Source organism: Accipiter gentilis, chromosome 33, assembly GCF_929443795.1.
Source record: "Accipiter gentilis chromosome 33, bAccGen1.1, whole genome shotgun sequence".
Lineage (NCBI taxonomy): Eukaryota > Metazoa > Chordata > Aves > Accipitriformes > Accipitridae > Astur > Astur gentilis.
The window spans coordinates 6561068-6705246 of record NC_064912.1 but is presented as its reverse complement, the minus strand read 5'-3'; the positions used below and the strand labels follow the sequence as shown (position 1 = coordinate 6705246).

Genomic DNA, 144179 nt, shown 5'->3' with positions numbered 1-144179 from the left:
CGTTGCCATCCAGGCAGTTACTTATCTTTATTAAAATACCCTTGTGCAAGACAGAAAGCGAGGTGTCTGGCCTGCAGGTAGGTGCTGGACACCTAGTGCCCGATAGCCTGCGGGACCTGGAGGGGCTGCTCACGCTGGGAATTTCTGGGCTTTATCATAGTTTGGAGGGTTGGGTTGGTTTTCTTTACTGGCTTAGCTCCGTCAGAGGTTTGAAGAGACTGTACTTGACCACTCCTAGCAGGACAAGTTTGGTAGCTTAGTGATTACAATGAGTAAAACCTGGCGAGAAGGTACCTGTGACGTGTTTTCAGGGGCACCAGTTTGGTCTTGTTAGGTATTTTGTAAACTACTTTTAGATTTGGGGTTTTCCTATACTCCTATAACTGTCACAGAGAGGCAGCAATGGGATCAGCTATTTGATATGTTTCCCTGCTTCTCCTGAATTCTTACTACTTTTTTTTCTGAAGTCATGCTTTGCTGCTGTCACCTCTTTTTTTTTTTTTTTTTTTTCCCCAAAACTGAATTGTTCTAGTCTATGTGGAACATCATGTTTTCTACATAATGTTTTCTTCATTTGGGAGAGAATTATCATCATGTATCTCTTTAAAAAGGTGCGTTTGTATTTATTTCTGTCGTCTAAAGATCACCATGCCAGGTCCTTACCTGTGAATCAGTGGAAACAGGCTGTAAAAATACATATGGGCTAAGAAATGTCTGAATTTCCTTGTCTGGAGCAGGCCTAGGGTCTTGGCTCATGATGTGCCACAGCTGGCAGCTCTAGGGATGTTGGGAATGAAGATGGTGGAGGAGAAGATACATCTCAGTATATAGATATTGAAATATTTGGGAAAAAAAGATAGTTAATCTGTTCTAAATAGTAATATGTTTCCCAAAATAGCCTAGAAGCATCTTATTGAGTTAGAGTTGAGAAGGGAAGGGATGTACGGCTAGTTTTCGTTTTCAGGGCTTAATACTGTACACATGATTTTTTTATAGCTGTTTTATCTGAACTCATGACAGTTAGATTATCCCTTGGCTTTGTATTAGTCTATAATACTTTTAATATTCAGAGATCCATAGCTCAGCAACAGTAATCAAATAATTACAGATGCCATTAGATGAGTTATTGCACAGATCTGGGTGCATTTCAATGGATAATAATTTAATAAAATTAGCACTTAACTTCTGGAGTCCCTTTCGCTGCACAGAAATGAAAACAAAATGAAAGTGCTACTCTTAACTTCCTTCATTAAGAAACTTCAGCCTTGATTAACAGGATCTGAACATCCAAGCATTTAGAACTTGCTCTTTTAAATTTCTACACCCAGTGGCATTCACGGGAAGATCCCGAATTAAAAAACAGAACAGAAACTCCACATTTACACACACCACGTGTGGGAGGGGAGATCGTAGCAGCGATGCCTCCTCCTCTGGCTGCGCTCCTGGAGCAGAGAACACGCTGCCCAGTTTTCTTCCCCAGCCCTTTGGATGGCAGGCACGGCCACGCCAGTAGGAGGGAAAAGGGGAAAGGTCTCCGTCTGTAAGCAGTGCCTCTCCACCCGTAAGGCTTGCCTCCGAAAGATGTTGCGCATCAGAAAGGAAAGGAAGATGGTGTATCAAAAACGTTGGGAAAGAACAAGAAAGGGAAGGAAGGAAATGGATGCCAGAGTGCCTGCTAGTGCTCCCCTCCAGTGTCTCGGCCACGCACAGAAGGCTCAAGTCTAGATATGAAGATGGTTACCCCTCGCGATGAGCTTTCTCCTTGAAAATTCAGTGTCTTTGCTTTACACGGTGTAAGTCCCATGGTCTACGGTAAATGACTCCTTAATGCGTAGCCACTGACAGCAGGGATTTGTGCCGCGCTGCTGCGAACCAGGTTTAAACTCCTATTTCTCAAATAGATTTGGGAGCGATGGTACAAACCAGACGCAAGCCCTGCAGCTGCGGAGCAGTTGAACCTCTTCAGGTGTGCCCTCCAGAAACTGCTGAGGCAGCCTGAGACGTTGTCTCTCGCCTTTGCCCAATCCCCCCATTCTCTGAGTGTTCGTATCCTTCACCCGTACACGCCATAACAAGGCAGAGTGTTGAACTTACCTGGCAGCCACGGGGGACAGAAGCTGGGGCAGTGAACCTGATCAGGAGCATCCACTGCATCCCTTCCTGCGACGCTGCTGCAGGGCTGCCGTCCTCCGGCTGGAGCCTGCGGCGGCCGTCCGGGCAGTGAATGTTTGCACGTGAGAAAAAAAATCCACCTGAGCATTCAAAGGAGACCGAAACAGCAAAGGATCTCATTGTGAATACAAGAGAACCGAAAGAAAAGGATTGAAGAAACTGATGGATCCATTACCAGCATTACAGCGGTCTGGACACTTCTGACTTCGGAATTCCCTAAGTTCCCACTACAAAGCCTGCGTGAGTAGGGCAAAGGAGGTTGACAGCCGCCTCGAGCGGCCAGGCAAGTACAGAGCAGCTCTTCCCTGGTGCACACTCGTAAAGCTTGTGGGCTTTCTGAGTCCACGATTTCATCCATCTCCAATAATACCTGTCTGTTAATACTGCCGATCTGTCCCTTTATAAAGAAAAACAAAGCTGCTGGGAAATCATATACTGTGGGATCGTTTTCAGCAAACTAGACTGTAAGTAGCTTTTTTCCTTCTGTCTGGCCCAGGAGCGAGCGACGGTTTGGCGATCCAGAAGGATATTGTTGCACCGAGGTGTAAGCACGGGGACTCTGCCCTTCGGGACACTTGACGCTCCCCGGTATAAAACTTTGCAGCTGAAATTCTCTGCTCTGTCGTAAGCAGAAAATCAGGCAGATTTTCATAACAGTGTTTCAGGTAAGGAGGAAAGAATAAATTGGAATTCTAGATCAAGCCTTTTGTTGAAGCACTACCCTATTTCTGGGTTTAAAGCGCTTCTCATTCTTGGCCCCATCCTTGGATATGGTTCCTCACTTTCTGTGCTGTGTATTGCTGTGTGCTATTAAGGGAATGTTATGTTCCACTTGAGAGGTGGTAAAGTGAAAATCATATAAATACTCAAGGAAGAGCTCTTTGAGATGCTTCGGGACTGAAAGGGCTATGAATTTGCAAGCTCTACTAGCATGATCTCATTTTATGGCATATATTTGTATCAAAATATGGTATTTTTGCACTCAGATTTGACACATGGATTCCTTCCAACAGGCATAGAAAGATGGCATCAGTCATCTGTATTTAAAATCCGAACAGAGGAATTTGCATATAGGAACTGGCATTAGGTAATGAGAGGGAAGATACCAGCGATTCCTATTGATCCTCCAAGTATGACCCTGAGAGAGTCTCTGAATCTTTCTGTGCCTCAGCCTGTGATGCTGAGACATGATTAGCACGTGCACTTTATCAGCAAGGATGTTGTGCAAGTTATTTAATGAATGCTTGCAACATAATTTGCGGCATTTGAAAGAAAGAGGCTGTGTAATTGCAAAGCACTGCTGTATTGTATAATTGCATATATTGCAGGAAGCGTATGGCAAGCCACTTGCTTGCTCCCTGCAGAATAGCCCGTGAACAAATGATCTTTTTAGTGCTGGAAGGAAAATCCTGTTACAGTGAAGTTTAAGTGTGGATCCTCTGCATTGCTGAGCAGTTTACGCTTCCTTGAGTAAAACTCAGTGGTAGAAGTTTGCTGCTATGTGCTAAGCAGATTTTCATAGTGGTGTCTTCTAACTTGAAGTTATTATTTAAGCAGGGAAAAATCTGTCAAAGTCAGTAGCTTCCTTCTGAACAGCAGGGAGAAAATATCACAATTCAAGCGTGTTTCCATCGGGATTGTAGACCTTGCCACTGGAGGTATCTTTGTCCCAGAGAAGGAGTGCAATCCTTGCGTGTATGTTGTTAGTCCTCTGTTCTCCTCACATGTCCAGCTGGAAGGTCAGATCTGTGGCTGTCTCTTATCTGTGACACAGTACTGAGCCCTTCCTAATGAACGTGTATGACAGCAAGGAAACTGGTCGCTGGGTCTCACTCAAGAGCCAGCATCCCATATCGCCTGTCTCTCCCTCTGCCACCTCTGACTTCAGGGCTGATGCCTTCTCTGATTTCCTGACCCCTGAAGTACATGATACACAGCTCCAGCCAGGGCTTTGTCCTTCTGCCTATGTAAATAAAACAACTTTGTTTTGATATTTGCAGTAGATTTCATGAACTGCAGTGGTGCAGAGAGGAACCAGTTCAGCTGTCACTTTTGCCACCAGTTTTTCTCCTAAGCAGGTGCCTTTATGCAGAGCACTTCTGTTTTAAAACTTTACTCATGCGTCAGGTGGCTTCGACGTGTAACTAAAAGCACAGAAGTATTTACTGTTAAAGAAAGCCTGTAGGAAGTGGTCCAAGGACTGGCCCGTGTTGAGGAGATGAATTCTTACCGGTTTGGCCTTTTTCCCCTTTAACATACCAGTTTTATTAAAACTTCCTGCTCGTCTTCTGAGCCTTGCTCTCACGCTCAGCGAAGAGGCCGTGTGTCTCGCCCCGTGGGTGCTCGGCGGGCGCAGGAGTGCCGGTCACGGCGTTGTCCCCCGCGGCAGCAGCGCCGGGAGCCTATGGCACGTTCGGTGCCGAGCTTTGTTCCCCCAGTGAATGGGAAATTCTCCATGGGGTCTTCATGTAGCTGCCTTCCTTTCGAAAGTGCCGCGGGATCCGTGCGCGTGGGTAATCTGTTTATACTGGACGACTACAGTGGTCATTTCACGCGAGCGTCAATCAGGCTTGAAGAAGGGGTTGAGTCTGGCAGGGACAGAAAGGAGCTGGAGCACGTGCAGAATAGGTATGGCTGCTCCTACGTGACGGGATCCTGCAAAGCCTACATTTCTGTGTGCGTGCTGAATGAATATGGGAAGAGGGCAAGCACTGAACAGTCCCAGAGTCTGATTACAGTTTCTATGGATATGCAAGTTAATCTGCTCTACAGAGGGGGGTGAACTCTCTTTTGATCACTAGAAAAAACTATTTCGTGTGAACTGCCCCTGGATCCAGCGAAGGCTCCGTGGGCCCAGTGCAGTGGCCAGGAGGTGGTGGGAGAGGAGGACAAGCACACCAGTACCCCCAGCCCTCAGGGCAGCAGCCGGCAGGAGCTCACCGCTCTGTAATACCGAAGTGCTCCGGCCCCTGCGTGCGGGGTCGGTGCCCACGGCCAGAGCCCCGACACACCACTTAGCGCCGACGTATTTTAGCTCTTCTTCCCTTTAAAAATCAACAGGAAAACTTGCCAGGAGTGCTCCACAGAAACAGAAAGCGGACAGAAAGTCACTTCTTGGTGCTGGAATATTCACTGCCACCTGAGCAGGCTCGACACGGGAAAACACAAATTTAAGGAGCTGGACCCCAAGGCTTCTTCACAAGCATTTCTGTGTCCACATAGACATTGATGCACCGGAGTGTTGGGTGCATATTTCTTTAGTTTCTTGATATTTTACCTTCCTTTCTCGCTGTAACAGCTGAGAAATGCCATAGAGCTGAATTTTGCCTTTTCAGGACAGTGACCGCTGTACAAACACCCCTCAGCTTAGAGTTTAAAAACATCTTCTTCTTAAGAATTAGTGTGCAGTCCATTTTGTTCCACGTGGAGGTATATGCTCGTTAATTTTGAATGTGAATATAAAGTCCACGGATTCAACGTAACCTGCTTTGTTCCTCAGTAGGGATTTCACTGGGATGGAAGGTATAAAGCTGCTACGCACCTCTGGACACGAGCTGATTTTGGAGAGGATTTGCTGACACTTAAGCTTTAAGGTAGCACAAAGACAAGAAGTTTGAATTGCCGTAGCTATCTTACCTAAATTTAATTTCGGTCTGTTTTAAGGAACTACTCATGAGCTTAATTTGAATAAGCAGCATTTAATAATCAGCCCAGATGTGCTTATGATTGTAGGTGATCTGTTTCTGTAATGGATGTCGAATTATTCTATATGATTTAGGAAAAAACTCCTGTTTTAAACAAATAAGCCAGTTTCTTAGGCAGATGCCAATTTAGGTGATAATCTATAAATAATTCTTCTTTGTACCACCGCAGTTTAAAACAACCGTGACTCCAGCATGACAGTTTCAGCTGGGCTTTAGACAATATGTTGTCAAAAGTCAAGTCTTTGACTTTGTCTGTGAGTAGAAGTGTGCCTTGGGCAGTTTGCAATCCACTGGTGGGCTCAGCGATGGGTCCCTGGGAGGTTCCTACTTCCCATCGCTGGTTCTGACGCTCGGGCGAATTTGAGGGGCTTTGCAGCTGACGGAGCCGAGACTCGGAGGAAAACTTGGCAAACGTGAAAAGACTCTGGACTACACGAGGCCTTGGGCTAACCGGAGCCCCGGCTCTCCAGACGCGAGAGCGGCACTTCCCTGCTTGTGCTAGACCCAGCACCCGGGTTCAAGCACGTGCTCTGAAATGACCCAGCTGAAAACTGCTTTCTGTGCTGTAGGCCATTTCCAGGCACGTACGGGCTCTGCAGGACAAGAGCTCCTGTGCGGTTTGTGCACGTGTGGTTGTGACCGAGAAGCCCCGGACCGAGGTGTGACAGCCCCAGGGACGGGACGCGCTGAGCATCCCCAGTCGCATGGGCTCTGGTATCACCACGTTGCACTGCGTGAGACAAACCCCAAGTTACTGAAGGCCAGAAAGCTAGTTAGCTGGGAAGAATCATGCACTTAAATGGGCAAAACTCTTAATGTCTTCCAGGAGGAAAGAAATCTGGGAAAGCATTTCAGATTTCCTCTTTCTGAATGCCGATCTAATTTTTTAGGCCAACAGAACAAAACGTCTGTCTAGAGAGCTCCAAAAAGAGGAACAAAAGTAAACTATAAATATTCAGCTCTTGATTTCAGGTTTTAATAAATGATGAGCTCTGGGAGAAGTGTTTTTTCTTTCAAATATCAAGTGACTTGATTCATTTTATAATTTGGTTATATAGTGCTTGTCACCTTCTATCTGGATGCAATACAGCAGTCTCTGGCAATGTTTTATGACGACGCATCCCAAAGGAAACTGGGTCCAAGGGTCTAATGAGGAACATCCACTCCCCCGTGAAAGCTGAAGTCTGTATCTCTGTATCTGTGTCTATATCTATAAATAAAAACCTCCTGCACAGGAAGGTCTGATGTGAGGCACGATGTTCAAAGATTACTTGACCTATATAAAAATCACTGAGCGCTCCGGTGACAGCCCCCGGGGCAGGGTGATGGGGAGAGGCTCACTCTGCTGCCGTTTGCCTGCAGACCTCAGCGTGGGCTCTGCTTGCAGCCCTGCGTGGATCAGGACTCTGCCAGCCAGCCTTGCCCGGACAGAAATCGGCCGCCCGTGTTTCACACCCGCACACCGGGATGCTCGCGGGATGCCAGGCTTCTTGAAGAGGGGTCTTGTGGCCCACGCGGCGTCGCTGGCCTTGATTGAAAATCTCGAGGTACGGACACCTCCTGCTCTAAGGGAGGTTATTGCGAAGCCAAAGCAGACTGAGGCCTGTGTAAATTGTTAACGTTATACTTTACTGATGTTTACCAAGAAACCAACGTGGCCGTGTGGTGTATTGAGGCCTGAGCACGCCTGATTCAATTAGCGACAGAGTATCTATGATGTGTTGCTGGCTCAGACCACGTTCCTGAGCACAGTGGTAGAATAAACAATAAGGAATTATTCCACCAGCTTAAAAACTGCCAATTGTTTTTCAATCTTCAGAGGTAGCTTTCTGGATGGATAAAAACATGTGAGAGCTGAGCCCTCCCTGGGTCCTGCAGCACTGGGGCTGCTTAGTGGGAACTGAGGGAAGGAAACGATGTGAATTCCAACCGTTGCACAAACAACTGATGGAAAGAAAACAATTCCACTGATCACATATGTGCTTGTGTTGCGAAGCTGAATTACAGACCGGGAACATGGAATGCACTGTAAATTCCCTTTAGTTGTTAAAGAGCTGGGTGTTTGCTGCTGCTGAGGAGGAAGAGGCCGCAGCTCTTACAGCAGCAGCATATTTGTATTGGTGAAGCTGTGTTGCTCGCAGTGTGCCAGCTCACCGCAGCGGTGGTGGCAGGGGCTGCATGTTGGCTCCGGACTGCGCCATGGGGTGTTGAGTCCATTATAAACTCTGCCTTTCCCGGCATGGCCATAAAAAGTGCAATTTGCCAGGCTAGGTGTGAAATACATGATGTGCTTGGGCAAAACTCCTAGTACCAGCACATAGTTATTATTTTAAGCGTTCTGAAATAGGAAGAGCTGTGCTCAGTGATTTACACCCAAAGCAAAATGCCCTTAAGCAAAGTGACTATTCAAATGACTGCTGAAGTGCCTGAATTAAAATAGGTGTGCAATATCAGGGTAGCGAAATGTCCCTCCGCCTGGCTAGCTGGGATCTGCAGGAGCAGGGCAGCTGGGGCTGCTTTGGCTGAATAAACTCTGGTTTGAGTGTGAGCGGTCGGTGGGTAGTGTCTCTCTGCCAGGTCCCCGAAGTCTGGAGCAGGTAGTTCCCCTGGGAAGGAGCATTAGGAATTGCATGGTTTAGGCTATGTTTTGGGAGGATTTTTGCTAGAATAGATCATTGATACGTTCTTCTCTCCGGATAATGTCTTACCTGGGGTTTCATAGGAACGTCACAAACTTGCTGGTAGTATGAAGAAAGGGCCGCCTCTTGCCAGCTGTCTGCCAGACCCACCTTGCAGATGTTCCCTTCCCGAGGACACAACATCCCAGCTACTACCGTGGGAGGACCAGCCCAGTCACCTGGCCCGACCGACCTGGGGTTAGGTGCCAGGAGTGCTGGTTCGCTTTGGGCTGCTGGGCTGCGAGTCGCGACAGCTGCTCTGCAAGCACCAGAGATGCCTCTGCCGTCTAACAACACGTATAATCACTGCCTGCCTCAAATTGGCTTTGGCATCAGTAATTTGAATTAAATTGTCTATTTGGAATTGAAGAAGTCCTATATTTTCTTAATTAACTATACCTTAAATCCCTCTTCAGACTTCCAGATTCAACAAAGGGCTAAGACCATAGTCTTCTGTTGGTAGATCTCAAGGCGTATTTCCAGGAGTAACATACTCATTTTAGAGACGTTACCTGCGGTACGGGACAGTTTACACAAGCTTTCCCTGCTCACACAGCCAGTGTAGTCCTAGAAAGAGACACGGTGTTCAGCTTCTACTACACCAGCACCACACTGGGTAACACTTTTGAATTGGTGTTCACCACATGTTCACCTTCGTGTTACACCACGAAGCAATGTTTTCGCACAATAGCCTTGGTTTAATACTGGAGAACTGAGTCCAGTCTTAAACCAAATTGTCTCCCAAGTAATTTCCTGGGAAGAGCAGATCCTTTGGGGAAAAAATCCACATAGTAAAACAAGCAGATACTACTCCTGCAGCATGTCATTACACAAAAGACCTTTCATGGGGGAAATGAAATATGGGAGCCATAGCTGCTACGCTTCCTCCAGAGCCACGTTCACAGCTTACGGTCCTACAACTTACATCAAGCCTTGTCTCTTACTTTGAGAAAATTGTTTCAATTCACTATTTTCCAGAAAGTTCACAATCCCAGGCTGGTAATAGTTAACAGCACCAGGCACAGAGCTCTATAACCAAGTTATTTTTCCATTTTGCTCCAAAGGCACGTGGTGGGCACACATGTAAGCAATCGGGCTGCGTGCCCACCATTCTTCACCCGCCTGCTGCTGCGCTGCCCTGCCGGCCTGCCAGGAGGAGAGGACAGCAGCTGAAGTGGTCCTGCACCGCTCACACGCAGCCACGCAGCTCTTGTTGCCTTTTCTCCTCCAGCCAGCCACATTAGCCGACGACTTGACCGAGCCAATGCAGGAGATGAACTTTATCTTCTACTTTTGTCAGCAAATCTTCATCTCCTTAGCAAAGGTGCGTCCTGCTCACACAGGCACAGATGGGCTGCCTGCCTTAAGGAATCGATGTTTCACCAACTGCTGTAGCTGTGACACAGGAGTTTGCTCGGTATATCCGAGCAATGTGATCTCTACCTGTGCTTTGAGGAACTTTGTTTGGTAGCTGTGGAAAAGTGATGCCCAAACCCATGGCATGAGTGCGTCCTGCACCACCGGTTCTCAATTTCAAGAAGTTGGCTTAATCTGTGCTCTGACGTTCTTCACTGACAGGGGGAATCTTGCTTCCAAGGCTGCTGTTTTCATTGTACGTAACGTACAAAACATCTTCCTAATTTGTACACTTCGTAACGCATACATTTTCCCAATTTCCCCAAGAATTATCTTCATAAAAGATTTGAAATGTTGCATTTCTTAAAAGTGTCGCATGTTATTAAGATTTTTAACTGCAAGACTTAAAATTTGATATTTAAAAACCCCGTAGTTCATAAACATCATTTTCATAGCCTGTGCATCTGTAAGGTTTTTGTTAAACCCCCTGAACACAGGATTGAATATAAAGCCTATGTTGCAATTGTTTACAGGGCTTTCCCTTTTTGGTTGAATCGAGATCATACTGGAAACTTCACAAAGATCTTGAGAGACCTGTGGCCACAATCATAGGTAAGAAGGCGATTCCTAGAATACAGAATTAGTTTAAACCCAAGTATGACAAACCTAAAGATGGGATATATTTGCTGCTGCTCATGGAAGCAGCTGGACTCTCTTAGCTGCATCTGGGGTTTAAGAAGCCTTTGGATGAGCCCCGGGGGGTCTGCCAGAGACCTAGAACTAATGATACTTCAAGGGAAAAATTTGGAGCATCTGAGCTTCAGAAGAAGGTTTAGATCTGCTTGTTGTCGTTGCGGTTACTAGCAGAGCTAAGCTCCGGGAAGAGATGCATTCAAACTTTACGGCAGCTACACATGTACCGTAACGCAGCCAGTATTGAACTCTAAGGATCCCATGATGCGAGAGGGTACACACGTACATGGTCGCGAGTTCTGCGAGGCTGCCTTTACCTTAAAGCCTTTCCATCCAGCCCTTGTATCGGTGCTGCTTTGCAAAGCACCTGGGAGCGGGCAGCCGCGGTGGCACCGGCCAGTGCTGCTGAGGCACAGCTGGAAGAAGGGACTACGGGCTCTTCTGTCCCTGCCTGCCTGTAACAGCCGAGCCAGTAGCTTTCAGAGAGTATTTTATGTTCCCTTTATGAATTTAGAAGCCTGCGGTTCCTTGACTCATCTCTTTATGCTGCGTGCAATTTTGTAGGAAAATCCCCAGCTGGGATTCCCTCCATCCACGCTGGGGACGTGCAGTCCCTAAAACCACCTGGTGGCCCTTACCCACGCACACGTAGCCAGCTCCTAGCGCCTGGATTTTAAAAACCTCCCTTGTCCTCTCCCTGCTGTCCCAGAAATCGTCTCGTAACAGTTTCTAAACCAGCTCCGCTTCTCCCTGCCCTGGGAGAAACTTCACCCACGGCCAAGCCTCGGTCGGGGAAGGGGCTAAAACTCCGGGGGGCGACTCAGAGCTCGTACCCGGGCCAGAGCCTGCTGTCCCCTCCTGTCCCTTCCTGTCCCTGCTGTCCCCTGTACCTGCTGTCCCCTGCTGTCCCCTCCTGTCCCTTCCTGTCCCTGTTCTCCCCTGTCCCTGCTGTCCCTGCTGTCCCCTGCTGTCCCCTCCTGTCCCTTCCTGTCCCCTGCTGTCCCTGCTGTCCCCTGTCCCTGCTGTCCCCTACTGTCCCTGCTGCTGCCTGCTGTCCCTGCTGTCCCCGCTGTCCCCTACTGTTCCGTCCCCTGCTGTCCCCTACTGTCCCTGCTGTCCCCACTGTCCCCTACTGTCCCTGCTGTCCCTTGCTGTCCCCTACTGTCCCTGCTGTCCCCTCCTGTCCCTTCCTGTCCCTGCTGTCCCCTGTACCTGCTGTCCCTACTGTCCCTGCTGTCCCTTGCTGTCCCCTACTGTCCCCTGCTGTCCCCTACTGTCCCTGCTGTCCCTACTGTCCCTGCTGTCCCTTGCTGTCCCCTACTGTCCCCTACTGTCCCCTGCTGTCCCCTACTGTCCCTGCTGTCCCCTGCTGTCCCTGCTGTCCCTTGCTGTCCCCTACTGTCCCCTACTGTCCCTGCTGTCCCCTCCTGTCCCCTGCTGTCCCTACTGTCCCTGCTGTCCCTTGCTGTCCCCTACTGTCCCCTGCTGTCCCCTCCTGTCCACTGCTGTTCCCTACTGTCCCTTGCTGTCCCCTGCTGTCCCCTGCTGTCCCTGCTGTCCCCTGTCCCCTGCTGTCCCCTACTGTCCCTGCTGTCACTTGCTGTCCCCTACTTTCCCTGCTGTCCCTGCTGTCCCCGCTGTCCCCTACTGTCCCTTGCTGTCCCCTACTGTCCCTGCTGTCACTTGCTGTCCCCTACTTTCCCTGCTGTCCCTGCTGTCCCCGCTGTCCCCTACTGTCCCTTGCTGTCCCCTACTGTCCCCTGCTGTCCCTGCTGTCCCCTACTGTCCCCTGCTGTCCCATACTGTCCCCTGCTGTCCTTGCTGTCCCCTACTGTCCCCTGCTGTCCCATACTGTCCCCGCTGTCCCCTGTCCCCTGCTGTCCCCTACTGTCCCTGCTGTCCCCTGCTGTCCCGTACTGTCCCATACTGTCCCCTGCTGTCCCTGCTGTCCCCTACTGTCCCCTGCTGTCCCCTGCTGTCCCCTGCTGCCTCCTGCTGCCCGCTGCTGCCTGTTGCTGCCTGCTGCTGCCTGCTGCCCTCTGCTGCCCTCCGCTGTCCCCTACTGTCCCCTGCTGTCCCTGCTATGCCTACTGTCCCTACTGTCCCTTGCTGTCCCCTACTGTCCCTGCTGCCCTCTGCTGTCCCGTACTGTCCCCTGCTGTCCCTTGCTGTCCCCTCCTGTCCCCTACTGTCCCCTGCTGTCCCGTACTGTCCCCTGCTGTCCCTGCTGTCCCCTACTGTCCCCTACTGTCCCTGCTGCCCTCTGCTGCCCTCCGCTGTCCCTGCTGTCCCCTGTCCCCTGCTGTCCTTGCTGTCCCCTACTGTCCCCTGCTGTCCCGTACTGTCCCCTGCTGTCCTTGCTGTCCCCTACTGTCCCCTGCTGTCCCATACTGTCCCCGCTGTCCCCTGTCCCCTGCTGTCCCCTACTGTCCCTGCTGTCCCGTACTGTCCCCTGCTGTCCCTGCTGTCCCCTGCTGTCCCCTGCTGCCTCCTGCTGCCCGCTGCTGCCTGTTGCTGCCTGCTGCTGCCTGCTGCCCTCTGCTGCCCTCCGCTGTCCCCTACTGTCCCCTGCTGTCCCCGCTGTCCCCGTTGCCCCCCGCCGCTGCCGCCCCCTCAGCAGGGTCCAGACCCGGCCCCAAAGCGGGTCCCCAGGGCTGCCCCAGGACCCAGGGAACACTCGCAGGTAGCGTGGATGCCCGTGAGTCCAACGCCGAGTACAGCTCTGGTGATTTTGAAATTATTTCTTGTGACTTTAGGCTAAGACAGATCGGCTCATTTCTTTAGCTTAATACCTGCCTCTAGGGAAGGAGAAGGGTGGTCACGCTTCCCTACAGGCTTCCACGTACTGACCTTTAAGGGTTGGGTTTTTTATTATTTTAAAATCGACCCAAAATTTATTTAGACGTTCCAACAAATAACTTTTCCTCCAAAATAAATTCTGCCTAGCGCTGTGTGGGTTATTACACCATCACCCCAGGCACTTCAAAGTACGAAAATGAATAATTTACCATAAATGTGACGAGCGCTAACTACACTGTGTACACATCGGCAAAATTTCATAGGGAACATTTTCCTCTAGCGGAAACCATCAATTTAAGTTCTACCTGCTGTTTTCAGTGGGAAATTTCAATTTACCCTAAACAATTATTAAACACTAACGTAACCCTAACTTTGGGAATCTGTTTAAGAGCGTTTGTTTCCATGAAAGAAAAGCCTTTTGGAGTTCAAAATAACATGAGTCATGTAAGGCATGAATTGGAGAAATCCTGAACTACGGAGCAGTTTCTGCACCTCTGCTCCAGGTTACTGGAAGGGCCATCCAGCCCCCTGCTAACTAGTTGTTAATGAGGAAAGGTCCTGGGCTTTGGGGGGGGGTACAGAATGGGGTGGGCTGCATCTTAGTCCTTGATTAGCATCATTAATACTTGTGTCCTGTGAGGCAGAGGGAAATGTCCCTTCATGATACCGCAGTTATTGCACAAGAGCAGAGCTCGCCTATTACCTGGCACTTGCAATTGAGAACAAATGCTTAGCACAGGTTCCAGCCCACATTTATTTTGCACCTTTTTTCAAACTGCAGCTTCTGCTCTGCTCTTCATTTCTAACACCGTGTTCATCGCTCCTCGGACTCGTTTGGATCCGTACGCTGACAGACGTGCCGGCAGTGCCATTTCTATGAGATAGCGCCAAAATACAGAAGTTTTTCCAAATACCTTTCTCCAGGTGTTGCAATGCTGCTGTAAGGAAAATGAGAACGATGCCTCTTGCCCCCATAGCCGCCCTGAGCATGGCTCAGGTGAAGGGCCCCCCAGCTGCCGTCCTTTGGGGAGCGACGGGTTTTGCCCAGGAGGGCTCTGCCCGGCCCAATCCTGCTTCCCAAGCGTGGTGCTGCCGTGTGGGAGTCCACTCCATTCCCCCAGCTTCCCAGGGAGTGTTTTGGGGAGGAAGCTGCTCTTTGGGCTGGTGCGACTCGTCCTGAGAGCGATTCCCCAGCTCAGTCCGTGACGAGGGGTGCTTTTGGCTGAGCACTGCCTGTAAAATCACAGCGCTCCCCAAATCCCTTTCCCGTCCTCTGAAAGAGCAAGCTGCGGGTTAGGGGAAAAAAAAAAAAAAAACCAACAACAAACCACCACCAACAACAAACAAACAACAAACAAACAAACAAAAAAACAGAAGATGCGAAATCTGGCCTGAAATTCTCACGTACTGATGAGCTTCCAGCATGTGGAGCTTTAAAAAAAAAAAAAAAATCAAACCCCCCAAGCACACAAAATACCGTGAAATGCCTCATACAGTAATTAAGAATTGGCAGCGCTGCAGGAACTCGTACACCTGAAAGGCCTTTCTCGCCTACCAGCCTACTTCAGGTACAGCCTAGTTCAGGTACAAATGGTTGGCTGTTGCTACCATTAAGATCGAAAGATAAGGGGGAGCTGGCAGAGGCCAGGAATGCAGGCTGTTAAGCAGACATCTCCCACCCACCTCAGCTGGGGGGGGGGGGGGGGGGGCAAGCTGCTGCCCACCCCCCCACCCCGCTAGCTTCCCCATCAGGGTACCCAAAAAGTCACCTTTTCTTTACAAGAGCTCCCCTTCGGACTTCAAGCTTTTATTTACTCTTTTAACTCTGCAAATCCCAACGTGCACTATTTTTAGTTTCCGCCAAGATGGACCGTGGTTTACTTTGTTTCTGAGATGGAAGTCCCTGTGCCTGCGCAGCATCCCGCCGCCTTCTGCTCGGACTGGCACCAGTCACTCATTTCACATCCAGCGACATTTTTTGGGCTAGAATCCTCATGTTGCAAAGGGGACTTGCATACAATACCTGGTACTGGGCTCCTTGCAGGCTGACTCTTTCAATTGCCAGCGGTTCTTGTTAAGGCAAGACTGCAAAGGTTTAAACACAATCTTCTGTCCTTCTCAGTTCCTGCTGAGCACTCAGATGTGTTTGAATCCCTCTTGGTGACTCTCGAAGCATGAATGTGCTAAGATACAGAGTATTTGTCATTGTGCGCGCTAAATGTTTGTATTGGTGCCATTGCCTGTGGCCAAAACAATGAAACTTTCTTCTCTCCAGAAGCGGGAGCAGAGATGGCCCTTACAAGGCTTGGCTCTGTTTAACATCAAAGTGGCTTTTGCAGATTTGAGATGAATTCAGCAGCTCTGAGGAGGTCCCCCCTCCTGCATCACTGGTCTTACCTTGGAAAATCCTTGTGCGGAGTTAAAGCCTTTCGGATGGGGACTCGGCTAAGGGGAATCTGGGAGCCGTGGCAGCCGTGGGTCTGGGGAAAGGCTCTGCCTGGAGGTTGGCAGCTCAGCACTGGCACCGCTGTGGGGGGAAGGAGGGAGCTGGTCCTCTCCCAGACCCGTCAAACGAAGGGGAAGAGAACAGCAGACTGGCACGGGGGACCAAACTGGGTCAGGGTAGCTGTGTCCCACACGCCGGGCGCTTTGCAGGAGCAGGGGAGTGGAGAGACGATGCATCGTCATACCCCGATGCTGTTGCCCAGCATTAATTAAGAGCAGGCTGAAGGCGACCGAGTTGTTGCGATGTTTTGATGAAGGCCGCTTCACGGTCACAGCACCCCAGAACATCCCCTTGCACCTCGCTGCGTGTCGGCGAGGCGCGTCCGTCGCAGCCGAGGACGGGCAGTGGTGCTGCCGGAGCTGCCCGGCGAGGCTGAGCACACGGCTGTTGGGCTACAGCAGACGATGCCTCTTTTCCTCTAAAGAAGCGTGAAAGGTCTCAGCAGCGGACACTTCCTCGCCAGAAATACTTCTCCGCAGTGTTTGCATTTCCACGCTGCATAATCCTTGGCTTGGGGTCATAGTGCCTCGGTCCCCATGTAGCCTATCTAGAGCAATATTCAAAATCCAGGTGGAGCAGCCTACGTTCTGCAATTGGGTTTTATTTTTTCCTTCATTGTACAGTTTTACAACCTTGCTTTTCTAATGAAATAAGAAAACCAAACCGTGGTTCTGAATGACTAGTGCCATTGAAAAGGCTTCTAAAGCAGGTGTTCCTGGGATAACCAGCGGATGAGTTATGCTTTCTGGGAAGAAATAACTTTCACAGCCCTTAACGCTGATCTTTCACATAAAGCCTCACTCTGCTTACCTGTCAGAGGGAACAGAATCTCCCTCAGTTGCAGGAAATTTTTTTCAGTTACGTCCGTTTCAATTACCCGTAACCCGCTGACTTCCAGTACCTTTAGCTTCAAACAAATTACAAAGCCCTGTCGCACCCTAAGAGTCTGCATTTCATCTGACCGTCCCCGTTGAGACCAGGTGACACACCAGCTTAGTTCCCTCCCTAAAGCTGCTTCGCAGACCCCTGGAAGACACCCCACCACCCTCGGGTCCATTTCACGGACGGAAAAACCGAGGCCCGGAGGCGATCGGGGCTGGACGAGCGGCGGGGAAGGGCGGGGGGGGGGGGGGGGCAGCCCCCCGCTTTTGTCCTCTGGTGCTCACAAAGGCTCGGCCCGGCCTCCCCCCCAAAACCAGCCCGGCTTCCCGGAGCGCCCCGGGGACCGCGGGATTAGGGGGGGGGAACAAAAGGAAAACGCCGCGTGTGTGTTCAGGGAAGAAAGGAGGCTGAAAAGGTGGTCGCGATAAGGCCGAGTGCTTTGGGAATCGCGGCCATCAGGGCCGATTGGCCTCAAATCCCCGCCTCGGGCAAGCGCCCGGGGGGTCGGATCGGCTCCGCCGCGACCCGCCCCGGCCCGGCTGCTCCTGCCGGGGGGCGGCTGCACCCACCGACGTGGGGGCTCCGCGCCGGGAACCCCCAGCCCCGCGGCCGGCTTCCCCCTGGAGCACCAAACGGCCGCGAAATAAGTCCACCAACGCTTCTCGGCACTGGGAGCCGAGGCGTGAAACGCGGGGCGGTGCCGTTCGTGAGGGACATCGCTCTTCTGGCGTCCTTGCAAAACCGCAGCCGCGGAGGGAGGGCAGCGACCTCCCGTGAAGTCCCGAGTTGGCCGAGGTGGGTGCCACGCCGCACGGTGGGGTTGCAAGGCGAGAAGCCAGCTTACGTGGGAGAGCTACATCACCGTCCCTCGCATCATCCCATCGTTCGATTTAAAACGCAATACCTAAATGCCACCGGTAATCCCTAACCCAGAACCAACCCCGGTAATTTACTCGCACCCGCTATATCTCGCGGACCTGCGGGGGGTTCTGTACGTTCTGTACCTTTCGTCTTCTGGTATTTCAGATGCTGGATCGGATGCATCGAACGTATCGCAGAGTCCTGCTGCCCAGATGGGGCTGGGGGGAGCGTGGCGTCCCCTCCCCGCGGGTGGCTGTGGGAGCGAGCACCCCACCTGCAACCCCCCCCGGGACGGAGGGGGGTCCCCAGGGAGCTACACTGCGCACCCCAGAAAGGGGGTGCTGCCGGGGGAGGCAGCAGGCCCTGCCCGAACCTTTGGGGAGTGGGCTGTGAGCAGAGAGACCTACGGCCCCAGCTGGCCAGCTGTGCACTTAGGGGCTCCTCTGGACCGTCTTTCAGCAAGTGCATCAACTCGCACGTGGCCCTCTCAGAGATGCTGTATGAGGTGACCTGGAGGGGCACTCTGCCGCTCATCTCGGCAATGATCTGATGCCCAAGCACTGGCCGGGAGCAGCGGCACACGGACCATTTCGTTCCAGCTTTTTACAAGTCAGTTCTCCAGAGTCAAGGAATGACAACCCTCCACAGGGAAGGAAACAGCAAAAGAAATCAATAACCTCCAAGGCAAGTGAATGTTCCAATAACACTCGTCATTGAGGCAAATAACTGCCATAAAAGCAATGCTTCCTGAACCTCTTGAGAGGGGTTTTGCTTTAAGAACAGACCTGATGCCAAATCAAGAGGCCTGTGATTGATGTAAGGGAGACCCCAAGGGGTAACGGAGACCCCAAGGAATTCAGACTCACACCAGGACAGAAATGTCGGGACCGGGATCCCTATGAAAAGGAAACAATTCCATTAGACATCACTACTTTCTCCAGTAAATCCATGGTGGTCCTAACACATTGACACTATCAGTTTTGGAAGTGAGAATTACTCAGTAGCTCCAGCTAAAGTGCATGAGATTTTTTTTCTGTTGGACAAGAAGGTATCAGAAATCATCACTGTTGCCTTGTTCATTCTTAACATCGAGATGTTTTTGCACTACATCTTGAGTGTTGAGCACCCGGGACCAGCGGGGTTTTGCACTTCTCACTTCACATGTGATTTATACAGGAAAGGCGACGGAGGATAAGGATGGAGTGCATGTCCCTGCTTCATATCAAAGCTCTGTATGCTGGTACAGGTTGCAGAAAAACATTTAACTTTATACTATAGCTATAGTTAGAACAAGGTTTAGAAGACACAAGTAGCTTCGCTTTAGAAAATTGGAAAAGTGCCTCCTTGAGAACAGGGTTGTGTTAGCAGGGTATTTTGGCTAAGTGAATTTGCATGGAGATTTTGCTGCTTCAACAAAGCAAAAGAGAAGATTTTTCATCCTTTTTGGCTGTTAATTTTTCCAGAATTTGCCTGCCAGGGTAATTGTCTAGGATAGCGACCGATTAAGATCTGTTTTGCAAACAGAAGTATAATGAGGCTTTAATATCTGGCATTTCCACAGCAATACCCTAGAATCCCCATAAGATAAAATACACAGTCAGGAAGAACAACAGACATCTCCTGGGTTGTCACCAAGGAGTTTCTGGCTTCAGTGCCTTTGTATGGTTTTTAAAAAAAAATGAATTGAGATGTAAGATTATAATTATCCGTGATGGCAACACAATGCTCATAATGAGAAAACAATGCTTTTTGGACTTCAACCCAGGGCAGCACCCGCCTCTTCCTCTCTCCATCCCTCTGACTAGCCGAATTAATAATAAAATATGACCCGGAAGAGCAGGCACGGCGTCCATTGGCAGCGGGAGCGCTCCCAGCCGTGCCGTGCCAGCCCCACGGCCCCTCTCCGGCGCGAGCCATCCGAAGGCCCCTGCGCTGTAATAAAGTGCATTTTGGGCCCACGCCAGCCCCCGTGCGGGAGGATATTGGATTATTTTTTGCTTTGACAACAGGAAGTCTGAGACAAGGCATTTCCCATTCTTGTTCCAGCATTATATGAATGGCCTTTAAAGTGTTGTGGGGAAGTAAACACAAAGGAATGTCCCACAAAGGAACGGTTTTTAACAATGCCCCTGTTTTCTCCACGTTCAGCTGCATGGCTGAGCATGCTCCCTCACAAGTCAGGGCAATTCTGCTCCCATCGTGGTGTGATGAACTTCTTCCTCGGTCCCCTCCCTTTGATGTCGCTAACCACAAGACCACTTGCACTTTAAAAAAGGCCCTTCAGCTGGGGCTCCAAGACTAATGATCCTCACCCGGCGCTTGGGGACACATCTCCAACAGTATGTGGGGGTTTAGGTCCAGACCTGTTTTTCCAGGCACTGCCCAAATCAAATGCTTCGCTCGCTTCAGTCATGAAGGGTGCAGCCCAGCCATGCTCCGGTCTCGCTGCTGGGGTCCCACCACCTCCCAGGCGTGGTTGAACACGTTTCCACTGTCCTGGATGTCCAGGGAGAGCCTCTCCCAACTCTGACCCTGCTGTCTGACCCTCCTCCCTTCTGCAGTCCCTCTTTCCCCCACCTTATCCTTTTCTCCAAACCCCTTTTCTTCCCATATCTCTCTCCTCTTCCACTGTGCTTCTAAAATAAGATCTCGTGTTCAGTACCACAATTTATGGCACTGCTTAGACTCATCACAGTTGTTGTGTCAACGGCTGGACCTACAAGAGTACAGCTGATGGCTTCGCCATTGTCCATTCCCTCCTCTTCCTCACCCATCAACTACCGAGCAGGAGACATGTTGGCTCTGCATCTCAGGAAAAGACAACCTGTTCTGAGACCAGCCCAAGGAGGGAGAAGGACAGTAGGTTTGCATGGGCTAGCCCTGGACTGTCTTATTGATAGAAACCTGCTCTTGAATAGCTGAGGCTATTTTCAGCTGGAGTCCTCTCCTGAGCCGGTCTCAAGTCTCCCAAGTCCTGTCCTGAGCAGACAGGTTGAGTCCCATCGTTCCGAATATTCTCAAAATGGGAACAAAATCCATACCAGAAACAGTAAGTGGTAATTTCTTCGGTGTTTTTTGTTTGTTTCTTTGTTTTTTTAAGGATGATTAATGATAAAGCTCAAAGTTTTCAGCTGATTCCTGATTACAGTCCTGATTATGGCTTACGGTCTATGTTAGATCCCCCTGTTCACACTCGTCACTACAAATCCATTGCTGACCGTGTGTTTAAAAGGGAATTCAAAGTGATGGATCATGAGATGGAAAATGAGTTCCCTTTCCTACAGATACTGACACGCCAACTTGCACTGCTTTCAGCTTAGCAGCCACTGCCAGATTCTGAGAAGTGTATCTCCAAAGTGTCGTTTTGAAGGCCGATGCAGGGAAACAGCAAGCACTGGGATGGCTGGTGGAGCTGCTGGATGGCCTCCTGATAGTTTCTCTCTTTTTATTGTTTTGATTATTGTTCACAATGTTTCTGCACTTTTACAGTGTAAAAATAATAGATATGCCTCCTGGCTACCTCTGTACACTGTCCATTAATCAATGCTTAGCTAATTCATAAATAATTCCTTTAAACTCTTTTTGTAAGTCTTCCAGCCTTTGGGCTGCTTGTAAACTTTGCTATGGTACGTTTTGGAAAGAGCCTTTAAATGATTCAAATATTGCCTGAATTTTGCATGGGTCCTCTGCAGAGAGGTGACATTCACCTGAACAATCATCTTTAATTTGCACCACATGGGAAATGGGACAAAGAAAACTGAAACGCTCTCCTCAGGGTCATGCAACAGTCCAGTTTCTTGACCCTCGTCCCAGACCTGGCCTCAAACCGTGGGCAAGTAGATATCTATCTCTTTAGAAGGATTGTCATACTGATCGCATCACTGGCATCTCACTCGCCTGCTATTTTATCCATAATTATGTACTGAAATAATTCTCTTTCATTACATAGAGTGCACACTGTGCACACACAGAGACAGGAAAATAAACTATGTAGTGCAGCTGGGGCATGCTTTATTCTGTCTAGAGGTAAAATTTACCCACCATCGTCAGTTTTTAACTATTGAGTGTAATAGAAACCAGTTAGGGAGGGTAGGTTTTCTTTTTCAGGATAAAACTGCCCTGGTGCCGTGCTTTACAGTTCATCTATAAAAATTCAAATTGTTTTCATTTCTTCTCACTTCTATTCTACCATTTGCTCTGATATTAAAGCATCTTCTGGAATAGATATATTAAAACTGCTATCGCTAAAGCTTTCTGCTTGGTTCAGGGCACTTTCCCATGTCATCAGCCTGTATTTATTTCTCTTTTGTGAGAGTATAAACAGACAAAATATACTGCCTGAGGCAATCTGAGTATAGTAACTACTCTTCAAGTCACCAGATGGAAATCCATCAGGTTTTTACTGAGTAAGAGTGAATAAGGATAAGGATCCCTGGCTGAAGACTCCCACCCACTGGGTCACCCATGAGTGAGCTTTCGGAGAAGACACCGCAAGTGGGACTTTGATGCTGCAGAAGCAGTTTAGGCGCACACCTGCCATTAACGGCAGCGCTGACTAACCGTGCCATTCCGCCCAGTTCTCCAGGCCAGCCTCACCCCAAGGATGTGGCCGCTGGTGGTGGCAGCACGCCGGGTCCGTGCTTTACGCTTACTGCCCGCGGGCTCCTGCAGACACTTCACTGCGCTCTTATTGCCAGTACTTCTACCTGTACCTTTCCTGATAGGCTGCATGCAATTAGTGTTATTTGACGTAAATGAGGAATAGAGCCTTACGTTTGATCAGAAGAGCGCTCATCTAGCAGTCGGAAGGAGAAGGCGGCTGAGGGCCACGTGGTTTATGGGTGCTCAGGGTTTCTCAGGTGGCGCGCCGTGCCATACGGCATTCTTTGGCATACGGCACCTTCAGATAACCAAGCCATTTGATGGCAGGAGTTTATTTGTCCAAGTTGGTCGAAGATCAGTGCTATAAATATTAACTTCTTTAATATCTCGGTTCTCCCTTAATGTTTTCTCCCTTCATCTTCCCTCTTGGAGTCAACCCGAGAAAGAAAGAGATGGTTCCTGCGGTAGTATAAATCTCCATTTTAACAGCTGAGGATGTGAACCGGTATGTCTGATTCCACCTAGGAAAGGAACTTCTCTGCTGCCAAGAGCTGGCTTTCCTATTTAATTGAGTCCTCCATCCTGCTGCCAAGGGAATGAGTGTCAGATTCCTCTGAATTTTCCTGGATGAATGGTTAGACCATGCTGGTTTGCAAACTTACTAAAAAGAGGAGGCAGGGCTGTGTTTTCATTTGCTTGTATTGTTCTAAGCAAGTTGATACGTTCCACAAATAAAAATGTTCTTTGTTTTATGCATAACAGTAAAAGAGTTTGGGAGGCTGAGGCTCTCCAGAAAATCCATCAGGAATTCCCCAGGCTGGTTTTTAACCTGTGTCACCTCACCACGAGTGAGGTGCTTTGTGACTGATTCATATTTCGATAGTGCTGTATTTTATATGCTACATATCAGGTTTTGGCACCATCAGAAAAGTTCTAGTGAAACATTTTTGTGGGAGGCAGAATGGGAGGCAGACAGGAAGACAGCTCTCCCCTGTCCTGGTGAAAGGAATGAAAAATATCTCCCATAAAAAAAGAGAATCTGCCAGTTCACAGGAATGTAATGCAGTCTGCCTGTGGCTCTGCCATGTACTGTGTTCAGAAACTCTTAACAACTCTTCGTTTTTTTTCTTTTAGAATCAAGACAAGCTGTATAACATTTACGCCCTTCTTTAACAGGCTAAGGGAGTGAGTCATCACCCCTACCTCACACCGTGGTCCCTGACAGCATCATCTGAGGCACTGTGCAGCGTCCCGTCATTCAGAATAGGACGGGAGAGTCAGCGCGAGGGCTGGCACCAGAGGAGCAGATCCATGTCTGGCTGCTGAGTGGCGATGATACACATGTACGCAAGTCCTGCCATAGCAGAGCCTGCATCTCTGGGGTATATTCTGTCTTAAATTGGGGCATATTACTAAAGATCTGGGGACTCTTGGTGCAGTTTTTGTTTTCAAGGAAAGTTTTGGGCAAAAACCAAACAGCTTCAACTTGATGAGTCAATGTTTCTTTCAAGATTTTCACCCCACTTGTAACCTGATTGGTAGCAAATTGTACTTGAAAGACTGTTTTCATCTGATACTTTACATTATTCCACTGGATCAATGTAATATTAGTCACCATACAGAGCAGAACGAGCTGAAATACAGCATTGAAACTGTGGATTGCTCTTGTCTGGAGTACTCCTCAGACACAGCTCAGCGTCCAGCTCTGTCAGTGCACCTTAAATTGAACTTTTATTCCTAATCCTGCCTTCTCTAGAAATAATATCCAGTGAAATTACTGTAACTTTATTTGGGGAGGTCTAATGTCGACCAAAGAACAGGATACTTTCACATACAGAACACTATGAGATAAATACCAATCAGAAAGAGAGAGGATGCAGAGCATGCCATGTCCTTTTATAATGAGCTGTGGCAGGGGAATAAAATTACTCATCTAATACTTCTGAATTTGGGACGACTGAAGAGAGGTTTCAGATAGGCCCTTGTGTTACTTTGCTCAACGACAATTACATTATTTTATCGTATTTTCATACCAACCAATTTTTGTATATCCTTTTGTATACTAATAGTGACATTTCTACTTCAACGTTCGCGACCTTTTATCTTTCCTACCACTGTACTCCAAATACCCATTTCTCCACTGAGAGCCTTCCGACACTGAGCCACGTTATCACTGTCAAACAACTACCTTAATATTTGAGTATTGTATCATAGCTGCCTGTAACATGAACTGTAAGCTTCTCGGGACTGAGACTGCAATACGCATTTAGAGAGGGATATGGCTAAAAGAACGGAGAGGAGATGAAAGTTGGTCTCCTTGTTACAGAGCCTTCCCATGACCTCCTGTAAACTCTTCAACCTTCCTCCACTGCTGAGCTTTGCCTCTTACTTTTTCACTAGACCACTGCAGATCCTTACAGTCTCTTAATAAAGCAGAGTAGTACATTTTGCTCTTCCCCCTGAAAGATGTCTTATACTTTGGAATTTAGGAGTTGAGACAAGAGGTGAGCAAGTTGTTTTTTCAAACTCTGACACTATGCCAGAGCTAACAGAGGTTTAAACCAAAATGAAAAGCAAAAGACATTAAGCAAACCGGAGGTGACAATGGGAGGGGGAAATGAACATTTGGGGAACTGCCAAATATTTTTCGAGCCAGTGTCAACCTACAGGCTTTGCTTTCCATTGATTTATCACTTTATTGCTTAGTATCAGGATGACACAGATTCTCTCAGGCACCTGATAACCAGAGAGAATCCTTCTCTTATGTGGTCTCACATGCACTGCATACCTCACATTTGTGGTCTTGAAAGCTGTGAAAATGCCCTTCCTGCAATATATCTCAAGATAGAAACAACAACTGAACGCTGCACAGAAACTTTGGCTACATCTACATGCATTGCTGAGAAGTTTATGACATCTAGCACGTTAGGAGCTTGCCACTGTGATACTCTGGGCTTTACACTGGGTTCTAATTCTGGATCTATGACAAGTGCCTTTTGCCTGGGCAGTATGTCTCAAAGTTTGCCTTTATATCCCCCACCTTACTTGGGTCTTGAAGTGCAGTGCACTTAATGATGGGGACCGTGTGAGAGACCTTATATTGGGAAACTTACTGCAGCCAATCATTAAGACAAGCTTATACCTTCAAAGAGAAGTCAAAATCTTCAAAACCTGACATGAGAACCCCTCAATATGTGCTCACCGTTGCTGCTCTGTCTGGCTTCTGCAAGCCAACCTTAACAGTAGCCTAGAACGACTCCTGCCAGGAAAAATTTACCAACATCCCTCCAATTTGATATGCATCTTTAAAAAAAGTACAAATTTAATACTGGAAGCAGAATAGAAGCCTTTTTCTTAAGGAACAAGGTAATATATTGGAGGCTCTAGTTCTCAGGTTTGGCAGGTACCTGGCATCCACACTTGCTCTGGTGTACCAGAGTTTCTGGGTGTGTTCCTCTCACATGAAGAGTAATCTGTTAAGAAATATACCCCCAGAATCCTTTAATTAACCAAATTCAAGCTGTAGAATTGAGTGGCTTTTCCATGAGGCATTCTTTACATTTACTCAGGAGCAGGACCATGGATGCCTGGAAGGAGGCTGTCAAGAAGGTTCTCACCTTCATTCTGGAAAGAGTTTGAGTAGGCAGTTAATATAAAATTTCCTTTTATCTTATATTTGCTTCTTCCCTACCTCTTTTCAGCCCATTAGGAAATAAGGTCAGCATCACCTCAGAGAATACTTTCCACACTGTTTTGATGTCCCCTATTGCTTCGTGTTCACCAAAAGCAATCCCAGTCTAGTCTGAACTTTGATTCAGCCCTCAAGTCTGGAGGGTCCATGTAGTGAGGAGCCAGGAAGACTGCATAAACAAAAAGGAACATTCACAAAACAGGAAAGGTTATTCTCCTTAAGATTCTTATTGTTATTTTATTTTCAGTGAAGATTTGAAAATTCTCCCTACAAGAAAGACCCAGAGCTTTTCGTGGCTGTGAAGCAGTAAAGTATTTTCACATGTCTCATAAGGATGCCAAGCTCTCGTAGGACGTAGAGTGCTTAAGTCCTTCTGCGGTAATGGCTCTATCTTCTGGGATGCAATCAGCGAGATTTCCAGGTATGTTATCAGTTTGATGCCCCCAAATTCTCACTGCTCCCTAAGCCCTAGGAGCTTGGTAATAATGTCCAGTGAAAAGCCTTCTAACCTGCCAAGCCTGCTCTCCGGCAGGAACTTATCAGTCCTGCTGCCTCTCTAGTATAAGGTCCAGACTTGTCAGCAAATGAGTCTTCTTTCAGGAGTCCTACATGCTGGAAAGCAGATTTAGTTTCCTTATTGTCTCCTATGAGAGCAGGATGACTCTTAGTGCTGGGAAGAAGTAGGTCGTATTAGGGAGACTAACAGGATTATGACCAGTTCAGTAGGACACCCAGAAGGCCACAGTCTTCTCCCCCGCTGCAGCTGACAAGCACCATGCAGCACATCCGAAAGTGCTGAAAGTCCCTGACAAAGGAAAGACTTAAAGTCTTGTTCCTCAGGTACGCACCTGCTTCCACCCTGAATAAAGAAAAGAATGGACAATCTCATAACAGGGTCCGGGGAGGCATCGGAAAGACGATGGAAAATGATTCCCGTTTTCCTCTTGACTCACCTCTTTATCCATTACTCCTCGAAATTCCCACCGGCAGAGTGGGACCCATGGGTAGGTGCGGGATGCAGGGCTGGGCACAGCCCGCAGTCCCTACGCTGGATCTCCATCAGCTGTCACAACAGCCGCAATTATATCCTCTCCACTGCCTCTAGAGGGTAGAGCAACCATGAGTCTCTAACAGGGTGGGCAGGTTGAACAGTGCCATTTCAGGCTCCTAAAAGCTTTAAAATTTCCTTAGCAACCCTGCACAAAAATTGCCAGTCAGTGCAGCCAGCCGGCAGACCTGAGACTGGTGATACAGCAGTTTCGCAGCGCTCTGCCAGATTCATCCCGCTCCAAACATATTCATAGCAGTCTCATGGAAGTCCCAGGACTGCTTTGGCAGCAATTGTGCAGGATAAATAAAGCTCCCATTGTTGCAGATGACTCTGCTTTCAATTGCATGGGAATCCAGGACAGCAGGGACTTCTGACTGATAAAGGTTAGCGCATTTGTACTACTTTTCTAGTAACGTAGGGCTGGAACGGCGGCACTAAACTGCGCCTTTGGGAGTTTATTTTGGGGCAGTTGTTTCCTAATCGCGTGCAGCATTTTTCTAAGCCGCTAAGTCTTCACTACAGTGTTTAATTCTTGCATCCCCAGCCTCACTGCACTGCCATTTGAACAGGCATGAGTTAATATATTCTCAGCCATAGGGACGTCTGGCTCTTCACATAAATACGAAGGGAGTCTTTGCCTCAAAAATCGCTGGAGGAGGAGGGTTTTGTATCATGGGAGCAGAACACAAGTCTATAATCAAGGGCTTGTGTGATTTCTGAATTGTTGAGTGGAAGAAGTAGTGCTTTTTTTATGATACACCTTGATAGAAAGTCTTTTTATAGTTAAGTATGAGCCGTGCAGGTTCACTTAAAGTAGCCCTGATCGTGACCTCTGAACATATTCCTGAAAACTCTTTGGATTTCACTAGCTGTGAATATTCCTTCCGTAGAATAAATTAAAAAGACCTGATGCAGTTGCTTGCGTGTTACCTTAACATTACACTACATTTATTTGTCCCTCCAGCAATTTACCGAACTGAAGTTACTGCTCCTGAATACACAGCCTGTATAGAATAGATACAACCTCTTCAAAGACAAAAAGCAGTCCATCTTCATTTGCTTAACTACCCTCCTCCTAACATACTTAAGAAACTGCGTGCAACTTCCCTGAACCAGAAATTTCCCACTAGTAGGCACCTGAATAATTAGAAGCGTTATTAAAAATTTTGTTCCAGCAATCTGGTCTGCCTATATGGCACACGGTATTTTGAGCCTGATCAGAGCTCAGAAGGCAGTTTATATAAATCAGCCTCAGGATGGTAATATGATAGCAGCCGCACTTGTTTATAATGCAGCCTTCTACATGGTGCAAAGTCTGAGTTTGATTGTTTATAGCGGGCAATGAAAAGGCATGCCTCTGCCCTGCCCCTTGCTCACCTGATCTGAACCATTGAAAGCTGCAAAAAACATCGGCAGCCTTTTTCTCCAGGTGTTTAATTTACTATGTCGCAGCCTCTAGAATAGGAAATAAAAAATTCTCTGTAACAAAGTTAAGGCAGACAGTTTTTCAGCAGTCTAATCTCCCTCACATGGGCCCGAATGAGAGTGTAAAAGCAAATGTCCCTTCATACCAGCACAGGGAGAAAATTCCCTGTGGCCTGCTGGAGTGACGGCCCTGGACATCCGAGCTCAGCAGCGCAACAGCTCATTGCCTGCGTACTGGCAGCCAGCGCGCTCAGCCAGGCTGGTCTCAAAGAGGAGGCAAAAAGTGGGATTGGGAGGAGGCAAAAAGTGGGATTGGGACTGTGAGAGAGTTGTTTGTTTTCCCACTTCTCGGAATGCCAGAGGTCTCAATCTGCCTGCAATTTGGGGAGGGAGAGATCCCCAGGGGATAAGGAGGGAAGGGAACGGAGGAGGCTGCTTCCTCTGCTCTCTCTGCATGGCAACCCATTGAGAAATAAGGGAAGACAGACAAGAATCTTGTTAAAATATAGTCAATTAGGGCTAAGGACCCTACAAAAGGAAGAAATGTTGCTTATAAACAATGCCCTACAAACAGCAGAAACGAGGAGACTCGGTTCCTGCACATTCTCCCATGCAGACTCTCTGATGTCTGATAGCACAGTTGTGCTCTTCTTTAAGCTTCTGTACTCGGGGAGACGTGGTGGCTTTCTCCCCTGTGCAGCACTCTAATAGAGTGACACGTGGAACGCTCTGGATTTATTCATTTGGGAGCTAATCTCCTTGCTTCTTTTGTGGAAAATGAAAAATGTGCAGGGGACAGCCTGACCCCGACACAGACGTGCTGGGGACTGACGCAGAGGGCACCTCCTTGCCGTTAAAAGCAGGTTGGCACGCCTGAGCTTTGTCCCAGGCAATCACAGATAACACTACGTGTCTAACTGGGGGATCATCTTTGCTTTTACAAGCTAAATGGCAATCTTTTTCCTCACGGGCTTCCCATGGTCCTTCTCCAGCCGTGCAGAGCGTGTGCGGTGGCAGGAGAAGGCAGAGAGCAATTCCCAGCACTCCTGGTTCCTCCCAAGCGCCGCGCACATGGGGCGCTCCTGTCCTCAAATCGCCGAAACAACAGCCCCGTCAGCTGGGTCTCCATCAGCCCTAGCGTAACTCGGCCTTTTAAAGCTCTCAGTGAACAGATCATTTGCGAGTACGTAAAATATAATGAAAATACGAGGGGCCGGGGCTTGCTTGGCAATAAAGATGTCTGCTCTTCTGAGCGCACGGCAGGGGCGGACGATGCAGGCCTGGTTTATGGCTGTCGTAAAGGCTGTGTGGAAAGTCACCTGATGGCGGTGGCTTAAGACGACCGTGGTTTATGGCACATTGTTTTCGCCTTTATTGAGCTTCTCCAGGAACGTGGCGTCACCTGAGATTTGCAAGATGCGTACTCTGGGGTGCGTAACAGCCCCGAATCCTCCAGTGGACTGAACTGACATATGTGTATTGACTGCATTGAACTGTTCAGCTTTACAGCAGTGAGAACGTAGCTTGCACAGCCTATAGCACGTTAACTATGCTATCTTTGTAATTTTGTTATCGGACTACCCCGTAGCTCCCTGGGAGGGGGACTGCCTTCACCCATTGCTGTCCGGTGTTCTCCCCGCAGGAGGAGCTGCTGTTGGCGAAGCAGCGGACGGACGTGTGTGCTCCTCTTTGGGGAGTTGCTCCAGGCCGTGCTCTCTGTGAAAGACCAGGATATTCAGAGGATATGCTCAAGTAACTGTTTTGGTTCCCTTTATCAGTTTTCGGTATCTTCCTTTAACCTTAATTTTATATTTACACTTCTGGTGACTGTAACGACTGGCTTTCCTCCTCTCTTTTAACAGTGTTGACAGTAATAGTGTAGCTTTACAGATGTATTGTCCTTGTTGGTATACAACAATGATTTTAAATCCATAAAGAAAAATTAGACTTAGAATTGTTGTTTTGGTGCTGACCTTTTTTATTAGAGTGGGATACAAACCACAGAACTCTTCATTTTCTTTACCTTGCTGCCCAGTCCCCTCTGTTCTTGAATTAGCTGGCATTTCTTCCAGCTTATCATCAATGTGCTAAGATGGTGATAATCCATACAGCAAATTATTTTGGGAGTGGGAGCAGGTAGTGTGAATTTGTGAATTTTCAATTTCAGATATGTTGCAGAACCATTTTGCCTTTCTGTTACAAAATTCCTCTGGGACAAACGGAGATTGCCTACAGGTTACGTTTATCCTTTTGTGCATCTTTCACTTACTTAACCTATTTTTCTGCTTCCTGGATTCAACCATTAAGGCTATCCAGTCCTTCAAGGAAAAATTCAAATTTCCTAACAGGGAAGCCATTGATATTTGAAGCCTCTTATTCCTTGGAAGCAGTTCCTACAGGAAGTCTGCAATAGCTAAACCCTTTTTTTTTTCCAGTGTAAGGGTTCAGGAACTGTCCCAAGCAGCAGAGGCAACACCAGCCCGCTGGCTGCAAAACACCACACAAATGCACCTTCCGTTTGTAACATCCCTATTCAAGTGTCTTTTGCATAGTAAAAGCATTTAGCAACAAATATAGGCCACAAGGAGTTTATTTGTGTTATTGTTTGATACAATAAATGCCACACGTGAGCTTCTAGTAAACTGCAGATTTTTTTAAAATGTCACCAAATGTGTTTTTTGAAAAAGAACCTCTGTCTGCTAATGCAAAGCAAGATTACAGATCTATATGGCAAGGCATGGTCTACACTCTCCCTGCTCTAATAGCCGGTCTTCCTCCGTCTTCCTCTTTTTCACTGAGATGAGCTTATTTCATATAATTTCTATGGTAATTTTTCTGTACACAAACTCCCAATTACTACAATATGCCTGTAATTGGTTGTTGTGTTAGTTAATCATGCGGCCAAATAATGTCTCCATAAATAAAGCAGGAAGAATCACAACCATCAATCTAGGAAAATCAACAAAAATAAGATTGTCTACACAAAGATTTGTAAAAAGACTTAATTCTCTTAGCCTCAAGAACAGAGAGAGCGTGCTCTGTCAGCCTTGCTGCTGTGGGGTCTGGCCATCTCCTGCCCCTCCCGGAGCAGGCTGGTGTTCCCAGCGCGATCCTCCATCCCGGCGATTGTCAGACGGGCTCTGGGAGTATTTGCGAGGCATTAGGAAACACGAGATTTGTTGTTTCATTGATGGGGATTGGCTTCACGTTACCTCTTTTGGAAATGGAAAGAGGTGGATTCAAAAATAACAGGGAAAGAATGAGGAAGCTCCTCTGGGCAGGACCGGCAGAGAGCTGATGGAGCCAGAAGAACAGGAAGAACAACAACATGAGGACCAATAGGCCTTTCTCCTTCACGCTATTTTGTCTTCCTTCAAGTCTCATATTCCCAGAAATGACTCCTGAACCAGCCTTGGCTCCTTCCAGTTTCCTCACAAGATGTTTTCTGGTGAGAATTTTCAAAATGCTCTGAAGCTTTGAAAAGGTCTGGCCTCCCTGATGATTATAAAATGGCTTTTTTTTTTTTTTTTTTCCCCCCCAAAGCAGTGATTTTTTTTCCAAAATAATGGGGAAGGAAAAGTAATGAACCTGAGTTGTATGTGACAGAGACAGAAGAGAGGGTGAGCATGGGAGCGTAAGCATTGCACAAGGAGCACGTGCTTGCACGTCTCCCTGTGAAACAGCAGTTTCCTTGCCGTGCTTCAGACTGCACTATCAGGCAGAAAACCATGAGCAGGTATGCACTGTTGTACACGTCAAACGTCAAACGGCTGTATCCCTCTTCAGAGCTGCACCGTGTCACAGGATCTGGGAACACGCCTGGGCTTCCCTGCTCTCAGGAGCCCCTGCCTGCACTAACTACTTCACCCCTCCCCGCCGGGACTTCTGCATACCCTTGGAATCGCCCCTTTCCCTTCAGGCAGTGCGTAAGCCTGGGCTTCCACTCCTGCCTCCTCCCACCACCACACTCAGCTGTAGCTCCCTCCACTCAGCCACCAATTCCCCAAATCAGCGGCTCTTCTTGCAACCCCTTAAAAGACAGCCAGGGTCCTTCCTTCCAGCTGTGACTCCGCCGCGTGTTTCCCTGCCGTCCTGCTGCTGTGTGTATAAGAGAACTACTTCACTTTTCTGTCTCCTCCATTGGGGCAGGAGAGGATTGAGGATGGCCCATGAATTTCTAGACAGCTGGTCCTCAAGCTTTTGCCCGGCAGGATTCAAAAATAGCTTATCAGCATGTCCAAGCTCTCCACAGCCAGCAAAATCAGACCAACAATCTACGTGGCCTCTAGTACCTGTCGCGTAGCCCAGAACCTCTCCATCGCTGCCACTATCTGATGCTTAAGCAAACTCCATCACACTTGGGACAGCAGATTAAAATCAGCAGTCTGAGGTTACATGCCTTCAGCCTTACTCCTCTCCAAGGCAGACATCTAATCCTCCGGGGAATCAGGTCCTAGATTGCTACTGTCAGCCCAATATACTGAAGGAAAATAACTGCGGCCTGGGCTGGCCTTTATACAGAACTGCAGCAGTCCCAGTGCTAATTCACAAAAAGTTGTCCTTGCTTTTGAGGACAGTGACACCCGGCAAGAGGGTGGGAGAGGTGACTAACAGTAGTGACATCTTTAAGCATCCTGGCATTTGCAACATAGTATTTCTGGGACTGTGTGACATTGCTATAAATTATTGTTCGGGAACATAGGAAATGAGGACATTGGACTGGAAAAAGTTTCCTACTTCCTTGAAACTAGTGCCTAGCTGTTGTACTGAGAGGTGATCAGTAACAAGTTGGAAGTATCTTTAAGGAACAACCTATTTAAACATCAAGCTACCCTCATGCTTAAACAACACTCCCTCTACTACAAATAATTTTCCACTCTCAAATTATAGGATACAGAGAGGAAGAAATCAATTGTATTAGATTTGCAGGTCTGAAAATGTGTATGTATAAAATTATGCATAGGAGTATCCCAACTGAAAAGCTCTGTGTGAGCCTGAGGCATTCACGACTCATCCTCTTCCAGCTGTAGCTGTACTGGCTAAGGCAATTATTGCCTTCCTTAAGTCCTAAGTGTCTGTGTAACCAGTACTTCAGTCCATCCTATCTGCTAATGCGGGATTGCTTCCCACTATTTTAAACGCCTTAAGGGACAGGCTTCCACCTTTTTCCTTGAAAGATATGTCCGTGACTTCACAAGTAGCACTAGTAAGACATTTTTCACATACTCAGCCTGAAGTTTTTGAAAAATATTCTCTCTTCTCTCTTACCCTTACTCAAATTCCCCAAACAAATAATGGCTCTTTTTATTTTGTACCTGTGTAAATCTGAAATATTTCACAGAATAATCCATTTCTGCATTAACGTACAGATGGTTTTGCCTAGTTGTTGGTTCGTTCTCTAGTTTTGGTTAAGCTTTGATGCTGTGAATGCCTAACAAGAGCTTATACTATACTAGCAACATCCCAAACAGTATAGATTGTGAAATATCAACTGCCTAAAAAAAGAAAGTTACTGACCTACAATTTTTGCGTTTGAAGAGAACATGTAGATTCTCATTTCAGTGAAGCTTCTCAGTCCTACATCTTGACTACTCTAAATGAGAGAAATGCAAGCCTTTATTACCCTGAGAGGTTTGGGGCCATACAGTGGTGGCTTGGTACTAGCGCCAAACACAAACCAGTGGTCTCCACAACTGGATCAGCTGCTCCGTGCAGCTCCCACTTTGAGCAGGAGTTAATGTTTTACCAGAGAAATAAATCAGCCAAGGAGGGCAAAAATTAAAAGAGGATGGGAATGAGAAGAAAGTCTGACAGGACAATACAGAAGTTACAAAATCAGCGTCTTATCAGAGACTCCCCAACAGTAGGACAGAGGTGAACAGTCTCTTCAGGGAAGTCAGTTCTAGCGAGTGGCTGGCCCTCTCCAGAGGTCTGACTGGATTCTTAGCCCTGGAGTATCAGGAGGCGACAAAAAAGAAGCAACAACAATGACAAAAGCCACGTAAGGGTGGAATTGATAGGAGAAAGGGATGGATACAGAAGCCATGTCCTATTAAAAACAAAAGGTAAGGCAACTCAGAGCAATCTCCAGCATAGCATTGCTTACTCTGAAAGATACATGCGAGACTACAGCAAAGGAAACTCAGAGCTAAGTAATGTTATCCTGCAACAGATGAAGTTTCTGCTGGGTTGAACAGCTTGATTCCTATAATATTGGAAACAATTTCCACAGCACAGGATGACTAAAATAGGATTTTGTGCTGTAGACCAAATCTAAATCATAGTGGAGAAAGTCCACACAGCTAGCTTGCGGTTGCCTTTGAAGGAAATATCCCTGAGACAAATAGTGGAGGCTGCTTTGTTCAGATCAAATGCAGTTTGACATAATTTATAACTTCAGGACAGATGGGTTATAAAACCAAAATGTACTGGAGTAGCTTAGCCGTTAGGCAAGGTATCAGTAACAGAGTTGCCCATTGTGTTGATACCAAGTGAGACAATAAGTTAGACAGACGTTCAAAGGGAATTCATTTGCTCAGGTAACACTTCACAACTGGTTTCTATAAAAAATTCAGAACAGGGCTTCATTATAAGATGCAGGGTGGAAATGGCAAAGTAGCTCAAGTCCCCTCTTTGCAGTGATTCTCAGATGAGCTCTCTGCAGCTCTCTACCATGTAAAATCTAAGAGAAGATAAGTGACTGATGCATGAAACTCACTTGCTGTCACCAAGAAAGTATTTAAGAAACCAGACAACAAGTGGTTCCAAGAAAGTCAGCAATGGCAGCCCCATAATGACCCTAGAACAGAGCTTTTTGTAGGAGGTTTAAAAAATACCCGTTGCCATATGAACTTGTAACAAAGTCCTAAGAGTCTACCTTGGAGCAATTCAGTCTAGGTAAAACTTGCTGGCATTTTTACATCAAGGAGCCTGACTACTTGGATGTACTGCTTCTTCCCGTGTGTATTGGGGAAGGTCAGTGCTTTAAGCTTTGGGTTCTGATGGACTAAATCTCCAAAGAATCATCAAACAAAAGTGTCAGTTCCTTACTTGCAGCTGTAGGTCTGCCCAGATTTGAAACCCAGCTGAACATCACTCAAAATCTTCTGCTTGTTCTGAACTGAGGCCAGAGGTAAAAGATTTGCCTTTGTTAGACAGCCCCTGATAAGAACTTTAAATATTCCAGCCTCTTGGGACTTGGTCTGTGTTGAAAGATGGCTTTTGCTCCTTCAGCTTCTGCTGTAAAGGACCTCTGGGACTGATTTACTTGAAGCTACTCAGAAGCATGAAATCCTATTAATAAAGAAGAATCCCTCTCCCCTGCCATGACCAAAGCATTCAGATGAGTCCATGAGCTAACCCTTGGCAGAATCCTCCAGCTTGATGGTGACAGTTTATTGGGTCTCTGGATAGAAATATGAAAAAGCCACCCCACTGAGCATGTAGAAGCACCAAATTAACGCTTTTGTAGAAGATACTGCACGTTAAGCTATTAAAGAAAAACTTCTTGAAAGTATCAATGCACCTTGAGCATTGAGGCAAGAAGTATAATGAGTACCAACAACAGCAGCCTGCCAAAACACTGAAGTAGCCTCCAGAGAAGCCAGTGAAATCAAGTGTCAAAGCAGGTTCCTACATGCATCATATCACTCCGGGCAACAGCCTTCAACTTTGGCAAAGCAGTGATGATTCTGCAAGGACTTCCTTGGCCAGGTGCAGTCAGGAAGAAATGATGGGGGATATTAAGTATACATATACATATGCTTGGTGGAAAGGGTAAATAATGACCATAGGAATCCTGCTTTTTGCTTAATGCAGCAGCTGCAGACATCAAGGATCAAACCCAGAAGTTATTGAAAATTATCTTACCCTTAGGAACCCAGACAAATAAGTGAATTCTAATCAGAGGGTATCTTTAAAAATGATCAGTTCAAGGGTTTTCCAAGCATAGCATATCTGAAAAATTAAACTGATAATTCTTTCCTCCCCATGCCCTGCTACTGCTGACCACACCATGCATCAGAAATATTTCAAATACAATATATCTAAAACTGCCTGAAAGATCTTTTTTCCCCCCAATTTTCTCAAAAGAATTAAATGGTTTATTCTTGCTAAAAACCAAGCTCAGCCAAAATGTACCTTGACTGAAAGGCCGCTTCACTTCCACTACAATGGACATAGAAGGCATTGCCTAGAAAGCAAGGCATGCTGAAAGAATGACAGCCTGCTTTACCACCAGTTGAATGTTTAAGTAAGTTTCAAATTCAAATAACAAAACAGCTTGTATTAAATATAATTAATATTCATTGCTAAATATTGAGAACATATAAAGGTAGTCAGACGCCCTATTTGGCCTTGACTTCACCACTCTGGAAATGTTAATTCATGCTCTCGTCTTGCCTCCCACACTCTAGTGTCAGTTCTTCTATGTTCTTTAAAAGTCCAGCTTCCTAAACTCCTCTGAATGTAAACTACGGCTGATAATAGGAAGAAGTGCAATTATGTGATTCCACTGGCATACAACTCTACCAGTTTCAGTTCCATTTCAGGATCCCAGTTAAATTAGTCCTTCCTATTTTTAAGTCTTCAAATGCAATTGCCCCAGGGAGCCTTCCAGATGTTTATCTCTCTGCTCCCAGCCCTGCTCTTTGTATTACTCTAATTGGTATCTTCCTCCTCTCTGCAACATTCTGCACAATTCTGGCATTGCTGTGGTGAGACCCCACATACAGGAGCAGTTTTCTAGCAATTAATTCTCAGTCTGCGAGAATTCAAGTATCTGTAGCAATCATTCCTGTTGACATATGCGTCTGGAAAGTATCTTAAAGAGGAGGAAAAAAAAAAGGCATCTCGTTTGTTTCTTACGGCTTTTATGACAAAAGGCTGGAGATACCTTTTTCTATTCTGTCCTGGGTTTTTGGCTTGCTTGCACTTTGACCTCTCTAGCTTTGCTAGCTGGCAGATAGCATAGGAAAACCAGGAGGATGACAGTGACAATTGGGCTGATACCTGAACAATCTGAGGGCAAGGGTTTCTAATCAAACCGCTTCTTCCTCCTACTGAACTCAAATTCCTAATAACACTTAGGAGACAACTTACTCTGGGAAAAATTCAGCAGTCACATCTTTATCAAAAGCCAAAGAGCTTTCACTTCAGCAGTTTATTGTGGGAACAATGAAGCTTCATAATTCTGATACTCCTTTCACACACACACACACACACACAAATCCCACCACCACCACCACCCCCCAAAAAAAAAAAAGGAGGAAAAATACTTTTGTTTATTTTACTGGGAAATTCTGACCTGAAAGCAAAACTCAAGACACTGAAGGACACTGCATTGGTTCTTGGATCTGCCTGCACAGAGCACCCTGCAGGATCAGGGCTTTTATTTGAAAGTGATAGAAAAAGAGTCATGTCTTCTAGGACCTTCACTTCAAAGCAAAAGGTGTATCTTCCCAAGCTTATCTTTAAAAAGTTTCTTTCTGTTAATAGTTTCACTTCTTTTAATTTATTCCCTCTCTAGGATCTTTCCTCTGCCACTTAAAACAAATGGATTAATCCAGCCAATGCTGTAACATTCATTTGAAGTAAAAATGCCAACTGCAGATCTCAGTTGCCTTGTTTTATTTGATCATTTTGGGGTTACAGATTTTGTGACGTTTACATGTTAAACAATTTACAAGAATAATCTCCAATACTGGAATCTGATCCATCCGTGCAGACTCCACTGACTTCATTGGGTTTACCTGCGTTGATCAAATTGCAGGATCAGTTCCTTCATTTGTACTGAACTCTGCCAGATTGTAAATAACACTTTGAAAAGACATCAAATCTACCCTTAATATATGACAGATCATTCAAATATGATAGATAAAGATTCAATGTAGTCATAGGATCTCCTATGCTTATGCTGCCCCTGCCCTGTTTTCACATTTTGTTAAACTGTGGGGATAAAGTGAAGACCAGGGTGAAGCAGAACCAGGGGCAGGGAGGAGGTAATCATTAATGTGGACGCTTGAAAGAAGGAAAGGGTTTGTGAGGCCAGGTTTTTCTTCTGAGGAAGAAGGTAAGGGAAGGAGATAAGGCAATTGCAGTGTTTAGACAGCACTGCAGGTCTCAGGCTGATGCCTGGGTTGCCGTCAGCTTCCTGGTACACAAGAGCGAAACTCAGCACCTGGGCAGGGATTTGATGTGTGGCCAGGCAATGGGAGAGGATCTCAGGGAGGAGGAACGGCTCAAATTTTGAAGTGCTCAGATCTTTCATATTATATTCTGTATTTATTCTCACTTGAACATAATATTTTGCATAATAGTTTGCTTAGCAGCGCTAACACCTGGCAGACCTGGTCAACATCAGGAAACATTTTATTTAGCAGAGATAGTACCTGCCCATCTCTGTGACCCTTTCCTGTGACCAGACAAGGAGAGAACTACATTTGTGGATACACAACTAACTCCTCTAGTTAGCAAGACCCAACTTAAATGCGTGTCACAGTCTTCTGGATCAGCCATCTGGTGCTTTGCAGAGGAGGTGTCACAGAGGAGGTCTGTGACAAAGCCAAGGACTGAAGTCCCATCTCCGAAGTCTCAGCCTGGTACCGTAACTGGGGAAAGGGCACAGAAATCTTTTGGTGTCCTCCACAGTTGGATAGACAAGTGGCCAAATACCATTTCAGGTGATACTTGCTTTTGATGTCAAAAGACGAGAGACTTAAACAATAGAAAATTTGCAACAGGGTGATCAGTTGCTATGCCATGCCTGAAGAATTCACCTGATTTTCATCCCACTGCTCTGTGCCACCGTTCCTTGGATGTGTGATACAGGGATGGCCCGAACACACAAACCATCAGTTTTTCTAAAAGACACCACATAACTCAGGTCTTTAATATATACACAGCTCACATTCTGGCGCTGACAGTGAGTTAGCTGCTGTATGACCTGTGGTGCACGACGAGTCACTTCATCTTTCACTGCCCGTTTGTAAATACGGTGATCTTAAACACCTCACCTCCCTTACAGAGGAGGAGATGTACAGATTATTCAAAGACCACATTACAAGCATTTTGAGAACCTCTGCAGGTCGAAGCGCTTTGGCAGAACAACGCATGCTGCACAGGAGGTATCAGTTTTCTTCCTGGCAATCCTTGTCTTCCACTAATAATACATTTATTTTTAAAAGGGCTGTTGCAAGTATACCTAACTGCATAGATACTTTTTAGCTTCACCTTCTGCCTTTTACTCAGAGTGAGACACCACTTTTACAGCTACCCTTAGTTGCTTAATTACAGTTGTACAGAAAAAGATGGACCAGTAAAGTACCTTCCATTCCCTTTTACTTTGGATGTATATCACTGAAACACTTGACTTCATAGTTTACTGTGTCCAACAAAATTTGATGAGAAAAAGGAATCATTGGACTTTTCAAAGATGGTAAACAGAGACTGAGTCACCACCTAGCAGCTTAGATGTAAACATGCAACTTTTTAGCAAAACGGGCTTAGTTTTATTGCGAAAATTAAACTTTATCAGTGGGGTTTTTTTTAATGGCTATGAAGTTAGATGTCTTGACTCCCTGTGAAAGTCATATGAAAGATATGACTTTGGAAAACTGCTCAAAAATATACTTCAAATCATGTAAAGCTTTGAACTATGGGGTGCATTCACTTTTAATGGATTTACCACCTTTTATTATTAAGGAATAATGATTTACATCTCTCCTTAAAAGATAATGTTTGTTCAGTTAAAGAGAAATCATCAAACCAAAGATCTCTGAACTGAAAACATCCCTGAAAATTTTGTACTTATGTATTTTACCCTACTTTTTGGAGGAAACAGAGCTTAGGTTATTGCACTGTCTGCCTGCCTGTCACTCTCAACAAAGAATGATAAAGGGGTAGAAGACTGAACTAATAAATATCTGCAAACTTTGTGGAAATTGCTGGCTCATTAAAGAACCACAGAATTATTTCAGCTGGGAGGACTTTCAGAGGTCATTGGGTCCAGCGCCTGCTCAGAGAAAGACTGGGGTTGTTTGGAGCTATTTGTCACTTTGTGGAAAGAAAAGCCATGAAAGGCTGGGGTTATTGCAGGATGTTAGAGGGTTAGAAAATGTGGGAAACACATTTACAGGATGTGAAACTCCATCGATCCCACTACTTGTGCAACAAGTTGTTATAGCTAAATACGTACATTGCAGCCAAACAAATCACCTAGTTTTTCCACCTCATTTTGGGACTTTAACAACATTTTCTGCCTTTTGCCTGTTGCCTTCCTGTCTCACGTGCTGCAGGAGGCTTATGGTTATTTTCCTCCCCACACTCAGCTTGAAGGTGTTCACAAGAGCCACAGTTGGATCGCCTGGTTCAACTGGAAGGTCTCTGATTTGCGATAGCATTAATCTAGAGCACCCAGGACAATGGATTTCTTTGGATCCCTAAATAAGGTCTCCTGGGTTCCACCTCGCACTCTTTAGGCACAAAGCAAGCCAGGCAGCACTAGCAATGGGGCAAAGCATTAGAAGGGCCATGAATAAGGGAACACAGAGCTTCCAGCAACAATGAGAATACTTTAACCACTTTTATCACTGTAATGCAAAGCGTCTCTGATCATGGATGTGGGAGGAAGGAGAAAAACTGTGAGAGACCAGAAGAGGCTGCCTAAGTGGGGAAGGCAGCCTGGTGTAACTGTGGGTACGGTCCCACAAGCGCAAACTTAATGTCTTGAGGAAGCACCGCGCTGGCACAGAGGCATGTTTGCATTAACGCATATTCATCCAGAAACATAGTAGAGTAAGCTGCACAAGCAGCAACCCCAGTTTTGCTGGTTTAGTGCATCCATATTAAGGGTGTGTGCTGATGTAATTGCCCTTCTGTCATTAAATGGCTATAAATTTTCTTAATCATAGACATGGACACCTGCACGCACTATGGAGCACCATAAGTGGTGCTGGAAGTAAGTGTAGAGACTGGCCAGGAGAGGACATCACTGAAGCTGAAGGCAGAGCAGCAGAGCCAAGCGGGAAGCAAAATTTCCTGAAGCAGCTGAGCAGCAGGGACTGGCAGAAACACTCCCGGTCTAACTGATTCTGCAATGGGGCAGAGGATGGCCTAAGCATCCTCCTCCTTTCCTTCAGCCCAGTTTGGTGTGGTTCCCTCCTACAGTTTCCCTGCGGTGGCCATCAGGCCCTGCTGAAGACGGGGGCGGGCGGTATCCCACTGCGGGGCAGCAGCAGGGCAGGGGGAGCCTCCCCGGCTCCACCATGGTCAGATCTCTCCCCTGGAGGGCAGGATCTCTCCCCTGGAGGGCAGGATCAACACAGCGGAGACACAGGGCTCACTCTGGCTCCTGATGGCTCAGCCTGGCACACAGGCAGACCAACACTGGCTTGCGAGTGTTTTAAAAATAAACAGCCCGAGTTGGATTTATTTTTAAATTTCAGGGAGGCTCGGGAGCAGGTCAGCAGCTCACAAAACGAAGCTCATTTCTTCAATGGCATTTTAAAGATGATAGCACCTCCTTAACGTCATCTCTCATTACGATGACTAATGTGGAGGGAATGCGGGGAGGCTGCAGGCAGTCGGTCCGACAGCCCTGTTGACCCTCAGAGCACACAGTAAGGGATCTCCTTTGCCTGCTGATCTATGACCCCAACCTGGAGGATGAAATCCTTTGCTCAGGTGCAGCCTCACCAGATTCCCCAGTGCTTTGTGTGTGGGCACAAGGGCCAAGAGGGACTGGATTAGTTGACAGGATAGAGGCCTAAATTTAGCCAAGATTCAGCAAGTGGGCGTAGGAAATGAAAGAGTGGAAAAGTAAGGACAAGAATAAAAGGAATAGGAATGTATACATAAACTGTATTCATCACATCCCTGCTCGTGATCTTTTTTTTTTTTTTGAATATCAGTAACCCCTGCCAGGGATTTGCCCAGCATTTCTGCACAAGGAATTTGCCATCAGAACTACAGTGGACAGGAATCACTTGCAAAGGGATGTGGCTGTCGAGGATGGGGTGTGCAGTGCAGAAACAGATTCATTTAGGAAATAGAAGGCATTTATGGCACAGCTGGATAAAAAGTGACTGGATATCAGCACTGGCATAGAGGCTGGGTGAAATGCCAGCAGCATTGATACGGCCAGGTGGTTATACAAAAGGTGACTGTCCTTTCCTTCAAAGGACAGAGCTTTTGTGTCTCATACTGGAGAAGGGTGAACAGCAGAAAGTTTCGGGAGGAAGAGGCAATGGGCCAGAAATACTCAGCAGAAGTATCCTTCATGTAGTTGGGGATAAAATGTTACCATATGTTGAGATCTAGACTTCACCTTAGGCTTGGCAATTAATAAGATTTCTATTTCCTGCCTAGAAACAATCAAATCACATTGCTACAGTCACTGGCTGATGGTATAAAATGCCTACTATTTAATTATTTCGGAAATGCATGTGAGATTATTATATACACATACTTAAAATCTATTCCCTCTTAAATAGAAGTACCTGAATCAATTCTCAATAGATCTTTTTTTTACTCAGCTATTTTCACACAATATAAATGACAGATTTTCACATATCTTTTCAAAACATTATAAGGTACTTTAGTCCGTATTGTAGCTGGACTCCGAAAAGATAAAGTTCACTTAAATTAGGAATATACAATGAAGTGCTTGATTGCGATGTGCCGTCTTCACAAACTGATGATACATCGTTCCTGCGTCCAGCTACTGACAGGCAAATTCCTGCCTCTCTCTTCCACAGTGCCCTTTCCACTGCAAAGGGTTTGTACAGATGCCTTTGACACGACTTCTGCTCCTCTAAAACAGTAGGAGAATTCAAGAGTTTTGGAAAATGAGCTGCCTTAAAATGAAGTGAAGCTCAAAGAAGTTTTTGTATATAAAAGAATGTTTTCAACACTTATGATAACATCAGCTTATGGTTAACTTTCGGGACTGGTTCTTTGCAGTAGTGAAATCATTTTCCTCAGCTGTTCCTTGCCCACAAACCCAGTGTCCATGGCTGAAGAATCAGGTAATAACCCGTAGCCACCTCCTTGTTGTGACATACTGGTTCATCCTGTATTGGGGAATTACTTGTGGAAGGAGGATGGAGGGATGAGTTTAAACCTGTGTATGATTTAGGAGTTTGGAATGGAACTCATTAGGAAAGAGCAATTGTTCTGGGATGTAATTATAGGGAAAGGCTGGCAGTGGGGAATTCAAAGTTTAGGACATTAGGAAACTAAAGATATGTGCATCAATCTCTGTCCGAACCTCTGTCCTAATCCCCCTCTTTTGCTGAGATATTGTAAACTCGGTGTAGCAGATTTGTCATATTTTTGCCTGGGTCAATAGCAACTAATCATTTCCAGGTTTGTAAATCATTTTTCTTCAAACAGCTTTTGAAAATTGAGAAGAACAACAGGGAAAGATCACAACGTGCTTTTTGGAAGGCAAACTATAAAATTAACTGGTTTTAAAACCTGAGCTTCCCACTAATATCCTCAACTTCCCTTATTTTTCCTCTTTCTAGCCCTGGAGTTTTACTATGTAAGGCAGGGCTTCAGACTTGGAAATTATTTTCTTCTCCTGCCCAGCCCTGCAGACTCCGGTGTTGCTGAGAAGGGGCCAGCTGGAGCCCAGACAGGCAGGACTGGTCCCCCAGACTGGTTTTGATTTGCTCATTTTATAAACTAGTAAAATAAATAAACTTTTAGTTCACTTATCCACTTGCAGTCAGACCAGCACTGTCTGCTTGGGTACGCATTCAGTCCCTTCAGGAGGCCCAATTTTGCACGTCCTCAGCCCTTCCTGTCGGGCACTATCCTGCTGCCTGCCTGTCCTCTTTCCCAGGAACGGGAGATTAAATACTGGACTGTTTAACGTGTCTCTCCACAGCCTTCCAGCTACTCTTCCATCCCTAAGTCAAGTCGCTTCCTTCATTGCTCTGGCCGCAAACTGGACCAGCCAGGTGTCAGTTATTCAGCTGCACCCCTGCCTTCTCCTTCCACCACAGGAAAACGGATGGGTCTCTTCCCTGGAAGGGACCACGTCCTCCATACAAGGCTCATGAAAAACAGCGGTACCCAGGCGAGGAGCAGTCTTGTTTACAGAAGATTTCTCTCCTTCCACACATCACGCAAATACGTCCTGTATCTGCCAGCCCACGCCCCGCAAGCGCGGCAGCCCAGGGACGTAGGGCAGCGGGGTGCCCCGCCAGGGGATGGGGCGAGCCCCGAGCAGGACCCACCTCAGCCACGGCCACCGCCAGCAGCCGCCTCCCGCCTGGCCGCGCCCCGGCTCCAAGGCCGGAGCGCAGCGCCGGCAAGGGCCTGCCAGGCCCCGAGCCCGCCATGAGCCCCGCACCCAGCCACACACACGCGGGCCTGAGCGCAAGAGGCGAGACGTGCCCGCAGCGGGCACGGAAGCCCCCGGGGCCCAGACCGAGCCCGGCGCCTCCACCGAGCCTCCGCGGGGGCCTGAGCTGCCCGGGGCCGGCCCGCAGCGCCCCCTCTCCCCTTCCCCGGCCCCGGCAGGCCCCGGCCCGGCCGGGCCCCGCCGCGGGGGCCGCCGCCCTCGGCCGCGAGAGGGCGCGTAGCGGCGGCGGGGCGCGTTGGGCGGCGGCGGGCTGCGCGGCCAGAGGCTTCCCCGCGGAGGCGCGGGCGGGCCCGGGCTCCCACAGGGCGCGGGCGTAGGGCGCGGCCCCGGGCCTCCGCGCCGGACCGGGCCGGCGGGAGGAGCGGGTCTCCCCCGCGGCGGCCGCGAGGGGCCCGGCGCCTCAGCCGGTGGGCAGCCAGGAGCCTCGGCGGCCGCGGCGGCGCTGCCCGGGCTGCGCGCAGGTGGCGGCGGCCTGAGGGGAGGCGGTGGCGGCGGCGGCGGCGGCGCCGGCGCCCGGGCCCGGCCCCTGTGGCCCCGCCCCTCCGGCCTCCTGTGGCGGCGGCGGCGGCGGCTGCTGTTCCCGGGGCGGCCGCGGCGCTGCCTCCCCCTCCCCGGCTCGCTGGGCTGCCCCTCATGCGGATGTGACATTTCACGGCGTTTACCGCAGCCGCCATTTTGAGACAGAGAGCGCTGGCGGCGGCGGAGCGGTACCAGCGCGCCGGGGCACAGGCAACGGGGGCGGCCCGCGGGCCGGGAGCAGCGAGCCGGGCGTCGGCCAGCGGCTGTGCCGGGGCGCTGGGGGGGGCGGGAGGGCAGAGGAGGGGCCCCGCGGCGCCTCCCCGACTTCGCAGCGCCGGGGACACCTCGCCGGGGGAGGGGGAAGCGCCGGGCGCAGCCGCCGGGCCCTGACTCCTGGTCTCCCGTCCCCCCCCCCTTCCCCTTCCCCTCCTCCCGGTCCCCTCCCCTCCGGCCCCCGGGGAAGCCGCCACCCCCGGCCGGTCCCTCCTCCCCACCCCTTTCCCCCGACCGGGTGCCGCCGCCGAGATTGGGCGAATAGCGAGCAAATACGTGCGCGTCTCGCTGCCTCCGCCGGCTGCCCGCTCCCTGCCCGCCGGAGCCCAGCCGCAGCCCCCCGAGGCGGGTGCCCAGTCCCGGCCTCTGCCGAGGCCCCGCCGCTCCTCCGCCTCTTCCCCCGCCGACGCAGGCCCGCAGCCCCCAGCGGGAAAGGCCCAGGCCGCCGCCGAGCCCGAGCCCCAGCCCCAGCCCGACATGAACCACCATCAGCAGCAGCAACAGCACCAGAAGCCCGGGGAGCAGCAGCTGAGCGAGCCCGAGGACATGGAGATGGAAGGTAAAGCCGGAGGGCCCCGCGCCCTCAACTCTGAGGAGAGTTTCCTCCTTCCCCCCCCCCCCCCCCCACGCCCCCTCACCCCTCTGCCTCGCTGCCGGCTCCCGCGGCTCCCCCTCGGCCGCCGCGTCCCCCTCGGGGAGCTCCCCTCCTCCCGCCGCGGTAAACACGCGCCCGGCCCTCGCCTCCCCTGCGAGCAGGGCCGGCCGCCGCTCGCCGTCCCGTGCCCGGCCGCGGCCAAGTCCCGGCCGCGGGGCTCCCCCCCGCCTCCCTCCCGGGGCGCGGGCAGCTCTGCCCGGCGGCGCTTCGGCGGGAGCGGGGGCGGCGGGGAAAGTTGCGGCCGTGAGGAGCGGTGCGAGGCCGTGGGGGGGGTGGGCGGCGGGGGCTCTGCAGGAATTTGCATCGCGGGGGGGGGGGGGGGGGGGGAGGGTGCGGGGGAAGTGCTGCTACAAAAGGAGACCCGCTCCCCCGGGGCGAGGCGTGCGGCCGGGAGCCCGGACCTTCGGCCTGGCGGGGGGCGGCGGGGGCGCGCAGCCGCGCCCCGAGGAGGGCCTCTCCGGCCTGGGGAGGGGGGCGGTGGGGGGGAATGGACGCGGAGCCGGACGCGGGGGTCCGTCTCCAAGTAGTTGCGATCTCGGGGGAGGCTTTTGCCTTCCGCGGGCGAAGGGGACGCGGCTGTCCCGAGGGCTGCCCGGCCCCCGCGGCTGCCGGGCGGCGGACGGCGGGCAGCGGGGCCTAGCCCGGCCCGCCGCCGGCGTCCCCCGCTCCCGCCGCCGGGGTGGGCGGTGGGTTTCAGCCCTGCCCTGCCCGGGGCCGTGCGGGGCGGCGCGGCGGCTCGGCCCGGCCGCTCATTGTATGCAGGCAGCCACGCTGCTCGCCATTTTTAATTAACCCTCCTCTGAGGGTTATTTACAGGAACGGCTGCCGGCCGGGCCTAGCGCGGGGTCGGCGGGCAGCGCTGGCCATGTGTAGCGCCTGCACAGCCCTCGGCCCGGATCCTGCACCGTCATGCAGTTGCGCTGGGTTCATAAAGGAGGCACTACGTTTTCAGGCTGGTTCTCTACTCCCGTCCCGGTGTAGTCTCCAGTGGTGCCTTTAGCGTGGCTTTTTTTTTTTTTTGCATTGTGTTGTTATTTTTACACAGCCACCCCTTTCGAACACCGCCTTCCGTCTGAATCTGGCGATGTAAAATTATTTGGGGCGAACGTTCGGCAGGATCTTGTTCCCTAAGGATGGGCAGCCACCGTACGCTGCTCCTACCGATGGTATTTGACATGGAGGTCAAAAACACCAACTACCTAAATATCGTTTAGAATGCCTGGATGTGAAGATGCCACTTCTGTTACAACCATTTTAATTAACAGTGGCATAAATGTTCACCAACACAAGATATTTTGCTTGAAAACGTGACAATCGACTTAGCAAATGTACCTTTCTGCTAAATAATAGCCACTGAAATCAGGAGCAGCAAAGGTGTTTAGTGGAAGTTTGTCACAGTGACTGTGAGATTACGTTTCAAGATTAGAAGGTCATAACATAAAGCCTTTCTTTCTTAAACACAAATCTCTTATTTCATAAAATAGTAGCTAAAGCTTATTTACTGTCAGAGCTACTGTTTTTGGTTTTGTTTTAGAAAAGTCTCCAAACTGGTGTTTATATACTGTGTGACAAATACATAAAAGGGGGTGATTTAAAATATACCTCATATTTGTTTGTATGCATACAAATATTAACATCTTGTAGGTTACCTTTTCCAGCAGATTGTTTGATCGCCTTTAGCAATCTGCTTTTTCTCAAAATCCTTTTCAAGTCCTTTAGAATATTGACTGTATTTAATGGTTTTATTTTCATTTTTCTGGGCTTTATGCTCTACCATGCTGGGCACACTGTGAAATTCTGAACGTTTTTATGCAGTTTAAAGGTGTTATGAACTTCTCTGGATTGCACCCCCTCTGTCCCTGGGGGTACAGGAGTCCAGAAATACGTGCAGAAGTCCCTTTGGTGGTTGTGGAAGTCTTATGCTGGTGGCCACCTCCACTGGAGGGGTGAGGAAAGAGTCTCTTGTGTATATCAACATAGTGACACTGACAATACAGCATTATCTCAGAAATCTATTTGAGATCTATTAGGCCGCACACAGCTGATTCCGGGTGATATTACGAACTTGCTAATTTGTGAGAGTTTATAGAACTCTCCATTTATGCAAAAACAAAACCAAAAAAGTTTAGCCTTTGGAGGTTTTTTGCAATACTTAATTTTTCTTGAGAAATGTGTTAAGTTTACAAGATTGCAGAGATCAGATTTTTTTGCTAACTTTTAATAAAAGTTGATGTCATGGGTATATATTAATTTAGTGTGTAAAACAATGTTCATCATCTTAATGTATGGGTGTTTGTGCTTTCTTGAGAGAGATGTTTTCAAGCAGTGCAGAAAATACTTAATAACATGTAGTTAGCTTAATTTTAACATGCATAGAACAGTGTCGGATGCCATTCTTCAGTGAGTGATCACGTTAGATTTAGGAGGTATGTGAAGAATGCACAGTGGAAAATTGCACATCTTGATTCTGAATTATGTGAAGGTTCGCTTAGTCTGTGTACAGCTATACCAGGTGAACAATTTTTGATGAATGAAATAACCATTTCAGATGTAGTGATAAAAGTGTGGAATTAAACTCTTTAGGATTAAATCAGATAAGGTATTTTGAGTGTCTTCTCTCATGCCCCTGTTTTTCTCCCTTCCCTTTCCCTTATGACTAATGTACTCTTCCTTGATGACCTTATGGACACTGTGTAAATAAAAATAGTACCAGACAGGGCTGTTGGGGACTTCAGGAGGGAGGAAGTCATTCCCTTTACAAAGAAAAATTAATCTCTGCATCATGAAGGAAAGAAACAATGACAGTTTTGATAAGGGGCAGGTACCTGCTCAGTGGGACCAGGTGTGATGCAGGCTCACCTACTTGCAATACTTAGCTAGAATGCTGTGATGTGACAAATCACCTCTTTGCGTATCTAGTCTTCTGTTACCTGTGGATGTTGTTTGTGATCGGCTTTAGCCTTAGCGAGACTTGGCAGTAGTGATACGTGGACAGAGAAACTTCAAATTTACAAGAACTGTCGGAAGAGGTTGCATTCCCTCAGCTGAAGGCAGCTGCTTCCCTGGCTGAGGATACGCAGTTGGACAAACACAACGTTTGTGCTGCTTGTTTTCATCTTGTGCGCCACGCCAGTGCTTGGGTTAGTGTACCTCCCCGTGACTATGAAGTGATCAAAATGAAAAACAAAAAATGGGGTTTTAAAATGTAGTGTAGGATTTTAATTTGGTTCACCCTGCAGCCCCATTTAGTGTTGTGGGAACATGATGAAAGCTTGGTATTGGGGTGGGAAGGAACAAGAAGGGCTGCTTGCGGTGGCATGGATGCTGGAAATTATCTGGCCAAATTGTGTCACTAGTCATGGATGTTGTGTGCATCCCTCATCCACTGCCACATAAAAGCATGTTATTCTGGCTGCCGTGACTGCCTTTGGGCCAAAACAGAGTGGGAGTGTGCAGATGAGCCGTTGGTGCCTGAGTTTTAGATACATTAGCAGTTTGGGGTGGTGATTAGTAAATTATCTTGTAGAAATTCTGAAGAGTTTATTTGTATGCTAAATAAATTTAGTGGAAAAAATAAATAATAGTTTTTCTCTACTCTTACGTAGGGTATGTAGGTTGCTTTGTCATGCAAAGAATTATGGCTGTTTAGTTGCTAGTGAGTTACTCTGTAAAGTGTAATTGAATCCAAGTCCCGATACTTTATATATGCTTGCTCTGTGACGTCTTTTCACAAACGTGTCTGAACTTCAAAGAGCTTGCCTTAATACAAGTCTACAGTTACATATTTCATAAAGTTCTTTCATGGAAAGTCTCATGTGCAGCTTAATAACTGTAAGTTTCCCTTGTTTATGGTTTGAATCTGCTTTTTTGTAGGTGCACCCTCTGCCCATAATTATGTATGTGCGTGTGTTTCGCATTATGGAAGTTTCTTTTCCGAAGTAGCCAGCACAAGCTTACCAAGACAGTGTGACAGTGCGTGAACACGCAGTGACTGGTAGTTCAGGTTGCACACATGTGTTCTCCTTGTGTCGGCTCTGCAGCCTCTCAGGCAATGCCATCTTCCAAGTTTTTCCCTAGTCTAGATTTGAATTCCAGGTGAAATGATGCAAGGTATTTAAAAAGAACAAGAAAAAAACCAGTGACGTGTCTGTGTGTGTGTGTGTATGTATGTGAAAAGTTTAAAATCACACTTTCCTGCAGTTTCCATGCAACTGAAAGTTTGTGTTGCTTGCTGTTTTGTTCCTGTTTTGCTCATGACTGATAGAATTTACTAGATTCCTGACCCACTGTGTGATACTGGTCTCAAGTATGTAACTTATTTTTTTGCCTGTCTTCTGAATGCTTACTTCCCTCTCATATTTTGTCCTCATTAGTATTCTCAATTCCTGGCAATTTAATATAATTTGCATACATAACAGTGTTCGTTTCTCTTTTTGCTCGCTTCCATGCCTTTCTCCTGAAGGCCTGTATCCCTGTATTTCCCTGAGCTCCTTCACTGTCTTCTGTATTGCTTCTAGCCAAGTGATGATAAAGTGAGGCTGTATGTTTTGAGAGGAGAATCTGCAGACTAAATTCATCATACAACTGTCCGTATCTGCTTGTTTATGTGTTCTTCCTGTCCCTTCCCCTCTCCAGCCTTGACATTTTTCCATGAAATAGATGATGCTCAGGTGAGGGGAGATAGAAACACTGATGCAGCATTCAACAAGTAAAATTAAGTTAATTCTGAGGTTATAACTAGAGTGAAGAACCAGGCCTGGCCTCTTATTCCCAGTAATGGTAATGTTTAATACCTCTGGAAACAGCATGCTTGGCCTTGGGAAAAGATGTGCATTGCATCATTCTCAGATAGCCACTTCATGCCAATGGAGAAAGCAGCATTGGTGACTTTTGAAGGTTGCTAACTATGTCTAGAGTTTCTTCTGTGCATTCTTCATGAACCGGGTGCTCAATAGCTCGTCAGCTTTAGTAAACTTTCTGTGAGGGAGAAGTGGAAATAGTGGAACAGGGGAAAATGTGTGTAAAATTCAGACAGAAGTGTAGGTAACACGCTCTTCAGGATGAACTATATATATATATATCAGGCTTCCTTACTCTGCTCCAGTGGTTCTGTGCTATTCACTGAATTTGGAAGAGAAGTAAAATCTGCTCCCTGTCTTTACTAGGTAGCTATACTAAGTAAAGTAGCAAGTTGTGTGTGTAAAAGTAATATAAGCCCAAACTTTAAAAAAGCAGATGGAGATAGTTGTTTGAGACTAACTGAATCGTTTTCATTGCTGCAGAATAATTTATCACAAGAAAATCTACACAGTGGATCCAGCTTGTTGCAGTTAAACCAGTTTAGCCAGTACATCTTGCATGACATCATTTGATATTTGGGGTAAGGGTGAAAATGAACTGGTTTAGAGCTTGTGAAGCATCCAATTTTTCTTAAATTATAATAAATTTAAAATAGGGCATTGTTCACTTTAGTTTGTGCTTTGAGGTATCTTGGATCGGTTGTTTTAATTTAACTTTGTATCTTGTGGCTGTAGAACGTTGATTGTGAAGGAGTAAAATATTGGGTTGCTTGTAATACAAGGCATTAGTAATCCATAGAAAGTGTGCTTTTTTCCCCTCAAGTACGTATGTGTATTAATACGTACAAAACCTGCTATGTGCTAGTTTGACGTTACCAGCAACAGCATTAACAGTTATTACAAAGTGTCTTGGCAAGTGGAATGGGGTCTGGAGACTGGCTGTCTTATTTGTCAAGTTACTAAATATGCAGTGTTGTTTTCTGAAACTTTTTTCTATTGGTCATTTAAGATAATGTATTTTGCTCCCCTGGTTTTAGTGTTTTAATTTGATACACTAGCAAAAAAGAGTAAAAGTGCACCTAATCAGTGGCAACAGCTGTAGCATAATGTATCTGTGCATATTGTTGCAGGCTGAGACTTAACACATTTTAATATTTCTGCTAAACCGTTTTTTTCAGCTTGGCTTTCTGATTGCAGTAAAACAAGCTCTGTAAGTTCAGAAACTTTGAATGGAGTTTGAATGACTTGCCAGCAAAATGAAGAATGGTCGGCTTGGAAATATGGTTTTATTGTGACTTCTATTTGCCTAGTTTCCCTAGAAGGCTGAGATTTTGTCAACTACAAATAATTAAGCTTTTGGAAATTAGTAGATGGATTTTGAAAATACTGAAACTATACTGAATATTTGCAGTTTGGGGAAGACAGTGTTCATCTTTTAACATAGTGCCTGGGAATCTTTGGGATTCTCTTCAGAATATAAAAACACATTTGAAGACTGTTTTATATTGGACTTAATATGCGTCTAGAATAACACAGCTTGATTGTTCAGCATAACATGTGCATAGTTGTTAAGCAAAATCTCTTAAAAATATGGAGATTAAAAGTAAATGGTAAATTTTGATAAAACTAAAATTCCATGATGTAATCACTATAGCATATCTCAGTTTGTGTTTTTAATTGTTGTTTGGCAGGCGTTTTACACATTACTGAAATATGTCATTCTTGACCCATTTAATAGTGAAGATTTAAACAAAATCATCATGTTTTGTAGCATCAAACATCTTAGGAGAGCAGAACGTTCAGTGTCTGCAGACCTGGAGTTCTCCCTGACTGCAGCTGTAATGCAAGCTCCAGAGTGATGCCACTCAGAGAAGATGTGCCAGGAGCATCCTATTTAAATTGAGGAAGAGAAAACACTAGTACCTCAGCTTATTCTTGTGTATATGCTGGTATGTGGAGATAGACAGCCTTCCAGGTGTCCTGAACATCTTGGGCTTTTCTGCATCGAAACCAGCACGTTGACTTGTACTCCAAAGCATATTGCAAGCCAGAGGAAGATGATGTGGATAGTGAGCTGGAATGTCCTATGGGAAGAAAGCTCAAAATTGTTTGTTTTGGGTTTGTTTTGTTGGTGTTTTTTTTTTTTTTTTTTTTTTAGCAGTACTGCAGTGTTTTGCAGCCTAGGAGAGGTGATGAGGTTTTTTTTAATACAGTCACACCTCTTTGTTGGGAAACATCATAAAAGTGCTGGAAAACAGAACTTGGAGCTTTGTATTTTGTATGTTAAGGGATTGAGTACACTCCAGTAGAATTTGCTTTAAATGCAGAAATCTGTGAAAATTCTTAAGGTCATTTTTCATAATTTCCCTTTTCCTAGTGTAAATAGGAAAGGATGTGTAGGAGTATCAGTGGTGTTCACCATACCTCTCAGCTTGATCATCTGGTGATTTCACAAGGTGCAACTGTAAGGCTGTTCTTAAAAAATACAGTATCTTCAGCATGTCTGTTTTTGTAAAGATCTAAGGACAATTTTGGTTTAGGGCTCTAAATGTGATGTTATACTAATACAGCCATTGGATGAATTTCTGTTGAGCTGTGTTTAAAAAAAGGAATGGTTGTGTGTTTCCACAACAGAGATTTTTCCTTCCCATGTTTTGGTGAGTTATTTTCTAACATCACTGATATTGTGCAGCAGAATTTTGATGGAGATTTTGGTAAAAGTATGAGGGTGCAAACTCCTATTAAAACTTGGCAAAGGTTTTAAATTCCAAGTCCATCTTAGTGGGTTGATATTCTTACTGTTACTATTAAATAAATCGGGGAGTAGTGGTGTAAATTTGTTTCATAAAATGGCTAATTTGTGAATTAAAAGTGCATAGACTTTACATCTGTAGTAAATAAGTTAATAAATGAGTTGAAATATATAAACATTATTTAAGAGAAGGGAAATTATATCTTTTAAAAAGAAACAGACTTCCCAGTATAAGATCAACATATTAGTCTGTGATTAGATAGGAAATTTTTGGTGTAAAACTTAATTCTGAACCGTAAAAGTACTGGATAAATTTTGGTCTACAGTTCCAAGTCTAGGCCATGTGATGGTGTCTGCACTCTTGAGCATCTCGTGTGCGGTTGCCCATGCCTGCGGTCCCTCAGGACCCAGCAGCTGCTCAAGGATGCTCTGCAGGCTAGGGGAAAGTCTGACACCCCCCCACCTGAGGAGGAAGCCACCCTGCACGGGTACTGGGACTGGCATGCCACCCCCTCTTGTTGCTCACATGTGCAGTTTAGTCCTTATCTCCTGGGAGAGGGTGAGGACTTTTGGGTAGGTGTTTTAAACTTGCACATGTTCTGCAGTTCTGTTGTGCTGGACATGGTGGTGGCAGCGGTGGGGGGTCGTGCCTTGTAGTGATACAAACATTCTGGTTTGCGGGTCTTAAGATCAAAAGGTTGGCTACCCTGTGTCTGGGATTTGCATTTTCATGCATCACTATTTTACCCATCAGCTGTGATAGGGACCCTTACTGATCTGGTCCTACTAGTCTGCCCCAGGCCCTGTATGACTAGAGGAGTGTCTGTGTTGAATTGCATTTAATTAGCACTATACAGTTTTTGGACAGTAAGTTGTTGCATTTTTTTGTCTTGATAGTCTCTAATTACTGGAAAACAATGAAGAGATTAAGAAGTGTTTGGGGAGCGATCATTTTCTTTTTTTTTTTCTTTCTTTCTTTTTTCGTTCCCCCCATCTAAAAATATATTTTTTTTTTAGGCAGTCAAGGCAGAGCTGGCAATCCTAGTACTGGGGCATGGTGGTTTTGCATCACCTTTGGTTTTTTTCAAGAACAGAGATCACTTTATTCGGAGGTGGGGAAGAACTTAAGATTCTCCCTTCCTGCTTGTAAAGCCAGAACTCTTCCTGATGCAGCCGACTTTTCACTCTTGTTGTTCAATAGTCATGAAATACGTTTCAGTTCTGTATCACCAGAATATTTCTGGTAGCCATAATCAGGTAACAATTTTTGGACACAAGTTTGCCTTCACAGCATGTCATAACTATTCCGTTTAAATAAATGGTTGGTTTGCTTCTGTTACAGATGTTGGAGCTGACTAGACACTCAGAGGCTGTTGCAGGGGTTTACAGGCTGCAAGTCCTAAGACAGTGAGATGTAATTTTTTTTTTTAATGGAAATCTGCTTAAGCAGAGGCTGCATGAACCCTCTTTTTATTGTTCATTAAATCAAGCTAAAGGTAGTTAGATTTCCTTCTTTGTTGGGAGTAGCAAAGAACTGACATCTTGTAAAGAATTTTTCACCTGGTTAAGTGTTAGTTGCTTAACAATATCGAGGGGTGAACCTAATTTCTGGGGAAGAGTAGATACTAATTAGAAGTTTGAACACAGAGATAACTCAATGTCTGTAAAGTATATGAATTAAACAGTGGGTCACAAGCCACATGCAAAACCCTCCTTGCTACTAGCAATTACAGTAGTGGTGTTTCACAATTTTCTTCTGCTTTCCTTTCCCTCTTCTCGTTATTCCTGTGTGGTTTTTCTCCTCTGTTTCAGTCTCACTGTTTCAGATACTTGTTGGACTTCAACCCTGTACCAGAAAAACAGTCCCCTTGAAAACTAGTATAATGCTTTGCAATATTTCTGTCATGCCATGAAGGTACTAACCATTGGGGTTTCCACACCCCCCACCCCCCGCTTTCTAAAAGTGTCCTTACAGTTGACAAGTTAAAAATAAGCAGCAGTAAAATCAAACCAAAGTCTGCCAGAAATTGAAACTTACTGATAATTTTTTTTAAAGTAGTTTGTTGTAGAAGTTTAACCACAGGGTTTGATAATAATTGTTTGTTTCTTCAACTGTATTGCTTCAGTTCCGTATTGATTTTAAGGTATTTTCTTGTTCTCAGCAGATTTGTCTTGGTTTTTTTAGCCTGTTTTGTTCATTGAACTCATATGCTTTGGCTTACAATCTGTGCCCTGAAGTGTATCATCCAAAGTAGGAGAGGGCTGGTGTGGGAGGGATAGGGTCCTTACAGGAAAGGGTTCTTGGGGTTTCCTTCTGTGCAGCTCCTTTGCTTACCAGTGGATCTCTGCTGGGGAAACCGTCTCTTGATCTTGATAGTAGCACAGATTAAGGCAAAAAATAATAGAAAGTTGCACAGAAATGGATCTCGTTTTACCTATGTTAGTCGCCTGTTCATAAGCAGCCCCATTCAGCTGTGACTTTGTTCTGTCCCTTCTGCTTTGCTGGAGATATGGAGTGAAGCCAGTGGGTTCTCCAGTCCCTGCAGCTGAACAAAGAGCTGAGCTGGCTTTGGCGAGGAGCAGGTTGTAGAGGTGTGAATGAGCGTGGGGACTGGGTGCGTTGGTATTGCCACTGAAGAAATGTGTGTGGAACCGCAGCATCTGTCTTCAGACTTTTAAACTTGGGATAAAAACACTTCAGCTTTATTGGTCAGTGACCTCTCTTGCTGGATTAAGAAAACATTCTGACTAATTCTTTAAGACCTTTCAGCAGCCTTCAATATAATGAACTGAGAGGTGTTAACTTCAATGCAGTGAGAGACCGTGCCTCAAGCGGTTCTCTTCTGTATGTTTATCTGTTGGTTGTCTTACAAATTATGCATGCCCCAGAAGTGTTTGTATAAATCCATATTGCAAACTAATAATGAAGATTAATCAAAATTTAGATACTTTATGGTACCTTTGAAGAACAAAAGTCAAATCCAAGAAAAGTACTTGGTTGCTTGAAGTACAGCATGGTCAAGGTCTGAACATGAGCCATGGGAGCCTTCCTAATGCCTCATGTGTCCAAATGTGTAAACACATGCTTTTGCTAGTAAAGTTATACTAGTAGCACTGAATTCAACACAGAGTACATCTTCAAGGCCATTTTTTTCAAGACTATTATTATTGTTACATAGCTTTTGCTTAAATTAGTATAGTGGAAGCCCACTCGCAGTTAGCAGGTGTGTGCTAGACTGCTGTGTAGTCAGAGGCATCAAACATCTCCCACATCCGAGGAGTGTCTCTTAACTGGTATGGTGTCAGGTGGCTGTGTTGTGCAGCAGTTCAGCTGAGAATAGCGCCTGCAAGAAAGAGCAGTCTAATCCAAAATTGAGCACATGCTGCAGGGAAGGTCCTGAATTTTGGTCTGGGCACGAGACTTCATTATATCAGATGACTTTTATATGCTACTGGGAGCCAAGAGAAGAGTTTGTGTCTAGTTCACTCTTAACACTGCTACAGAGAAGATGTGCCTTCTAGAGCAGGGTTTTTTTGACCTCTGCCTACTTTTTTTGCCTCCTCAATTGCACTGACACAACTGTGCGGGAGCACATGGTAAACAAGATGAATGAAGACATCTGAATTTAAAATAACTTCCTTATTTTGGGTTTATTTTTGACCTAGCTCAGTTCATTGGTCTGCTTTGTTGTTTGGTCCTACAAACAAGTGGGTCAGCTCAACTGAGGAGGCAGGAGGGAGAGAAAGCTCTTAAGCCATTAATAACTTACATAACTTTTTTTTTAAACTTTCCCAAGACCCTTTATTTGACACCTGGGCCTGTCTCCCCCCAAAAATCCATTGGGGACAGGGCTGTAGCAAAGTTCCAAGGGTGAATATCAAATCCAAGCTTACAGAGCTCTTAGTGCAGACACATGGTTTTACCATTATAAAAATTCAGTGTTGTTCAGATGCAAACCACTTCTGGTGATGAAATGGTTCAATGTCTTCACTCTTCACTACTTTTTTTTTTTTTTTTTTTTTGCACAGGGGTATTCCTTGTGGCTAAAAATAGTCTCTTCCATTTTCCAAATTGAAGATACATCTGAAAGATCTTCAGCTTTCACACCTATACTAACTGGTTTAAGTACCTATTAAAATGTCAAAGTTACCTCAAATCATAATCTAAATGTATTTGTGGGGGTTTTAACCTCCTGTCCAACCAGCTTTTCTTCTGATATTTTCAGCACAGTGATGAAAATTTCCAGGTCCCATTCAGACCTGGAGTTGGTGCTTACTGCAGCTGTTCTATCAGCTAAGGTCTCTGGCCAGTGTAATGACCCTCATTTGAACAGGAGCTACTGTTTTCTGGAACGTGGTTGGATCACAAAAGTCTTTAGCAGGTCTGTTAAAAGAAATTTCAGAGGTAACCTGCTTCCTAATCTGGAAAGTTTACAGGAGATGATGTGTGAAATTTCAGTAATTTTAAATTTAAATAAAAGTATACCTATTGCTATTAGCATCATGTTCGCAGGTTAGATGTAAGAGTATAAAACTGGCTTAGTACTGACTGGCTTAGTACTAGGCAGGGTCGAGTTAGTGTAGCTGGAGCAAAATATTTGCAGAGATTAACTGGGCTAGTGTTAATTTTTGATCTCTGATGTTTAATATACCTTGAAATGCACATTAACCACCTCAGATGCATGCTTTATTAAATCAAAGGATAGGTGTACAGTAAACATATTTGAAATTTTGGCAGGATACAACTTTGTAAATAGGTATTTGTGTTTTCTGAAGTAAGAAAATTTTTTTAAGTGGAATTGTTGAGTAATTTATGGGTAATTTCTACCCTAAATACGTACAGTTGCATGCTATGAAAAGCTAGTTAAACTCTTGGTGTTATAAACCCATTCTTGGTGGAGGTATTGCACTTTTGATTTCTACATCATGCTCAGAAATCTGGGGAGGGGTTGTTAATCTGGTAACTTGTTTCTCCAGTGGGGATGCATCACACCCCGATAGCCACGTGCTGCGCCGGGCCAGTTAATCTGGCTGCCATCCTGTTACTGGCAGCACTCTTTGCTTGGGAGCAGTCTCCCAGCTGGGTGACTTGCTGTGAGGATGGCAGAAGCCTACTTTATGCCCCTGTGTTTCCTAGGTGAGGGTGCACCAAAGGCAGAGGAAGGGGTGCTTTGGGAGAACAAGCTTTGAAAATAGGTCAGTACTTCCAAAAGAATGATTTTGCTCTACCTACCGGTTCAGTTCAGAAGAGCACTTGGAAAAGTGGGTAGCTGAGAAGGGTGCCTTGTTCTTGGTTGCAGCCTTGTCTAGATGCTGTTTGGACTTAAGCAGAGGAGAGGCTGGATGGGTATCTGCTCCTTTTCCCCTGCCGCCACAGAGAATGTTAACTGCCTGCCAGGCAAGGAGTGGGACCAGCACTCAGATGGGTAACACAGAATTTCTAGTGGTATGTGTTAACTTCAGAAGTCAGCTTATATTCAAAAGATAGCTGTACACTTGATTATATTGAGGTGGGCATGGATTTTCTGGGAGCTGGGATGCTTTCCTCAACCTACCATATTTCTCTCTTGTGTAAATTCACTCACTGAGATCTGTAACTGTCATGTGTTGTGGTTGAACGTATGCAGCAGCCTCCTGGATCTGCAGAGAAATTTGCACTGTCTCTGTGATATTCAGCAGCAGCAAAAGCTATTTTAAAGATAATATTTTAATGGTACTTCAGTACCTGGACATACCTGAATAATTTGGTTTCTGGCCTACCCAGATTGTCTTAACGACTTGCTGTGTTGTAAGATTCAGAGGAAGATACAAATTGCTGTAGCTGTGCCACTTGTAGTGGTGAGAAATACCTTCTCTTTTCTACAGAGCTCTACTAGTTCTTTCAGATGTATTTTTCAAGCAACGATAATCAAATATAAGGATTAGAGTTAAGTTGTTGGAGCTGTATTGAAATGCATGTTAGTATTGTAACAAGTTTAAAAAGCACCAGTGCAGATAGCTAGTACAAACCACTGGCAATAACAGCTCTTATGTGTATAATGTGTACGTGCCAGGGTTTCCACTGATCCTCTCTGTATTTCTAAACAAAACTCAAAAATGCAATCTAGTCTTGAAAATCCTTAATGACTTAGAACTAATGTTTTTTGTCTACTGTTTTTCTTTTCTGTTTCCAGAAAACAGAAAAATCCACCTTATCCACGTTAAGATAAAGCATCACGTGGGTTATGAACCTGCATAAGCAGAGATTCTGATTGTTGGGTGTTGAGAAACTGTATTGCTGGCACTTTGATTGCTGCTAGATAGATCTTGGTCTGAGAGCTGGCCAAACCAAGTACACTAGTATATGAATTAAAGTGTAGGGGTCATTTCTTTGATCCCAGATAAAGTATTCATGTAAATTGACTATTACAATAGTAGTATCAAGAATAGTAAAATAACATTAAATACTGTAAATAATACCAGTGCTGTTGTTTCTGATTTTATTCCTCACTTGCAGAACAGAAAGTGGGACAGCTATATCTTGTGTGATCCAATATTTTGCCTGTTTGCATACACGTTAAAATTGATAGCAGAAATCACATGGAAACTGTGCATGTCCAGGAGGCTTTTTTATGCTTAAAATGCCATTCCTCTAAAAAAATAGTTCATATGTGTACATTAAAAAAAATTGAATGGGGAATATAAGGAATAAACCTATCCCTAGAACAGTAGAGTAACATGCAATTAATGCAGCATAGGCAATGCTGTAACATAACGGGAGTTTGTCAGTTAATGCAGGTTCTTCCAACTGTAGAGGAATGCTGTGATTCTGCTGGAGTGCTTTGGACACCAGTGTCTTGAGTTCTAGTTTGCATGTGTGCAAATGGATGGTGGGTGCCTTTAGTGGTGGATCTGGAATAACCTTTCCTTTTCCCCCAGTAGCTGGAGCTCAGCATTCAAGTGGATGTTCCCTGTACAGCTCAGCAGGGCGAGTTCAGAATCGCTGTCCCTGAGAAGGAAGGTTGCAGGGATTTGAAGTGTGCTCGGACTACAAGAATGCTGGATTGTATTAAGTGATAGGGAATAGGAATAAGCGCTGTTAGCATTGAAATTCTTACACTTACAGCCTTTCTGTTTGCTTGTGAAATTCATGGAGTTGGTTGCTAATAGCATTTGCAGAAAATAATGAAAAAATATTCTCTCCCCACCCCTTAAAAACAAATTTGGCTGTGAACACTGCTTCTATTAGGCAGGTATGATGGCAGAAGCAATCATAAAAGCTAAAACCAGGTGCCTGTAAGATATATTGAAAGGTGTTTCTCTTTGTTCTACAGTCATTTATTCTGTGTCAACACTTTGAAGGAAGTAATTTTAATTTTCAAAGAAGAGAGGGTGGCATTTGCAGTGGTTTGTACAATGAGGGAACACTTTTTTTTGTCTTGGATTGTGCAACCCAGCAGTAGTGGGTGTGTTTTTTCTCCTCTGCATGCAGTCTGGTCCTTGCTGTGGACGTCCTCTCTCCTGCCATACAGCTGTGCATGGGCTAAGTTCCAGGGCCTTACCTTGAGGAGTATGGGGAGATCCTACAGCTTGATAGAAGTTCTCTAGTAAAATCCCAGAGATCTCTAGCATCCCACAGATTATCATCTGGATGTTTAGTGAAGTCTCTTGTTTACCCCAGCTGTGCAAGCCAAAGTGAGACAGACATCTACTCACCCTATTGCTTGTCTGTGTCTCTCTCTTTTTGGTCTTGTGGGGTTTCTTTGATCTTAAAAAGTGTGCTGAAAATGCTTCCACAGTAAAACTTCCACAGGGACATTGAAACACCTGAATTTGGCCATATGATTTAGAGCAAATCAAAACATGAGTATGTTTGTTTATTTTAGCATTTTTATGGTCAAAGGATGTAATAGGGGTGAAAAAAGAGTATCTGCTAGGTAAATATCTAGACAATGAATTTTGTCTGATGGGGTTTGTGAGCAAGCTTAAACAGGTAAAGACAGATAAATTTCCTTTTGTGTAGCTTAACTGTTAAAAGTATGCCAGTGTTGTGTTACCACCCTGATAAACACAACACATTGCCACTTAGTTGTAGGCACCTGATTTTTGTAGGTGAAATAGTTGAATATTGTATCGAAGGGTTGGTTTCATTCTTTTGCTGGTCTGAATGCAGTGTCCTGGAGTGCAGCTTCTCCTCCCTGATAACCTCCAGCAAAATAACCATTCTTTTTTCAGTCCCAGTCTGTTTTGTCTTTTTGTTGTGTCTCATATCTTTTCTTATTGTTATTGCAAAGGCATGGCATGGCATGTCTTTTCCTTTTTTTTTCTGAAAGAAGTTTTCCCCTTTCAGAAGGGGAAAGGTATTCCTGCATGGATAACCGTTGCAATTGAATTATTACTGTCTCTAGTAATTCTTAAATCCTGGTCTTATTCTTACTTTGACCAGTAACATCTGACGCTCATTTCAGGTTTGGGTCAGATCTGACTGTAATGACATTTAAACTGGAGCTCTCTGCTTTGATTCTGTCAGTTTGAGGTATTAAAAAAAATGGTAACTTTTAGATGAGAAACCTTCAAATAATGCACACTAGTTGCAGATACTTTTTTTTTAATGTACTTTTATTTCCTAAGGAAGATCTCTTAAATGGTGTCCTCTCTGCTTCTGAAAGGAGAAACATCCTTATGGATTCTTAAACTATTTATTTATTTATTTTTGTGAAAAAGGTCTGGAGCTGAGGAAGTGGCAGGAATTACATACTAGAGAGTTTGTGGTATATACCTCAATGTTTGGATTTATTTCTCTCTCCTCCCCTGTGATCCACTGCCATGCACTGTCCCATGCTTACCCCCATTCAAGGAAAACTGTTAGTGGTTTTAAAGCTATGGAAAAGTAGTCCAGGAAAAAGAGAGGAAATGAGGATCCAGTAGTAGGGATGACTGACAAAACCCCCTGCTTTTGCATGCTTGAGGGGTGTTCTCAAAACACTGAGAGCATTTGTGGGATAAAAGTTATAGCAGGAAATGTGAATGGACTAGCTAGAGCAAAGGAAGTGTGAGTAGTAAGGGTTTCTGTCCCAGCTGTGTGTGAGTTTGTAGTGGCTGATGATGACACAGGCCACAAATGCTGCATTATTAGAGAGAAAAATAAAGGGTGGGGAGAAGACTTAAGGGACTTACAGTTTTCCTGAGACAAAGGAAGAATCATTCATCGTCAATAGAATAAGGAATTTGAGATACAGCTTAATTCGGTGGTGATGTTTATACCAGCTTCTAGCCAGAGGCAAAGCAGGAAGGCAGTAATTAATTTTGGAAGTCCTCAAAATTTGCTTCAGATGAGTGGCGCTAGCAATGGAGCAAAAATAGAAGTAGTTGGGAAGATTTGCCAGAAAGAATGGAGTATTGAAATTGGGAGTGTATTTGTGGATTTAGGGTGTTTTGCAGAGCATAAGAAAGATGTAATTCACTGGGAGACACGCAGTAGTCAGCTGTTCTAAAACACATTTTCAAGTCTGTCTTGTTGCCTTTATGCTCTAAGAATAGTTGACCAGAAAGCTATTGAGATACTGTCTGAGGATTTGGCTTACGAAACAAAAAAATAAAATGTAGTATGTAATAAATAAGAAAGTAAATACACAACAAACATGTGAGCAGTGAAGTACAACTTTCCCCTCAGAATGTATTTTAGCTCAAAAATGTCCTGGTTATAACTGCTGCCAGATGTGAGGTAACTGGCTTTCCAAAGACAGAGGAGAAGAATTCTGACCAACTTGTTTTGTCTCCCTTTTCAGGAAAAAACTAATTTGGGTGGTTATTTGGGGTGGTGACACATCAGGGTATTAATGACAGTGTTGAAATATGCAACAGCCCCAGCATATAAAATAAACTCCATCCAAAGCATCATCCCTCCACCCTTCATCCACTTGGTTGCACTGCAAGATGAAATCTAAATTGCATAGGTGCAAGGTCTCATTTCTTGAATGTGTCTCTCAAATTTCTGTTTCTAAAACAGTTGTTTGCATGATTTGCATAAACCATGTAGTTTTGAAGTTTGCAGCTGCAGATGTTACCGTATGATGTAAATGGTTCAAGAAGCTCTGTCTGTGATAAAGAAGAGTTTTAAAAATGATTGCTGCCTTACAGGTGCTCCAGTGTTTATCAGTAGATTTTTTTTTTTTCTTCTTTATTCTTGTTTGTATTCCAAGTAGCTTGATTTGGAGATCTGAATTTAGCTGTTCTCAGCTAATGTGGGTATGGAGGAGTAGACAATACTTCTTTTGCCTCATTGATTTTGGTGCATTTGTATTAGGATTTGAAAAAGAAAGTTAGCCTCAAAATGCATGTATCGTTGTGCCTTCTTTTGTATGTGTATTGTTTCCTCTAGAATACAAAGTATAAGTTCATTTCCGATTGTGCTTGCTTAACTAGTAAGCAGACTTCGCTACATGGTCCCATGGCAGCCTTTTTTGCCACCAGAACAACTGGTTGGCTATTTAATACTGAATAGTTAAACAGGAAAAGATTTTTCTGTCACTTCTTAAATGTTTTCTTTTGTTTTCATTAAAAAAAAAAAAAGTGACTTAAAATTGCTGACAAAAAAGTGCTAAAATTGTCAGTGGAGTGCTTAACTGAGGATTATAAAATTCCTGTTCTGCATTCTTTTAAGAATTCCTTGGTAAATAATAGAAGCTAACACCCGAGATTCCATATGTTTTCTATGTAAAACAGTTTTTCAGCTTTGTTGTTTGAAGAAAGTTTTTCTTCACGTAGACAATATTAAATAATTAACACGTTTTAGTGCTAATTTTGGCATCTGCTAACATTTGGATGTTTTCAGTACAGTAACTTACATCTTCAAAGCAGTAAAGAGAAGCTGATCTTCAGAACATTTTACAACAATGATCAGCTGTTTCTCAGAGCCTACATAATTATTTCCCTGCATTAACACTTGGGGGTAGAAAGGTTGCTGTCAGAATGGAAAGGGAAAATGAAGGTTAAATCTTATTTAAAAGTGAATGCTGAAGAAAGCCTGAACTGCTTTGGGAAGTAATGGTTCTGTTGTAAACACTGAGGAAGACTCTTGGTTCAGTCCTCTGTTAAGGCTTTTAAAATTATTTTAATAATTGCTAGTGTTCATGCTATAAAGTACGAGAAGGTAGAGTAGCCACCTGGCAGATGATTCAGTAAATTAAGGCTGACCAGAAATGTGATGGCTGTGGTTTCTTGGGAGTGTCCAGACCCCAAAATCTTCATGGAGACTCTGGTCAAAATGGGAACGCTTCTGATGTAGGGAAGGGAATTTCTGTGCCAAATGGGAGCGGGATGGGGTAAACCACCCCACACTCCCTGCTCCCTGGGGCATCAGCCCTGATCCTTCTATGGCAGTTCAAAGCCAGGGATATCACCAAGTCCAGTGTCCCAGCTAGACACTCCTCTCACAGTCATTCTCATTCTCCGCTTGCCCTCTTCAGCTCAGGAAAGTTTTTGTAGAACATGGAACAATGCTAACAGATGAGGTTGGAAAATTGAGCTTATTAAGTAACAACCTCAGAAAAACTCCTGGGAACCGTGTCTTTCAGGAATTTGGGAAACTGTTGGAGAATAGAAAACTCTGAAATCTGTGTCTTAGAGAACAAAAAAGCAGCTTCTTGTCCAGCTCATTGTAAAGCATCCCATTTGAAAAAAGGAATGTTTTTTGTTTTGCTCATTCCGCAGTTGTTAATTTTAGATGAGAGCATAATTACTTCTTGTTAATTACAGTGAAAACAAATGGTAAAATTAACCCGAAGTGTAGATTTTTTTTTTTGGTAGTAGGAATCTCTTAAAATCATGGTTTACTATTATGTTTGAAACGTATATGTTAATAAGCATAGCAAAAACCGAATTTCAATTGAAAATAATGATTTTGGCAGCAGTGCTTCTTATATCACTGGGAGGAAACAGTAAACGTTCCTCTGTTACCAGGACGTGCATGTGTGCATGTGTATCGGTTCACATAAAGGACTTAACAAAAAAAAACCAAAACCCCAAACCTTGAATGGTTTAATTGTTGTTGTCGTTTTTCTCCACAGTTAATCTACACTTGTAAAAGTGACCCTGACGTGAGGTTAGGATTTATCAGTACTGGGCAGCCCCATGCTAATTGGTTCAGCCCTGTGCTTTACTACTCCGGCTGCTAATCCGCGGTGCAGTTCCTGGTGCGGCACGCTCAAACGAGGAGGAAGCTGTCAGAAGCGCCGACGCTGGGCTGGGAGGCAAAGCTGTCCCTGCTGGGTGTCGGGCTGGGTGGGGAGCCCGCGGCTGATCCTGCTCCCTGCCCCACGCCGCGTGGATGCTTCTGGGCAATTGGGATTGTTTTTCTTGAAGTGGAAGAGAAGCGTGACTTGGGTGCGCTCTTGTTTGGAATGCCAAGTGCCAAACGCTTCCGTGTGATAGGCATTTTTTTTCTATAGGAAAGTTTATAGACAGTGCAGAACTGCCTTCTGAGTCAGGAATCTTGGATTTTATTTTTATTTTTAAACTTTAGGTTGGTAACGGGTTTTTCGGTATGAATGTTGAAAAGCTTCTTATGGAAACCCTGCATATTTGCGTAAGATTAGCCACCCTGGATTGAGCAAAAATTGTTTAACCTGGTGTCTTGAGGTCTGTCAGTAGCAGATGCTTATGTTAAACGTTAGGGCAGGGGAGGAATGGTGAGTTCCCTTCCCTGCTGTTCTCACCCTGAGGGTGTCTGAGCCTGGCCAGGCTGCCTCTGTGCCTTTTCACTTGCTCCTGATGGAATCTTCTTCCATTCATTGCTTTGCCTTTGGAAGTGAATGGGGAATAATATGTGCTTTGTGTAAGTTCACTGTGCTTCCACGTCTTGAACACTGAGTGCAGCCTGGTTAACAGCCTTGCTTTCCTCCTCCATCTTAAAAAGGTATAGGACAAGTAAAGAAGTTATGACAAGGAAAGCAAAGATCATAAAAGGTATCAAATGGCCACAGTAGCAGTAATGTCCAAGTAGACTAGCAAGCAGCCGTCTGGGCCTAGTGATGTGGATAACTGAGGAGAGATGTGCTAGAAGTCTGGAAAGCATAAGTGGCAAGAGAAGGTTAAACAGAAGCAATGTAAGACCCCGAGAACATCAAATGTAGCATCAGAAGGCAGGTTGAAAATAAAGAGAGTTATTTTGTGTAACATAGTTAAACTGCGGCACTCCTTGCCTGGGATGTTGTAGATACTAGTAACATCTACCAGTTTGAAAAGTGGGGACACACACTCATTGGGCATTTTAAAATGCAGAGACACCATCTACAGATCAGGAAATCCCAGAGCCATGAGATGGGGGCCTGGGAGGGTGCCCTACAGCAGTGCCCCTCCCCATTCCTGTTCCCTTCAGCCTGCCATGGCTTCTTTTATTGGCCAGTGTCGAACCTCCACACATGGCAGGCTTCATTTACAGTTCTCCCTTATAAACAGTATCTTTCTGCTTCCATATTATAATTCAGATTGTCGTATTCAGTGCACTGTGCTAATTAGAGACCATAGTAGTAGTTCTTTATAGAAGAACTGCTTCAAGAACAATATAGTGAGATACTGCGCTTAGGGAGTCCCAAGATCTTCCAGTTGTGCATCCCAGTTGAGCAGCATATGCATCATGTGGCATGGCATAGTTGACCACTGTGTACCCAAGGACGGTTTTGCATTTTACTAGATTTGCCATAGGACTAACAGACCAAGTTTGTAGATTATTTGGCTTGTGATTTCATTCTGCTTTGCTATAATAGCCACCTTTAAAAAGGTTTGGTAGTTTCATGGTTAGCCTAAAAGGAGTAATTTCTTGTGAGCACATTTGATTTAGACTCCTTTACTATTCGGCAAAGAAGCCTGGATTTAAGCTTGTGTTGTCAGATGAGAAGGAAATATCATTAACTCTGCTTGCTTGCCTTTTCACAACTGTAGAACAGTTTTAAAAATTATTCTCCTGAATGTGATTTGTGTGCCTTTCCCTCTTCTCACAAAAGCCTAGTCCCACAACTACTAGCTACCTGTAAACATTGCCAGATTCCCGTGAACCTACTTTACATATCTATCCATTTCTCTGCACAGCAGAAAGCATAAGGAAGAAGAGGTAAAACAAGATCAGTGTTAGCAAATCTCCAGTGATAAAGGAAGACCTTTAAAAGCATTACTGAAAATAACATGAAGAAATGCGGAAGATGTTAGATCCTAGGTATGAGGTCTCTGATATGCACATTGCACAGTTTCTCTAGCTCAGAGTGATCTGTGCTGTTTAAAGGTAAATTAAGGTATGAAGCTAGAAGTTAATTTTTTTCCTTCTAGTGTCCTCCTAGTGTCTGTAAAATTAATTGCAGTGCAAAATCCATATTATTATCCATTGTTGTTCTTTGCTAAGAAATTATTTTTGCATTTAAACTCTAACATGGACACATCAGCTGTTTCTTCAACCATTCAAAAAATCATGTCAGCATTAGGAAATAAAGAAGATTTAATATATACATGCTACCTTTCCATGCTACTGCTAGTTTGAGCAAAGCTTACCATACTTTAAGCTGAGTCCAGGAGTGAGCAGTGCAATTAGCGTTTACTGTAAGTATGAATCCATTGTCAAGCAATTTCAGAATCTGAAATAATGGCGAATAACATTTTGACTTTGTAACAAAGTAACCACACAAAACCAGTCTACCTCCAGAGTTAGTTTGGGCAAGTGGTGTATGTAATCGTACTAACCCATGTAAGGCAATGTTTTATATTACTGGTAAATGTGCAAAACCTTTTTGCTGCTTAAGTATATAGCAGGCATTTGGTCATAGTATTTAGTTTAATAGATGTACCTCAAAACTTTGTGAAACTGTGGACTATACTCATCCAGCATGATACAGAAGTGAGTTCTGAAAATGTATGTAGCTGACTGACTACTAAAAATTATGCTGGTCCAGGTGATGAAGGTGTATGCTTTTCTGTACTTTCACAAGAAAAGAGGGAGTTGCCAGTGGGAGCATAATCACCAATCCCATAACGTGCTCATATTGTTATCCAAATAAACTCATTTTAATTGCTATTTAATTGTCTTTTTTTAAAACACCAAGAATGTGATCACAGCACTATAGCATGCTGAGTATAGTGTCATGTATAAACATAAGTGCTCTGTGATGCTTGGACTGCCCTGGCTCCAGTTGACAGTGTATCTGTTTCTTCCCTGTTTCAGAAGTTCATTTTTCTTTGAGTAGTTTTTCAGCCTTTCTAGTGATAATTGCCGAAGAGGTTAGTGTTTGTGGTTGCAAGAGCTAAGTCCATTACTCAGTAAAGCAGTAAAACATAAAGGGGTGTGATACTGGAAAAACATATTGTTTAGGGTGTGTTCAGTAGGTTGGGACTGAGTGCCTTGTCTTCAGCAAAGATGTAATCATATTACCATCTCTGGAATGTGCAGAGACAAGACGTGACGAGTTAAGGTAGTTGCTTCTATAGTCTTACTGCTCTAGATACAGCAAAGAGAAGGTAGTGCAAGTCCAGTAGCTGTTGGTATAATAGGTCATGACACTTCTGATGGTTCAGCCTTTCCTTATCGTGGAAGAAAATAATTTGTCTTGTCAACTGTTCTAGTTACTGGTTTTTGAATATTACATGGGAGCCAGAAGCAGTCTTGCTTCCTTTCTTCCTGATCTGATAGTTTTCTAGAAGTGTAACCTAAGCTAACAAAGCTCATCAGACTAAGAAAAGGAACTACGAAAGATTTTTCAGCAGATCTTCTCTTGCTGTGATGACTGCCAAGGGGTTGTGGCACTGTAGATTGGTTAAAGCCAGGTTAGTGAGGCAGGCGGGTTGGTATCTTTCTGACAAATAACATCACTGACTGAAGAAAACTCATGCTGGTGCTGCTGTCTACCCCAAGTTATTAAACACCTGGAGCTTAAAAAGCATATGAAAAATTTCTTAAAGTGAGAAGGCTGTCTATACAAACTCCTTCAGCAAAAGTATAAAGTTGTAAATATGTTGGATAATTACAGGCATGTTGTTAGTGTTCAGACTGAACTCTGGTTCATGCAGTCTTTCATTTAACACTGAATTATTCATAAAGCAATGAGTTAAACTGCTGAAAGCAGGCAGTAATTTAGTCACTGTTTGTTTTAGTAAATTTTTCGGGGTGACTTCTTAAATGGCAGCTTTTGGTCCACTGACTAATTGCAGTGATAATACCCAAAATCCTTTATACATGTCTATAAGAAGTTAATCACATTTTTAAGACTTAAAATTTTGTTTTGTAAAGTGCCATCAGACTGCTTCTCTCTTCAAAGATAAGCAGATAAATGAGTTGCTGCAGCAAATTGCCTGGTTTATAGAGCAGGTTCTGTGTAGTCTATTTCTTCTCAGCTATTTTTCTGTCCACAAAGTTACATTGTACCTCCCTTATATTTTCAAATAAAGATAAATTTCTCAGTAGGATGAAGTTTCAGATACTATTTACTTTAGAGACTGGTATGTTTCATGCATGTTGTTTAGTGTTCAGGAGCTTCTTAGAATAATTTCTTTGTTTTATGTAAGAATAGTCATGTAACCTATTAATACAATTTTTTTTTTTATTCATTGGGTACATTGGTGCAATTTGAAACCAGTCTTGCCATCCTATGTTTTGTCAAAATGTTCTCTTTGGACAGGCAGACATAATGATGGGATTACAAGGCAACAGCAATATAATGATTGATCAGTGTAATAAGTGGTGGCTGCAGCATTACTGTCTGTCTAGTCATTGCTAAATATTTTGTAGGCATGGCAGAGATGATGAGTCTGCTTCCAGGAAGTTGTCCCATCGCAGTAATGTTTTCATCTTCATTTACTGTCTTGTGTAGCATCATCTCCTTCTGTGAGGGATTTGCAATTCACAGTCAATAATGCAATAATTACTTGTTTCAGATGACAATTAGAGGGCAAGAGACTTCCGCGTAATACTATTTCTATTTTTTTTAAGATCTAACATTGGCTACTTGCTCTTTAGTAAATAAATATCCTTTCTACTTTCTTTCTTTTCTTTCTGAATTTGCTAAGGCAAATTTTGAAAGCATTGAAGACCTTTAAACCTCGTCTCTCTAGCTACAATTCATCTCACTTCTTATGGTCATAACACCTTTCTCCCTTAATCTGTTACCTTGCCTCTCGCCTCCTGATACTTCTCTAGAAGCCTTTTCCCCTTAAGACTTAGTCATTGTCCTTCATAGCTTTCTTGTTTAGAGGTTTACATCACTAGATACACCTTTTGACACTGGATCAAGTAATGAAAAAGTAATAAAACATGAAGGAAGAAAAATAATAAATGAAACAAAAGCAAATTGCCCACCATTTTGCTAATGTGAGAATTAACTTTTAGCTGTAAAGGCATATTACATGGTTTTTACAACTCATGGAAACATCTGTGGCAGCAGTTATCTACCCCTTGATATCAGCCCGTAGTGTCTTGGGGGTTTGTTCTTTCCTTTCCCCTCCTCCCATTCTACTGGCCAAATTAATCTCCAACTCTGTTACTGTTTTGTTCTTAAAATGTTTTAGGTGGATTGCTTTATTTTTGGATGCCTTTTGAAAGGCAGCCAAACTACAGAAATTGGTTGATACCTCTTTACGTTTTCACTACAGCAACCTAGGACCATCTTGGAAAAAATGAAACTGCATAGAACACTTCATTTAATTCCTTTACTCCTGAGTCCCTTTGTGCAGTAAGTCGTGTTTTTATTCTAACTGCAGGTAGGGCTTAGAGGCGAAATAGTTTCTCTTACTTTTGAAAGGCTGAGTTCTTCCAGAGCAAGTGAGGGGAAATTTTTGCTTTGAACACTTCTAGTTGTTTAAAGATTGACTATTGTAAGTTAATTTCATTCAGATCATAGAGTTGGGAACTTGTTTGGCTAATTTTGGTGTGTGTGGTTCTTCTGTTCTTTGGTTGGGGTTTTTTTGTTTGTTTGTTTGTTTGTTTTGTTTGGTTGGGGTTTTTTTTTTGGTGAGGGTTTTTGTTTGTTTGTTTTTTAAAAACTCTGCCTCCTGGGAGTAATGCCTGTTAATCTGGTTTTTGTAGCAATGGTTTCCAGACTTTTGGGGAAGCAAGTCGCTGGAACCCACAAGTTTTATTCTGAGCTGTTAGTATAGTGACATAAAAAACAGTTCCACTAGTTCAAGAGACTGTCCACAGACCACTTACAGGCATGGTTGGGGAGTCTTTGCTACAGAGAGTTGTGAAGTAACCTGTTTGCATCATTTTTTCCAGTTAAAGTCAGGTATTTATTTTTCATCTTCACATTATTCTGTTTCCTGTTTGCTTTCAAGAATTAATATTCTTGCTTTAAGGTTTTCTGAGCGAGTCTCATTGGTGTCCTCTTTGCCACCACCACAGTTCAGTAACTGCTTCAGAAAGTACTGCATTTACTGCTTGATTTAGGAATTTTTCGATTATGTATTTTGATATGCTGCCCAGTAGTTACAATAGGAAAGGTTAATTTGGTGGTAAAAAGAGGTGATATTTAATATAGCACTTGAAATCACTGTATGTTTTTTTCATTGTAATTCCTAGCAATGGTGATTTTTTTAAAATTTTTTTTTTCTTACTTGTGTGGTATTATCCATGTGAGACCGGCATTCTGAATTATTCACTGAAGAAGTAAACTTTTAGAGGTTTATTTAATATATTTAAAATACTGATGTATTTAAAAAGACTTCTTTTTAAAACTTTTTGAAGAGATTATAGTATGTTCCACAATTGAAGAGAAATTACGCAGTGAGCACTGAGGAGCAGCAGCTCAGCAGGGCTGCTCCAAGGGGTTGTTACAGGTTCCTCTGCTTTCAAGCAGTCCAGTGAGTTCTGACACTGAGGTGCAAAGCTGGACCTGGATTGTGTGTTTAGCAGGCAATTGATATCCTTTGATGCTGATGTAATTTGATTGCTACAAGACTGACTTTGTTCGTTTTTCAGTGAGATTTACATAGCCTGATTTTATTCTTTTCTCCTACCATGTTATATTTTTTGCTCAGTAAGTCACTTTCCTCAGTGTTTACTGCAGCTTCACCCCTCCATTGGAATTCACACCCGCCCCAAATTTATCATAGGTGTACATACAGTTCTATTTATTTTTTGAAAAGTATTAAAAGCCCTTTAAAAAACTTTTAGGAAGGCTTTTATTCTGGAATGTGCATTTAGTCCAGCAGCAGGGGAGAAAGTCTTGTGTTTTCAGCTTATACCCCATCCCGTACAAGGCACAACCCTGGATGTGAAGTTTGGAGTGTCAAAGTCTTCAAGCTGCTGCCAGCAGTGAATGACTGACTTCTCTTGAGCCTGCTAACCCCACTGTTAGTGCAACTCCCTTGTTTCTGGGATAGCCATGGAAGTTCTGCATGGAGGTCTATGCAAACTGCCTGTAGTGACATGTAAAAGTACTTGGTACTAGTGATTTCCATCGTGAGGCAGTTGTGCATGATAAATTGTAAGCAAGTTTTTAGTATTGCTATTGCTCCTTCACTGTGGTCTCTTTCACCTCAAAAGGAAACTAATTTTTCATAACCTGCGGGGAAGGCTGCTTCAGTTTCTCCTCTGTGGCTGCCAGATCCACAAGCTAATGACAAAAACTATAGATAATCTTTCAAAATTTGAGTGTTTGGTGTGATATGAGTCATGACTGAAACCTATGAAATTAGGAGCTCACTGTCATAATTGCTAAAGTAGTAGCAATATTCTGCTGTAACTTAATTGCTGCAATAGTGGAGTCATTCTGTAGCTTTTGTCCACATGTGACTGCAGGCATGTGTTTACTGCTGAGCAACGTATCCTACATCTTGGAGAGAGGTGAAATACTGTGGTACTCCTGTCTTGTAACAGGACTTAGTTGTGCCAAAAGCAACATGATCTTGACAAAAAAAATCTTTTCTGCTTTCTCATTAATAGGAAGAAAATATAGCAAATTTTGAGATTCCTTCCCTGTAGATTAGAATTACTGTGAACAGTAGAACAATAGAGCAGTATCTTTCAGTGACATTGAGTTCATCTTATTAAACCAGCCGAATCCATGTGAACAGCTCTTTTTGAGTAGTCTTTTTTAATCATTGGTGCTATTTTTGTTCTGATTACTTAACAGTGCGAGTATTTGAGTATGATAATGTTGAGCTTATAGTCCATAATAAGATTTTTTTTTTTTTTAAAGTACTTTCTGTAAGGTCCAGCATCCCATGGCAAGACTGTAGTTTCAGAGAATTTTGTCCTTTTTTTCCCCCCCTTTTTTTTTTTACCTTTTCCCTTAGCATCAATTGCAATAACCATTTTGCTTTCAGGCTTTCATCTCAACGCTTCAGTGACAGACTTTGTTAATGAGCAATGAGAAGTGTGCACCTGTGGAGTCATTTATATATGATCCAGTAATTTGTCTGTATAAGGTGACGGACACTTCTTTACTAACTTCCCAAACTATATTGTCATGCTCCAGTTTCTTTCCAGTTGCATACGTCAATTTTTAGACTTGATTTCATTTCAACATTCATCATCTTTCAGTAAATAAGTGAAAGCTCTTATTTTGCTCAAACTCACTAATATCTGAGATGCCTCTTTTTAGGAGTCTTAACCTCTAAACTGCAGAGACCCCCCTTTAAACACTTCAAGTTGTATTGTCTGTTTGTAATGCAGTGGCATGAGTCGATAGAAAACTGTATATAACCTTAAATGTTAAAATGTTTCAGAAGAAATCGTCATCACTGTTCTTCATGTTGCCTTGTATTCTTTTTGGTAGTGAAGGAGTAGCTACAAAGTTGTATGTGTTGCGTTTTGGGGAGGTAGAAAACAACTTAAGTGCTCTTCACCAAACAGTCTGACAGTGTCTAATTTCTGGTGTTGAAAGCTGTATTTATTTAATATTTTGCAGTACTGTATTTCAAGAGTTAAAAACATTCCTTATTCATAAGGTCACTTCGTGCTTTGTTGTAATACCATCTTCATTTATGGGGCTTATGTTAGCTTTTGGTTGATTAATAGACTGCATGTTTATTCCAAGGATACGATTAAAACTGGGTATTTGGTCTAGGAACTGATAGATGACATGACTGGGGTAATGTTGACACACTGTGGTTTAAGCTGCATTAAAGACAGCAGTGTGTTAAGTAGTGTGTTTGGTAGGAAGGTTTTCCTGGCCAGTGTGGACAGGTATTTTTTTCTGTTTCTTAATCCTGTATTGCATAATTGAATAAGTCTTTGGCATCGTTCTGCTTGAGGCGCAGGAAAACATGTTTCTTAATTAAATCTTGGTATGATTTGACAATTCTTTCCTATGAGCTCTTAAGGACAACAGAGTAAAATATAAATTACCGGTTTTCAATGCTATAGTTGAAAATAAATGTTGTCATACTGCTTGCTAGTAGATCTGTTGAACAAGAACTGTGTTTTGTTTGTGCAAAGTATTTTACTGTAATAGTTGGATTTTATTACAAGTTAAAAATTTCCTTTATTCACAGAAGCCAAAAATATTCACTAGTGTTATCTGGGTTCCATATCTGAAAGCTGTGTTACAAAATAAGTGTCAATATATGTCAGAAAAAGCAGCAGTGGCATACATCATGATTCAGTTTATCTTATCACTAAATAGTATCTCTCAGAAGCTGCCTGTGTTTGTCTTTTAAGTTGATTGCTTTTGCTATCATCTCTTCTGCATTTTCTCTCTCCTCTCTGCTAACAGTTCATACTTTTGGGGAATGTAGAGTAGTATATCACAGAAAGCTCTTTATTTTCTTAGTTAAGGACAGGTCTTTCCTGGTAGAATATGGTATCAACATTTAAATCCTCTGTTAAAGGAATATTTTAGATGAGCTTTTAGTGAAGAACTGACTATTCCTCAGGTGTTTGCTTCAGTTTGTTTCTAGATACTAAGTTGCCTTGATGATAACTTAATAATTAAAAAATCCTAGTATTAATTTAGTATAAGCAATTGTTGCATTGCTGCAGGCATGCTCTGTGCTTCCAGATAGAAGTGACCTAGAGGACAGCTTCCTTGTTAGACCCTCACCATGCTGTTGTTAAAAGATTAAAAAGAATTTAAAACCCCACCAAACAAACAAAAGCAAGCTGTGGAAATAAACTTAGTGATCCTTCCTTCTTACTCTGGCCCTTTTCCTGTTCTTGAGTTGCAGCAGTTTAAACTTGTCCTCCCACTTAATTTTGTTGTAATTAAGTTATGTTTATTTTAACTTGCTGTTCTACCATGCTACAGGGCTGCCAGTGCTGATAGCTACCGGCGGAGGCTCCTGCAGCTGTATCGCTCAGGAGCCAATCTTCTGCAAACTTTTTTCTAATAAAATCAAAACTTTACAAAAGCAAAATCAAGTATGATGCGCTAACAATGAGAAAGGTGCGCACTTTATTGTGGGTGCTGCATACTGTATGTTTCAGCATATACATTTCACTCACGCCTCGGTGAGATTTGCTGCATCCTAGTAAGCTTCCGAAAGCTGTGTTCGAGCATTAGGTTTATGATCCTTTGTAGCTCTAATCCAGAAGTAAGTCTCTAACCTGATCTGTTTCTGTTCATGCTCAGGGCGGAAGTTATTAGTTCTGTGGATTTACTACAAGAGTAAATAATCAGAGTAGGAATGCCGGTTGTGAAAGTTATCTTCCCTTGCGTACTGTGGGTTGGAATGAGGCTGCAAAAGCGTGTTGCACACGCCTCGGCGTGGCTCTGAGGAGAGGGAGGACTGTGAAGCAAAGGTGACTGATCCTACTCGCTCCTCACCTGGCTTGCCGTGGCCTTGGCCTTCCTTCCTTCCTTCCTTCCTTCCTTCCTTCCTTCCTTCCTTCCTTCCTTCCTTCCTTCCTTCCTTCCGTGGCTTCTAAGACTCTCACGCAGGGACTGCCATAGCTCCTTCCGCTTCCCGTCGCGTGCGTTTGCCCGTTTTGTACGGGAGGAGTTCGGCCGCGTTCAGAGAGGAGGCGAGCGCCGAGGCTGGCTGGTTCCGCTCGTCTCGGCCGATCGGGCCGACAGCCCGGCGTCCCTCTCCGCGAGCCCCCCCACGCGTGCGTGCGTGCGGGTCGCTGGGCTCAGCCCCGCCGCGGCCGGAGCCAGGGCGGCTCTGTCCAGGGTGCTGACGGGGCGCTGCCGGGGAGCGCCGTGGCGGAGCGGGCGGCGTTCCTCTGGGGAGCCCTTCCCTTCCTGTAGGACAGGTTACCTGCATCCCTAGCTGCCCACGCAGCCGGTGGCTTGTGTGTAGCTTTCGGGTATAAAACTGCTCCTAGTTGCCGAAACCGGTGACGTCGGGGGGTTTGTGGTGTAGTAGAATATACAAGTTAAGAGCAGGACTGGTACAGCAAAGAGAAGCTTACCAGGCGCTTTAAAGAGTGTCTTTTAAGTAGTGCTTGTCCTTGAGACGGTTGCAAGGGGTTATAGTTTTTGCAGTTTGATGATAGAAACCAGTTTATTCAGGAATATACCCGCTTCCCTGGAATCACATTGAAATGATCCATCAGCTTTTGGTGCGCAAGCAATGGAAGGAGGCATTGTTCGGCTGCTGAATAAATCAGGAGGATGCTTGTTCAATCAAAGCAATGCATCTTTAAAATAGTGGGGGTTTAGTACATGGAGTTGTTTCATATCTCTTGTTTTAGTGGTGTTTGAACAGTTACTGTAGCAAAACTTGATAGCCGTGATGGCTAGAAAATGGAAAGCGTTACCTCTAAAATGTTCCTGAGATGGTAAAGGATTTCCTTTCTAGTTTTTCCCAAGTAAGATTTAAATCTTACCGTTACATTTGATTAAATGTTTAGGGGTTTTTTTAAAAGCAAAAGCAGTAACACTGAAGAAGTCTTAAAGTAAATTGTTAATTTAGAAAGTCAGCTATTAGAAACTTGTATCTGTATAAAAATGTGGAATGCCAGAAAAAGTAATTTGAACGTTTGTTTTTATTTAATGAGACTTGATTATGAGATACTGACTGTAGGGCCATTTGGAAACTTCAGAATCAATTTATGTTCTTTGTATTTGTATTCTGTGCTAATGCGGACTTTTTGCTTCATCCGTAAGTATTCATCTATTTGAGGACTTTTAGTTAGGCACATACCAGTACAATTGTTGTGCGATAGTTTAAGTAGATACTGTTTTGCACAAAAGTGTGCCACTTGTGTGTCTCATAAACGCTACCTGAGACAGAAATGTTAATATAGCTGATTAATTTTTATATTTTTTTTGGTGTTAGCTGGAGATACAGATGATCCTCCAAGAATTACTCAAAATCCTGTCATTAATGGGAATGTAGCAATGGCTGATGGACATAACAACACTGAAGAAGACATGGAAGATGGTAAGTAAATATTTGATAAAAACGTGTGGTTTGTTGGCTTCTTTATTTTTATGTTTTTTTGAGGACAAATGGTCCATGTCTTACCTGTGTCCTCTGAACTGCAGCTCATTAAAAAAATGAAACCCTCTGTACTTATGACTGCTGGTTTTCTGTATAGGCATCCTTTTAACATAGCTGTACAATAGGATTAGGCATCTGAGGGCTTGTGATTTTTTCCCCTCTTACTCTCTCTAGGTACTCATTTAAAAATTGCTGAAAGTGATACTGTCCATTGTTACATTCTGTGATATGTCTCTTTAAATATACTGCAGCTGGTGCTTTGCTGAATAGTAATTTTGTCAGTTATGCAGTTCCTTCAGGACATTTAGAATCCTTATCTGTCCTGCTCTCGTCAGGTGGCAGCTGTGATCAGTTTTTGTCTTTGTATCGTAAGTCAGTGGTAACTATTCTGTTGAGGAACATTCCCCCCCCCCCCCCCCCCCCCCCCCCCGCCCTTTTACTTGCAAATCCAAAAGAAGAATTATGTATTGTTGTCTTGTTAATAAAAGGGGACATGTCTTTTTGAAATCTTTTTGTTGATCTATTAAATGAAAATAAGGGTGTACAGGTTTTTCTATTACAGAAGATCATAGAATTTTTAAGTAGATATGTCTGGACTTATTTAAAGAAAGATAATGAGTTTGTAATTCACTCAAGTCTGTTGTTACGTTTAGTGAGGAAAATGTACAATGATCTCCCCCCCCCCCCCCCCGCCCCGGAGAGGATGTGAGGGGGGACTGCTCTTATTTTTGAATAACTAAATAAAACTGAATTGGGAGAAGGGACACAAAATATGAGTGGGATTTGTTCCCTTCTGATTCCTTATTTCATGCTGTCTTGTGAGAGTACATTCAGGACTAGGCTTAAACATTTATTTAGATTTGTGCAAAATGTTGAGTGATTTTTTTGTTTGAGAAAAGTCAGAGTTTGAGGTTAAAGGTCAAAAAAGTGCTTACTTTCATGTATTCAAGGAACATGCGATAGAATACTGATACAAAATAGTGATTTTCCATGAAGAGAATATGGTTTAAATTCAGGACAAAAGCTTCGCATGGTTGGATTGTTGCTGTATAGTTGGCAAAGAGGAAGTTTCCTATCATCAGATTCTCGCAATAAAGTAAAAATGAGGTCTGCTTGGCCTATGAATTTTTTTTGTCTGATTGCCTGATCTCATTCAGAGGGCTTTGATTTCTTGCTCAGAGTAACTAGCTGAGACTGAAATAGGGAATTATGTTTTTATCAAAATCAAGTTACCTGTTATAAAAGATGTTAAATGTCTTTGTTGGGCCATGGTATTTGGAGGGTGGCAAGAGAAGATCATGTGGGCTGACACTGGCTGGCAAGGACAGCTCTATTGAACTTCTGTTCTCAGTAGTGATGTTTATAGCTAGAAAGCCTGATGGTGTTTTCTGTCAATACAGCCAGTAGGTAACACATTGGTCAACTAGTACAAAAATTTGTCCAGAAGTTGGTCTGTATATATGTGCACAAATTAAGCAAAAAACGCTTAAACTGCAGAAGCAGCTGATGAAACCCAGGCCATGATGTGGCTGGCAAGTAATCAGATGTACACCTCTTCATTCAGAATAACATTGATTTACTGTAAAACAGCTTCTGTCATTTACCAAATACTTGACTTCTTTCAGACCACTGGATATGAAGGTGTCATAGTAGAGAGAAGTAGTATCTGAAGGTATTTGGCAAAAGGCTTGTGAAAGCTTCTGGGTTTATGGTGGCACTCATGTCTTTGTGGACTTTCAGTATGGTCAGGAGCCTTGGTCCAGTCTGCTGTGGGACATCTTTCAGGGTTAAAATGTGATTCTTAAGCAATACTCTTAATAGTTCCTCATTACCATATTTGAATAAGGAGTGTCTGGCTATATCTTGGTGCTGTTATAGCTCTGCATTGAGACAGATAGAAAACAGTGTTATTGCAAAATGTTATAATTGCAAAAACATTCCTGAAGACTTGCATCACGTAAGCGGATGATGTCTCTTTTCCAAGTCTTGTAAATCAAATTAGTTGCTTGCTGTTGCATTATTTACACATCAGTGCAATTGCTCTCTTGCTGTTTGTTCTCTTGTTATCCCAGTTTGCAGCATGATGTACATGTATAATGGACAGCTTGGAGATTCACAAGATAGGAAAAAATGGAGGGAGACATTGGCCTCTTTGATAAACATGCTGTGTTTTCCATTGCTGTTGTTCATAGCAAGTGGGATCAATCTGAGCTGATAAAGAATGCATGAAGAGAATTTAGATACCTCTTCAGTGAAAATCTTAATGAGTTTAATGGTTCCTGCGAAAGAGGTGAATAGTGGGATAAAAGGTTGATGCTTCCAGCTGGATCATAGAAACCAGCTTTCTGGTGAATTTCTGAGTTCAGGAAACTTTTGAGGTGATTTTGTTCTTGCTTAGCTCAAAAAGAAATGACTGATAAGATGGGGAAAAAAGCACAGCTCTCATCCCCTTTGCTAGGCAACTAACCACAGGCATTGTGAAGAACACTGTAATGGGGGCGGCAGTAGACCACCAAAAGGACTTTCAGATAAGGCTGTGTTCTCCCAGGCGGTTTAACTAGAACCTGTTGTTGCTATGTATGATGTCTTAGCAATTAAAAAGAACCAGCTGAAGGAATGTGCTATGTTTTGTACAGAGAATGACTTAATGAACCGGCTTTGTGAGCTGGAATAGCAGCTTCTGCAAGTAAAGTAAAAAATAATAAAAACAAGGTTCTGATCAAATTTTGTTTGCAAGTGCATCAGTATTTGAAACAGCACATAGAATAAATTCTCTTAGAAGTTAAAGTTCAAACAGAAGGTCCCTAGCTAAACATTAACTCACAGCTTTGCAATTACCTACTGAAGTCTCATTTCTGTGAAGAATTGCAGAGGCTAGGAGGCTTTCAGAAGCATCAGTCTTAGCCATATGCTAGTATTGCATGCTGTATTTGGATCATTATTAAAATATTCATAGAATATTCAGCCAGTTTCTCCATTAATAATTCAGGTTCAGAATATTTTAATAACCTCAATGTACCTTAAAGGTAGCAACATTTACTAAGAAAATAAAGAAATCTACTTTTCTCAAAGGAATAAAGACCTAAATATGTACTTCAGTCTTAAAATGGATCATGTTCTGTATTTGGATCTCTGATTTGAAGGATCTCTGTCCTATCAAGGTGCTAAACGTGACATTCATCTCATCAGTGAAAATTTTTTTTCCATGTAGCAAAAATAATCTATTGCACATAATTTCACCAGGCATTGTCAGCTGGGTCTGTTCTTTTTACCCTGCGTTCAGGATCATGTGTTGTATTTGTAGTTCAGGGATTTATAGAAGTCTTACTTGCCAGTCACTACTAAGTTATTCTGCTGCCAGTTGCAGTCTTTATTGGAAACTGGTGGACATGTTTGTGATGGTGAAGAAAGGTTTTATTTATTTATGTGCTCAGAATCCTCATCACACTTACTATTTAAACTTCATTTTTTAATATAATGCATGTTTTAATTGATTACACTTGCTAAAAGTATGGACTTTCTGGAAGGAAAGGAAGGTTGTTATTTCAGGGGGTGTGGCTTGTATTTTTAAAGAAACTTCTATTTTAGGGTTGAACTATGTTATGAGGCTGCATTTTTGTGGAGTAGTTGCTAGTGATTGCTCAAGTATTTTACTGAGAAGAGTACCTTTCCCTGGTGAGCTATCATGCATAGGTTTTCCTGAAAAGAAATCAAGAAATACAGGCAAACTTTACTCTGAAGCATCTGCAGATGCTGCGTGGGCTGCTTTTTTTTAGCTGACACCGTAGCAGCACTGCTGCATCCTTGTACTGAAAAGCGCTCTGAAAACTGCATCAAAGGAGGCAGAAAGCAAACTTGGTCAGCTCATTTTTCGGAAGCTTAGGGTAAGCCCAGAAATACTGATCTTGATCATGAATAGGGAGGTGTTCTCGAGCTGGTTTGAGATACACATGATGCAAGACTGATTTTTAAATTGTTAACTGTGCTACAGATTTTTTTGATTCTGCCTGCGAATCAAGTTTGGGAGCATACAGCTCCTTGGCTGCAGCCTGTCTGGCTCTTGGTTGTAGAAGACCAGCTCTCTAGTCTGTCAACAGACAGTGAGTAGGTAAAATGGGTAGGGAACAGTTTTTAAGTAGGTGATAGACTACTGGTTAGCTACACTTACATGTAGGGAAGAAGAGGAGAAAATAATCCTTTGAACTCTTCCGTTACTGAGGAAGCTGTCAGCACAGGGTAACACAAAGGTCATTACAGGTTTAGAGGAGAGAGGAAGCAGGTTTCTGCTGTAGTACTGTTAGTTTCAAGAGATAATTGGGAATGCTTAGGGCTGTCAGTCCATACACAAATAAGACCAACTGTGTTGCCAAGATCAAGATCAGAAGTAAGACAACTGCTTGAAAAGAAAACTGTTTTGCAAGGGAGAAGAGTGAAATCTGTCAAAGCTCACTGGCAGTTGTGGACAAAACTTGTTAATTTTCTGTATTGAAGTGTCTAATCTTTGTACTGTCTCATGTTGTAATCAAGAGAGTTTCATTTTTTAAGTAAGGTAGCAACCTTTTTTTTTTTTTAAAAAAAAAATCATTCAACACTGTCTCTGGTGCCATGCAAAGCTTTCTGAGTGAACGACTGCTTTGCATGTACAGAAATAATACATTTTGTATACTGTGTGCCTTGTCACATAATTTCATGATCAATTTCTGGCTTAGTGTCGTTGTACCTCAGTGCTTTTGGTTTCGGGTGTTACTGCACATGTGCACGTGTGACATACTTGCTTCAGTTCTGCATCACCCGCGGGTGGTGTGAGAATAGCTGTCTGACCATGGGTGCTGTCTGCTGCCCTCTATGCTACTCAAACCTCCCTACACCCAGTAGCAAATCCTTCCATGTTACACAGGTGTTAAGTTGGAACCACAGAAAAGGAGGGAAGCATCTTGTGCATACTCTGTAATTCATCCCTGCCCTGTAAAATTGTTGGGATAAGTTGCAGGTTTTTCCTCCCTGCATGCAATATGAGGCACGTCAAAATAAAGAGAGCCCGGCCTTGTGCCTTCCTGAAGCTGTCGCAGTCTACAGAACCCTGTTATAGCTGTGTACAACAGAAGCAGAACAGATTGTGGTATATGAAGAGCTGGGGATGTGGGAAGAAGGCAAAATTAGTTTAATTGTGTGTGTCAAAATAAGCTATAAAATAAGTGTCTCATTTGGCTTTGTTTTAGACCACTAAAAATCTCTAAAATCTTCACATACCACAAAAAATACAGGACCCTACTCTTGAGCTATTCTTCAGCAAACTGGTATGATATTTTAAAAAAAACCCCAAACCAACCAATGAGATTCATCTGTTTTGAGAAGATGCTGTTGCAAGCAGAAAACAACGAAATGGTGGCTTGGTATCAATAGGGCAGTTGAACAGATTGTGAAAATCCTTTGCACATCTTGGTTCGTGCAAGGAGCTAACTTAAACTGGGCTGTGAAGACACTATACAACCAGAAGAGTTAGTGGGCTGTGATTTATGTTGTAAAGCATTTGATGTCTCTGTCTTGCTGTACCCACTGTTTTAGAAGAAACTTGAGTGGTAGCAAATTCTAGTGCTAAAGAATTATTTAAGAAGACAGTGTACAAACAGAATGCATCTTCCAGTGCTCTGTTTTCCTGAATGTTGTTGTAGTGTTTCTCAAAATGAAAATATTGAAACTTCAGTTGCTGAGGAGTTCAGTGCCTCTCAGGGTCTGGGTTTGTTTTTTTTTTTTGTCACTTCCAATGTTGCATGATTTTTGAAAAATGACATATTGGTGTGAAGAACATCAGGTTTTTCAAATAATCTTGTGTGTACATGTGTGTGTGTTACAGACACAAGTTGGCGATCAGAAGCAACATTTCAGTTCACAGTCGAACGCTTCAACAGATTGAGCGAGTCAGTTCTCAGTCCTCCCTGCTTTGTAAGGAATTTGCCATGGAAGATCATGGTTATGCCACGACTCTACCCGGACAGACCACACCAAAAAAGCGTAGGATTCTTCCTTCAGTGCAATGCTGAATCTGATTCCACGTAAGATCCTTTTCACTGTTGTACAAGTCCTCATTTGATACTAGTTAATCTGTTTTGCAAGAAATACAAACATCTAAAAAAATTATTTTAACTAGCTTTCTGCAAGAGGAAAGAATTCTTGCAAGGGTTTGAGTTTCCCTTCCCCCCCACCTTTCTATATTCCAAAGCATAAGAGTAATCGTCTCTTTAAGAGGAGCTAGAAGTAGGTTGTGTAGCTGCAAGTTTATGGTAGAATTTAGATATATTTCTTTTTGATTGCCGGGGAGAAGTCTTTGACTGACAGTTTACTTGGCATGGGAAAAGTTTTGGGTTTATTTCAAATGGAAGTGGTACTGGAGCTTCTTAAACCCTGCTGAGCTATAAATCCTGCCCTGTAAAGCATGTGAGCAGGTAACTGCTAGCAACTGAGGCAGAGCAGTGTATATGAGGTGTAGTCATCTCCTTAAATGGAGTTCATCACTCATCGAGTGGGATGTAAACATGTACATGTTCTTGGAGTCCTGCATGCAAATCAAAATCAGCTATCTTTGACCACTTTTGTAAATAATACAGAAAATGGAAAAGATAAATACAGATTTCTGGGGCATTACTGCAGCTTATCCAGTTAGAGTGTAGACCGCTCATAGGTATCCTTTCCAATAGGGTAACTCCATTCTTGCATCAAATCTCACACAACTTGCAGTTCACTCAATAATAAGTTGTTCTTTTCTGTTATTTTTGTAATCTAAAAGGTGAGTGCTTAGTGCAGAAGGTGAAGGAGGTTGTAAGTGTATTAACTAGTCACAGGAGAAGTGGTTCACATGCAAGTAGTCACAGAAAAAGGGTAATGTGATCTTTAAAAGTATCAACCAAGTTGCAGCTGGTGGAGCTAAGCAAGCAATAATACCACTGCATGAGGCAGTGACAAGACCTTGTCTGAACTGATATTCAGTCTGATCGTCTTGCACAAGTGGGATGAATTTGAACAAGAACGGTCATAAAGAAGTGCTGCTGAGAAAATTAGAGTGTTGGGGAGTGTATCTGTGGGAGGGAGGGTAGAACCTCCTCCTTTTGCTAGCCAAAGGCTGAGTTATCACACTCTGCAAACACCAAGACTACTTTGAGATGGCCTATCCATCTGCATTGAAGTAGATCAGAAGTAGCTCACCTCGGAGAGCAGTTACCTTCTTAAACCACTGTTACCTGCAATTGCCTGACAGTACTTTCTTAACCACGCTGTTGCCCTAAGAAAATCTCCATTCCAGCTTCACATTAATAATGTGAAAGCTCCAGGGATTCGTGTCCTCAATAACAATTAACCAAATCTTAACATCTAGTAAGGGGGAAAAAAATTCCTATATGTGAAAGTAATGTACCAAAAATCCCTAACAAAAAAACCCTGTTTTAATGACTATAAAAAGCTTGGTTTTGAATGAGTTTAAAATGTTTCTTTTGTATTTATAGGTCATGGTCTTGTCATGCACAAGCAGTTCTCAAGATAATAAACTACAAGGATGATGAAAAATCATTCAGTCGTCGTATTAGTCACTTGTTTTTTCATAAGGAAAATGACTGGGGCTTTTCCAACTTCATGGCCTGGAGTGTAAGTAATTGAACATGTATTAATCTATTACTAGATAAGGACCGGTATTGAACTTGCACTCCTGAATACTGATATACCTATAGAAAAGGGTTTTTCCCCCAAACTATTATTTTTTCTCTCATTGCTGTAGGTTCTTTTTCAATTTCTTATAAATTCCTGTACTTAATTATTGTAGATTGCTTTTACTTATGTTGTGATTTAAATATTCCCTCATTAATATTTTCTGCATATCTGAATGCTTTTTTTTTTGCTTTCACTGTGTGGTAGTCAGTGTCATTCTGAAGCAGAGCCTTTGATTGCCAACTCTCATCTACAGAAAATTGAAATGGTACTGCAAAGTTTTAATAGCCAGGAACAAGTTTCCTGTATTGAGACATTACAAAAGAATATTAAGCTGAAAAACAGCTTTGTTGGTATCCTTCAGTTTTTCTTTATTATTATTGATAGCTTAGGCTTGGAAATTAAAAAGCGATGTCTAACTGGATGCTTTGCTACAGTCATGTTGCAAACTGGAGTTCTTATGGTTGTGTGTCACTCCTATTTTACAGGAAGTTACTGATCCTGAAAAAGGCTTTATAGAAGAGGACAAAGTTACTTTTGAAGTCTATGTTCAAGCAGATGCTCCACATGGAGTGGCGTAAGTATCTTTGTTTAATTAAGTCTAATATTTTTGTTGCTTGAGATTGTTCAAGTATTGTGTGTTATTAACATTAGTAGCTCTCATTAGACATTCTCACTTTGTCACCTTAAATTGATGAATTCTCACATGGCAATATTTTTCATTAGTCACATACAGATTTTTCTATAGGTTAAATTTCCATTTGCATTAATCAGCATAATGTTGTGGAACTTCAGCTTCTGTATGAATTGATTTGTGATTTAACACGTCTGCAAATCTAGCCTCAACATTTCTGGTCTTACAGCTGATGAGGGTTTCAGACACAGTCAGGTGGCTCTATCTAGCTTGCCTTGGCTTACAGTTGTTTTAAAACTGCCTCTTCTGAGTCATTCTACTTCATGTCACTTGTAAACAAAGTGGTTGTACTGAAATGCCAACTTGCCCTAAAAGTACAGCTATGGGTTCCAGTACGCTTTCACAATACATTTTTTTTTTTCCTGCCTTATAGAACATCTTTAAAAAGAAAACTTAACAAAAATCATGAAGCGCTTAATTACAAAGACTGTTGTTACTGCCAGGCAATAGTGAAGTGTAGTTTTTTTGAACCTTAAGTAACAATGAAGAGTGGCTGATATCTACCAGCAGCGTTACCTTAGAACAAATACTTTTTATTATAGTTAATACAGAACTATCTTGTTTTTATCCACTAACTATTTTCTAGGTGGGATTCGAAGAAGCACACAGGATATGTTGGCTTAAAGAACCAGGGAGCAACTTGTTACATGAACAGTTTGTTACAGACTTTATTTTTCACAAATCAGCTACGAAAGGTAATTAATATGTGAAAGAAAATGAGGTTGCTAATTGAAATATCCAATATGTTATATTTATAAATGCTTCAAAACAGAGCTGTATGTTCCTTTTGCCTCCATCCTTTTAGAGAAGTGGTGACTTATGTGGTGATGGACATCTTACTTGAGGCTGAGTGCAGGAAGCTTCCTTTTATAGTATGTTGAACATAAGCTTTTGTTTTTTTGTGAAAGTAGATAGAGTACCTGGTGAAGACGTGAGCTTAAGGGGGGTTTCTTAAGACTGTATTATGTGTTAATGTTGCTGTGAATTGTTGGGAGGGTGGGGGGAGAGAAGGATGACTTTACATCTTGCAGATGAGAGATGGAAGTAATTTCCCTTTCTTGGAACGGTTGAAATAGAGAAGTCAATTATGACTTCTCAGCCCATAAACAATGTCAAAAGATAAACATGTACAACCTTTGTAGTTTATTTGTTCTTCTTTTAATTTGTATTATGCAGCTGAATTTTCTGTTATTATGGTTAGCATCTTTGTAGTGATGTAAAATGTTATAATTTCAGTATTTTAAACAACTTAATTTTATATTTGCTTCATTCATGTGTTTTCTTATTTACTGTAGATGCTTTTTCTTTGCTGGAAGGAAGAACTGCTTTAAATATCAGCTTAATAAATAATCTCATCCAAACCCAGGATGAAACATATTAGATAATGTATCATTTTAAAATAGTGCAGTAGCCTTAATGGGATCAAAACATAAACAATGACTTGATATTGGAGGTGGCTATCTGGAAGAGGGGATATACTTGGGAAAAAAATGTAACTCAGCACGATTTAGTTTATTGGAGTATCCTATTGATCCTAATTCATCCTTTTGAGCATTCCTATGCTTTTTGTATCTCTCTTAGTGAAAATGAACTGTTCTGACTTACGCTTTCTCTTGTGTATACTAATTGTTATATTTCCATTAAGCTTTCTTTTCTCCAAAGTTTCCCTTTTTAATGCACCTACTTACGACTGTCTTAGATTTTCCACCATCTTATCATTATTTATATCACTGTGGCCTTGTAAGTGTCCCAGTTGGGATTTCTTTTTTCTCTTTTGCAATGTGCTGCTTACTCTGAAGCGTTGCAAAAAATAGCACATCAAACTCCAGTAGACTGTAACTGAAATCTTACCAATGCCATGTACAAGCAATAAATACTTGACTTGTTTTACATGATCCACCTGTTTCTTTTTTACAGGAGGTATAATTTTCTCATTTGGTTTATCATTCATTATAATGCCTCTTCTTTTTGCTCAGCACTCATAATGTTTGTGCATTTTATGTTTTTGGACAACTTCACTTTGCTCTTGAAAGAAAAATGTGTTTTTATAATAGCTACATCTAATCCAATTGAGTAGTTCTTTTCAAGACTGTCTTGTAGTCAGTAAATCAATATGTACCATGAAGTAATCTTGTTCTGTGAGGAAGAAATTCTTTTTGTGATACAGATTTGTTTCAACTGAACTAATCTTTTCAGGCATTCCCCTGCACTTCTCCCCCAGCCCTCAAATAAATATCAGCTTTTAGGGAGTGTTAATATCTGCATAGTGTCCGTATGAGAAAGCTTGATTTACTAGCTGGTAACTGCAGCTTCTTTTATAGAACTGTTCCTGGACGTCAGCTGAAATGCCCAATTCTTCACTCATTCTTTGGGTTTTCAGTGCTCCTACAAACAGAACAGACTACAGTGGTAGTTTTAGACAGTTTTAATACTCATTTGCCATTATTGCAGATAAGAAAGAGGCGGCAGTTGTCTTGTCTGAAAAAAAAAATTAATTTCGACAACATTTTTGTTTCCACTTTGAGCAAACTTGTTCCTCTTAAAACCAAGTAAAATAAAATGTGTAGCATTCTCAGTTTGCTTATGACCAATTCCATTATTTCTGTTAATCCTCCTTACGTAGAAGAAATAATGATTTCTACTGCTGTTATTTAGAGCTTTGTTAACAGAGAAGTTGCTGTCAGGAGTAGAGCTGGGAAGGCAATGAAAAATAGCAAAGGCAAGCACGTACCTTTGGAAAGTCAGACTCTGGGGAAGCGTGGGTGAGGATTGATGGAGAGGTCCTTTCTTCTTTGCTCTGTTTCCAGACAACAGATGGGAGGTTCTTGGGTGTTTGAAATGAGACCTCCCTTTATTAGCAACAAGGTGGCTTCAGGGGTGGGGAATAAGGCAAAGGAAATTCTCTTCAGAGCATATCTTTATTTGTCTGTGACTGGTAAACACATGCTTAAATATAGTCCACCTAGGCGAGGGACAGTGGTAACTTATCAAATGGGTGCAGGTTTGATCTTGGACCGTGTTGCACCAGTCTTCCGATGTCTGTCATTAGCACCTCCAGCCAGTCAGTACTTGTGGCTGCATCCAGTCCATTTTAAAACTCTTTGCTGGTTCCCTTGAAAAATTCCCTACAATTCATGAGAACGTTGCAGAATGTTTATATAAAATCATAAATACTGGTCCAGTACATTTCTCCCTGATCTGACTCTCCTCAAGTTATCCAATATATTTTACCTTACCTTGGAATTTCATACACAGTGTTTTCTTCTCTTCTTCAAGTAATTGTCTTAACTTTGAGCAGCATGTTCATGCTTATCTGTAGCATTCTTTTACCACGTAAATATCTAAAATTTTTCTCATATCTCTGTGTCTGTTGCTTACAGCCATTGCTTATACATGTCCTTGTCACTCTTTTGTGTTCATTTCCTGAGGGAACTTCTCAGATGTTAAATCAGAGATTCTGCTGTTTTCAAATGGATCAAAGTGCCTCACTCCTTGGTCTTGAGGTTAAGCTTTCAGAGTTTGGGAGCGTAAGGCACCAAAATAAAGGTTTGTAGGGGGTGTGTTTGAAAAATGGTTTGGTATAGCTTGGAGAAACACTTAAGCTTTGAGAAATGGGCTTTGATACTACTTATATATACAAACAGAATGAAGAACCAAAGAAAGGCTATGTGTTAAATGTTTAGTTTGTAGTAACACATTTAGAATTTCAGAAGAAATAGAACTGGTGATTTTATTCAATGGCAGCTGGAATGTAGCAATTATAAATGATTATTTTAATATTACTTGAGAGATACAGGAAAGGAATTAATTGTCCAGATGGTATATGAGGAAACCAAATAGGAACTAAATGCAGAGGATCTGATTTTGATTAATTATCAAGGTATTCTGAATTCCCATTTATACCTTTTTGATGGAAGAGTCAACCACTAGATTGACTTGTTGCCTACCTGCAGGATCATCTTGGTTTGTTATGAGGAATATTTAGCATTTTAATATTTATTTTATGAAAATATATCAGCACTGGCTATATTTGAATTTCTTCATTACTTGATTTTCATATCTTATATCTATTTCTTTAACTATAGCAAGTAACTTACTATATATTTGGTTTTTTAAAAGCATTTATAAGATGTTAAAAACAATGAATAGGGGCTGATAATAGAGATTTGGAAGATTTGAGACTTGGTCATTCAACTATTTCCTGTTTCTACTTTTAGCCAGTGAAGACCAGCTCATTAAAGGGTTCATAAACCAGGGGCAGGGAGAGGTTAACTCTGCAAGATGCTTCCTTGTTTTTGAAGTTCATATTTTAAAGCAAAAAATAAAATTTCTTTGTAAAATCAAAGGTATAATTTTAGCTATTCATATTTGAATTGGAGTTTGCCCAGATCAGCATGGTTAACTGTAACTCTGCGTTTGCATAATAAAAATAAAGAAGCAATTGAAATTAATTTTCTTTATTCGCTTATTAGATTTTTTTTTTTTAAATTGTATGTTCTGATCTTAGGGAGGGAATTTTCAGTCAGGGTGGTCCAGCTTTACAGTAGGATGTGTGGAGAGGTGGTGGGATCAGAACTCAACTGGATATGACCCTGAGCAACTGGACTCAGCTCTGAACTTGGCACCTCCATGAGAAAGAACATGAGTTCAGAACCTACAGAGTTCTCTTCCACACTATATCACTATAAACTGTTAAAGCAGTTCTTAGCTCATTAGAAAAGTTGCTGGTGCAAGTACATGAGAAAATACTATTTTTGTTTCTCTTAATTTTTCCAGGCTAGCCAGGTAGTTAGCCTGATGGATTAGCAAAAATATGGCATGAAGGATTATTGAGTTTCAACAGCTGAAACTTGTTGCTGATGACAAAATTGAAGATGCTGTTTTCTTCAATTTATGAAATGTTAAAAAGCAGTTTAAGCAAATTTCAAAATTAAAGCAGAGCGAAGGAAGACCTTTGTTGCTATTAGGGTGGGTCTGTGCTGTTCTTAAAATTACTCTAACGAAGTAAGAGTTCTGTTGGCTGTCCTTCAACAAAAAGTTGATGATAAATTTCAGCTAATTTCTATTCATGTTTTCCCTTTTATATGGACAAGTACTACTATTAACAGTGTAGCTTGCAACTAAGTAGAAACGTACAATTTAGAGTCTGTTACTAGTGTTCAGTCATGATTCTCCTTTAGATCATCTCTGTTTACTGTTAAGTTTTGGAAATTAACATTTAAAAGATAAAGTCACGTGAACTATCATATTGCTTTACAGTTGCATAATTAACCAGTGTTTTTCTGTCTGAATATAAGGAATTTGCTTTCTTTATGAAACTTTGATATTTCAGTAAAATAATTTCTTTTATTTCATGTTATTACTGTAGCTATTCTGCTGATAGTGTCTTATTAGGTTATTCTTCTGAGTATTTATGTTGCTGTACTTTTGAAAAATTTTGTGGATACTCAGAATTGGATTAGGAAACTGGCCTGCCAACTTCTTAACACATTTTTTGGCCTTTTTTCTTTCTTCCTTTCTTTTTTGTCATTCCTTTGTGGTTTTTTTTGTATCAGCTTTGTCTTTATCTAATGTCTGTCTCATCTGGTTCCCATCACCTCTGCACCGAGCTTTCATATAACAATGAATTTGTTTCCCCAACAATTCAGCTATGTACTGGAAGTACTAACCTTGCTCTGTATATAGGGAACTGAAGGATATCTTAGAGGTGCTGGACACCTCTGAAATCTAGGCTGGTGCAGAAACTGTGAGAACTACTGAGATCCAGTTCAGCACTTCGCTCACAGAAATGTATCATTCCCTGTTGTTTCAGAGGCAAAAATTTAGGTGGCAATTTTTCTGTTTCTTAACAGGTTATTTTCTTATATGCTGCTTAATATTGGAGTCTTTATTTTTTCATGTGTTGCTACCTAATCTCCTTCCAGAGTTGACTATATTTTCTTTTTACATTCATGCTTTCTAAATGAGCATCTCCCTGTAAATACCTTTTCTTTGTTGTTGCTTTTCCCTGGATATATTGGTGTACACTTTTTAAAAAGTAAATCTCATTTCAGTGCCTATGGAACTCTTCTAATCCCTGTTTGATCTATTTGTGTAATTTCTTTGTTCTCAATCCTTCCCAGATCAGTATAATCAGTGAATTGAATTGTTAAGCTGTTTATTTGCTGGACAGCGATAATGTTAAGTAGGAGTGAACCATCAGGGAATCTCAAAGCTTCCTCTGACATACTTCTCCATGTGGACCGTTTCTGGTTTTGTTCACTTGTTGCCCTTTATGGTTTCATGTGGTTGGTTTTGGTTTCGGTTTTGGGGGGGGGGGGCGGTGGTTGGTTTTTTGTTGTTGTTTTTGGTTTTTTTTTGGTTTTGGGGGGGTTGGGGTTTGTTGTTGTTGGGTTTTTTTGTGGGGGTGGTGGTTGTTATTTTTCCACTATAGGTGACAATATTGACAGGTAGCCAAGCTACAGCACAAAACTGAAGTTATTTTCAAAAGCCATTAGTATTGATTAATATATCTGGTCCTGCTGTGATGATTGTGTAGACATACCAGGCGTGATAAGTTGTTTGAAGGTGTTAAATGCTTTAGTGCATTTACTTTTCTAGGGTGGAATACGGAAACTGTTTAGGTAAAATAACCATGAATGGAATCTGTTGTTCACATCTTTCTAACCACTGTACTTAAGAAGAGTTATTCCAGACAATGAATGTTTTTACACTACCCTATGAGATTTTTTTCAGACTCGTTTGGAGCGATGATTAAATGGAGTTATATGAAGGAAGTCGCTGAAGAGGAAAGAATGCCTTAAACAATATGAGCAATAAACTTTTCCTTAGATACTAATTGAACTAAATGCTTTTTCAGGCTGTGTACATGATGCCCACAGAAGGAGATGATTCATCCAAAAGTGTTCCTTTAGCATTGCAAAGAGTGTTTTATGAGCTACAACATAGTGACAAACCAGTTGGAACTAAAAAGTTAACAAAATCTTTTGGGTAAGTTTCAGAAATTTGGACTATTTATTGGGCTATTCATAAAGCTTTTCTTTAAAAAGGTTTTATTTAAATCGGGCTAGTTTTAGAGAGGTACAGAGAAGTGTTAATATAGTATTATGTTAACTGCTAACTTTTCTCAGTTTACTTGGATAGGTTTTTATTTATAGTCAGTACTAAAGGCAGCTGATCTAAAAGTCACATTTTTGGGGGGAGGGCAGTGGTACATGGTCAGACACAGATGTTAGTAGTAGGGTTATAATTTACCTGTTACCTTAAAATTGTGTGATGCAAATGCTTGAGTAAAATTTGGGACAAAATATGTTGTTGAAACATTGCAGTTCATGTATTGCTAATGTCTTTCTAAAAATTTAAATCTGTTTTAAATTTAGAGAAATAGCAGTAATTTCCATTTCCATATTGTTAGTTCTGCTTTGATGACTGTTGTAACATTTTCTTATGTCATACCAAAGATGCACATGTTTTTGCCTATGCACAATGTAGAAGCATTTAATGCTGTATTCTGTTTCATGATTTAAAGCTTGAGGAGTATCTGTTGCATGAAGTAAAGGTGTCAGAGCACACACACAAAGTAACTCTTTGCATTTTCCTCATTCTAGCACCCTCTTTCCCTCCATAAAACATCTACAAAAAGCCTTGCTTTTTATTTTCATTTTTGCCCAGTATCCAGTTCACCGTCTGGTATTTTTACCAGTCTAGTGGTATTTCTTGTGAGATGGTGTTACAGGGTGTAATTTTAAATCTAGCCATAGAATTATACAATATAGCTGCTTTGAGGGTGGTTGGTTTTTGGGGTTTTTTTTTGTTTGTTTGTTTGTTGGTTTGTTTTTTTTTTGGGGGGGGGGGGGGGGGGAGGGTGTCTCCACACTAGCTTGATGTTTCAGTTGAGCATAAGTTAGGACAGAAGATTAAGACTAGTATAACCTTCACAAGCCTTCTCTTTGCGTGTCATGTAAGCATGGAGTAGGTTTTTATCAAAAACTGCTCTAAAAGATTGTATTTCTCATTACTTTGTCACACTCTATTTGTAGACTAGTCTTTTGTAGTAATATTGACAAGCATTTTTTAATTTAAAAACAGGTTAGGAAGTTTGTATCGTCTTTTTCACATAGCTGTACTAGTGTCCATCGCGCATCTTTTGCTAAAGCTTGTAGTAGTGCTCTGTCCTGATGAGACTCTTTGTAATCTTGCATCTTGGTAACCTTTCCTTTTCACTTTCTGGGGAAATTTTAAAGTTAAATTGGTAACCTCAGTGTTGTATGTTTGTCTGGTCATACTCTCTTCCTACTAGCACACTGTATATTTAGTTTATCAGTGCTCCTGCTGTCCTGTTACACTGGAAAGACTTACTGGTATTGTAAATATTTCATCTTGAGTTAAGATCCCAACTGTGTCATCTCTAGTAGCATGAAGAGACCTTTCCTGAGGGGGTTGCAGATGCTTAAGTTTGCATCTGAGAGCAAGGTTTTAGAAATGTGTTCATGCCTGCCTTCATTCTTGGGAAGAAATTTTTGAATGTGTTTGAAGATTTGGTCTTCCCCCGGCCATTAAATCAGAGAGGGGTTTCTGACCTTGTGAGACCTACCTATATGCTGTGTAGAGTGTAACTTTTTACCAGGTTTGTGAGTTTCTAAGTTTGGCTTCTTTCAATAGAAAGTGTTGCCATTGTCTGAAGGAGCCCTTTTTTACCCTAATATTAGTATGTAACCTTTTTCTTTGGTTTTGTCCTTTAAGCTGAGACTAGTGTTTAAAGCCTAGGGAGTCAGGAGGTTATTTTCCATTCTTAATTATCCAACAGGTCACTTCATTCAGCTTGTTTAAGTGTGGACACCATCCCACCCCACCCCCAGTTGTTTTGGCACACTTTTGGGAGTAGCATGCTGCTGTGTGACAGTGAGTCACTGAGAAGAGAGTGGGAGGGAAAGATAAAGTTACTATAGCTCCTGATCACCCCTGTGCTTGTGGCCTCAAGGACCAGGGTTGAACTTCATGCTGAAGCAAGAGCCTACAGTAAACATAGTTTATTTCGTACGGTTAGGAGTGGTGACTGTTGCAAAAAGAGTTGTCAGAGACTTAAAGAACTTAAAAAGCATTCTTGAGTTTAAGTTAAAGAGTTCATAGGAGAAAATATTTCATGCTGAAACAAAACCACTTTGTGCTTTTTTATTTAAGGCAGTAGTGCTGAATACCCTTGTTGCAGTGTACCGTGTTGGCTACGAGGCATTTAGAGACTGTTGCTCTCGCCCTTCCTTTCACATGAGTGTGTTTGCGCATGGACAGTTCAGGAAGCTGGTCGCCTCCTTGGAGTTAGTGTGCGTCCAGGATTAACTGTTTAGATGAGCACAAAGGAGCCAGTATTTCCTATGAATCCATTTACTTCCTTTCATGTGCTGAAATAATCCCTGAACGCTGTTTGACTGCACCTGAAGGGCCCTCAGAAGAGAGGCAGCTGGAAGCGTGTCGCGGAAACTTTTCTGACAGCACTGAATTGCTCCCAGGCCTTTTCTTAAGAGTTTTTTTGACGTGAACTGAGACTAGGTTGTAGACTGGAAGAATTCTTCTGCTAGCAACAGCCTAGCCCTGGCCTCCTTGGCTGGCTTGGGCTGCCTTCCCAGTCCCCGTCCCCAGATCCACAGAGAGAGAGGGCAGGTGGGCACAGAGCAGCTGCCGAAATGTCCCACAAGTCTACTGCCCCTTCTTCCTGCCAAGTAAATGCTACAGAACTAAAAAAACCCCTGTGCATCAGCCAGTACTAAATCTTAGAGTCTTTACATCTTGCTATGTATTAAATTCTTGATCTGCAAAGAAATCACAAAAATGTCTTTTGAACTGTAACTTTTCTTCATAGTATAGTAAATTTGTATTAATTTGCCTTACAAAGGTGGGAGACTTTAGACAGCTTCATGCAACATGATGTCCAGGAATTATGTCGAGTGGTATGTTTTTACTGTTTCTTACTGATCTGTGACACATAATGTTGTCTCTTGATATTGTGTATATATAATATAATTTAGTAACAATCCTAGCTATACTGGCACAGATTAATTTAAATTAGGTCTCTAAGACACAGAGTATTTGCCTTGTTTTATTTCTCTTTTTTAAGAATGGGATTGATTGTGACCTTTTGTGGGTGAGGAATTTGTAAAGGATAGGGAAGGTTGAAAATAAATGGAACATATGCTAGTGGTCCTTATATAGCCATGGAGAGAAATGCAGTTTTGAAGATGCAAACACATCATTACATTTGTGAGGTTTTCCAGACTCAAAGGAACGTAGCTGGAGTAGTTTCTGGGGGGAAGTGCAGTTTTTAGGGCGAAGAGGAGGATTTAAAGGACTAGAAAGGAGATGCCAGTATGAATAGACTAACATTTCATTTTTATGCAAGTGACCTGGACTTTAATCAGTGAAGTAGTTATCTGTGTGTGATGAATAAATTAAAACCCTACAGTTTTATCCTATGTAAAAACTTAATTTTTCTTTCAGCTGCTTGATAATGTGGAAAACAAAATGAAAGGCACATGCGTAGAAGGGACTATTCCTAAATTGTTCAGGGGGAAGATGGTGGTATGTATTTAATTATTTTTTTAAAATAATTTAAATTAACTCTGTTACTTGTATACATTGAAATTCTGTGGTTTTTGGTTTTTGTTTACAGTCTTATATCCAATGCAAACACGTAGACTATCGATCTGAACGAATAGAAGATTATTATGACATCCAGCTAAGTATAAAGGGAAAGAAAAATAGTAAGTGATACATTGTGATATGCCCCAGTCAAATACTTCAGCATGTTGGACATCTTTAGTGCCTGTTGATTTCCAATGGGTCTGATGGTGCTCAGCACTTTGAAATATCCTTGCTTTAAGACACCTAATTGAAAACATTTTCTGCAGAAAATGTTTTTGCTTACATTACCTTCTTTTCCTTCACCAATTTCCCTTCCCTGCTCCTTCCTCCCCAATTCTCTCACTGATATCTTTTCATAGAACTGTGAATTTTAGGAGTTTTCCTGGTGTCATAAAAGTGCACACTATGCCATGGTGGTAACAGTAGTGTTGTCACAGTAGATTATAATTTATATATGAAGATGAACTTGGAGAAAATAGATTCTTATTTAGACCTGACCACGGTAATAAGCAAATAAAAAGAATGAACTAATCGGAGCAGCATATCAGTGGTCCCTTATCATCACTTTACCCAGTACTTGGCATACAAGACGTGAAAAAGGACATGTAAGAGTCCAGCAAACAGAATCATCTAGCTTGATACTTAATAGTTGCAAAGTGAGAATAGGAGATTTGGCAGACAATTCTAACAATGTGATTTCAAAGTCTGTTGATAATCTTAGGTATGTCCCTACAGTTTGGTGAATTTCTTGACATTCTTAAGCAATACACAACTTTTTTTCTTCTTAAAGACAGACAGAAATATTCAAACAGAAACACTCATGTCTTAATATGTTATTTGATTAATACAATGTTAAGCCCCCAGGCTAGAGTAAACTTACTTTTTTTTCCTCCTTCCCTACAATTCCCCAATCTTTTAATTTAGTTTTTGAGTCCTTCATTGACTACGTTGCAGTGGAACAGTTGGATGGTGATAACAAGTATGACGCCGGAGAACATGGATTGCAGGTATTTTTCTTTTTTAAATCTCATTTTAAATTTTATTTCTATGTCCTTATCCTTCCATACAAAGCTATGGTAGCCAAAAAACATTGCAAAACCCATTTTAGGTTGTATCAACTGATTTGGGTGATTTTTTTTTCCTTAGACAAACTTTTACACAGCTCTTAATTGCTGTTATGTTTCTTAAAATGGAGCTTGGTTTTTAAAACAATCTAATTAGCAGTGAGTTTTACTTTTATACCTTTAAGTGTTTTAGTGACTAGAATGTTTAACTTCTCTACTAATCTCACAACGAAGTTCTTCCTTTGACAGTAGTCTGTTCTTCTACGTGTCTAGTAAAAAAGCAGCATAGCTCTAAAATTAAGTTTAGAGAGGTCATTTTTGTATCATCAACAAGAACGCCAAATGAACCTGTGGAATTTTAAACATTTATGTGTGTGCATGTGTTTCTGAGCTTTTCAGCTGCACTCACTGTAGGAAGCTGAAATAATTTATAAAAAAGTTTGGTTTTGTAGAGCTTACTTCTGCAGCCTCCAGTAATGTTCTACATATTCTTTAGCTGTTTTTAGGAAGGTACAGCATGGTAGCCAAATATTTGTTGGCCGGATACAATGAACATGAAATTCTTAATTGATCAAAAATGAGTTCTTGCCTCTGTATTCTCTTTTAATTTTATTTATGCAGGTAACTTGCTCTTAATGCAGTGAGGTGTTTACATGTGCTTGTATGAATGGCCTAAATTTAAATGAACTGAGTTCTACTAAGTGTTGCTGGAGTAGGTCATGGGAAAGTTGGTGCAGTGTTAAGATAAGTTAACCTTGATTCAATTTTTGAACCATTCTTTGGTGCACATTGTGCTGTCAAGCCTATAAAATGAAAGTCCATAGGAAGAGTGTCTGCAGCAAACAAGCATATTGAGTTGCTAAAAATCTTGCCATTTCAACCCTCCATTTTTTTTTTCAAAATTTCTAGGAGGCAGAGAAAGGTGTGAAGTTCCTAACATTGCCACCAGTATTACACCTACAGCTCATGAGATTTATGTATGATCCTCAGACTGACCAAAACATCAAGATAAATGACAGGTAAGTGTGGTTGGTTGGGTTTTTTTCATTGTAGAATTTGGACCTGTGAATGTATTTTGTCAAAAATAGTTTGCCAAAAGCCTATTTTTGATTCAACCCCAAGGGGAAGGTTTGTGCAGTCACACACATGTTGGAGGTCCCCGAAAGGCGCACTGATTGAATGTTAAGGTTCTGAATGACAAATTGAATACTTAGTCATTTGTAGCTGTTGTTTTGAATATGAAACAAGTGAATGCATCTTTTAACACTTTGTGGAACATGCTTTGTGCCATGTGTGGAAAGTTGGTATGTTCCCATAGACTGCCACAGGAGTAAGTAGGATGAATAAGTAGTCCTCTGCTTTCCCTCCATCTATTTCCATGCCCGCTCACTGTAACAAGAGGCTGATAATTTCTCAAGGAGATATGTTGTTGGTTGTAAACTAAACCTGTATTGCAACAATTTCAGTCTCACCAAGAAGGTGAGGTTGCAGCAGCTGAAAGACATTTCAAAATAATGTTCCAGTCCAGTGGTACCTGTGCTAGAAAAGCTGTATTTGTGTACTAGAAAATAACAGGTTTTGAGCTTTTCCCTTGACACAGTGAATCCAAACCACCACTATTTCAGTTAGTGTTCTTACCCTTGTTACTGAGTGCATACTTTCTCAGAGGTGCTTATGAAGGTTATTTTTATTTCATATTAAACCAGTATAAAATCTGCCACTGTATGCAGTATATTCTGGATAGAAATGGCATTGTAACAGTAATTTGTTGTATTTTTGTAACTTGCTTGAGTAAGCACTGATGTCTTGCATAATAGCATGTGTCTGTCTTAATTACAAATACAACTGTCTTAATTCTTTTCAAAACTAGGTTTGAGTTTCCTGAACAGTTGCCACTAGATGAATTTTTACAAAAAACAGATCCTAAAGATCCTGCAAATTACATTCTTCATGCAGTTCTAGTACACAGTGGAGATAACCATGGCGGACATTACGTTGTTTACTTAAATCCAAAGGGGGATGGCAAAGTGAGTATTGCAAAGCACCTAAACATATTTGTGTTTTGCAAATATATACTTGCACTTTTCATAATGGGCAAATCTTTGGAATTTTTCTTCCCTAATAGAAGAACTTGCTGGCACACTTACTTCATCACACAAGGATTTGAATTCTCCATGTAGTTCTTAGTTTGATATTCTTTCATTTGACACCAATTCTAATGTATTTGGGAAACTTACTTTGTATTTACAAAAAGAAAAACCAGCAGCCCTCGCATCTAGTTTTTGCTCTTTAGGGAGGAGCCTGCATTTGGAGGCATTAAAGAATCACTTGCCTTCTAAAGAGGAGCAGCTTCATCTTTTCTATTGGCTTTTGGCAAAAGACTTTGAACTAAGGGAATCCCTTCAATTGTGTGTGCATACGTGCTGAAGTTCTACTGCAATCAGATTTTATCCAGCATTTTTTTTAGGCTGACTTTGTGCTGAAGCAAATACAAACATTTCAAATGTTTCCGTGACTCAGAAGTTCAATATCTTTGCATGTCCCACTGTTACAGGTTTAGGTGACTTGATTGGATCAGACGTTTATAGGTCAGGTGCCTCTTCCCTGGAGTTGACTGATTTTGTGTGTACATGACTGTTCACAGTAAAAGTAAAGTCAGATTTTGCTGTGAATTTGTTGCTATTTGTCTTTCATTCTTACTTGGCTTTATTGTTTTAGTTTAAAATCTGCTATAAATTACTTTAAATGTACAAATAATTACTAGATATCTTGTGCATCACTGCTTTTTATCTTATTTTACAACAAATAAGGTCAATTTTCTGATTCATATCAAATAGATATTTGAGTAACGGTCTTAAGAAAAAGTTCTTTGAATAATTACTGGGCTTTTGATATTCATTGTAAAATGTTCAAATATTTCAATAAAGGTTTGGTATTTATGGCCTTCCTTAGGCTGAGTGCAAGTAGCAGGTAGCACAAATTATACCAAAGTAGATTTTTTTTTTTTAAACTGATGCTGCTTGAAGAGCAATTTTAGTTACTTCAAAGAGCTGGAAGGCATGCCAGAAATAGGATTAATTTATCATTCAAGAATATGTTTTTGTGTGTAAAATTATATTTATATAAAATTTTCTCCCTAGTGGTGTAAATTTGATGACGATGTTGTATCAAGATGTACAAAGGAAGAAGCGATTGAACACAACTATGGAGGTCATGATGATGACTTATCTGTACGGCACTGTACGAATGCGTACATGTTGGTTTACATCAGGGAATCAAAATTAAGTATGTATACTCTATGTGTGTTACAAGTTAGACTTACATACAGGGGTTTAGGGCTATATTTTACTTTTGAGTTGTTGATGGTCTTCCTATACAAAGGGACTTTGTTAGTTAATAGTTGGAATTTATAGATTCCATGGGATCAACCAGCCTTTCTCTCACTTTTGTAAAGTATGTGCTAATCTAGTGTTGTCTTGTCCTAGCACAGTAAGGCAAGACTGTGTATCTGCAAAGTGCTTAAGCCTTGATTGTTTTATAGGATGGAAGAATTAGTGAACTAACTTCAGTGATGGAAACTAAATCCAATTTATTATGAATATGTAGGTATATGTATACTAAAATCAAAATTCAGTGTTGGCAATATATTTTTTTTAATCCTGAAATGAATATTTAATTCAGAAGTCTATGATACACATTTCATGGAAGTAGTGCGTTTTGGCTTGGGATAGGAAATGCTGCTTTTGCCAGAACATGATGATATCAAACCATGTTTTTAATTAAAAGATGAAAAAAGCCGGTTTTGACTTCAAATCAGAGGAAACTCAAGTGTGTATAAAGAAAACTGTGTTTGACATAAATTTTGAAATGACATCACAAAATCTGCTTTGTAGGTGAAGTTTTGCAGCCTGTCACGGACCATGATATTCCTCAACAACTTGTAGAAAGGCTACAAGAAGAGAAAAGGATAGAAGCTCAGAAGAGGAAGGAGAGGCAGGAAGCTCACCTCTATATGCAAGTGCAGGTCAGCTTTTGAAACAGATCAAGTTGCAACTGCCTTACCATTAAAATTCAGAGTGTTGAGCCATCCAAGACAACTCTTGATTTTCTTTTTTTTTTTTTTTAATTTGTGTTTGGAAGTAGTGGTTTGAAGTGAAATTATTATTTTAGTGCTTGTAAGTATATTTACATGTGCAACGAATCCTAATGAAACAAACAGTACTGTATGTTATAGACATTTCTGTTCTCTCTAGAAGTTACATGCTTGCAAGTAGAAATAGTAAGTTCAGGTGAAAGGAAAAGGACCAGGTTATTTTGAATGGCTGCCCTGCCACCGCACTTTCATCTCCTTCAGGAATTATTTTCTAAAATTAGAATGTATCTAGCCATAGGCTGCAAGCCTGGACTACTGCCAAATGAAGCTCATCAAGTAGAAGCAGAAGGGGAGAGTGCTTATATTTGCAATTATCTTTTTGGAAAAGCCAGATGGACTAGATTGTTATGAATTGCCTTAAGGAACCCTGTTTATGGCTCTTTCCAGAGCCCATCTGGCACAAGAAAATAGAACCCGTTTTCCATTTGCCTCCATGTTTCCTTGCATCTTCTTTCTGGTGCTCATAAGTAGAGATGGTGAAGTTTAGCTTATTCTACACTGCATTTACACTAGAGCTGTTTTCAGTGGAGGGACTGGCATAGTTGCACTGTTTGTCTTTCTGTTAACAAAGAATGCATGGGAGCTGTGGGAGATCACAGGAAACCTTTTAGGCCAGCCTCCTTGCATTACACCACTAAAATAATTATGTAGCCTTTTTTTAAGTGCCAAGATAGAGCCCATGTTTCCAAGATTGGGATCTAAGTGCAACTGGTTTTTAATTGTTTGGAATTTGTAAGAATTAGTGTATTTTAATTACTTACACTGACTTGACTCTTAATCACCATTTTTTAATTTCATTATAATCTGTATACTTGCGAATTTTCTTCGTGAGAACGCGAATAGTGTTAGCAGTGTGCCACTGTCCAGAGAGCCAGTGTTGTTGCATAGTTAAGCATCATAAAAAGGTATTACGTTGTGCAGCTGAGTTAATACGAATAGTAACCTTTAAATGTGACTTTTCAGATAGTGGCAGAGGATCAGTTCTGTGGTCACCAAGGCAATGATATGTATGATGAAGAAAAAGTGAAATACACTGTTTTCAAAGTACTAAAAAACTCCACTCTTACAGAATTTGTTCAAAATCTCTCTCAAACAATGGTAAGTTTTCTCTAGCTAAACGTCTGTATGTATTTATTGTATTACATTCCGGTTGCTTCATAGTCTTTATCTTCTCCTGGTAATGGCAGCAGTCATAATTCAGACCTTTTAAAACAGAAGATCTATTTGGGCTTAATAAAAGTATCTTAGCCTTTTTTTTTTGTTTCCTGTCACAATTTTTGTTTATTGTAGGGATTTCCCCAGGATCAAATCAGATTATGGCCAATGCAAGCTAGAAGTAATGGAACAAAAAGACCTGCAATGTTAGATAATGAAGCAGATGGCAATAAAACGGTAAATATTCGATAGAGAACATTATTTCTGTATATCACCCATGATTTTTAGTTCTCCTTAAGAATCTGTAAGTTTGGGACATCAGATTTTTCAAGGTTTTAATCTAACCTGTATCTGGTAAAGTTTGATGCTTGAGAAGACTTGAGATTTAGTGGATTGATTTGGATAGGAGGGAGGAGTGTGGTGCATGATTTTATTTCCATGAAAAAAAGTATGATCCTGATTTTTATGGTATATTTCAAACAGAAATGTCTTTTTTGAGTCCTCCATTATTTGGGCAAAACTCTGGATTTAATGAAATGTGTTGCTTAAAATGTAAAACATTGTGTCTAAATACCACAGAAAACAGTGACTGGTTTCACTGTCCAGTTACTTCTAAAATGAAGTAATTTTCTTGGCATAATAAAGCAAGCTGTAGGTATATTTTTAAAATGAAACAGAAATAGGTCCATTTTAAATAAAAGCTATCATTTGTGCTTCATTAAAACTTTTTTGGTGGTTTTGTATCTGTCATTGTTTCTCTTAATAAACTTCATAAACTTCCTGTCATTAATGCAACTAAAAAAAAAAACCCCAAATCAAAACCATCATTCTCCCACTCATAGAATGTCATAAAGTTCTTTTATCTGATGAAAATGCAGGTATCAGGTTATATTATATTCTCCAGAGACTTTTTTTCTTCTTCCACATCTTTCTACATAGATGATTGAGCTCAGTGACAATGAAAATCCATGGACAATATTTTTGGAAACAGTAGATCCAGAGATGGCTGCTACTGGAGCAACATTACCCAAGTTTGATAAAGATCGTAAGCATATATGCTAAAACTTGAGTAAATAAAAAATACTTTATTTTGGGTATATTTCAGAAAACATTGTGCGCTCCTTTTTTCAATGATGACACTGATGTACCCATTAAATGACAGTGCTGAATTTAGATTCTTCTCATGCAGTTTTTCCCCTCATTTCTCTCCAAGTGTAAAACACTTCACATTTTTCATGTTTTTAGAATCACTGAACAAATTTATATATATATATACGTACATATATATAGTTGATCTATAAAAATTCACCATTTAAGAATATTTTAAGGGCATTAATCAAATTAATAAACCAAAGACACACCTTTGTTACTGTTTAAAGAAAAACGTCTAGGTGATCTCCCCCCTGCCATCCTGATATACTCAAATAAGCCTTACTTAAAATTAAATCTTGTTTCTTAATTTGTAGACGATGTAATGTTGTTTCTGAAGATGTATGATCCGAAGACTCGAAGTTTGAATTATTGTGGACATATCTACACACCTATATCCTGTAAAATACGTGAGTTCTGAAATTCAGTTTCATTGTTATAATTCAAACTTTTTGAAGACAATAGATTGTATATATTTTTTCTTTTAATATTAGTTTTATCACTGAAATAAAAGGCAGGCCACCGAAAGAAATTCTGATTTCTCCCAGCACCTGATAGTTTTCTTCCCTGTGTTGTGTCAGTGAAACTTTCTGCGATGCTGAGAGTGTTGCCTTAATACACTGTTGGCTGTCAGTTAATTTTTTGTTACAGGTTTGCTGTATTTGCCAGGTGTTGCTGAACATAAACAGATGTTTCAGACTTGCTGTAAAGCTTTGTGATTTGATACTGCTCTCCAGTTTGGTTTTTTCCTTCTATTCAAGGGTTTTTTTGTGAAATGTATTTCTGCAATAGCTTTTAAAATAACTCTTCTGTAACTTTTCACTGTGGTAGCATAAGAGCAGCTGCTCAGACTGAGTTGGGCATAAGCCTTGGTTTTCATATGGGCCCATTTAAAGAATTCAGCAAATGTCCACTAAGTAAAAATATTTCAATTCGTCATTTTGAATGTCTCAATTTGTTGACTTATGTATATGCTTTCTAATTCTGTATTTTAGTTGTCTTAATTTCTTTTTTTCTTTTAAAGAGATTAAAATTTTACTCTGGGGAAGGAACAGTGTTACTTCATCCTCTGATCTTGGGTGGCCTTGCACATAATTTTATTGTTGTTCAGATGAAGTGGAAGGAAACCTTAAAGTCTGTCACTGGGTTGAATGTCAGTGTGGGAAGCTTTAATCTGGAAGACTCTCTTTCTTAGGCATTTAAAAACTATTTATCCAGGGTAGAAAAATAGGTTATTTGCTTTTTGCATGAGGTCTCACTAGCAGTTAAAGTGCAACGCATTTCACATTCCTTTCCTTTTCCAATAGGTGACTTGCTTCCAGTTATGTGTGAGAGAGCAGGATTTCCACAAGAAACTAACCTTATCCTCTATGAGGTTTGGATTGATAGAATTTTTGTAACATTTTTGTCTTTTACATGCTATAACTAGAGAAAAAGAATCTTTATTCAGTTAAGAAAAGGTTGCTCATAACAATTGTAATTTCTAAATCATAAGCACTCTGTAACCTGTAGCTTTGAAGTCTATGGTGCTGCAAGAGAGTAGCAGCAGATATTTAACTTCAAAACAGATTTAAAATTAAAGAGCTAAAGGTGTGAGGCTTTAAAAATAAAAAATCTCTATATGAAGTCCTACATAAGCAGCGTTGCTGAGCTAAATCTGTGCATATCCTCTGAGTCGCAGTGTTAGAGGAGCTAATGCTGCTAACGTGATTGGTCATTGTATCTTCAGTGCCCCCCTTAGACAGCAGAGTTGAGAAAATGTTGCATCTTCCTTCCTTCCCTAAGTTAGAAGTCAGCAAACAAAATACTGCAGCCTGCTAACATGTTTCTGCCCAAATACAGAAATAGTAAATCTTTATAACTGCTGTGTTTATTGAGTGATGAAGATGTAGATCTTGCCAAGGCAAAGTCCTTGCTATAGTAAGAACGAGGATTTTTTTTATTGTTTTTTTTGTTTTTGTTTTTTTTTTTAATTGCAATTTTTGTTAGTAGTTGTGCTGCTCTCTCTGGTGGTTCTAGGGGAGCACGCACACTTCCATCCTAAAAAGCAGAACTGTCAGGTACTACTACTCTGTGCAAGTCAGGGTTGCAGTTTGATTCTGGTTTGTTTAGACAGGTCTTTTGATCCCAAGAGGTCAACCTACAGGTATAAATACGTAATACGGATATAGATATTTTATAATATATGCATATTTAATATGTTGTGGTTTTGTTTTTTTAAAAAAAGACAAGTGAATTGCTCTACAAAAGTTCTGCACTTATAAAATAAGTGAGCATAATCAGTGTTCTTCAAGCTTCCTGGAAGCTGCATCAGTAGAAAATTAATCTCTGAATTTTGGAACGTTTTCAGTGCGAACATGATAACGCTGAATGGTAAAATACTTCTGAAAATTAAGGTAACTTGAGTGAGACTGCAAAGGTAAAAATGAGCAGGCAGCTTTATCAATAGCAATTAGATGTATCTGGACCTTAGCTAAAATTACATTTAGTTTGCATATATATCTCGATCCACTAGTTTCAGTTGAAAGAAGATTCAGGTTACCTTATCTGGTTATGTCTTCACTATTGTGACCTTTATTTTTGTCTTTTGCTGATTCTGTGATCAACAATTTTTGTTCTTTATTGCAGGAAGTTAAACCCAATTTAACAGAAAGGATTCAAGACTATGATGTATCTCTTGATAAAGCTCTTGATGAACTCATGGATGGTGACATCATAGTGTTTCAGAAGTATGTATCTTAAGGGGCCAGCTTATCATTGCAATTAAATCACCTGGTTCACTTTGCAAATAGAACTTCCCTTAACTTAGCATTTCTAACAAGAGCAAAGTACAATTTTCCAACAGTAGACATATTCTCATTTGTTTATTCAAAGGGGAAATGAAAAATATTGGTAGTATTTTAATTATCACATGCCACATTATTTAAGGAAAAGAAAGTTTCATCCTAGTTTAGCAAACTAATAACCTGAAATAGGTCTTAATATTACCAAAGAGTGTGGTTCAGCAATGCACGTGAGTTCTGCAGCTTTTTACTTGGAGCCACTGTAACTTAGACACTGAATAGCCTTCCAGCATTTCAAATCTCAGGCTCAGTACCATTATCACTGTACAAGGCTCTTGGCTTGGAGCTCCTTTCAGCCTAGAACTAAACTAAACTGCTTTCCCTTTTTTTTTCTTTTACTCATGCTCACAGTAAGTTCCTTATTGGTCTACGGTGATGAGGTGCTCCCAATTTGCCTGAGCATATGCGACTCATAGGTGTACTGGTGCTTCAACTGGAGTTTTCTCCAAGGCAGGAGAACTCCTGCATCTTGTATCCATTAAAGGGATCTTTCTTAAGCTTGTCAGGGCTATAAATCAGCATTTCTATGCTCTCACTCCTGATGGTCACACCCAACTGTGTTGCTCTGTTTCTCTCCATGGGCTGACAGTGGGTGGAAGCCAGCTAGTCTATCTTCAGCACTCTTACCCCAGATTATGTGAGATGAATGTATTTCTCATGTCATGCCTTGGAACTCGCATTCCCTGTTGACCCAGTTGGTGTTATGCACCTTTGGCTGGCTGCTGACTCCTGGGTAAGTGCACAGCTTGTACCCTGGTGCTATTTCTCTGCTGAGAAGATAGGGGTACCAGTCAGTAGTGACCCAAACCAGCGTCTGTGCTGACTGTTTTGCTTCTGTGGTTCAAGGATTGCTATTGTACATCTGGCCTCTGTGCAAAGCCATTAATACAGGACTACATGGAAAGCTGTGGCAGCATTAGTACAGACGCACAATAATGTGCCAGGGTGGGAGGGAGGGACGACTGCTGGTAGAATGCTGCTGCGAAACGACTGGATTCAGAGTATTGCCAGATTGCCAAATGAGTGAGCACAGTGTGCGAGTGTGTTTGCCCTTGCACTGCACAGAAATACTCTGAGGTGTGGGTCACTACTGACTGTATTAGTTCTACTGTGTACGAGTGGTGGATCTTTAAAAAGGTTTCTAAACTACTTCTGTATCTCTCAACTGTTGCTGACTTACTGTAGAACATGTTTTCAAAAGCCCTAACTGCTTGTATATGTAACAATGTGATATATAACGGTATTATCATTTGTTTGCTCTTGTAGGGATGACCCAGAAAATGATAACAGTGAGCTACCAACAGCTAAAGAATACTTCCGAGACCTCTATCATCGTGTGGATGTCATTTTCTGTGATAAAACCATCCCCAATGACCCAGGCTTTGTTGTTACTTTATCCAATAGGATGAATTACTTTCAGGTATGTGTCCTGTTTGTTTCTCTGCTTTTGTTTCCTTGTTCTGAAAGTAACTGCTGTGCTAGTTCGCAAGTGCGTTATACGTACTTTTAGAAAAGAGTAGATCTGTTCTTGCACACTTCTTGCATTGTGGTAATGAAAAATTTAAGGAAGCCACTAATGCTTGTGAGAAGAAAGTACTCTAAAAAAACCCAGTTTTATTAATAATGAGTTATTTGACAATAGGATTCTGGATATGCCATTCTGCTCAGTCAGGGAAATGATATTCTAATGAAATTATGCGTTTGCTTTCTAAGTGACATGTAAAACTTGCTCACTTATTTAGCTGTTAAAAGGAAAATACCTTGGGAATCTAGTGATACCTATTTTCTGCTTGTAATATCACCAACCATATTCATTTTATAGACCAAACTTCATTGCTTTCTTCAAACAATGCTGTTTAATGCTCAGTGGCACTAACAGATCAAACCTGTGGTGTTCATAAAGTGTAGCTGGGGGTGTCTAGAAGAGGAAAGCTGGACAGTGAAACTTTAAAATAAAAAAATAAAAAATAAAATAAGGTTGGTGTGATCTATCAAGAGCCTGAGTAGTTTTGGCTCCCTACAGTTCTCCTGCAGTTGCTTTTGTCAGAAAACCCAGACAGTTTATTTTCTGTCACCAAAGGCAGGAACTTTGAGCACCTGCCTACGCAGGGGAAGTCATGGATGACTTTTGCTATCCTGTTCTCATTGTCTGTTTTTCAGCAACTCACTTTCTTTTATTTCATTTTCACTTGTAATGTAAGTTTTTATAGGGACTGCTTTTTTTTGGTGAGGGAAAAATAGACAGGGAATCCCCATGCTTTTAGTGAGGCAGTGACATGAAATATACTGATGAGAATAATGTGGTGATATTACCCACCAAACTAACTTCCTTGGAGTAAATTAAAGAATAGTGGGAATTTTCAAAGAGCAAGTCTTAATTATTTTTTCACTAATACTATAATGAAAAACAAAACAAACAAACAACCCCCCCCCCAACCCCACACCAAAACAAACAAAAAAGCAAACAAAAAAAACCCACCCCAAAACAAAACCAAACCAAAAGAGGAGTAGAGCTATTGTGGATTTTGTGGCCTTTTGGTGACAGTGATTTATTGTAATAAAACAGACAGTCTCTCCCCCCCCCCCCCCCCCCCCCCAGCTTATTCTTTGTCAACTGTTCAGAAGCTAAAGATGCTAGTTTATTTTGCCTTAGAAGTAGACATAGTGCGTCTCTCAGAATTTCAGTAGCATAATGTTTTTGATGTGTAATGAATGACTGTATGGTTGTAGAGCAATGTCATAATTGTCTGAAATAATTCAGAACTTACAAAAAAATTTATTTGCAGGTTGCAAAGACAGTTGCGCAAAGACTTAATACGGATCCAATGCTATTACAGTTTTTCAAGTCCCAAGGGTAAGATGAATATCCTTAGTGTTCTGTGTCTAAACTATTCTTTAAAATACTTAGCCCAAATACTTGGCCTAAGTATAGATAGGTAGCAGTTACTTGGTGGCTTTTTCCCGGTTGTTAATTAATTCTTTACCAGTAAAATGTTAGCATTCTGGCATGCGCAGCAAGTTGCATAGACAGTTTTAAGTATTGCAACAGCTGGCTCTAGAGCCTCAAAGAATTGCACATTTTAGAAGAGTGCTAGTAGGTGTCATTGAAAAAAGATGCATTTTTAAAGGATCATTGTTTAAATTTCTAAAATCATTAATTCAAAGCCTTACTGTATGGGACAAATTATTAAGCTAATGCAAGTGCTGTTAAAGTGAATGCAGAGTTCTGGAATGGAGGAGAGCAGAAACAAGTGCACATAAAAGCAGGATTTTTGCTGATTTTTACAGGTTTAAATGCAGGAGTTGCTTCACTGATTTTTCCCCCACCTCCCCCAAAGTCTGCAAATGAGGTTTAATGAAGATGATAATGATCTAACAAATTCACAGCTGCTAAAAGGGACATTTCTGGTTGAAGTGCTGTTCTCAGGCACAGTTGTGTAAAACTGGATTTGAATCTGTATAAAACTATAGCAGAGAACAGCATATTAGTTATATGTAGGAATAATGCACACACACAAATTACACCATCTTTTTGTATTCATGTAAATGTAGGTTGCTCTTTATTAACCTGTAGGTATCTCCCTTCATCATCAATGAGACTGTTGTAATTTGAGTAGCTCTTTATAGTTTACAGTGCTGTGGTGACTCTGGAATTTGCTGTGTCATATGGCTCCACAAATTAACCTTTCACAATCCAAAGCATGTGCTGCTATATTAGTAGTTTCAGAGGAATATAGGTCTGCCACCCTGCAGCATTAAAGGTGAGCTTGTAAACATCCAAGAGAGTGAACACGCACAGTGAATGGTATTTCTGTCCCATACACTCACCTGTCTTTAAAAATCACTAAAGCACTGAATATAATGCTGCTTAGGCTGTGCTAGCAATTATGTAAAACTGGAAGCCAGGAATAAAAATGTACTTGGTACTTCGATTTACTGAGCAGTGATGGATTGTAAAGAGATACTTATGTTTTTCTTTTTCCTTCTGTAGTTATAGGGATGGCCCTGGTAATCCTCTTAGACATAATTATGAAGGTACTTTAAGAGATCTTCTGCAGTTCTTCAAGCCTAGGCAGCCCAAAAAACTTTACTATCAACAGGTAAGAGTCTTTTGTTTTTATTGGTGCAAATTTAAAAAAAATAATTCTGCCCCATACAAAGTATGCCTAAAGTGTTTTTCTTTTCTTCCTTAAGCTCAAAATGAAAATAACTGATTTTGAAAACAGAAGAAGTTTTAAATGCATATGGCTAAATAGCCAGTTTAGGGAAGAGGTGAGTGAAGCTGGCTGTTACACACTTGCTATCATTTCTATGTCAAAGCTGGTATGGCTGTGATGATGGTTCACACTGTTGTCCCTCAATAACACAAAATTAGAACGAAGCTGTATCTTATGTAAAAACCCAACCAATCAACAACAACAATAAAGCCCAAACCACCAAAAAATTAAAAGAATTGTTTTGGTTCTTACAAAAATTTTGAAGCTAACATAGATGTTTACTTTAGTAATTGTTATCTTTTAAAAATGAAATTTTAATGAAGAATCCAGTGTATTCCGTGCTTTAATATGGTTGTTTACATTTTCAGGTTTTCTAACAACTTTTCTGTTTCAAATTCCATAGGAAATAACAGTATATCCAGATAAGCATGGGTGTGTGCGAGACCTGTTAGAAGAATGTAAAAAAGTTGTAGAACTCTCTGAAAAAGGTTCAGGGAAATTAAGGTAAAGCTGGAAGATTTTGATTTCTTTTATGTGACCATGTGAATTTTATGCAGAAAAGCATCCATAGAATTTAAAATACTGTGGAAACCATTAATGAAGTCTGAGACTATGTTAGAAGTAAAAAGCTTCCAGAGTCACATTGTTAAGAGAGTTCTTATTAACTATGAATATAAATTTTATATAATTATTTGTTTTGTATTTCATAAAGCTACATCCTTGAGATGCATAAGTTTCATGAATTGCATTTGTTAACTCACAATTTAATAATTGTTTCAAATTGAAGCATTTCATGCTGTTCACTTCTCAGGAGTTAAGAAAAGTGAGGTCATCTAAAGAGAGTTTAAGAAACAATCTAAATTAAAAACCTTCATCTTGTAATTGCGCATACTGGCTTTTTTTGCCATGAGCCAGAAGTGGTTTAACCTCTTGTAACTTTACAGCTTAATTTATATTAAAGACTGAATTTAAAGTTTTACAAATACAGTAGTAGCATCTGTTTACATCCTGACTACACTAATTCTTCTCAAAGTTAGAGAAAGAAGTGCTGCATTGATTTTTTTAAATATTTTTTGTTTATTTTTTTTTTATGCTTTTCCTGTTCGTTTATTTTTAAGGCTGCTAGAAATTGTAAGTTACAAAATAATTGGTGTCCATCAGGAAGATGAGCTGTTAGAGTGTTTGTCACCTGCAACAAGTCGAACGTTTCGAATAGAGGTAAATATTACTTTCTTAAAGAAACTTTAAAACTTGACTTTGAGAGAAGAAACTCTCCAGTGGTAATTCTCCTTTTCTGGATTCTGATTTTCAAATACTCTGATCTTTGCAGCAAGCTAGATTACATGATAATATATATGTATTTTTAAAGATAATACTTCTAAAATTTTTCCTCTGTTCCATCTCTTTACCTATAATGATGTCATTCCTTAATTTTTTATGTATGTTTATTGTAACAATACAGGAAGACTTGGCAAGGGCTTGCCCATAGGACATTTGCTGCCTTAGCAATAATTCCAAGGTTGGTTTGAGGACTTGTGATATAAATGTTTATTCTTTGAACCCACTTTCATACTCTAAACTTAAGTATTCTAGAAGACTTTCTTTCCTTTCCTGTTAAGTTTGAGCTTCTTGAGCCAAATTTTGATATTTAGGTGATTTTTTTTCCTAAACATTTCATCATTCAAATCTGGTAACTTGCCTCAAAGATCAGAAATTTAAAAACAGAAAGTTTCCAGTGTAAACTATACTAAGGAGATGACAAGAGGTCTGTGATACTGCTATCAGCTACTACTACAGCTGATAGAAGATTTCATGTCCAAAAAGCCATTTGAGGAAGCTGGGAGAGCATTTACTGAATCAGGGAAGCTGAAATGCTGTCATGCCAGGGATGAGTGACTCTTGTAAAAAGACTGTCAAACAGCATGGTGGTTTTAATTGTTTTTAAATAGATCTGTTTTACATCAGTAACAGTACATCAATTATGCTTTTAGTTACTTAATAAGTTACTTTTTGGGGAAGTTTTAGCTGATTGCAGTCATAATTTTATGTTTGGATCTAGGAAATTCCTCTGGACCAGGTAGATATAGATAAAGAAAACGAGATGTTAATCACAGTGGCACATTTCCACAAAGAGGTTTTTGGGACATTTGGAATTCCATTCTTGCTGAGGATACACCAGGTACAGTATGCCTCTTTTTCTCCCCATGGGATTATATTGATGATGTTTTCTTAAAGCACTGTCAAAGAAATTAATATAAAAAGTATATAGGAAAGTACTGCTCCTCTATAAAAGGGTTCTGCCCCATATATGCCTTTTTACGGTTAAATCATTTAGCATCTCAGTTATCTTTTGCAAATACAGATTTAGTATTTCAGTGAGCCTGTGCAACATCTAGAAAGTATGCATTGAGCATCAGCCAAGGACTTGAAATGCTATCAAAGCAATACTACCTCCTTCCCCAAAGCCCTGCAGATGCCCACCCCCACAAAAAAACAACAAACTAGAATCCTGTTTCTAATACCACTTAAGTAATTGTGATGCAGACTTGTTGGCAAAAGTGGCTAGGCCATGGTTGCTTGGCTTCTGACTGAGACACATGATTACGAAAACCAAGTTAGCTTTCTTCAACATTTTCTAAGATGACTTTGCATTTTATAATGTCTGTAATTTGATGTGCTTTATCTTCTAGGTCTGGAATTTAATACAAAAGTGAAAGCTAATTTTGAAAGCTTAATTAAAATTCTTAAGTTTTTATGTGGTGCTGCTCCAGCTGAATGTCACACTGATTCTTTTAATATCAAAGTATATTTGTGGGGGCAATTAGTAATTTGCTTCTAAACTTTTTCTGGTTCATATATGTTAGTTTGTATGAAAACTACCTACTTTTCTAAAAGTTTTGGAATGAGAAATACGTCTGCATCTCTGCATCCCATAGAACTCTACTATATTTCCATATTTTTGACCAATGTAGAGTAAAACCTGTGTGTTGATTTCTGGTGGAAACCATTTGCACTGACTGCATTTCCCTGTCTATGACAATTGATACATATTATTGATCTTTATGTTGATGGTATCCATCACTTTTGGGGGCAGTTTACATACACAGCATGCAGAAACATACTATAAAAAGTTACTAATTGAGGGGGAGCATCACAGGTGTAGAGGTTTTAAAAAGTAATATGCTTAGAAAGGATATGTAAAATTTTTTTCCCAAATGCCCATTTTGCTGCTAATCTTCTAACTATGTTTCTTAACTTTAACCTGACTTGCACAAGCCATTAGCAGTTCTTGGTCGATTTATGGGACAGTTTGCATAATGATGAATCAGTAAGACTTAAAGTTGCTGAATTTATAGCAACTGTTTTATGTTGTTATTCCGTATGGTAGTGAATGATGTTGATACTTGTGTAATTCTGTAAATAACTGAGAGATTAATGCACCATATTTCAATGAAGCTTGAAGCAGGAAATACTAACAGCATCCTTTTTTTTCCTAGATTTTTTTGACATTAAAAATCTTGTTGTAATTATTAGGGTGAACACTTTAGAGAGGTTATGAAGCGGATTCAGACAATGCTGGACATACAAGAAAAAGAATTTGAAAAGGTAATGTCAAGTTGGGAGAGATTTTATTGCTGATTGTGGACCGTAAATGAGTTTATTTTAAGAAGCTGGAACACCACAGATTTGTGATAAGTGTAAATTCTAATCAATGGAATAGTTGCTTGACTTAAATAGTGCTTCTTCTGGGAATAATCAGGTAGGGTGTGTAAGAGTAGTATTTCTGTCCTCCTTCAAAAGAGATATTTGGCAAAACTTTAAAGTAACCTAGAAAAGTTTACATGCTGCAGGACCTCTAGAGGCCACCCACTTCAGGTTCCTGCTCAGAGCAGAACTAGTTTAAAGTTAAGTCAGGTTGCTCAGGGTTTTACCTAGCTGCAATTTGAAAACTCCCAAGGATGGGAATTCTGCCACATTCTGGACACTGTATTTTAGAGCATTACCACTATCATTGTGAAGACGTTTCTCCCCCCACCCCCCTTGCATGTAATCAGAATTTCTCATTTTGCAGCTTGTGGTAGTTTATCTGTTGTCCTTTTGCTGTGCAGCTCGTTGAGAAGAGTCTGCTTCTGTGTAACATCCTTCAGTTGGTGGAATACTAGATGCCCCTTGTTAGCCTTTTCTTGTCTGGGCTAAACAAACCCATTTCCCTTAGCTTCTTGTATGCCATGGGCTCCAGCCCCCTAACTGTCTCACAGACCATTGCTGGACTTGCTGCAGTTGGTTGTTGCCATCTCTTTTTCCCTGGAGGGCCTGAACCTGGACACAGTACTCCAGATGCAGGTTCATGATTTCCTGAGCATTCATTTTATCCCATTATCCAGGTTGTTGATGAAGATTCTAAACAGGATTGGCCTTTATCAGTCCCTGAAGAATACTGCTTATAACCAGCTGCAAGTTAGACTGTGAAATTAGACTTGAAGGCTTTATTTTAATGTGGTATCTTACCAGTTTTGTTTTGTTTTGTTTTTTTCCCTTTTCATAGTTTAAATTTGCAATTGTAATGATGGGCCGACACCAATATCTCAATGAAGATGAGTATGAAGTGAACTTGAAAGATTTTGAGCCCCAACCTGGTGAGTTGTTAGGCAACCTGACTATTCTTTTGACCTGCTGAAGTTGCTCTTCTAGTAGTTATAATGTCATTATCCTTAACTGAGGATGCAGAGTTTGTTCTTCCAACATGAAATACATTGTATGTAGTAACTAAACAAGTATTTATATACACTTGTGTGCACACGTAACAGTGTTAAGTGTATATTTTAGTCTGAGAATATGTATTTTATAGGCATATAAATAACTTGATAATCTGTTTCCTTGTGAGTTAAAAGTCTGCATTTGAGTGACCAAATGGGTCAAATATAAGTTTAATATACTTTACAGAAGAGAGTTACGTCAGTTGCACCTTATCTATATTGTCCATCTGCTCCATTGTACGCTTGATTCTCACATTGTTATTGGAGTATGTGCTTGTGTTATTCCTAAAAAAATACTAAGGTGCATTCTCATAAGATTCTTATTTTAAGTGTGCTGCAAAGAGGTATTTGAATTCTCATGTTCATTGAAGATAATTCTTGTTCGTTCTTGGCATCTTCAATGAATCTGAAGAATCTAACAAGAATATTACATATGTGAATAGGATGCTGTTTAGATTTTCTTTTCCTAAGAGATAATTCATCAAGCTACAAATGCAGCTCTGTTCTGAATTTGTCTGTAGATGGTCTACCATCTTGTTTACTTGACTAATATATAAAGCTCTATTCTCTGAGGAATTTACACATAGGAGAAACCAGGTTAATCCTCCAGGAGTTCCACCACAGTCACCTTTTGAGAGTTCCAGTTGGGAGTGGCACCTTTGAATCTGCAGTCAGGGCTGTGTTGAAAGCCTTGAATTCATCGAGGTTTTTTCCTCCTAGCTTAGCTGAGTGCTCCTTTTTGTGAGCTGCTCTGTCTGGTAGAAATGAGATTGAGGACAACCTGCTCTCTGCAGTTCTATTTTTCTGACAATTATGACCTTTGGTATTTGTTGGCAGGTTGTGCTAGGGCTAAACTTTCTCTGGTTTTTTTCAAGCTGTGTTCTGGATTTATGTAACAGTTCTAAAGAAATCCTGTAACTGTCCATTTATTTCAAAACCTACAGTACTATTTTTCAGTACTTTGCAAGAACCTAGCAAAAAATTCCTCTCACTGGTATGTTACACAGCCAGGTTTATGGCTCATGGCTGTGAATATGAGGGGACTTGCCAAAACTTTGAATGCCTGCATCTGCACAAGTCATCCATGAGCAGAGAAATGTGTCACTGGAGGGACCTCTTTTTCTTCACTAGTTGTGAGGGGTCTCTGGGTGATGAATTTGGTGGTGGACATCTCTCCATGGACAGATAAACTCTCTCTTGTGTGCTCAGAACAGGCAGAGTCCTGATTTTATTCTGTGAGTCATCTTTCTGGGGGTGGGAAGGGGAAGGCAATAGTGTGAAACAAACTGTCGGACTTTGAGCAAAGCAGAGCCAGTATTGCCAAAACAACGTGAAAGACTAGCCAGGTAACTAGGTCAGAAGTACAGAACAGGGCAGAAATTGGAAAAGGGAGAACTTGAACTGTTTGTAGGAGTTGTAGGGAATGTGAGATGAAAGGGTTTTAATTTGAGTTTACAGGAAATTGCCACTTTGGTATAATACACTTTGATAGAATTAATTTCCCTGCCACCCCCGAAATTCTACTATGGGCTGATAATATGACACTCTAAATGCCTTCTTAGATAAGTAGTATTTCCAGGTGTGGGGCTCATGCATTTTTACAGGTACCAAATTTTAACACATGCTGGACTGATTGAACCAATGGTTTGGCATTCTTTAATTTGAGTGATGTAGCTGATGTCGATAGTGTTCCCTCTGCTTTTACAAAAGATGCACTCTAGCAATGATTGTGCTGGTGCTAACGGTGTAGAACTTCATTTCTTTCTTTAAAAGACATTCAAGTGATCTCAGCAAGATTGGCAGTTCTCTCTTATATTTGACATTGATCATTATGTCAAACAAAAAGACAAATAATTTTGATTGAAGAAAATATATCCAAAAATGCAGATGCAGGCAAACAAAAAGGTCAAGTGTTTTATGCTTTAGTGGTTGAAGTTGATGGCTTTGAATGTAGGAGTGTGCTTTTCTTGCTTGGGGGCTATTTAGTTTCTGCCTCTATCATTCACTTCAAAGAACATTTGATGCTCTGCATTGAGGACATCTTAAAAGAGAATTTCTCCCATTTGCAAGATGTACGCGGATTGTGGTTTTTCATGAAAACTACTGGTAGATAAAACCATATTGGGTTGAACAAGTGAAAAAATCTGTATGTTTTCCTTACAATCTAAATATGACTAAATTTTTTTTCTCAGAAAATAAGAGGAGGTCAGTTACATGATTTCTGAATTAACTGATTATTTGCATTTTACATGAATTTAACAAATATTCCCACTTAAACCAGGTGATAAGAATAACTTAATATGGCAGAGATAACTTACAATATGTCAAATACTATAGGTTATCATACTTATGATGATGCCTTCCTGTTTCAAACAGGCTCAGCAGTTTGGTGAAAGCTGGTACTTTGATGTGCCTGTGGCCAGAAATTGTAACAGTAGTTTTGTTGCTTTAGCACATACTTCACTGCTGTAAACTCCTGTAAGTGACTGAAGAGGAAAAAACCAGCTACCTGATCCAGAAACAGCTGTAAAATGTGTTATTGGAAGGAAAGCAGTGGTCAGGAAAGCTGCCTTGTTGGCTGTTGACTGTAGGACTGTTCTGCAGACCTCTTCTGTACCCTGTGATTCCTAGCAAACTGTGAACAGGGCACACAGGAGTAGTTTTGTAAAGGAAACTTTCCAATTTAGTCTTAAAACTTCATTATTTTTTTTCTCTTTTCTTTTCTAGGCAACATGTCTCATCCAAGGCCATGGCTAGGGCTTGACCATTTCAATAAAGCCCCAAAGAGAAGTCGCTACACTTACCTTGAAAAAGCTATTAAAATCCATAACTGACTTACTTAACCAGATTGTCAAGGCAAGGGACAAAAATAAGTGTGTGTGTGCACCTTTTTAACAACTGTAGAACTTTGGTACACGTGCACTATATCTGAAGTCTTCAGCAAGAGGATTTGCTGCTGATGTTAATTTTATTTTGTTGAGGCTGTTCAGTTTGGCTTCTCTGTATCTATTGACTGCCCTTTTTGAGCAAAATGAAGGTGTTTTTATAAAGCTTGGATGCCAATGAGAGTTATTTTATGGTAAACGTAATGCAAGGCAATTGTCAGCATAATGAGGGAAGAGTTTAGTAGAACAGTTGACATTGGCAAAATATTTGTCTGTAGTACGTTCATAGATGGCATAAGCTGGCTGGCTGCCCTTCCCGGTATGGTGTTAACCATCACTGCAGCTAGTAAGTCTTATGTTTAGACTCACATCAGATTTATTTCCTTCAGTTATACTTTAAATGACATTTTTGTGCATTTGTAAATGCAAAAAACTCACATCATCAATAAATAGCAATCTCTACTTCATTGTGTACATTGTTGGCACTTATTCGGGATTTTTGTCTCCTCCAGCTGCATAGAATCTTTTTTAATAAACTAGTTTTCGTTTAATTTAGTCACTACTTTGCATCCCGTTTTGCCAAGTGGATGCCCCAAGTCCTAAAAAGAGATATTTGGGTCTTTTTATTAAATTTTCAACCATTGATAAATACCATTGTGATTTATTATGCCATCTTCTGGCAAATAGAATGACATTCAAAAGTTGGCAAAAGCAAGTGAAAAGATTATAAATATCATTAATTTAGTTAACATGGGAAAAGATGGGGAAAACACAAGAAATAGCCTTTTAGCACAGAGGGCATGCTCACTAGTGTTTAGTAAGCTGTTGACTTTGTATAAAAAAGGAGGAAAAAAAAAAAAGAAAAAAGAAGAAAAAAAAAGAAAAAATGAAATTGTATATTTAATGAATGAACATGTACAATTTAACACTTGGAGGTTAATTTTGTTGGGTGAGTCTGCAAGTGAATTTCACTGATGTTGATATTCATTGTGTGTAGTTTTATTTCAGTCCCCAGACTGCTTCCTTTTATTTTGGAGCTAATGCCAGCTGCGTGTCTAGTTTTGAGTGCAGTAAAGATAGAATCAGCAATTCACACTTAATTTTACATTTTTTTCCAGTATTTTATTTTGTTTCTGTAGCCGCAGTGTACAACAACTCTTCCTGTATATTGCCTTTTTTTGCTGGAAAATGTTGTATGTTGAATAAAATTTTCTATAAAATTTTTTTCGGTGAGTGATGACATGGACATTGAAGAAGATTTCTCCTCTCCTTGGAAATAGAGTTTTGGGAAGTGTTTTCATTTGTGAGGTTTTGCTAAAGGTGTGGGGTTTTTTCTTAAGTGTTGACAATTGTATAACCCTCATTGGTTGTTTTGGGGAAAATTTGTGGGGTTTTGTGTTTAATTGTTTTGAGTTTTAGAGGGTTTTTGTTTGTTTGGTTTGGTTTTTTTTACCTCCTAACTAGTCACATTTGACCTTAACAAATAAAAGATTTTCCAGGAAGGAGCCATGTACAAATAAGACAAATGGAAAAATTATTTTACTAGTTTGTTTGTAAAGCTTGTAGTAGAGTCTTTGTGGTAGACTTGACTCTGCCTGCCTGTACAAAATTTTGTGGTCCAGATTCTCAAGTCTAATATTATAAATGGTGTAAAGTGAAATCTGGAGTCTCTAAAGGTAAGCTCTCTTAATAAGAGTAATAGATTCCCACCGTAATGTGTTCCCTGTATTCATAACCAAAACAGAAAGTGCTTAGAAGCTTCCCTTTCTTAGACCTATCAATAAACATGTAGTAGGGGTTGTGTACATGTGATGGCCTTTATACTTTCTTCTGAGATGGATTCTGGTGATTACCAAAAGCACCAGCAAGTATTTTTAAATAAAATATTAAGATCTATTTCATTCTTTTAGCTTTAAAGTGAATTAATTGCTCAAGTTCTAGGTATGCTTGGATTTCTTTTTAATTTATAACTTGCAGTGCTTTTAAAAGTCTCTTATTTTGTCAAGGCAAACTAGTTGTTTACCTTTTTTTTTTTTTTTGTTATCCGAGTGCATAGGTTACAGGTAGAGGGAAGTGCTTAAATGGCATGCCTTAAGTGGATAAAGTTTTCCTTTGACTTGTACTTGCATTGAACTGGTGAGAATTACACCACCATCCAAGTGGCGTTTTAACTAGTACTTGGGATCGTCTCTCCAGGCTTTTGGTAACTGTAGGATTTGTATTCAAAATATTTCTGTAAAATCAGAGACTCTGGTCAGCAGTAGTAAGCACTAAGTAATATTTTGTGAATTTAATGTTACGGTAGACTGGTACAAAATTGAGCTTGTATCTGAATGTCACTTAAGTTTTCGGATTAATTTATGGGATGTTGGCAGCTTTTAGGGAATATCTTAAGAAATCACAATACTTCAATATTTCAGAAGAAAATATTGCTAACAAAGTAAATTTTGGGTGCCTTTTGATTTTTAGATGACTAGTTTTTACGTGCTTCAGAATATGTGCTGTTCCCACACTGGTTTTGAAAAGACGATATATTAAGGTATTCTGTATGCAGTTTTCAATAACTGAAGGGTTTTTTTATGAAATTTTGTTTTGGAGCACAAGTAACTTGTTACTCAAATGTGGAAACACACACCTACGAAGAGAAGAGGAAGACAGGAGGTTTTCTCAGGTGCAGTATGTTAGTTTACTTCATTCTGAAAAATTTACAAGAGTAGCCTTCAAAATTACCATGTTTTCCATTTCTTATTCAGATTTTGGAATTACCTGGATAATAGACAGTGAATGCATTAAATTAAGTTAATGATAATATAAGCGTTAAGCAATAAGGATGTCATTTCATGGTACACAGCATCAGAGCAACATGATGTTAATGGCCCATTTGAATTCTCCCTACGAAAACAGCAAGCATTGTTCCTGTAGATTTACATAGTGCCTTTTATCCTAAAGGAGTCCAAAGCATTCTGTGAAATCTAAGCAAATCACACCGGTGACATAGTTGCCGACTAGGGAGTGACAGCCAACAAACCCACCCTTTATACAAGAAGGCTTGCTTAGCGACACCAGGACAAATCTGTGCTGCCGCAAGATGCGTCGGAGGGATCGGGCCGATGTCGTACCGCAGGACGTGCGGAGCGTGCAGTGCCTCCTGCGTACTGGATCTACCTCAGCTGCTGCCCCTCCAGAGCTGGCACGCCAGCATCCCGCCCTGGCATCTCACTGGAGCTTGGACCAGCCTGTCCTGCGGGCTCTGGGCTTGGCTGCAGGCGTCAGCGCCCAGAGCTGAGCTATGCCGTGGTTTTGCTATTTAATAACCCTTGTGAGAAATCGTTTTCTGTAGGAACTGTATATATTGTAAATAAAATAGACTAGGATAAACACTGGATTGGTGTCTTGTCCGTTCATTTTAGAAAAGATTGGGAGCAGAACTTAATAGGCTGCTCAGACGTTAGGGTGGTTTTGCTTAGATCAAAGAGATAAATGTTGGAAAATTTAGCCAAACTGTGTGTCAAGAATGACATTCATCGTGTAGGGAGAGCTGGCCAGAAGGTGAATGGTGACTTCGGTGGCAATTTCCAAGCTTTGAACTCTTGTGTTTTGTCTCAGGGGAACTAAACAAGCATTTGGATATTGAGGTGAAGAGTGTCGGTGTTTGGTGTGAGAGCGATGTGGTGTCATTTATTGTCGGTTTTTAAACCAGCCTGGTCTTTAGGGCCAGGAAAAGGGGAAAATATGTTCACGTGTGATACACCCGAATCTGCCTTCAAATCTATGCTCAACTTAATTTCTGTCCCAGGTGATGTTGAAGTTAGCTGCGTACCAAACATGGCAGAAGTTAAATTTGGTAACCACCAGGCTGAAGCTGGAAGCCCTTTTTTTCTATGAAATACCGGTTTGAACTATTGTGCCTTCAAACACTGGTGGAAAAATGTTCTGACTACCTCTGTTAAATGTCTCCTGCATATCGTAAATCATATATATAATTTCTTGGCTATGTGTATATTCATGTGTTTCTGGTTTTTGCACCTTTCCTCCTAAATGTTACCGGCTTGATGTGTTACTTACCACTACTTAACAGCAAAGTTTGCTGTCTCGCAGCCAGATTTTAAATTGAAGAAAAATCTTAACGCTTTAAAAAAAATGTGTGAAAGGGTACAAAACCTGTTGGGCTGACATCTGCATGGCTGCTTGTGGATTTAATCGTTGTGGTGTTATTTCCCATTAGGTCAGAGTCGGTTGGGGAGTTACTGGCCTTAGTCCCGAGTGAAGGCTGGGGCCGCTGCTCTGGGAATTGCCGTCGTTGCACCGCTCCCTGGGTTGAGAAGGCTGCGAGGCGTTGGCTCCGGGCTTCACGCAGGGCCGTGGAGTCATCGTAAAAGCTCCTTTATAGAAATACCTCACCTGAGAAATGGCACTGCCCAGCCTGTACTTCTCTTAGAGCTTGTGAGATTCTAAGTGTATAGAATTTAAAAATAATTCAAACGCAGATGATGGGCAGTTTGTCTCCAAGCGGCTTGCTTTGGCCACCTCCTGTGCCAAGGCCCTGAGGAGACCCCGCGGAAGGGTTTGCTGTATGGGATCCTTCCACCACAAAGTCCCGTTTCGGGCTCCGTTATGCTGATCAGCGTCGATTTGGGGCCTTACAGCTCAAGATGTGTGGAATGCTAAATCCCCCTGCGCTTGCTCTAAAAACGGTTTCTGCCTGGCTCCTGGCCCCAGTTTTCTCCGCCAGTATCGCTTGGTTTTGCTGTCCTCATCTTCTCCAGTGGGGCGGCGCGTCTTTTTCAGTTTGTGGTGTCCACCAGGCTGCAAGGTCAGCCTCCGCTCCGGCACGAACGCGAGCTGGCTCCATGCATTGCTTTGCTTTGCCTGGAAAACGGTTGTTTTAAGGGCTTTTACTTACGCTGGCCCACGTGTACTTTTTTTCCCCGCGTGTCTTGCAGTCCAAAGCCCGCAGTTCCTGTCCTTCTTGAAGCAAAAGACCACGCACGCGTTAAGCCGTGGCAAAACGTGCTTTGTAATCGCAACGAAAACGTGTCCGTGACCCAGGCGCGCCCGGGGCGCTGTCAGATGACGGGTCAGCGGCGAACCCGGTACGCCCGCCGCCGCCTCCCTCCGCGGAGCCGCGTTCGCAGCGCTGCCCCCCCGCGGCGGGACGCGCCCGCCGCCGCGAGGCCCAGCGCGGGCGGGGCGGGGCGGGAGCGCGCCCTGCGCCCCGCCAGGGGGCGGGAAGGGAAGGGCGGCGCGCGCTCCGTCCCTCAGCCGCCCTGAGGCGAAGGTGCCGCCGCCGGGAGGGGCCCGGCCCCTTTCTCAGCCGGAAGTCGCGATCGGCCGTGATTTTGTCTAAAAATTGCAGGAAAGGGTACCGGGGAGCGGCGTGGCCCTCCCTTCGGAAGATGAACTAGTAAGGGCTCTGGGCTGCCTGCCGCTCCCCGCGGGCGGACTTTTCCGCTCCGGGGCCCTTCCGAGAGCAGCGCGGGCGGTCCCCAGCCGGCTGCGCAACCTGGGGAGCCCGCCCGGTTCTCTGGCGTCTTCCCGTAGTGCCCGGTGAGGAAGGTCCCTGTGCGGCGGCAGCCGCGGGGTACGGGGAACCGGCAAACCTCTCCTGCGGCAAATAGGCCTGGCCTGGGAGGATCTCCAGGAGTCCGGAGTCGCTGTTGGCAAAGAGCTGTTCAGGGGCGCGCCCTTCTTTGCGTGGCTTAAATTGACCAAATAGCTAAAACACAGCGCTAGAGCAAACAATGCCAGGCTAAGTGGGAAGTTTTAAAGTTCTTTTAACGACCTGGTATCTACAGAAGCTTCAGAGCGTGGGCAGGGTCCCTCAGTCATAACGAAATGCAGTGGTAGGGGAGCAGCCCGAGTGCTGCGTGTCATGCGTCCCGGTTGCCTACAGTAATTATGGTACTAACGTGAAAACGTGTGATCTTAAAACACTGAAATACAGCGTTTTCTTCTCTTTATTGTTCCAGCCACCAAAACCAGCAGCAGTCGCTGCAGCTGTCAGTGTTGAGCAGGGTCTACGCACCTTCTGAGGAGATAATTATGGAGATCTGATTTTACGAGATAAGGGATTTTGGATGAGAACTGTGAAAGTTCTCTGTAAAGCATAAAGCCTACTAAGTCCTTGTCTGGGAGATGACGCACTGTAGTGAGAAGGAAACAGTGCAGACAGGAGACGTTTTGCCAGTATTAATGATAACAGGTTTAATTTTTTACCTCATATATAACACAGTAAAGATAGTCTCATAACTTCGTGTTTTGTATAAATAATCAGCTACACTGTACCGCCCACAGCCCTGCAGGGGTGGGTCCCATAGGAGAAGAACAGAGAGAAATGAAATCCCGACCAGTCAGTTCCAGTGCATAGAAGGTAAGTGCTTCTCTAAAATGTCCATGTCCAAATCTCTCGGTTACTGGTGGGTTGAAAATTCCAGAAGAGTCTGTGTCCCAGCTGGGTTGGAGATTTGAGAGGAGTAGTAGTAGCGCTGAAGTACTCACTAGCTGGTCACTTCACAGCTCAGAATGATGATTCAAATAGAGCATAAATTCAAGTGACACTGTAAATTAGTCTTCAAGGCTTTTTGTATTAAAGTCAGTCCAACCACGTGATGGTAAACTCCAGATGGATTCACTAGCAAGGGAGCTGCAGAACCTAAGCCTATTCATATATGTTTCTTAGCAGTAGTTTTATGTGTAGAATCTTAAACTATTAGGAAACAGAGATTTGACATCATCTGGTTGCGTAAACTTTGTCTCTATAGTCTTTTGTATCTATAAATATGAAATTGGCAGCATGGGCAGTAGTGGTCTGCGTCCTTGAAGATCCTCACGAAGAAAGGTATGAAGCAGCATCCAAAACAGCACCTACAGCCAGAGATGGACACACATGGAATGATTTACTGACTTTTCTTTCTGCTGGCTACATCTGTGCTTTTTCTCTGCCTTATTCTGTCTGCCTTTTCACTGCATCAATCCACTTCTTTCCCAAGTCTCTTAATGTTTAAAGTATCTTCCAAAAAATTAATCGTCTTCACTGCTAACATCTTGTGCATTAGTCTGATTCTGAGCCTGATTCTGAATTACAGGAGGGAATTGGACAATCTTGTACTAATTTTTGTTTGTCTTATGAAAAGTATTACCAAAAGTAATAACATACTTGGTTAAATTTAGCAAGTTTGCATCTCCTGTAGCCATGATGACTGCATCTAGAATGGACAGAATGACTTTTTATCAAGTAAAGAAGGGCAAACTGTCTATATAAGCACTAGCTAGAACTTTTTATTTTTTAATGATTCTTTTTTAACCTTCTGCTATGAAGAATCTTCAAAGTATACATGAAAGCTTACCCAACCATACACAAGCTGGTGCACAGAAGGTAAGACAGTTTGCCCAGTCTGTAGGTGACCTGTGTGGTGATGTGCTGGCGGCAGGAAGGGCATATTGTGGATGTTGGTTTGCTTGAGAAGATTCCTGCTACGATGATTGGAGGCTGAGACACCAAGTAAACTGAGTTCAAGAGGAAATGAGAAGCAGCAAAATTAGAAGCACAGGAAATATTTTACAAGTTATAAAGTCCTAATTGGAGAATGTGGCTTCTTAATGTGGCTGATCTAGAGGTGCCTATGTTATTATTATTTGTTTCAAATATATTCATAAGAACCACAGTACTGCTTGTTCTGTGTATCCCAATATGTTGCTTCTACCAGCAGCCAGTATTTACTTGGATAAGCACCTATACAGGGAATTGCCTATGGGATAATCCCCCATAGTCAGGCAGTCTCTACCACCCGCTAGCAGATGTACTCTGACATTGAGAATTTAACTTCTGATATTTAAAATAATATGAAAATGCATGTTCTTGCTGAAGAAGATATTTGAAGGATATAGAGGAGCTTTCTGGATCAACTTTTTAGTAGTTACAAGAAATTAATCAAAATAGTCATTCCAACATACAAATGTCATCAGTCAGATGCTGGTGCTGTCTCCAGTTAGTAAGTCTGTAGCTTCCCTTGTGTTTTTTCAGTCTGGACCTGACTCTGTCATACTTGAGGGGCACGCCCCTCATAGGTACATGAAGGGTAGTTTTTCAGAAGTGTTTTCAGTGAAAAAATACAATTTTAAGCACCCAGAATAGGTTTAGGGTACATTCACACTGTAGCCTGAAGCAAAACTTCAGGAATGGGAAGGTATTGTCTGTTAGATAGATAGGATATAGCATATCTGAGTTTAATTGTCTGCTGGTCTTAGGGATTTTTAAAAATGTGTATCTCCGCTCCTGTAAGAGATGTTATCTGACTGTTCTTTGAAGCCTTTCCTCAGTGTCTCCTTTAAGCTCTCTGCTTACATAAAGGTGACTAGAACAGGAGCAACTAAATAAACTGGACTTAAAATGATTTGTTCTGAAAGTCCTAGCTCCTAGTTGGTTTTAAAAAAAATTGGGTGCTTCTGTAGATTGGCTAATGCTGTAAAAACAAGTCTGAGTCTCTCATCTTTGTTTATCTTCCAACATTTCTAGGGAAATTTTCCAGCATCTTAGATTGCGATTGGGTGACAAAACTCTGTCTTCTCTGTTGATTTTAAAACTAAAAACGTTTCACTTTTGTTAGCATGTAGAACCACAAACATTGTCAGAAACAGAGTCCCCTGGCACTTACCTGGTTGCTCAAGGGTGGCTGTTTCTCGGCAGGAGTAAGGTGGGGGAGAAGGATACTCATAAGCCCCTATGCAAAGAAAACAGGGCAAAACATAAAAATGCGTACAGCTTATGCCTCCTGGAAGCCCTGTTTGGAGTCTGACAAGAAGCTGTGTGGGGAGGTGCCTTGCAGGGGAGGTCTGGCATGGCTCAGTGAAGTAAAGGACAGGTGAAAAACGCTACTGAATTGATTGCTGCATTTTTAAAGCTAAAAGAGCCCACAGTGACTAGCTAGTCTTGCTTTCTATATAACATAAAACGAGAAACCAAATCATTTTTTCAACACAAAGGCAGTAACTGCAGCTATTCCAGCATAACATTGGAATAATACTTGGTCTTAATTTAAGGACTTCATTGATAAAGAATCCACAGTACCTCTAACTAGTGATTACTATCCTTACTATTAGTATGTAGAGCCTTTTTTCTAGTTTGAATTTTATCTGTCCTCAGCTTCCAGCCAAGTAATTTCATTATCCCCTTTGTTCTAGAAAAACGTTAAAGATCTTTTCTGTTTTGTTGTGGAGAAGGGAAGCTGGTGACTAAGACACCTCATGCTTTTTTAGTTCTTTTACTAATCTTACAAATTAAGAATGTAATCAGCCTACCTGAGCGTGAAATAAATGAATGTATAAAAAAATACATTCGTGAATACATTCAAAACAAATTAATGTATAAAACTTTGCAGTCAGCTAGCATGGATGTGGTATCAAACTACGAGACTGGGCTGCAGCAGGAGGACAGTCCCTATGAGAAGTCAAGCCCGCACAGTGTCAGAGAAGCCCTCACCCCCAAGCAGAGCAGCCCTGACGTGGGAGTCCAGCTTGCACCGTTGAGCCTTTCAGAAACAATGTGAGTCCAACCAGGGCATAAGCCCACACGTATACAGAATGGGATACAAAAATGGAATATTCCAGAGTGAGACAAAATACAATAGCAAAGTTGAAAAAATGTTAGCAATGTTTCCTAGAATGGCTTGCCAAAAGTGGTAGAGATTTGCAATGGCATTTGGGTTTAATGGTGGTCATGGGGTGTTTAGGTTTTGGGTTTGGTTTGGGGTTTTTTTTGGAGGGGGTGTTATTAGTGGAAAAACAAATTTGTAAAAAATTAAAACGTAAAGAATTTCCTTCCGATCTAGAAGAGGAATGTGCTTAGTATGTGTGAGTTATCACTCAGTGTGTTTTTGTGAAGGACCCGCTTCATGCACAAGGACAAGACACTGCAACTCGCTGTTAGATGTGTTGAGTGTCTATCCCTTGGTTGAGTAGCTCACAAGTGAGACTTTTTCTCCCCAACCTCTTGCAAGCTCTTCTGAGTTTAGAAAGAGGCCAGAGAGGGCTTTGAAGACAAAAATATTTAGAGATAGCTGATAGAGTAAAATGCTCTAAAAATGAGTCAAGTTTAGAGGCCCAGTACTGACACATCGACCCTTATTGGTCACCTTCTGACCTCCCAGTCTGATTTTTTGCTCCAGTCCTGTCTGTTGAATGGCAGTTTCCTCAATAGCAGGAAGGTAACAAAGGTAAAATCACTGATACCTCGGTTTGTCTTTCAATGAGCGTGGGCTTGAACAGGCAGAAGACAAAGGAGTGTTGTGAGATACTTGTGTAGGTGTGAGAGCAATGCCTAGTTTCAGAGGGAAAAGCTAACCCAGCAGAGCAGCAGCTGTCGGTGCCCGCTTCTAGTCATTGAGCTGAATTGTCAGCACTTCAGTCATGATGTTTCCCCATGAGACAGCAATGGGGAGGGGTCTTTCATCCCTATAGAACCTGGCTGCAGAACTGATTCATCTAGGGAGGGCAGCTCTGGACAGCAGGAGCGTTTGGGATAAGGCCAATCCTCTGGAAAACTACATTACAATTTAAGCAAGACATAGCCCGTCCATGTACAAAGTTTGCTGGCTGAACGTTTTCTTGTTAGGAATATGAAATTATAGTAGAGATACAACTGCAATTCCTTTTCCAATAAAGCATGTGTTGTTTGAAAAATTATTAACTAAACCAACAAAAATATTTTTTGTCATTTTAAGTGATGTTTCTATTAGGATATCCTACCAGCTTGCCTATCACAACCCTGGGTTTTATAAGCCCTGGCACAGACACTTTCTAAACCCATCAGGTCTTGGCAAAGCTGCGCCCCTTATGAGTTGGCTCAGTTACACTCTGGAAACCAACTATCAATGTTTGCCACACAACCACCAAGAGGGTGCTCTTTCTAAAACCCTCCTGGTGAAGCCTGCTTACCTTCTTGGCTGCAGTACACTGGTGCAGAGGGTTCTTGCGCATAGGGTTCATGGTGCGGTTCGTACATAATCATAGGAATTTCCACATGTGCCTTCTCACTAGGCATCTCTGCAGTTCACCTGCCAAAAGTAGTGCAAAATAAAATCTGCCGTAAGTGACTTTCAGTGCCCTGTATTTGTCAATGCCTGATTCTGTAATTCCTAGTTCTCACACTCAGATTTTACTTAAAGGAAAATTAGCAGTTCTCATATTCTGGTATTTTTTTATAGACTGAAGTGCAGTCAGTTCCTGTTACACTTCGTGATGAGGAAGATGGGAAGGAAGAGCAGAAAATACCATCTTTACATATTTCTTTGTGCTGGAAAGCTAAAAATGTTCCCCCAGAAAACACACTATTCAAAGTGTGTAAACTCGTGACTGAGAGTGTCACCTTTGCAGAAAAGCTAACCTAATTTTTTTCTATGGATTGTCAAAATAATCAAGGAGGGGAAGAGCACACTTTGGAGCACCTGTGAAAAACCTTCATGTGTCATTAAGTCAGAGCCTGCAACAGCGCAACCAGTGGCAATTCGGATCTGTCTTTCGTCCGGTTGTTGTGCAACCTTATCATCATCATTACTGTGACCGGTTTTGTACTGTGAAACTATTGTCTCATCACTAGTGTGACAGGCTTTTGTTGGACAAGATCATTATTATTAAATATGACTGCGCTGCCTAAGGCTCTGAACAAGATCAGACCACAAAATACGCGTGTTTTGCAGGTGTTAGCAGGAACTGGTCCTTGCAATAATGGAGAGTGGGAGGAAGAGGACACAGCTGGAGATGTGTGTTTGTATTACTGTAAATGGAATGGTGTTAATTATTCCTAGCTGTCTCTTGAACCAGTATTAACTGGTTGATTTCCTACTAATGTTAACTGTAGGAGTCTTTTGCAAGTTACAGTTTTGGGGCAGTTTTGGGGTGAAAAAGGAGCAAAAATGTTTGTGGGAAGCTGCTGCATGAGTCTGATGCAGGTTTACCGGCTGCTCATGTAACTCCACATAGCTCCTTGCAGTCCAGCTAAATGTCCTGTGTTGCTGTGCAGATGCTTTCCTGGTTTTCATCAGGACTGTGCCTGTCTCACCTGCTCACTGGTGATGAAAAAGTGAGGGGTTTTATTGTTAAGAGACACTTGGATAAGCTAATAGAGACTGAGAAATGTAACGTTTGGCAAGTCGGCACAAGCTGCCTGAGTATGTGAAGTCAAACTGGAGTAGGATAGAAATTGCTGAACAAGGCAAGATGGTCTCAACAGGTCTGTTTTCAAGGTGTGTTGGATAGCAATATGTATGGGGGAGGCCAAAAAAGGGGGGATTAGTAGTGCTGAGATAAAGCAGCAGTCCTTTTAGGGAGGAAGAAAAGAAGGAATTTGAAAATATCACTAGGGAAGAAGTGATGTAATTTTCACAAATCTGGATGAATGGCAAGTGACACAGAAAGTGGTAGCAGAATGAATAATAAAAGGAATAGGTAGGATGGTGTGGAGAAAAAAAAGCAGAAATACATGTTAAGGCCAAAGATGCTGGAGAAAATTGCTAATATATGGATTGGAGAGGAGGGATGGGGAAAGGTACATCTCGGTATGCTTGTTATAAAGAAGCTAAAACAGGTGATTAGGAATGTCAGAGGTATTAATAGGCCATTGTTGAAACTTTGTGAAGATCCCACTGAGAAGAAAAAAGAAAAGCTGAGGATCAAGAGGACTTGGGTAAGATGAAGCTATGAGAGCCAAGGGAGAGTAATGATCTACAGCTAAGACAGCGTGTCAATAGTAACTGTGGGTTCAGGAGTGTGATGATAGACAATATTGCATTAGCCAGTGCTGACCAAGGGCTGTTTCCCTGGGACAAGGATAAGTGAGCAAAATTATAGGGAGTCTGTTCAAGTTTTTGGCTTATTACTATCTTGGTACTTAAACACCATACACTAAATACTGGGTGGTGTCAGTTGGGGTGACATTTCTGCAGAATTCATCTCTCTCACTGTTAAATAGGAAAAAGAGGAAAGGGCTTTTGAATTTCATCCAGTGACTATAGGCCCAGGGAAAAGGCCTGTCATGAGGCACAGAGTAGGAGGGAATAATAATGGTTGACATAGTGAGAGCGTTGCAAGTTAACAGCTGAATGCAAGCAAACACTGACTAATGCTTGCTCCACCCAGCGAGGTACTAGTATAATATCACCAGTTAAAAGTATAGGACAAGAGTTGGAGAAGTGAATCAGCAGCAGAGCCAGGAACAGTGTGGAAGTCCCGCTGGATGCCAGGTTTGTGTTTGATCTAGAGCTGTCAAGCAGAGAAGCTGTGGGCCATAAGTTGTTGATAAGGTCGGTGCCCTGAATTTGCTCATTTTCAGTGTCTTGTTATGCGCTTCTAATGGTGCTGCTAGTGGCTCTGTGTGTTCTGATGGAGGACCTGTCCCACAGCAGATGAGCTGGGAGAACTGGATGGGCAGCTGGCCCTTAGCTTCTGCACAAGCTTCTTCAGCCTACCTGGGAGAAAGTACCGGGGGTTAGACACCTGCGCCTGAATGCTGCAAGTCCAGAAGTCCAGGAAAAGCATTCTCTAGGGTGTTTTTTGCAATGCAATAGATCCTTTCATTGGGCATGTGGTTACTCTCAGTTCTTGGTTGCAACCATGCCTGTGATGCCTGAGAGCTATTTGGGGCTGTGACCCCCAAACCTGTAAGTGTTATTGCCATAGTTTAGAGCTAGAGACTTGCCTCTCCTCTCTCAGATGCGATCATCTGCTGGAGACTTTCCTCCCCTCTCTCAGATGTGATCGTCTGCTGGAGAGGAAGGTATGGGAGAGAACAGACAGTGTTAGTAGCCCTACAGGAAAAAGTTGTAAGGAGAAATATCAGGCAGCAGTTCCTGAAGAACAGGAAAATGTCCTATAAACTCCCCTCCAGAAACCAGTAACATTTAGGAGGCCCATGCTTAATAGACAGGGAGGTGATGTAAGTTGGCTTCTTTGCAGTCATACTGAGCAGAGTTCTCTGCAAGGGCAGGGCAGACCCTTGTGCACTCCTGAAGTGGGGGCTTGGTTTATCTAAAGCACTCAAGAATGACTCAAGCAACTGCAAACTGCTTGATTTGCAGGCAGAAATGTATAGTCCTGGGGACACTGAAACAAGTCTGCGCCTTCCCTCCTCTGAAGTCTCAGTCTCTTCTACATATGGGTATAATCAGTTTGCACTGGAAAATAAAGTTCACTTCAAGTCCTGTGGAAATTAGTATTTAAAAAAAAAAAAAAGGAAAAAAAGCTAATCACACCCTCAGGCATACACACAAAGAGCCAATTCAGGGAAAGGAAGGTGGAAATGACAAAGCCTTTATGTTCCAGGAAGGACATATCCTAAGGGAGAATGGGCAATGGCAGTTTCCGTCATCTTCCTCTGGATTTTCTCCAGGCACTTGTGTTCTGGTGTGAAGAGCAGTCACCATGCAGCCAAGCAAAGCTGCTGAACTGGAAAATTCCACGGCAGGGCCCCGCTTTCTGGCTCTCACCCGCACCTCTGCATGTTCCCTCTTGAACGTCCCTGACAGCTAAATAATCCCACAGATGAGAATAGTTCAACGTGTACCTGCAAAGAGGCACAGGCACTGTCATTTATGCTTTGTAAAGGGGAAACTGAGACACATGGAGGACAATCTTTTCAGGAGTCGTGACAGAGATGTCGTTTGGCCTCCCATGTATGGTTCAAATAGTTGCAAAGAGAAGGATGACTTTCCTCCTTTTGGGTGCTGCATGTTTGCAGTGATGAGCAGAGAGACTGTCCCATCTATGCAAATAATTTTTCACCTTTCAGAAATACTTTTTCCAGGCTGATTTCAAGTTCATTGGAGATATGCTTTTCCCACAAACACTTCTTCAAAGGTGATGTTATGGTATTTGAAATGGAAACATTCATGAGCCTGGAGAATCCTGTGGGATTTGTGTCTGGTTTGGCCTACATATAGCTCAGCAGAACACAAACTGGGAGCTACTTGACAGTCATTTCAGAAATCTCCTTACCTGAGTGCTGATGCATCTTTGTTTTAGTCTTATGAGCCTGTGTCAATGAAGTATTTACGATTTCATTTGAAAATTGAAGTTCACCACAGTACTAATTCTTCTCCATTCAAATTCAAAAATTAAAGTCTGAAAAGGAGAGGAGGCAGATGGGATGGCAGGGGCATGTGTATCAGAGTCCACGTAACATTTCCCTTACCTCGGTATTCTGTTCTGTTGTGGTTCTTCCTAAGAAGTAGATTGAGCTAGTTAAAAAAATGATGTGGTACTTCTGTGAAAGCTGATGAAGGTTTACATGTTTGTTTGGCTTTTTTTATTTAACTGAAGTTTGTTTTAGCAAGAACATTAATTGTTGGTCTCGTACTGCAGACTCCAAGTGAAGTTTATAAAAAGTTTTCAAAAGAGCTTGGCACTGGCCTATCTCTATTCCAGTTGAAGCAGTGGAGCTGCTCCCAGGACCCAGACATGGATGTAACAGCACAAAATACCTAGGAGTTCTGGGAGTGGAGAAGATGTAGGGACAGCTTGGATATGTGAGAGAGGGACTAAAGTTGCAAAGGGCTGTCTCTGTGCCCTCTCTGTACTACAGCTGGCAATAAGGGCTGGATCAGCATCATGTCATTTGGCAGGAGGTTATCATATTTGGCTATCACATCATGTACCAGGATGGCATCCAGAATCTTAGGCAGGAGAGGAAGCAGTGACTTTGTAAGAAAAGTGTTTAATCTCCATTCCAGCTCCAGCTGATGTCAGTGTGGGATTTGCCATTGACTTCAGCAAGAGTGGGTTCCACGACAGAAAAAAGGGAACATGGAATTTGGGAGGAAACATTAAGTGATTAAGATATTTGAAGAAGATAAGGTAATGCATTCAGAAGTTTTGTATTTTGCAAGATTAATGTTAAAACGTTCTAGTAAGTGATCTTCAGATTTCATGGACACATGGAGGTATAGCAGTTTTCACCAGTGATCTGTTGGCTTGTAGGATACTAGTCCAAAGGCTTTCAGTTTGCTGTAATGCATTCTTGCTCTCCTGTCATCACTAGCTTAATGTTTTCTTGGGCATTTAGCCCTTCCAGCTGTGTTTATGAGACAGTTTCAATTTCTGCTATTTTAAAGAGTGACCATAAAATGCCATTGCTGGCGTGCAATTGCATCTGTAGCTTGAACAATATCGAGTGCCTCTGTTTTACTTTATTGAAGCAGTTAATTCTAGTTTTCAGCTAGCAGTGAAATACTGAATTCCTCAGTGGAGAGATCTTTTTTCCCTTAAGCCCTGAGTTCGTTGTTTATGGTAAGATTCACAATGTGCTGAGGCTTTTCAGATGTTCAGGAAGGAATAGTTCCAGCTCTATTACACATAAACAAAGAGTTGGGGAGCAGCATTCAGGTATTTGTTTATTCTGATTCTTAAAATAGAAGCTAAAAGAGATGACTGCTGGCAGCAAATTAGAAGTTGGACATTAGAAAGTATTCAGGATGTCTGAAGTAGACAACCTTTTCAGTGACATGAAGAATGCTCTGCCAATTCCTGTTCTTTACTCCTGAATTTCATTTTTAATCCTACAGTTATTCTGGTTTTTAAGCCTGTATCAGGCTACCAGCTTCCCTTCCCAAATGGAGAGGATGTAGCTATGGGGGATTCAACTGAATATGAACTGTATTTCTTGTTGCCAACTCTCCACCTGGTTCCCTTGACTTGTCTGTTGACTGTGTTGACTCACTAGCCAATATTTAAGGTCACTGCTTGAAGTGGTCAGTGGAAGAAGTTGGTTGTTCATCTGTTGAAGTAATCAGGATGTTTTTGTCATTGAGCCAGGAAGCCGGGCAGAACCCAGAAAGTCACTGTGTAGATACCGCTTCTCCTCTCATGTGGAAAGGGAGATATTTATGTGTAATCCAAGTTCCCATGGCTTACATGGAAGTTTAGAGTAAAATGAGCATAACCATTGTTCACAAAATCAGGAGGAAGCATATACTGAAGAGTAAAATGTTGGTGAAGTGAGCTCCACTGAGAAAGAAAGACCTCTTTGCTTTTTCCATTTTGGAAAAAAACTTTTCTCCTTCGTGGTATTGTAAATGGTGACACAGATGAAAAGAGATTTGGAAGGTTTGGGGGTTTTGTTTTGTTTCAAAAGTGCAACCCAGTGTTCGTTTGCTGTGATGTGTGCCCGGAGGGCTGGTCGCCTGGTTACTGGGCTTGTGCAGGCAGCTGCAGCACTTGTGCATGCAGATCAACAGCCTGGCTCTGCCTATGTGGACTCACAAGGCTGCTGGATAGGCAGGGTCTCACTGGATTTTCCAGTCCTGTCCCAGGTCAGACGTTCATGTTAGGTTATTCCTTAATGAAGGGAGCTCCAGTCTATAATTTAGTACATTTACTGCTCCTGGTGCTCTCACCTCTAAAGCTGTTCAAAATACTGTAAACTTTCACAGACCTTCTAGCCTAAAATTATTCAAGGTAGTTTATTCCTGTTTGCTATTGTGGTAGCAGCATGCTTTTATAGAAAAACCTTTTTCTCTCGAGACAGCCCAGAGAACATTCCTGTCTCTCTGCAGCCTTTCCTTCATAGGGCTAAGCAAGCTTTTGAGTCCTTCTTGATTCGGTACAGTGAATTCATCCTTCTTGGCCATGAGTGGCCAATGAGCTCTGTCCTCAGCCTATATAATGGTATGTATGTCATCTTGTATTTAATGGAAATGCTGTCTTTAGAATAATCCAGTAGCACTTTTCCACAGCCACATCGTGCTAATGGTTTGTATTTATGCTGTCATTAACCAGCAGTAGGTCTTTCTCCTCCAGTGTCATTTTGTACTAATGAACTCCCAGCTTGTAGCTGAAATTCCTGATGTAATTTTCTAAATGCACTGCTTTGTAGCATTATAATACATATGAATTCTGTCACAGCAGTTCTCTGTTTTTTCTCATTCTGTGTAATAGATTTTCTGCTTCCATAATTTGTTTCTTCATTCATACATTTTATTAGCCACTCCTATATTTCTGTCAAGATTATTAATTAAAATACTGAATAAGATCCATCACTCGTTTCTGTGTTAACCTTTGATGCAAACCAGATGTATGTCTTAAATCTTGTTCCTTAATTTACTGTTCAAGGTATAATCCCCTGCTTCCTTCAGATGACCAAATTCACATTTCAAGGGCCCTTATTCTGAAGCATGAGCACAGCTGGGCCCTGGGATTGCATTAGAACTTGTCCATCCCTAATTACCGTTCCAAAAATAGAGTACTAACCACTAAAAGGAAGTATTGTCCAGTGGTTTGTGCATTAACCTGGACTGGGGGTGGAAAAAAAGATGGGCTCAGTTCCTGTTCTGCAACAGGGACGATGAGCAAATTAATTAGTCTTGGTTTTGCTTAGCTCTGTTGTATACGGAAACACTGTATTGGGGAGACACTGCGACCATACTGCAGTGACATGGTCCTCATTTGGCCATGGCTCGTCTTAAAACTTGAGCAAACAACAGAAGATAGGAAATACTGAGTTTAGATTCAGACTTTGTCCTCCATTGACACAATTTTGTCTTTCACGTTCCCTTCTGGCTGTTAGAATTGAGGGCACAGTTGTTTCCAGCACTTCATCATTACCTTAAAGTTTAATGTTTGCCATCTTTTAATTTAATTCTTCCATGGATTAACATTCCCTTACCGACAGCATTGAATCATGGGTAGCCAGCATTTCATTTATACCTATGTAAAAATAATGTCCATAACTTGTCCTTCAATTGAAAACTGATAGAACAGCTCAAGTAATGTGTCACATAGCATCTGGACCTGGTTTAGCAGCTCTTACAAAGTTATTATGAATAAACATTCATTTGAAGAAAGCAGGTGTGTGCCCCGCTTTTATGTGTGAGTTAAGCCCTTTCCTCTGGTGCATTAGTTTGACTTTCCATTCTTATTACTGTTCTCATCTTCACCTTATCAAAAAGCTCATTTTCCTCTTTTCTGTCTCTGATCTGTTCTAGGCGAAAGTTAAAATATCCTGAGAAAAATCTTTGCCTCCAGATTTTAGGAACATGAGAGAGAGTTTGCAGATTTTGAAAGCTCGACAATTTAATCATAGAGTTAACATTTACAACAGTGAGCCAGAGCTGTCATGCTTCTTGAGCTCACTGTCTTTTTTAGTCCTTGCCACCTCCCTTTCTTTACTTCCCAAGGAGTAAACATAGTATTGATCCCAAGTAATTTGAAAGCTCTTACCTTTAGGTAGATCTGGCAAATATGGGGAGCAAAACCACTTCAAAAGTTGATCACTTCATCCATGTGTTTGCAATGCGGCTGTGTCTAGGAAATAAAGCAGCACACATGATCAGTGACATGACCTGCCGTCATGCCTCAGTAGCGTATCCAGTTGAAGATGTGAACGAGTCGGGTTGGTACACAGTGTATAATTACCTCAGTTTGCCAGCCGTCCCAGCCTACCGCTCACACCTGCTCTGCAGCAAAAGGAATGTTGTGTGACAGGCTTACACCAGAGTTTTTTCGTGGATAGTTTTCTAATATCCCAGAAATTTTACTTCATGCTAACCTGAAAGCTAGATGAAGACAATTAGAAGAAGCATGGGAATAACATGAGGACAATGGAGAGAAAAGCATATATCTTAACCTATTGTGCTTCTATACAAACCATCACAGAGAATGATGAAAAAACTAGATACAGTTGTGTATGGGTCTCTGATATTTTGCTGTCAAAGTCAATGATCACTTCAGCTTCCTGACCAATTAAGCATTTGTGCTTAGATCAGGAAAGATACCTGTGCAGGCTGGTAACCATTGACATTATAGCTGGGATATCCTTGGTAACTAGGTTTGTAGCTGAACTGGACTTTTATTTAAATAGATGCTTTGTCTCTGTGGTGGGTTGACCTTGGCCAGCTGCCAGACACCCACCCAGACATTCTTACTCTCCTCCTCAGCGGTACAGGGGATGAAAATAAGATGGAAGTGTTCTTTGGTTGAGGTAGAGGCGGGGAGATCACTTACCAATTACTATCACAGGCAAAACAGACTCGACTTGGGGAAAATTAATTTATTACCAATTAAAATATATTTGGATGGGGAGAAACAAAGACAAAACCTAAAACGCTCCTCCAGATGCCACAGATTTGGCATCTCCAAGTATAATGATGGCCACATGAACTTCTTAGTAAGGATTGTTCTTGCTTCATCCAAACCCACTGCAAAACTGTTTTGTGCAAAGACTGTTTTCCACAACAGGAGCCCATCCTCAGTGCTCCCGACAAGGAGAGAGCATGATGCATTGGGTTTGCCTGGGGGACCCACGTTGTGATCCAAAACATGCTGTTCACTCGGCTCCTGGGCAAACAAAGTCTTACTCAAGAAAGGGCTGCAGCAGTGCAGGAAGCCCCTGACCTTGAGAGGTCAGAATTGCACAATAATTAGCAAAATATTAAGGTACAGCTGAGACAATGCCAGTGGGTAAAGGAAGAAGTGAGTGAACAGCTGAGTTTTCATACCCCTTTTGTCACCAAAACTTGGAAAGTCTTTGAAACAGAGATTTTTGTTGTTAATGAATGGTGTTAATGGTGAAAGCACATCACCTGCCTCTCATCTGGACTTGAAGGACCAGGTACAGAGCACTTGTTCAGATTTGCCTCACTGGCAAGAATGGATGCTCAGCACTTTGTACACTACACACGTGCTACGATTTACATTCAGCTACCATCACAGTAGTTGTGGACTCCCCTGACAAGAGCCACATCTCCAGGCTAAACTAAAAATATGAAAAGATGGCTGACAGTAACCGAGGCTAATCCTATTTTTGCATTTCAAATCTTTGCTCTTTCACAGGTTTCCTGTGTGAGATTGGGCAAGTTATTCACTCCTCTGCATTCTCTCCTTGTAAAAGGGATAATAGACTGATCATAATATTATTACACAACTTAATTTTAATAGAGATGTTAAAATGCTGCTTTATTGAAACTGAAATGCTTTGGGGAGATACATTATTTTGACAACACTTTCTCAGGAAAGGTTTTATTTCTCAGGGTTCAGTGGTCATTTCTGATGGAAAAACATGATTATTTCTGGGTGTATGGCTAAATATTATAAGGTATTGAGAATGTTTGATGAGGTTAAAAGTCAGGAGGTATAGCTATAATGTATAAATACAACAGGTAGTAAAGAGGGTGTTGAAGAGACTGACATATAGGATAAATAAAAGGAATGAGACTGTATTGGAGAGTGTGAGGAGGAAGGAGCGGCAGACAGGAGCTGCTATGGACTGACCACAACCCCCAGTTCCCCCTGCACTGCTCAGGGTAGGTGGAGGTGTCAGGTGTGAAGGAGTGAATCAGAGCCTGGGAGAGGGGGAGGAAAGGTGTTGTGTTACCGTTTGTCTTTTTGTTTCCCACTACCTGAAATTATTTAACTGGCAATAAATTAAGTTAGTTTTCCCCATGTTGAGTCTGTTTTGCCCATGATGCTAACTGGTAAGTGATCCCCCTGTCGTTATCTTGAGCCATGAGCTTTCTCATTCCTGTTAGTCCTATTTTCTCTCCCTGTCATGGAGTGAGCAAGTGGCTGGGTGGGCGGTTGGCTTTTAGCAAAGGTTAACCCACCACAAACTCTCACTCTATGTGTGTCTTTACTCATTCTGTTCCTTGCAGATGCAGTCATTAACAACTCATGGTTCCTTGTGAGATACAAACATCATCATAAGTTTTTCAGTCAACAGTTGCCTCAAATTCTTCAACAACAAATCCATCTGTAAAAATCTGACCCTCTACTAGCATATTAGAGACGTTTGTAAGTTTTTCTTAGAAATATCTTATTCATGTTCATGACATGCTTTTGCACTGGTGAAAATCAAGAATGAAGGAATGATGTTGATGAACAGAATAATAAAATGAATGAAAATGGAAAGGGTAGTGAGCCTTCTGAGACTGACATATTGTGAATGAACCCAGAACTTAGACGAAACCATAGAACATAAGAGGATATAGAGAACATATGGCAGAATACATCTCTGGGTATTCTTATCTGTGCTGGTGAATGTCCTGCTGGTGCTAGAGAAGCACATAATGTGCTCTTAACTTTTTAGGTGTTCCATACTAGAACTTACCTGTCAGTATAGACAGAGGCTGGATCAGGTTTAGTCACCGCGTGTACATACTGCAACATACCATTCTTCAAAGAGGTGTTTTAGGGTCTACTGGAAACATTCTGTATTGAAGAAAGAAAAGAGGGAAGTGTCAAAACAGTAACAATCTGCAGAACAAAATGGAGTCAAGGATAGTCCCTTTATATTTCTATTATTTTTTTTTATATATATATATATATAGTAGCTAAATATCTGTTAAATGATGCTTGTGAGATGGTCCCCTGTGATCTGAACCTCAGCAATAGGTTTGTGAGCACGTATGCGTCTATGGGGAAAAAAAGCCATGGATACCAAAAAGTGCATGTGTTTCTCTCTGTTTTCAAGTGTCCGCAGCATGTGAGACTGGGGAAGAGGAATGGCTGCCAAGATGTGTGCCATGGGGGCTGTCTGCACAGGATTGCCTCTTTCGCCTTCCTGCTCCTGCCCAGCTCTGTGGGGAACCAGGGAGATTGGCACAGACTGGATTTTCTTTTGTTTATGGAAACATTTGATGAGGTAAGTTAAAGATAGATTTTAGGGTGGCTGTGGTTGCACATCAAATTAATATTTCTTTGTGGCAGGATATTGTGAGACTGTATATTTTTCTATAAATCTTTTTTTTTCTGAACATATACTGGGTCTTCTGCAGGGCACACAGTTTAGACTCAGCCATAGGCCACAGTTCCCCTCTTCCATGTTGACGTATAAAAATGTTAATTTAGTAATTACCTGTATTCTTAGTGTTTATGTTGTGAAGATGGTAATCACTAGCCCTGAAATCTTTCACTCCTTGCTTTTCAGTGACTGTAACATTGCAGAAACACTACCATTAAGCAGGAAATGAATCTGTGGGAGAAAGGGCCCATTTCTTTGGGGAGGCTCATATCTTTTTTTTCTCTAAAGAGTAGAGGAAAAGAAGCGATGAAACCATGAGTGCATCCAAAAGTGCTCATGCACAAGAAATTCTTACTGTGGTGTAGGGTGGTTTAAGTACTTAAATATTTAGAACAGCTTTAGTATGCTTAACACACTGCCAAGTTGATGCTCATGAAAGAACCTGAAGTCGTTTAAGCTCTTAGGGCTGTTTACAGGTGTACAGGAGGCAGGCACTCACTTGAGACCCAGCTCTGTTTCACCTGTTCCAAGTGGCACTGGGCATGCACACGTTCTCACATTCTCAGTGTTTATTATAAGTGAGATGAAAGGACGCAAAGATCCTCTTGTCTCCTGCTATACATGCTTTTTTCCCTGCTGTGGTCACTCACCAGCCTCATCGTGATTCTTCAGCCTGTGGGGGAAGTGAGTGATTTTAAACTTCTGCTTCCATGTGTATCACTGGCTTTCTTTTGCAATCTTAATTACGCTGTTTGCTCTAAGAGAAACAGTGTGATACTTAGCAAAGAGAAAGATTATATCAGTCCCCTTGAGTCATTATATCAGTCCCTTGAATGTAATGTATGCTATCAGAGACAAACAAGGGTGTAATAATCGTTATAAATGAGTCCATCAAGAGCTGATTGCTTTTCCTATTGTCACAAAAGATAGCCTCTTGTTGCACGTAGGAGCTACATTGAAAATTATTTGGGGGCTTCTCTCATATTTTTGCTTACAGTGTCTCATATGATGGAACAACTGGATTCAAGATTCCCCCCCCCCCCCCCCCCCCATATGTAGTTGATAGCCCTAGTTCTGCCTGTGGATGTTGTAACCATGGAGTTAAGATCAGAAGGATCACTGTATGTTAAAGGCTGTAAAACCTAACCTGGGGGTTCCTGCATAGCTGCTGCTGGAGCCAGAGCACTTCTGGATATTGAGCCCTGCACAGGCCCATATGTAAGGCAGTATCATGGGGAAGCTGCCCCAGTGAAATCTCTGGGAGGAGCCCGGCCCAGGACTGAGAGCATCCTGAGGACGCACACAGGACAGAGCACACAGCAACACAGCGAGCCCCTGCTAGGGCAGGGCAGCTCTCCTCCTTGGCCAGGCCTTGTTCATGCCACGTATGAGGGTAGAATGGAGCAAAGTGGAGTTTTCTGTATCTCTCCACTGACTTTAGGGGGGGCCTCAGCCAACAGGCTCACACTGTTCTCCTAACTTGTAGGTGGATGAAATTGTGAGATGTGTTCCTCCTTTTGCTCCCTTTTAAATAGTTCATATGTTCTTTGAAGCACGATTGTCTCTTTCTTGCTGTTTTGTGTTCAGGGTCCAGCCCAGTTGACTGAAACGTTTTTAAAGCATGACAAAACCAAAGTTGAATTGAGGTCTTATTACAGATAACCCATGTTTTGATATAGTTTCTCTTCTACTGGAAAACTAACAATGAATAAAGGTTCTTTCCTAATAAAGCTTGGAGAAAAATCTGAACCATCTTTCCAGTTATAAAAAGCAGAGACCTTGTGCACACAATTCCTCTTCTGCTTACACCAGCAGGTATTTGTTTGTAGTCAATGGTATCTAGAGCTGGAAGTGTTTTGTAATTCAAGAAATACCAATGTCTGTGAATATCCCTGCTATTGTCTACCATAAATATAGCGCAGGTAGAAAAAATTCCTCTCCCAATTAAAATGCCAGTTTAGTATAGCTGAGCATATATCCTATTAACTGAGAACTTGCCTGTCCTGTTCAGTATCTGAATGCAACATATTTCTTAGAACACTGATTACACAAGAAGGATAAGAGTGACTCAAGCATGAAACAT

At 42.0% G+C, this 144179-nt stretch overlaps 2 protein-coding genes across 2 annotated transcripts; one reads left to right on the top strand and one right to left on the bottom strand.

Moving 5' to 3' along the window:
* Nucleotides 1-45525: 45525 nt before the first annotated feature.
* Nucleotides 45526-122759, top strand: USP7 (ubiquitin specific peptidase 7). The gene is made up of 31 exons (XM_049835568.1): nucleotides 45526-46140; nucleotides 77965-78069; nucleotides 83984-84182; nucleotides 85626-85764; nucleotides 86313-86401; nucleotides 87105-87213; nucleotides 93378-93508; nucleotides 96408-96462; nucleotides 97010-97090; nucleotides 97182-97272; nucleotides 98078-98160; nucleotides 99127-99236; nucleotides 100088-100244; nucleotides 101358-101502; nucleotides 102111-102241; nucleotides 103334-103468; nucleotides 103661-103762; nucleotides 104465-104570; nucleotides 104992-105084; nucleotides 105982-106049; nucleotides 107303-107403; nucleotides 108784-108937; nucleotides 110304-110371; nucleotides 111509-111617; nucleotides 111712-111789; nucleotides 112138-112238; nucleotides 112853-112952; nucleotides 113794-113913; nucleotides 115269-115340; nucleotides 116281-116371; nucleotides 119219-122759. The coding sequence occupies exons 1-31, from the start codon at nucleotides 46059-46061 to the stop codon at nucleotides 119323-119325; spliced, it is 3312 nt and encodes a 1103-aa protein (XP_049691525.1). The 5' UTR covers nucleotides 45526-46058; the 3' UTR covers nucleotides 119326-122759.
* Nucleotides 122760-126131: 3372 nt separating this feature from the next.
* LITAFD (LITAF domain containing) lies at nucleotides 126132-130414 on the bottom strand. Its single transcript, XM_049791751.1, has 4 exons — nucleotides 130309-130414; nucleotides 128031-128096; nucleotides 126723-126882; nucleotides 126132-126240 (listed from the first exon to the last, which is right to left on the bottom strand). Exons 1-4 carry the CDS (start codon nucleotides 130412-130414, stop codon nucleotides 126132-126134), a joined length of 441 nt encoding a protein of 146 aa, XP_049647708.1.
* Nucleotides 130415-144179: the final 13765 nt, after the last annotated feature.

What these genes read in the sequence shown, in the direction of transcription:
- USP7 (XM_049835568.1), top strand. Translation starts at nt 46,059, where the DNA reads ATGAACCACCATCAGCAGCAGCAACAGCACCAGAAGCCCGGGGAGCAG. An exon ending in AAGTTAACAAAATCTTTTGG is followed by an intron (nt 93,509 to 96,407) that starts GTAAGTTTCAGA and finishes TGCCTTACAAAG; the next exon opens with GTGGGAGACTTTAGACAGCT. An exon ending in ATAGGATGAATTACTTTCAG is followed by an intron (nt 108,938 to 110,303) that starts GTATGTGTCCTG and finishes ATTTATTTGCAG; the next exon opens with GTTGCAAAGACAGTTGCGCA.
- LITAFD (XM_049791751.1), bottom strand. Translation starts at nt 130,414, where the DNA reads ATGCCTAGTGAGAAGGCACATGTGGAAATTCCTATGATTATGTACGAA. An exon ending in AGTGTACTGCAGCCAAGAAG is followed by an intron (nt 128,097 to 130,308) that starts GTAAGCAGGCTT and finishes TTCTTTGCATAG; the next exon opens with GGGCTTATGAGTATCCTTCT. An exon ending in AGCCACCCTTGAGCAACCAG is followed by an intron (nt 126,883 to 128,030) that starts GTAAGTGCCAGG and finishes TCTTGAACTCAG; the next exon opens with TTTACTTGGTGTCTCAGCCT.